General features: G+C 34.4%; 3 protein-coding genes across 31 annotated transcripts in view; 2 read left to right on the top strand and 1 right to left on the bottom strand.

Annotated features, from left to right (window-relative positions):
* The window catches only part of LDLRAD4 (low density lipoprotein receptor class A domain containing 4), a 565,990-nt gene extending 560,492 nt beyond the window's left edge, over positions 1-5,498 (top strand). For all 18 annotated transcript variants that reach the window (XM_074274524.1, XM_074274419.1, XM_074274485.1 and 15 more), the window contains one exon: positions 1-5,498. This exon is cut by the window's left edge and continues 2,037 nt beyond it. The gene's annotated coding sequence lies outside the window, so the exon portion shown is untranslated.
* Positions 5,499-26,741: 21,243 nt separating this feature from the next.
* On the bottom strand, positions 26,742-64,491 carry FAM210A (family with sequence similarity 210 member A). Of its 8 annotated transcripts, none has more exons than XM_074274586.1 (7): positions 62,556-62,893; positions 48,501-48,822; positions 42,060-42,610; positions 40,487-40,530; positions 37,511-38,005; positions 32,622-32,733; positions 26,742-30,077 (listed from the first exon to the last, which is right to left on the bottom strand). In XM_074274586.1, the coding sequence occupies exons 5-7, from the start codon at positions 37,963-37,965 to the stop codon at positions 29,844-29,846; spliced, it is 801 nt and encodes a 266-aa protein (XP_074130687.1). In that variant the 5' UTR covers positions 37,966-38,005; positions 40,487-40,530; positions 42,060-42,610; positions 48,501-48,822; positions 62,556-62,893; the 3' UTR covers positions 26,742-29,843. The 8 variants fall into 8 exon arrangements, with proteins under 8 accessions (XP_074130687.1, XP_074130694.1, XP_074130701.1 ...); XM_074274593.1 differs by having other exon boundaries at positions 42,508-42,610; XM_074274600.1 differs by lacking the exons at positions 42,060-42,610; positions 48,501-48,822; positions 62,556-62,893 and adding an exon at positions 64,361-64,491.
* Positions 62,940-100,812, top strand: RNMT (RNA guanine-7 methyltransferase). 5 transcript variants are annotated; one of them, XM_074274360.1, is made up of 11 exons: positions 62,940-63,013; positions 72,350-72,802; positions 75,043-75,178; positions 78,353-78,478; positions 80,140-80,255; positions 83,161-83,342; positions 88,527-88,691; positions 94,128-94,245; positions 97,303-97,404; positions 98,171-98,204; positions 98,744-100,812. In XM_074274360.1, the coding sequence occupies exons 2-11, from the start codon at positions 72,395-72,397 to the stop codon at positions 98,779-98,781; spliced, it is 1,425 nt and encodes a 474-aa protein (XP_074130461.1). In that variant the 5' UTR covers positions 62,940-63,013; positions 72,350-72,394; the 3' UTR covers positions 98,782-100,812. The 5 variants fall into 5 exon arrangements, with proteins under 5 accessions (XP_074130461.1, XP_074130499.1, XP_074130488.1 ...); XM_074274398.1 differs by having other exon boundaries at positions 62,974-63,013; positions 72,350-72,879; positions 74,978-75,178; XM_074274387.1 differs by lacking the exon at positions 62,940-63,013 and adding an exon at positions 63,164-63,289.
* The last annotated feature ends 43,367 nt before the right edge of the window (positions 100,813-144,179 follow it).

Below are 144,179 nucleotides of genomic sequence, written 5' to 3'. Positions count from 1 at the left end.
TCAAGTCATTGACTTTTACTAAGACTGTCCCTGTAGAGTGAAGGATGCCCTTATTATCCCATCCCTAGTATTTCACTTAGCACTTCCCCTGAATGAAGGCCAATAACTTCAATAGTTGAAGGATGGATGTAATGACTTTGAAAACACAGGATAAAAGCACAACATGCACTCAAAATGCAATTAGGAAATTAAGTTTCAACCCAGTAGTGTTAGTCAGTCTAAATAATACTGATATTTACATTTCTTACTTCTCACTTCAAAGGGAAATAAGCCTATGGTCTTCAACAAATGTCTTTCCTGACAGCAGCAGCTGAGTGTACCGTAGAGAAGTACTGTAATTATATTACCCATCCTGGTTTGGGGAGGTTCAGTTTCTGTGGGACTTCTGCACATGAGAAAATGTGACTGAAACCCTGATTATTAAAGTGACTATTTGATCTATGCAGAGTTTTAATGCCAAATCAGCGTATGTGTAACTTGTGTTTGCTGTTTGTGAGTCTCTGGAGGTAATTTTGTTGTGAGGTGACTTTGTGCTTTTCAGGTCTGAACATGTAATTAATTGTATTAGAATCTAAAGTCGTTTTGTACTAATCCTGGCCTGCTTATTTCTGGATCCGAAATGTGACTGAGACAGAGCGAGGAGGTTCTAATCCTTCTACTCTGCTCACAGAGGTCTTACTCTTTTTTGGAGGAGTGAGATGAAGGCATGTTCCTAGCACAACACAGACAAAAGAGAGGGAGAATGATGGACAGCTTCATTTCTCATTATGCTGAAAATCCTGACTAGGGAATGTGTAAAGAGAGCAGATTAGAGATTCTGAGACCAAATTCAATCACAACCTGCACCTTTGGAATCTTTGAAGAGGCTGCCTCAGAGCGAGCCATTGATGCTTACTTAGCATGTTACCCCGAGAGTCTTGATATGGGACCAGTTTAAATCTTCCCATTGCTTTGGAAGTCTCCTGAAAGATCAAGTCTGTTAAATATGCCCCTCATGCTCCTAGTTCAGAACCCACTTATTTTGCGTCTATCATTTCTAGTTTCCATGAGCTTTTTTTTAAATGACCTTGGAGCTTCATCTGTGAAAGATGCCAAGAATAATTTGTCTACTATAGCAAAAAGCATATTCTAATTGTCAGGTTAGAATTAGATAATTATTTGTTGTACAAATAGTGAGCCACTCTGTCTATAACAATCCTGTCAGAGGATATTTAGTTTGATTATATAAGTAGGTATTCATGTAGGGTCAAAGACTTGTAACTCTTGACACCCATTAGATCTGAGTGAAAGCCAATTAAAGTCATGAATGAGAAGAACATTCCCAACATTTCCTGTCATTTTAAGCAAAGGGAGTAAATCTTCTTCTTTGCAATACTCAGTGATTTTGCAATATTTACTTCTAATTGACACAAGAAAATATTTGCAAAGGTAGCAATTTCATCAACTCTTTCTGGGATCTGTGTGCTAAGATGACAAACCTTTGGTTTAATTAATAGCCCTGTAAGCAAATGGCAAACTTTCATCTTTCATTATTGCTGGGATAGATATTCTAATGGTAATTGGGAAGAGATGTTTCTGACTATAAGTGAGGAGAAAAAGGCTTGGCAACAGCGTTATCTTTTCAGTCACTGAATCTTGGGGGTAACCAGTGACATTAGGATTAACTTCTGAATTGAAAAATAAGAACAAATTATAAGATAAGATCATTTAGTACAACCTTTGAATTCAAATAGATCTTAATCCAAACAATGATTTGTGAGTCAATATTTATTTAAATGACTTTTTTTTTTTATTTTAGGAACAAAAATCATACTAATCCCCAGTCTAAAAAAAATAAGGCTTTTAATATATTAAAACTTCAAAGGCCTGATTTAGAGAACTAATCTTACTTTGGGATCTACCTTAAGAGTCCTGAATGGTGCTTAGAAGAGCTGAACTGAAGCATGTAGTATAAATCTAGGAACTTTATTTATTATCATCAAGAAATCCCCACATACAATTCACAGAGACTTCCGGGGAACAATCCAGAAGACACTTGATTCATGGCTTTTGGTGTTTGGGTTTTTTTTGTTGTTGTTGTTTGTTTGTTTGTTTGTAAGAAATGTGAGTGAGATCCTAAGCTCTTCAGAGGCCTGCCCTTTTCTATGACTAGTTTCCATAGGGGAGAGTCCTAGGAAAGGTCATCTGTACCTGCTGGAGCAATTGCCTAACACCAACCCACACTTTGTTAAGTAATTGAAGTTTCAAAAATTAATGTTTAGAGCCCAGATCCAAATGTTATAAACCTCAAAAATAGTTCTTTAATGCAAAACATGGATTCTATAGAAATTTTGAAGTAATTCTGTATTAACCCACAAGAAAAAAAAAAATAACGGACTAATGCTCCTTTAAAGCTCCTGGTTTCAAAATGGTTGATGATCTTAAAACCTTTCAAAGAATATCTTTTGTACACTTGACATGCTCTTGGGTTTAAACTTATGTGATATAGGAAAAACGGCTACAAACAAAACATCTAGGAGGAGGGGAAAGCAGGTGACTGGAGTTCAAGTGTATTGGAACTCTTTCTATCAGGACATCAGATGTGTAACTTTATGGCTTTGGGGGGGTGTCTAAGGGCATTGAGAGGTAATACCACTTGCTGAAGGTCACTGAATTATAAGGGAGGGACTTGAATCCAGGACTTACTCAGACCACTTCTCTGTCCACTGATCTGCATCCCTGTCACCAATGAAACTATAGCTTCTTTGATCACCAGCATAAGGGATGCAAAGAATGTGTGAGGTTGCTCATACCGATTTTAAATGTATGTGAAAGAGCCCAGATGAATGAACACATCTTAAGGGTCTTACTATCCCCTCTTCTTTCCCTCACTTTTCATTTCCTTTAAAGTCCTTTCTGATCATCCCAGGAATGAGAAGGTCACATGAAGAAAGTACATTTTAAGTGCTTTGCTCTTGATAGGAGATTAGAAAAGGGGAAAACAAATAAAGGCAATTCCAAACTACCTTACCAAATGAATGGTTTCTTTTCTTATAGTAATAGTGCATCTTCCATCCAACTGTTCTTTTTGGGAGGTAGTATGTGGAAGTAGAGGAATGGGGGGGGAAAGGGTGTCTAAAAAAAGTCCTAGAACTCCCTTAGTTACATGGTAAAAGGACAGTCTTTAAGAAACTCAAAAGCACACAGTCTCAGTCTAAAGAAAAACCTCCACTGTGGTGTCAATAATAACTCAACAGCACTTGTGTCTGACCAGAGGGTGAATTCTATATGTCACTCCTTCAGTTCTTCTTAACTGAAGGGTCGTTAAGTCTTGATGTGTTTGGTGTTGCCTATTTGCTTTGCTGTTATCCATTTTTGCTACTAAACTAATCCAAAGGACTTATATAAAGCCTGCACTTATCTGAAACTATCTGAAAAGTAGTATAAGGAGGGAAAGAACTTTCCAGTCATCCCAAAAACCACGCTGGATTTGGGACATATGGGCCAAAACACTTTCCTGGAAAAAAAAAAAAATCAGCAACTTTCTATTAAAATACCTATACCTGTTTTCTCTTGCTAAAAAGACTCTTAACAGAATACAGCTTCTGCCTTGGCAGGTATGTATATACTTGTTCAGGAAGGCCTAAGCTTAGGCCAGTGACAGTTTGGGAGCAGGCCCATACCTATCTAATCTTCTCACCTCTTTCTCTCTTTTTAAATTTCATTACCTGCACCTCATTTGCTTAATGCTGGTAGTTGTTAGCAAATGTTCTTCCATCTTCTCATTCCTTAGCTCTTTAACTCATCATTCATTTCCTTGAGAACTAGCTTTTCTCCCTCTTTATGGAAAACATAGCACTTTCCAGTTCACATTTCCCACAGAAACTTAGAATCATAGAGAATGTAAAAATTGGAAGGGATACCAGGGGCCATTCAGTGTGTTCCTGAACAGGAATCCACTGTACAACTTAATCTCCTGCTCGGGTGCCCACTAGCCTAAGGCAGCCCTCAGTGGCTATTAGTCCGGCCTGCATTTTGGATCTTCCAATGAGTCCCTGCTGCTATCAGGACCTGTCTGAAGGAGCTCCAGAGTGGCCATAACCGCCCTAACCCTTACTCTGGAAAATGTGGTTCTTCCTTGACTTCACTTCTACTTTGCAATATTTGTATTTTGTTTTGGGCACCACCTTTTGTGTACTTTTATTTAAGCACTGCATCTCTGTGAGGTTTAAACATACACACTCTCACACACACATGCACCCCCCACAGATATCGTCAGTTATTGCCAGAGGCAATGTGTGTGTCTGTCTTTGGCTTATTGCTGCTACTGCTGCTGCTGCTTTCTTTCCGTGGGTATGTTAGCTTTCTATTAAAGTGGTAGGGGCAGGAGATTGGGTTAGAAAGCAGTTGTCTCCCTTTCATCCTTTAGCATTTTGCCTCATTTTCTTGCTGGGCCATCTTGTAGTGTGGTTGGGATTATAGCTAGATAGAGCATATAGACACACTATACAGTTATCATTTCAAAGAAATCTGCATGTTAGTAGTTTGTAAGCAACTAAGGTGCCTCATGTTCTCTGGTCTAAGCAGAATTAGGAACCTAACCCTACCCCCTTCCCCACCTTGCACTCTATGCTCCCACCTTTGTCGTGCCTCACTTAAAATGGTGCTTTTTCAGTTATTGGTCTCTTCTGTTTTTATTTGTAAGGTGCTGTATATAACTTGAATATATTATGCACATATCCTACCTACCCAATGGGTAGAACAAAAAATGTTAATACTGTAAAATAATGTATAGGTGATACCAATTTTAAAAGAAATGGCATAGAATTTGTGAATGCCTACGTGCTTTGTCCTCTTTTGTAAGAAAATTTACAAATGGATGCATACAAATAAAGTCTATGTAGTTTATTTTCCTATTAAATATCAATATTATAACACATGGAAAAAATCCAAAAAACAAGTGACAGTTTGACCAGCCTGTGTATAGATAGCCATCAATTGTTGCACCTTTGCTGTGAAGATTTTTTTTTTTAAACAAGCATACACAGCTTTAACGTTACAATTCAATGTGTCTCATGTCAGCCACCATATTGCTGTTATGAAGGTGGACCAGTATTAGCTGCTTTTGTTTTGGTCAGAAGAGATCTTGTTTTTTTTTTTTTCCAACTTGCTTATCAGACAGAAGATGTCCCCACCTTGTACTCATTTGAAAGTGCAAAGCTCTGTGAAAAGTCCGATGGTTTTGTGTGTGTGTGTGCAAGTGTGTATACTTGCACATATGCGTGTGCACGTGTGTGTATGTGTACATTACTTTGTAAAGAAATGAAAGAATAAGGAAATCAGCCTGTTGGCAAGGGCTTTATTCAACTAGAAGCATTTTTGACTGTCTGTGTTACAAGTCTCTCTGTGCCTTTTTCTTTCTCAAAAAAAAAAAAAAAAAAAAAAAAAAAAAGTAGCTCTGGCTATTAAGCTTGTGAGCAATCCACATAGTTCATAGAGAAAGAATACCTCAGGAAAAACAGACTTTTATTTTAGAATACAGATCCCATTCTTAATTTAACTGAGAATTTCTGCAAAGTCCTTCCTTCCCTTCCCCCATCCAATCTTTAGGAGGGAGTTAGCCAGAACAGTCAAATGAAGAGTTTGTCTACAGTGGAAACCAAGAGCCAACGGGCCTCCTCTCTATTCCTGTTGGCTTCTGGTAGGAACCACAACACATAATAGTCAACTGCTGAATAGATAGGTCAGAAATAATATGAAGTCTTGGCTGTAGCTAAATGTTCAATTAAGTCTCACAGCATGCAACTATAGTTGAGTGTGCAAGGTGGCTCCATTCTGAAAGTTAGACTGTAACCTTGGCACATTTAGCTTAATTCGACTATTTATCTTAATGTCATCAAAGGGGAAAAAACAAAAAAACAAACAAACTTTGGATTCCCACTCCACTGTATTTATTAGAATCTTCATTAGGATTTAAAGCCTCTAATGCCAGGTGCTATCTATTGTATCCTGGACATGCCCTTTCTGGTTTTATTTGATTGACAATATACATGGCTTCTTTTCTTTTCACCATTTCTCCTTTAGTCTCCCAGAGGACATGTTAATTCTAGAGTTTTATTTTCATTGTGATAATTTTTTTAAAGTGTCCATTTCTGAAAAATTTCTAATGAAAAAGAAAAAAAAAATTACTGAGTAATTGTACAGAAAAACCCAACAGCATCACCACAAAACTATCCTCATATGTTGAATGGACCAAAAAAAAATTTTTTTTAAATCAGTGATGCTTTGAAAGAGCAGAGAAAAAAGAATGTCTAACAAGTATCTGAATGGACCTGAAGTCAATTCACAATTTTTTGGTTTACACTGTGTTATATGCTGTCATCAGTGCTTTAAGAGAATTTGATAGTAATAGCTTCAGCCACATTACTGCCGAGTAGTCCAAAACACAAGGCTGATCCTACTCTTTTTATCCATACATTAGGATAGTTAAAAACTTTTTGGGGGGTATGTGTGTGGGGGGGGAGGAGAAATTATTGCCTGACTATCCGAAAGCCATCACGAAAAGCTCAGGATCCAGAGATACGAGATAGACAAAACCAGAGTTTACTTTTACAATATTACTTCCTTGTACCACACTGATCTAATTGGGATTTCAATTTTGCTGTTGAGACATTAGTTCATTTTTAACCTGCTTTGTTGGTATAGGACTGTTGTACATTTCATGGCTTTCAAAAATCACATTCTCAGAGTATATACTTGTCTAGTTTAAAGCTATTTGAAAGGATGTAAAGTACGATCCGCCCGCATTTAGTTCATTTAATTTTTATTGTAAAACAAATTTACTAATAAAACGTTTACACCTATATTGGAACTTTTCCATAGTTATTCATGTGAGCTCTAAAGACTGGCCTCTGTTAAAGTCTTATGTTTCCTTTAACATACCTATTTGTGGTTTCTTTTTTAGCCTAACTCCCCATTATATGCAGGAAGAGATTTCCAACTGTTGTGTTATCTGCCTCTTTTAACTGAGCAATGGTGATGTAGTTCTTAGACCTAAGGTCTGTAACTGCAATACTTTTAAAGAGACATGTTGCTCTAAATGCTGTTTGTTAGTGATGAAATACAAATTTTTCTGCTTGTTCTTGATGCTGTGGTCAAACCATGGCACAAAATAATTAAAAAAAAAAAAGTCAATGCTATCCAACTGCTTCTTGTTTGTTTTTTTTTTTCCTATTTCATTACTTGAAAATGCATATCCACATTTTTAGAAAAATTACAAGTTTTAACCAATATCTTAGGAGAATTATTTACAGTAACCCTGTCGTTCAAAATTCATTCCTTCCAACCTATTTAATGAGCAATCTATTAAGTTATATTACTATATTATAATACATTACATTATAGTATTGTGCTAAAGTTGACTCTGGTCAACCATATCTGGATTTTGAGTTTTCTTTCAGAAGAGTTGACACTGATAAGCTATCTGTAACTAAAGAAGATTTGCAAAAGTCAATGAAATTATGTTAAAACCACATAATACAAGGAAGAATTGAATCTGCTGCAGCTCTTCGACCTGGAGAAGAGAAAACTAAGGGACAATTCTTAAAAATCTTCAGTTGAGAAGGCTTTCATGATGAAGTAGGAGTAAGCTTGTTAGTCCATGGGGGTTACATAGAGTCAAATATGACTGAACAAGGGATGTTGCAGAGAGAATGAATAGAAAATGGGGGATCCTAGGATTGGAAGACCAGGGTTTGATCTTCATTTTTACGTAAAGCTTTTTATTTTCAAAACATATGCATGGATAATTTGACAACATTCACCCTTGCATAGCCTTGTATTTCAGATTTTCTTCTCCTCCCCCCCCCTTAGATGGCAAGCAATCCCATATACGTTAAACATGTTAAAATATATATGTTAAATCCAATATGTATAAACATATTTATACAATTCTCTTATTGCACACACACACACACACACACACACACACACACACACACACACACACACACACACACAAAAATCAAAAGAAGAAAGTAAATGAGTAAGAAAACAAAACGTTAATGAACAACGATAAAACGAGTGAGAATGTTATGTTTGGTCCACATTCAGTTCCTACAGTCCCCTGTGTAGATGGAGTGTAGATGGCTCTCCTCATCACAAGTTGATCTTCATTTTGATTTGTTGACTTGACCTCTCCAAGTCTCAATTGCTTCATTATTCAAACAATTAGTAGCACTTATTATCTATGTGCCAAGTACTATATTAGACATTGGGGAATATGTAGATCAAAAAAAAATCTGCTGTAGCAGTTCACAAATAGACTGGAGAGGCATTTACATGTATAGATAGATACAAAAACACCTATACATGGTGATTTGCAGGGGAAGAACCTAGCAGCTGGTAGGATAGGTTAAGGCAGGAAATCAGGAAAAGCCTCAAGAGCTTAGGTAAGTAGTAGGTTGGTAGAAGCAAGAAGGAAGTCCTTTCCACACCAAAGGAACAGGCACATGCAGTATAAAGTGTGAGGAACAAGCAGTAAGAAAAGTTAGACTACATCATAGTGACCATGAAAAATAATAGCTAGCATTTATATAGTGCTTTAAAGTTTTTACAATGCTTTACAATTTCAATAGGTATTTACAATGACACTGAGAAAAAAATGCTAGTATTGTTACCATTTCATAGATAAGGAAACTGAGGCAAACAGAAATTAAATGACAGGAATCCTGTGGAACTCTCCCAAATTCCCCTGCAGACAATCTGAAAACTGCCTCAGAACTTACTGAGGAGCAGGGAACCTATCCACTCTGCAGGTGAGGTCTCTCACTGGAGTGGGAGGAAGACAACAGTTCCAGAGCAGCAATTTCCTAGCAGGGGTTCTGCCCCAGGGCAATCCAGCAGCAAAACCCCATTCTCCTGCAAACCAGCAGCCTGAGAGCCTGGGTTAGAGGCCCACAGCAGGGGGCCCATCAGGCAGCTCCACCTGCACAGGCTCTGCTCCACTGCTGAACAGAAAGGGGGCCCCACTTCAGCAGAGAGGCCCTGATTCCACAGCAACTTAGCAACCAGGCCAAGGCCTATGAGCAGGACAGCAGCAACACCTCCTCCCCCTCCACAACAGAGACCACACCTCGGTATAAGCCAGCAAAGAGGTTTGGAGGCTCAGTGAAAGACTGCAGGGAGAGTCAGAATAAGAAGCCTGGGACAATACAGTAGCAGAGTCCAACTCTTACATGAAAATATTAAATCACAAAATATGCAGGGAAAAAATGGGCAAAAAATTAAAAAAAGAACTTGACTATAAAAAGGTACTATGGTATTAGGAGGGGGGAGGCAGAAGATCAAGGCACAAACCTAGAAAAGGACAAGTGTCCAAATGGCTACTTTTGAAGCCTCAAAGAAAAATGTAACCTGGTCTCAGGCCCCACAAGAACTCTCAGGAGAGCTCTAAAAGGACTTTAAAAAGCAAATTAGAGAAGTAGAAGAAAAATTAGGGAAAGAAATGAGAAGAATGAAAGAGAATCATGAAAAAAAGAGTCAGCAGCCTGGGAAAAAGATACACAAAAATTCATCAAAGAAAATAACTCTTTAAAAAACAGAATTGGCCAAATGAAAAAGGGGATATAAAAACTCATTGAAGAAAATAATTCCTTAAAAATTAGAATTGAGTAAGTGGAAACTAATGATTCTAGGAGACATCAAGATACAATAAAACAAAATCAAAATAATTTTTAAAAACTAGAAGAAAATGTTAAATTTCTCAATGGAAAAACAACTAATCTACTAGGAGAGATAATTTAATAATTAATGGATTATCTGAAAGTCATTGTTTATAAAAAAAAAAAAAAAAAAAAGGCCTGGAAAATATCTTTCAAGAAATTACCAAGGAATTGGTATCCTTGAACCAGATTGCAAAATAGAAGTTCAGAGAATTCAGTGGTCATCATCTAAAAGAGATCTCTAAATGAAAACTCTTAGGAATATCAAGCCAAATTCCAGAGTTCCTAGGCCAAGGAGAAAGTACAACTAGCCAAAAACGATTCAAATATCAAGGAGTTACAATTAAGATTACACAGGACTTGGCAGCTTCCATTTTAAAGAACTGGAGGACTTGGAATATAATCTACCAGAAGGCAAAAGAGTTAGGATTACAACCAAAAATCACTTACCAGAAAAACTGAGTATAATCCTTCAGAAGAAAAATAATTTAATTTAATGAAAGTAATGAAATAGATGACTTTCAAGGATTACTGATTAAAAGACCAGAGCTGAACAAAATATTTGGTCTTCAAATATAAGAATCAAGGGACACATAAAAAGGTAAAAAGAAACAAGAAAGAGAACACATAAGAGATTCAATAAGATTAAACTGTTTGTATTTCTATATATCTTCCCAATTTAATCAGGAGTGAAGCAAGGATATCCATTATTACCTTGATTATTCAATATTGTACTGGAAATTCTAGCTACAGCCATAAGAGAAGAAAAAGAAACTGAAAATAAAAATAGACAATTAAAAAAAACTATCACTCTGTGCAGATGATATGATGGCACATTTAGAGAATCCTAGAGAATCAATTAAAAAGCTAGTGGAATAATTAGCAGCATTAGCAAAATTGTAAAATCTTCATAATTCAATTACATTTCTTTATATTACCAACAAAGTCCAGCAGCAAGAAACAGAAAGAGAAATTCCATTTAGAAAACTATAGACAATATAAAATACTTGGGAGTGTACCTGACATGACAAACACAGAAACTATATGAATACAATCGTATTCACACAGGTAAAGTCAGATCTAAAAATTGGAATATCAAGTGCTCATGGTAGGCCATGCTAATATAATAAAAATTCTGCCTAAATTAATTTACTTATTCAGTACTTACCAATCAAACTGTCAAGAAATTACAAAGCTTGAAAAATAATAACAAAGTTCATCTGGAAGAACAAAAGAGCATGAATTTCAAGGGAATTAATGAAAAGAAATACAAATGAACATAGTCTACCTGTACCAGACCAAAAACTATATTATAAAGCAGCGGTCATCAAAACCATTTGGTACTGGCTAAGAAATAAACAGTCCATCAGTGGAATAGGTTAGATTCACAAGACATAATAGTCAATGACTATAGTAATCTAGTATTTGATAAAACCAAAGACTCCAACTTCTGGGATAATAACTCACTATTTGACAAAAACTGTTGGGAAAATTGGAAAATAGCATGGCAGAAACTAGGCATTGACCAATACTTAACATCTTATAACAAAATAAGGTTGAAATAAGTTAATGGTTTTGACATACAAGGTGATAGCATAAACAAATTAGGAGAACAAGGGATAGTCTACCTCTCAGATCTGTGGAGAAGGAAGAAATTTATGGCCAAAGAAAAACTACAAAATATTATGAAATGCAAAATGGATAATTTTGATTATATTAAAAAGTTTTTGTACAAACAAAACCAATGCAGCCAATATTGGAAGGAAAGCAGAAAACTGAGAAAAAATTTTTACATCCGAGGATTCTGAACAAGGCCTCATTTCTGAAATATATAGAGAACAGACTCAAATTTATTGAGAATACAAGCCATTCTCCAATTGATATGTACAGACAATTTCCAGATAAATTAAACCATTTCTAGTCATATGAAAAAATGCTCTGAGGTACCACTACACAACTCTCAGATTGACTAAAATGACAGGAAAAGATAATGATAAATATTGGAAGGGAGGGAATGTGGGAAAACTGGGACACTAATACATTGGTGGTAGAGTTCTGAACTGATCCAACCCTTCTGGATAGCAATAGAGAACTATGTCCAAAGAACTGTGCATGCCCTTTAATCCAGCAGTTGGGCCTATATCCCAAAAACATCATAAAAAATGGATATGGACCCACATGTGCAAAAATGATAAATGGTCAAAAGATATGAATGGGAAGTTTTCAGACAAAGAAATCAAAACTCTCAATAGCCTTATGAAATGCTCTAAATCACTGTTGATTAGAGAAATAAAAATTAAAAACAACTCTGAGATACCATCTCACACATATCAGATTGGTAATATGAGAAAAAAGAGAAATAATAAAAGTTGGAGATGTGGAAAAACTAAGTCACTGATGCAGTGTTGGTGGAGTTCTGAATTGATATAATCATTTTGAAGAGCAATTTGGAACTTTGCCCAAAGAGCTGGTATAGAACTGTGTATATCTTTGATCCAGCAATACTACTGCTACATTTACATTCCAAAAAAGATTTTTTAAAGGGAAAAGGACCTATTTGTACAAAAATATTTATAACAGTTCTTTCTACGGTGGCTAAGAAATGAACATTGAAGAGCTGCCCATCAATTGGGGAATGGCTGAACAAGATGTGATATATGAATATAATGGAATACTATTCCTCTATAAGAAATGATTAGTAGGCAGATTTCAGAAAAAAAAATTTGGATTTACATGAACTACAATATTATATAATGAAGAATTGTGAATGACATAGCTATTCTCAGCAATAGAGTGATCCAAGATAATCCCAAAAGAACTCATGATGAAACAGAATAGCTACCTCCAGAGAAAGAACTGTTATTATCTGAATAGAGACTTAACATGTATAACATATCAGATTGCTTTTCATCTGGGAAAAAGAGGAAGCTAGAGAGAATTTGGTGCACAAACTTTAAAAAAACATGTTAAAATTGTTTTAACATGTAAAGGGAGAGGGGAGAAATAAAATAGTTTAAGAAGTTAAAGTAGCCAGAAATGTTTTTCTTTTTCTTATATTCTTTTTTTAATATACATGTAAAGTCAAGCAAAACATTCTATGTTAGCTATGTTGTGAAAAAGTGAAAATATGTTTCAATCGGTATTTCTCTCTCAGAACGTGGATAGTATTTTTCATTGTGAGTCCTTGGAACTATCTTTGATCATTGCATTGATCAGAGTAGCTTAATTTTTCACAGTTGATCACTGTTACAATGTTGCTTTTTGAAACCATCTTGTTCATCATTTCCTACAGCACATTTCCTTCCAGCACAACCATATATGACAAATTGTTCAGCCATTTCCCAACTGATGAATATTTCAATTTCCACACACAAAAAGCAGTGATAAATGTTTCTGTCCTTTTACTTTTTCTTTGATCTCTTTGTGATATATAATGGTATTGCAGGGTCAATGGTATTGAATAGTTTAAAAACCTTTTGGCATAGTTACAAATTGTTCTCCAGAATGAGAACCAGTTTACAACCTCACCTAATAAGTACATTTATGTTCCACTTTTTTCCACATCCCTTCCAACATTTGTCCTTTTTCTTTTCTATCATGTTAGGCAATTTGATTGGTGTGATATAGTAACTTATACATTTTTTATTTAAATTCATTTTAATTTTATATTGATCATTTTTATTTTAATTCCTCTAGTCAATAGTGATTTAGAGCATTTTTCATATGACTATTAATAATTTGGAGAAGTATTTCTTCTGAATTTTATTTTTCTTCTGAAAATTGTTTATAAACTTTGACCATTTATCAAAGATTGGCTCTTATAAATTTGGCTCAGTTCTCTAAATATTCAAGCAATTTCTCAAAGAAACTTGTTACAAATTGTTCCCCCCCACTTTCCTGCTTTCCTTTCCATTTTGGCTATATTTATTGAATATAAAATCTTTCAAATGTGACAATCAAAATTAATTTTGCCTTCTGGGATTTTTTTCTCTCTCTTCTTTGGTCATATTCTCTTCCCTTTCTCATAGATCTGACCAGTAAGTTTTTCCATGCTCCTATAATTTGTTATATCATTCTTTATATCTAAACCAAGATAGGGCCTATTTTGGCCCTATCTTGGTGTGCAACTTTATCCTGATGAGATGTTGGTCCACACTTACTTTTTTGCCATTCTGCTTTCCAATTTTCCCAGGTGTTTTTAATCAAATAGTTGCTCCAAAAGCTTGGATCTTCGAGTTTATCAAACACTAGATTATTATGATTATTTAGTAAACTATACTATAGTAAATAAGTATTTTATTTCTCTGATCAACCACTCTATTTCTTAGTACATTTTAATGAGCACCACTTGTAGTATGGTTTCAAATTTGGAACTGCTAGGCTAATTTCTTTCACATTTTTTCATTGATTCCCTTGACATTCATGATCTTTTGTTCTAGATGAACTTTGTTATTATCCTTTCTAGCTTTATAAAATAATTATTTTAGGTAGGATTGTCATTTTTATTATTTAGCCTGCCCATGAGCAATTAATATTTCTCCAATTGTTTAGATTTCTTTGTGTGGAGTGATTTGTAATTAAGTGCATGTAGTTCCCAAGTGTGTCTTAGCAGGAAGATTCTGAAGTATTTTATATTGGCTGTAGTTATTTTAAATAGGATTTTTCTATCTGTTTCTGATAGATTTTGGTAATATATATAAATGATGGTGCTTTGTATGAATTTATTGTCTATCTTGTAACTTTGCTAAAGTTGTTCCAATTAGTTTTTTTAATTGATTCTTTAGAATTCTCTGAGTATGCTCAGAATGGTAGTTTTGCTTCCTTGTTGCTTATTTATTCCTTCAATCTTTTTTCTTCTTATTGCTATAGCTAATATTTCTAGCATAATATTGAATAATAATGGTTATAATGGACACCTTTGCTTCACCTCATAATGGAAAGACTTCTATTTTATTTCTACTATAGTTAATGCTTTCTTATGGTTTTAGATAGATTTCCTTTATCATTTTAAGAAAAGTTTCATTTATTCTTAGGCTTTCTAGTATTTTTAACAGAAATGGTGTCATATTTTATCAAAAACTTTTTCTACATCTATGGATATAACAATAACTTTTGTTGTTTTTGTTACTGACATGATTAATTATAATTATAATCAGGAATGTCTTTACTTAAAACTCTGGAAAGAAAATCCAGAATCTATAACAAAGTGATGTAAAAAGAACTAAGAGTGTGATAATCATATAGTTGAGAGCAATTGAAAAAAAAATATATTCATGAAATAAATGCTGGATAGAAAGGTAGGGTATTTCCCAAGCTTATGTAAGATAAAACTAGAATAGAATTTAGGGCATCTAAAGACCTCATTCACTAATGCATGTCAGCTTCCTATGCCTTTGTAAATATCACAATCATTTTTCCCAATCATAGGAGAAAGCTACATTTTCTTTCCTTTGTTCTGAAAACTATTCAAAAAATGCCTTGACTTAATGAGACACTGGATGTGGAAAGAGCACAGACAGGGTAAAAAGAGCAGCTTCACATAATAAAAAACATTAGACTTAAAACAGTAAGGATATCAAATTTAAATGGATAAGAATCCATCTAGTCCAATCTGTACCAACAAAAATCATCTCCTCCTACTATCTTGAGAGATATCTGGAAAGATCTTCAGTGGAGATGTATTTACTATCTGCTCTGGCATTCCTTTAAGTTTTTGGATTGCTCCAACAGGAACTTTTTCCTGTCAAGCTTAAATCTGCCACCTTGTAACTTTTATCTATAAGTTTTGATTTCTTCCTCTGAAGCCAAACTGAACAAATCTATTCCCTATTCTATATGACATCCTTCAAAATACTTTAGATGGTCATTGTCTACACTCCTATAGTAATTAATTCTTTCCTCCTTTTGAGTTTGAATCCCCAACTCCAAATAAATCTGGTATTTCATATGTGAACCATTAGACCAGACTTTTTTTGAATTGTATTGGATCTTATTGAAGTGGTGTTTGTAGCACAGCTAGGTTCTGATTAGTGTGAATAATAAACTCATGAAATGATCATGTTATTTGAATTTAAATTACATAAGAAATATAGTAATTGGTCCCAACCCAATAGAAATATGTAGTCTGAATTAGAATGATTCACAAGATTATTCACATTAAGTGGGCCAACCTGTATTCTGAGTCAATGAAATAAGCACTACATCATTCACAAAATGGAACATCTAAAAGACCTCAACTTTTATGGAGAATCCCTCTTACACTTGCAATTTATGTAAGATATTATTTAATATGCATGTCTTCTGTTCTATTAATTTATTAAATGCCCTACTTTATTTTATTAAAATTACTAACCCCATTAAAATTTATGCTTAGCAAATTATTTGTATTATTTATTAAATGCCCTACTTTATTTTAAGTCATTAATTTTATTAAAAATCAGAGAATCATTAAAGTTTTCCAGAGTTTCTTCTATCAAGAAATCTTTAGAGGAAAGCCTTTTTTGATTGTTAGAAAAAAAAATAAATTGGCATTAAAAACAGGTTAACAATTATGTGCTCTGATTTAGAAGATTGTGCAAGATTCTCATACATTCTTCAGGGATATTTTCATATGTAAGTCATTCTTTAAAAGATTCTTTTAAAAAATCATAGGCTACTAGTTAGTGATGTCTATTGATCAACTTTGCAGTGGCATTAGCATTTACTTTTTTCTATATTTTCCAACATAATTTTTAGTCTTTCCAATAGTCACTTTGTTAAAATCAGATTATTTTAGTATATTAAATTATAATTTAGTATATTAAAATATTATTACTTAGCACTTAGAACCTAATAATATGTGAATTCATAGAATTTCTCTACTTCATCTTTTGGAACCTACATAAACATATAGGAACATAAGCTTATACTTATTTACATGGTGGTCTTTCTGTTGTGTTTATACATCATGAGTAAAGCAAGGTGAAAAGATCAAGATTCTGTGCCTCTTTGTTACCATAGGATACACAGTGAAAAACTCTTTAAGGAGAATCTGTAAAGCAGCATTCCATTTAACTACAACTTCTAGCCAGTTTTATGGAGAGAATAAGAATAATGCTAAGGTTCACTTTCTCTAAGAGCATGCCATCTCATTGGTAACTAGCCCTCATATTTATAATGCCATCAGTCAAATTATTTTAAATAAGCCAAACATTAGCCTCATCTGCCTCTCTACTTGCTGATGTCATTGGAGAAGTAGAAGTAGAAAGGAACAAAATTAGAAACAAAATGTATTATTGTTTCATGACTTGCCATGGCCAAAGAATTCTGCAACAAGTGGTAAACCTATTAGTCTTGTCAAGGATTTTTAAAAAGTTTATCATTGTGGGAAAAAGTGAGACATCTCAAATGCCCATCTCCATTTCCCACTGTTATTTCAACATGGACTTTTCATGTAATTTAAACTTTGTGCCTCAGTTTCCTCATCTATAAAAATGACTGGAACCTCCAAGGCCCTTCTGGCTATAAATCCTATCCTTTTTTTCCATAAATGATATAGCATTACCCAAACCTTTTTCCTTTTAAACTGAGTAGATTGATAATGCTTTTAAAACATTATAAGAATTCTCTGTCTCCTTTTCAGGCATTCACTTGTATTGATTTTCATTATAAATACCACATTTCTAAATTTGTAAAACATGTCTCACACAGACGAACTTATGAGTCTGTTACTTAGAATAATTAGGCTTCTCTCATTAAATTGTTTTGATCCTATTTTATATTGAATAGACTAATTAAAATGCTTATTTTAAAAATAGTCAATTTCCTTCCTTTTTTTTTTTTTAAACATCTTCAGAGTGCTGGGTGTTTTTATGCCATGCTACTGTCAACACTGATTTCTAGAATTACTAGTATACCCATAGGGGAAAGGAATATGAGAAAAAAATATATATTTATACAGTGTTTATTATGTATAAGGTACTATGCTAAGAACTTTGCAAACATTTTCTTCTTTGCGCCTCACAAAACACTGCAAGGTAGGTATTATTATTACCCCCCACTTTACAGTTGAAAAAATGAGGCAAATAGAGATTAAACAACTTGCCCAATATAGTTGGGTCTGAGGCTGGATTTGAACTCATCACCTTGACTCCAGGCTCTATGCCCTCTAGATGCCAGAGCTCTGCAAAGTTCATAGGATTAGACTCACTTTTTAAATTCTGCTCTTTTCCTTCTAGGCCTTTATATATTAAGAGAAGTGCAATGGTCACAGGGGAGTTGGGACCTTGGTCACAGTGGGAGAGAAGTGTGCTTCTGGTCACTCACAGACCACAACTTATGGCAGAAGAGTAGTAAACACACTTCTCCCTAGCTTCTATCACCTTGGAAGAACTGAAAGTATATAGGTCTCCACAATTATATCTGAAATGGCTGCACAAAAAAATTTGAAGCTTGGGAAAGTACCCCCTCTATTCTGGAAGCAGAGTTGCCACTTTATCAAAACACAAAATGAGAAAACAAAATCAAAACTGCTATATCTGAAGCCTTAAAGAAAAATATAAATTGGTCTCATGTTATGAAAGAGTTCAAAAAGGATTTTTTTTTCAAGAAAGATTTTGAAAATCAAATAAGAAAGGTAGAGGAAAAAATGGAAAGAGAAATGAGAGTGATGAAAGAAAATCATGAAAAAAGATTCAATCATTTAGTAAAGGAGGGATAAAAAATACACTGAAGAAAAAAAAATACCTTAAATACAAAATAGACCAAATGGTAAAAGAGCACAAAAATTCATTGAAGAAAAGAATTCCTTAAAATGTAGAATGAATCAAATGGAAAAAGAGGTATAAAAGCTCATTAAAGAAAATAACTTCTTAACAATCAGAATTGGGCAAATGGAAGCTGGTAACTTTTGAGACATCAAGAAGTAATAAACAAAATCAAGAGTGAAAAAAAAAATAAAAGAAAATGTGAAATACCTCATTTAAAAAACAAATAGTCTGGAAAATAGATCCACTTAAAAACTATTGGGTATCTGAAAGCCATGATCTTAGAGCTTAGTTATCATCTTTTAAGAAATTATCAAGTAAACTGGAAAATAACACCACAAACTCAGCATATACCTATATCTCACACCCCATAACAAAATAAGGTCAAAATGGAAGCATGATTTGGGCATAAAGGGTGATACCATAAGCAAATTAGGAGAAAAATGAAGAACTTATGACCAAAGAAGAGCTAGGACATTATAAAATGCAAAATAGACAATTTTGATTAAAGCTTTTTGCACAAACAAAACCAACATAAACAAGATTAAAAAAGAAACATAAATCTAGGGGGAAATTTTTACAGGCAGTATTTCTGATAAAGGCCTAATTTTCTAAAATATATAAAGAAGTATATCAAATTTATAAGAATACAAGTCATTCCCCAATTGATAAATGGTCAAAGGATATGACCAATTTTCAGATGATAAAAATTAAAGCCATCTATAGTCATATGAAAAAAAAAGTTTTAAATCACTGGAGAAATGCAAATTAAAACAACTCTGAGGTACTACCCACACCTCTCAGATTGGCTGATAGTAAAATATAAATGATAAATGTTTGAAGGGATGTCTGGAAACGACACTATTGCATTGTTGGTAGAATTGTGAAATGATCCAACCATTCTGGAGAATGATTTGCTATAAGAAATGATGAATAGGATGCTCTCTTGGAAAATGAACTGATACAAAGTGAAATGATCAGAATCAGAAGGTTATATACAGTAATAGCAATACTGTATGATGACCCACTGTGAATGATTGCTATCTTCAGTAATACAGAAATTCAAAACTTTTCTAAAGGATGTATGATGAAAAATGCTATCCATCTCCAGAGAAGTTTGTGGTGGGATTTGTTTGAATGAAGATCAAAACACACTTAAAAAAAAAAAACTAAAACTTTCTCTTTTTTGATCTTTCACATCATGACAAAAATAGAAATAAATTTTGCATAGCTTGCCTTCTCAATAAGGGGAGGGAAAGAAGAGAGAAGTTAAACTCAAAAAACTTTATTTTAAAAATTTTGTTTTAGAATTCAAAAATTTTAAAAAACAAATGTCAAAAAAAATTACATGTAATTGGAGAAAAAAATAAAGTAAAAATATTTTAAAATTAGTATTTAAAAGTATGAGATGAATGATTAAACAAGTTTTGAGGACATCTTTCTTCTGGGGCATCTCAAGAATGGTAGAAAAATAGATCTTTAATGCCACCTGTGTTTGAAGTTATTTTCATTTCACTCAGATAGCAATGACAATGATACTTCACCATCTCTGACCTCAAGGCGGTTTGACAGCTCATAGACACCATCTTATGGCTATGACCAACCCTCTGAGATAAGCAAAGCAGGTATTTTCACATGTAAGTCTTGGAGCTGGCCACCATCTGAAAAGTTCAATTTTCCTATTTTACAATTGAGCGGAGGCCCAGAAAAAGTAACTGGCCTGAGATGATAGAAGGTTTGAATTCAAAGGGATCTAAGAAGGGCCTGGGCCAGGCTGAGAACCTAGTCTTTCAGCTGAGAAGCCTTTTCTCTGGCCCTCCCATCTTCCAATATTGGCAGCATAGCTTTTCCCCCCTGTAAATACCTAAATATTTTTTAAAAAGCGACTTTTTGGCCTACAATCTCATTTTAAACTTCGACTAAACTCACGTTATATTCACTTCCTAAAATTCTTTTTCTACAAATGTTTTCACTTTGCATTGCCAAAGGAGAAGATATGATACTGTGTTTCAGACTCAGCTTATCAAACCAGGCTAGAAGTTGTCTTTTTCACAAAGAACTTAACAAGAAAAACAAACAAACCAACAACAAAAAAACAAAAAAACAAAAAAAAAAAAAAACCACTTGCTTTCAAATATCAGATGTGACTCTGTGATCTGGTTACAGAAACGCTACTAGACAGATATCAAATTTGATTTCTTAGTTTGACTTTTCTAGGAGATGTAGGAAGAAGTTGGTATATCTCGTCTACAGTGAAACCAAATCATTCTTGCAGAGGATATACTTGCTCCAAATGCTAGCTCTTAATTACTTCAGATGTACCAGTGATTGGCCGGCAGTAAGTGGAAAATTCTGATCTAGGCTAGCTCCAACTATGCCACAAACTTTGGCTAAGACAAACTGACCCATATTTAACCTCATGTAGGGAGCACTATAAGTCAGAAAAAGTTAACTCCATTTCAATTTGAAAGCAATTTCCGCATGCTTAATTTTCCTTTGAACATAACAGAAAATTTAAACACAGGTTAATATTATTTTTGAAATACCTATTATTTGTTCCAAATTTAGGTTCTGGGGCTGTCTGAAGGAATGATAGAATCAGTCATATTACATAGTAAGTAGGTTAAGAACTGAATCATCATAGTTAATTCTAGGACAGCCTATTCTTAGTTGAGGAAAGTATAAATGCTGCTTCCTTTTTAAGAATTATTAGAAATAGTCTTTTTCTCTTTTAATATAATGAAAAAATTAAGGGAGCTGTAAGATGAGAAGCTGAAGGAAAAATATGATGCAAAAATCAAAAGACAGCATTAAGAAGAGAGGGTGGGAAGAAAGGGTAATGGTATTTAGTTTTCTATACAAGATATGCTTTCAGATTGGATACTCTATCTGTAATCACTGTTTTCTTTTTAAACATCTTAAACTACAGTTCTCCCTCAGTCGCTCTGAGACTTTCTGAAAATTAGACTTAATTTTTGATTGAGAAGGGAAGAATTGGAGAATGTAATTTACTATATGCCACACTTGAAGCTTATTTAACAGGGGAATAAAAATTTGCTTGTTGATAAAGCTCTATAGCAACATAACTTTGTAATTCAATCTTCACACAGTCCCAAGTGGTACTTGAAGCTTCAGCCAGAATTTCTGGCATCTTATTGTCAGATGGAAGAGAAATAAAAGTACAGTCACTACTCTTGGAAAAGTAAATACAAGGGCAACATAAGTTAATTCAGTTATGTAAGAATTATAAGTGAAATATTCAAATAAAATGAGAAATCTGGACTCTAAATAAAGTTAATTAGAACATGCTTAATTTTGCTGAACTGTTACATCTAACTTTAACATTAAATGTGATAAACACATTTTCAAGATGGTTTATAAATAATTTGTTACATCACCAAAAAACATCAAAATAATCATATGGTATTGCCTAGTTTTTTTTTTTTTTTTTTTTAATGGCTAACTTAAAAACTCCAAGTCAGTCAACATTAATTGAATGAAAGGTAAGGAAATAAATATATGTTAAAGTGACAAATTTGACTCTAATCCACATAACTTATGTCTCTTATGGTAACCATTTTTATTTAAATTAAAGGGGGGATGCTATTTGTTCAAATTGAGGACTAAATATTAACTTTTAAAATTACTTTTGAAACACAAGAAATTATGCAATCTTAGTTAGAGCCAAGTATGCTTTCTGAATACTTCAAATATAGTTCTTTCACATTTGTTTCAAAAAGCAAAATTTTCTTTAGAGGCTAGCGCTTAAAAATTTTTGAAAGCTCATTTAGATTTACTCTATCAATCTTTTATATTATATAAACTATGATAGCACTAGGCAAAAATTTTTTTATTTTCCTAAGACTTTTGCTTTTATAGACGTTAGAAAATAAAACTAAATATGGAGAATGCCTTATGTTTAGTCTTTTTCTTTACAAGTGTTTTTACTCATAAAAAATTGTATTTCCTGAAGAATTTTGAGTGTTGCCTATACATTTTCTTCTCTATGATTGTTTAATCAATTCATCAGAATAAAGAACAAGCTGTCCTGAAGGTTTCTGAAATCAAGACTCATTCTTTCTACTTCAAAGATCATCTTCATTAAAATAGCCAGATAATTGCCAGAGGATAATTATGATTCTATAATTATTATTGTTGGTGACTGTAAATGATTCACTTATAAGAATGTAGCTTGATTTTCTTATGACTAACCCTGAAGGAAGGAACACAATCAAAAATTTGTTTTGACTAATATTCTGAACAAACTTGACCTAGAAGTCACAGAGCAAAAAAATCCACAGGGGAAAACAAGTAAGTGACTTTACTCGGTGGTTCTAAAGTTTACAAATCAGTACAAAGATCCTTCAGGCATCAGAAAGTCAGCCAGAAGTTCATCATTTTCCTTTGCTTATGTAGGAAAAAACATTCAGAGAGTAGTCATTTTGGTCCGGGGTAAGAGTTCTTAACCTGTTATCACCTGCCCTGGTTTTCCCCCCTCCTTCCGTTAAAACCAAAAAATCTTGATAATTCTATTTCAAGATCATTGGTTACCTTTTGTATGGTTTTTATATTTCTATGTATGTTGTATATTTAAAAACATGATTCTAAGAGTTTAATAGCTTCTCCAGACTGTTAAAGGGGCCCAGGTCACAAAAATGCTTAAGAATTTTGGCAACAGCAGAAAAGGAGGAATCCTAGTGTGATCATCTTGCCTTGCGCACATCCCTTCAAGTTTCTAAAGATTTTGCACCTCTCTAGGGTATTTAATCTTGTATTATTACCATGCAATCAAGGTGGAATGGAAGGAGATGGAAAAAAGAAAAGCCAACCCCCCAATTCTCTGATCAACAGTGTGTGTGGATGGCCCCTTCCAATTGGTTCACTACCAAAAGGAAAAAGTCTACTAAAAGGAGTGTTTTTTATGTACAAAATTTAGTCTTATGAAATGCAAAAGATAAAATAAATGACACTCTCAAATTTATCTTTTAAAGGCTGTAGAAGGCATATTGTTTAATGGTAGTATACTTTTTTATGCTAAGCTAAAATTAACACCTAGAGTGTTGAATAAAGAAAATGATACACTTCATTCTGTCCAACTCAGAGCATCTGGAGTACTGTGTTCACTTGTGGGTAACATTTTAGGAGAATTTAAGAAAATCTAATTTAATTAAAGAATTTAAGAAAAATTAATTTTCTTAAGAGAAAAGTTGAAGGAGTTCGTTTAGCCTGGGGAAAAGACAGGAAATCTCTTCTTTGGCTAGATCATGAATTACTACATGGAAGAGCTAAGATCGACTTATTCTGCTTTCTTCTGGAGGGCAAAATCAGGGCTCCTGGGTGGAAAACATAGGCAGATTTTGACCTCTACAGAACAATTTCTTAATAATCTAGTAAGTTTTCCCAAATGAAATAGGCTGCCTTGAGAGAGTTTATTACAAATTTATTAAGGAGAGGCTGGATGGCTCCTTGCCCATGATATATTAGGGTTTCATATTCAAATACACATAGTATGAATAAAGCTAACACTGGAGATCCTTAAAAACTATATGATTCATAGCTCATGAGATGTATATGCCTTAATGGGCAAAAAGTGGTCAAAAATTTCAGGCAGTTTAAGGTTATGACCTCCCTTGGAGACAGAGATCTGAATCTTTTTTAGATGAAAGCACCACTATTCTAAGTGGAAGTGTATTGAGAGAATAAGAGGACCTGAATCCAAATCCCAGTTCCACTACTTACTGACCATGGGTGAATCATAACTTCTTAGCTTCAGTTCATCTCTAAAATGAGGATTAACTTCAGTGGCCTCTACAGAACCTTCCAACTTTAAATCTATAATCCTATAACTCTTAATTTTAGAGGATGCAACATGTAAAATGGACCACACTTCTGGGTTTATGTGCTGTCAGTTTTAAATACAGGCATGTAACTATATCTAATACATAGTGTTTTAAAATATTTCCTAAAAACCAAAGATTTTGTACAGATTACATCATTCTAGAGCAAACCTCCTTAAAAATTTTATGGTTTTATATTTTAAATATGATCACTAAATTTAACTTGACAGTTTATAACATAATTTACATCTGAAAATGATCTGTAGAAAAGAGACATCCTACTTGTTTATATCTTAAAATTTTTACATCCTTCTTTATTTCAGACTCAAAAAATTAATTCCAGTCAAAAATTTTTTGAGAAGTTAAATGTAAAAATTAAAGTTCAAGAAAGAGTAGAGGTGAAGATAACTGAGCACCCAAAACCTAAATGATGAATGACTAAGTTCTATTTATGTGGCTGTTTTAACAATTTTTAAAATATATTAATCCAGACAGTAAAAATTAAGAAATAACTTCAACTTCCTTAAACCATGGTACTCTCATGATAGACACTATTAGACAAAATCCTTGTTACAAAATTCTCTATTTTACCTATTCTAGTCATACATTTAATGTATGTTTGACCAAGCTAACAAATTCTGTGGACTCTTTCTTTGACTGCAATAGAAGGAAAAAAAGAAATGAGAATGCATATATGAATATACAACTTGTCCCTCAAACATTAATTCTACTTTTTCATATTCTTGGAAAATTCCAACAAAAAATTAATTAGCATAGATCAATGAATAGTAGTCAGTAATTCGACTTTAACTTTAGATGCCTAGAAATAAATGGGGTAGAAATAAACTGATTTGCACAGAAAGACCAAAACATTATTGATAGTACCTTTTGTAGTAGTAAAGAACTATAAACAATGTAGTTATCAACTGGGAAATAGTTGAAAAAAAATTATGGTATATGAGTGTAATTAAATATAATTGTATATTTAAAAAATGACAGCTTTGAGGAATTAAAGTGAGATTTGGATGAACAAATTCAGAGCTAAATAAGTAGACCAAGAGAATAACATATGGAATGATGTTAATACAAATGAAAAGATTAAAAGGTAGAAGTGCTAGAATGATGGAAATCCAAAGATGATTTAGAACAGATAACAAAACATCCTTTCTCCTTTATGATAAAAAAAGTGGGGTGCAAGGCAGCTAGGTGGCCCAGTGGATAGAGCACCAGCCCTGAAATCTGGTCTCAAACACTTAACACGTCCTAGTTGTGTGACCTTGGGCAAGTCACTTAATCCCAACTGCCTCAGGGAGGAAAAAAGTGGGGTGGTGCTGGAATAGCCTACTGTATATATATATATAGATAGATAGATAGATAGATAGATAGATAGATAGATAGATACACAGTCAGCACATCTCATGGGGATGATTTGCTTTTTTTAAATAGGAGAGAATGAAATTATAGATATAAAAACAAAACTATCAAATTAGATAAGAAAAGGTAACAAATAAATTAAAAATGGGTTTAAAATGTTAAAAATTAATGAATTGTAGATTTTTTTAAAAAAGTTATATAGTTTTAAAGTTTTTTTCAAGTTTGAGCAGAGAAATATATTTTTTCTTAGATGACAATGTTCACAATCCCATGTTTTTTATTTGTAAAAGGGTATTGCTAAATAAAAAGTTTTAGAAACTTTGGATTTAGGGATTTCTTTTGATGGTGGTTTTTTGACATTAGATCACTTATCTTGTATATGCTAGAAGTGAGTGGCCACAACCTGATTACAAAACTGGCTTATTTTGTTCTGTTTCTGCAACTAAGCCGATTCAACTCCATACTGCTCCTCCATTTGGGGGTCTGTTGGCTCTTATTTGTGCCAGACTTGGTGAAAATACTCATTTGGTTTGAGTGTTACTGATGCTAAGAACAGCTAAACTTAGGAAATATTTCTGTTTTAGGCCTTCTTTGGGAGCAGGGATTATAGGCTTGTTTTCACTTCATAATAGACTAAATGTTTGCCACTCAATCTCTCTCCCACTCCTCCCTCCACAACCAAATGCTGAGCAAATCCTTTCCCCACCAATAGCACAAAAAGTAAATGGTGGTTGCCTCTCTTTTACTTCAATTTTCTTAGTTGAATGTGAGTGCTCTGACCAATTTCTCATTGATAACATAGATGAGCTAATGGTAATTCCAAATTAGTCGAGGAACACAATAAGGTTTTATTGCATGTGTTGTACTATATTGGACACAGAAAAGTATTTGATTGTATGTAGCATGTTAGCCATTTTGTCTGCTATTAATATTTCAAATTTAACACTACAGATGTCCTACTTTATTTGTAATCTGGACTACATTCTTGCACTGTTAATGACAGCATATCTATATAATTTCTGATGTTAAGCAACAATAGTACTTCCCACAAATCTAGAATTTTTATGAGACAATTTGAAAACAACTAATGGAAGTATTTCATTTTATACTTGTGAAAACTGCAGATTAAAAGACTCAGGAAAAGTGAATTCTGTCATTTCCAGGATAATACATGATATGCCATTGAAAACATTTCTTAAATTTCCAAAAGTGAAGAATCAATAGTTTTCCCAATGAAAAAAGTAGGGATACACAATATTGTTAGTTACACAATGCGAAAATTGAGAGACCTGGAAGAGAGGATCTGTGGTTCTATATGACATATTAAAAACATGCAGGAAATAATTTTAAAACTAAGACAATGTTATGATGGGTACACATAAAAGAACTAATCAATCATTCTCCTATGTTAGAATTCTTCTGAAGAAAACTGCTCAATTTAAGTTTGTTTGTAATGCTGGAGGGAAAAAAACCTCCAGTTTTAAAAAATATGTTTTTAGCTATTCTCTAATTGATAAATGGATGAAGGAACAATCAAAACGAGCAGTTTTCAAAGGAAGAATCAAAGCTGTCAATAATCACATGAAAAAATGCGCCAAATCACAAATTAGGAAAATGAAAATTACAGCAGCTCTAAGATTCAATACTCATAATAATAGGAAAGATGACAAAAAAAGGATGACATATTGGAGAAAACAGGCACATTAATATCCTGTTGCTGGATCTCTGAATTTATTCTGGAAAGCAATTTGCAACTCTACTATTCCTCCCCACTCCCCCAATCACTAATCTGTACATATCCTTTGACCTGGAGATATACCACCTATAAAACCTCACTAGATGTTTTCCTTATAAATTCTATGAACTAATATGCTTTCTGTTCCTCACTAGCAACATTGCATCTCCTATCCTTGTCTCCCACACCTGGAATCTATTCCTTCCTTTACTTCTATTTCATAAAATCCCTCTCTTCATGCAAATAAGGCACCATTTCCACATGAAGTCTTTCCTCGTCACCTTCTCACAACTATTTTGTATTCTATTTTATATATTTGTTTTCATTAACTTTATGCTGTGTATGTGTAAAAACACTTGTGTTTAAACACATACATAGATATTATACACATTGGCTGTCTCTTCTATTTTGTAAGCTTATTTTGAATAAGAATTGTTTTATTCTTTTAATTTGTATCCCTAGCACCTAGCCCAGTTCCTGGTACATAATTGCTCAATAAATGCTTGATGATAAGCTTGGGTACAAAAATGTTTATCACAGCTCTTTTAGTAGCTAAGAACTGGAAACTAAGGCAGAAGTCCATCAACTTAGAAGATGGTTGAACAAAATCATGGTATATGAATACTATTGTGTTGTAGAAAAAACAAAAGAAATGGTTCCAGAGAAACTCAAGAAGCTTTGTAATAACTAAAGATAAGTGAAGTAAGCAGATAAACAACTTGATTCCAGAGGATAAATGAAGCATTTCATTTACCTCCTGTTAGAGGAATAAATAAATATGACATTAAATGAGACATACTTTTGGACAGTTGAATTTGTTTTTCTTGACCAAGCATTTCTTATGACAGTTTTTTTTTTTTTTTTTAAATTTGGGGGGAGATGAGGGAGCTGGTTAATTAAAAATAAAACTTTAAAATTTTTTTTTTTTTTGCCAGTTTAAACTATAGTATTAAACTTTTCTATAACAGCATTAGAAAAAGTTACTGAAAACCTCTGCATTTCAGAATAAGAAAGCAGGAAGCCTCACGAGTTTATGGAATATTAATTCATATAATGTTCTAATACTGTGACTAGGCTAATGAAAATAAATATTCGTTCAAGTTCACTTTTGCCAATGACCCCAAGTGAAGTTGAAATATTCTAATATTCGTCAGTGGTTTGAACCCCAGGGATATCTACTCAAATTCTACTACTTTATTAAGTGAGGCATGTAAATATGGCATGAAGAGATATTGCATTCTTCTCCAAATATCAATTTAAAAAATACATAGAACTGAAGCCACCTATATCCTAACATTTTAAATATTTCATAATGGCTGAATTCTCCTCCAGGTTTTGCCACTGAAGACATGAATGGCACAATCCTTCCAATAAAATTTCAAGTATAATGTTCAACCCAGTAATTTCAGAGTAAGAAAATGAACATTAATATTGTTATCTTAACAGAGCTGGCAGAAGCACGTGCATGCTAAAATATGACAAATTTTAATCAATGTTTGTAAGGGGTGCCCACTGATTCTAAAATCAGTTTCTCCATTCTTACAACTTATTCAATTAATAATCACAAATATAAAGCAAAATTTATGAATATCTGATTTCAGTAGCAAAGTTTAACAGCAAGTGAAATTACTTTAATTTTTACTTTAAGAAGTTTGATGACGAAGAGGAAAATTTTATGTTTAGGTGACAGCTACCAACTTAAATCTCTAAAAATGAATTATAGATACATGTACTTACTTTGAAAAATTTGACGCACACAGATTTTAGGAAAAACTTTTTAAAATGCCAATTCGTTTAGTCATTTATATATAATCAGTACATCTCACTTTTATCACAGATATAGTCTCAATTTTAATTCAACTTCATATAAAATTAAAGTTTTAATTGGCAAATGGTTATTAGAATGGCCTCATCTTGCTTTTTTTTTTTTAATAGTGAAACATTTGAGATTCTGAGAGACAATTTAAAAAAAGACCCTTATTGACTTGAAACAATGTTGCTAAGAGCTCTCCATGTTGAAAATTGATTATAGTTAAAAGTCTAACTAATGGATAACATGAAGATCATGATCCTAATAGAGCCATCCTTTCTATCAGACAAATTTCTTATACAAGTAGTAAACTGCTTAGTCTGTCATCACTGCAGTAGGGAATAAAATCAGCAAGAAAGATACTTGAAAAATCATCATGACATAAAACAATAACAATTACTTATGCTGCTGCTGTTATAAAATTCGTATACTGGGTTCATTTTTTTTTTTTTTGTTTTTGCACGCAACACTGATTTTTCTAGTGATATTTAACTTTAAAAAGGTTTTATGGGTTCTTTAACCCTTGGAGCACTAGTATTTCAAGACTGCCAACCAAAGGTATAATTAGGAGAACATGTCTTTGTCCACAGTCTCCCGAGGAAAGTGCATGACTTTTCTGTGAGGCTTGGCACATAACATTTCCTATTCCACTTTTTTCTTAAAGGAAACTTTTTCTTTGGTTTCTTGTAGTTTTTCTGTGAGTCTATCTTTTGTTTCTCCCATTTTCTCTGTAATAAGCTCCTTTGTTTCCTCCATTCTGTCCTGTAAGTACTCTTTAACTGGAGGTGGCGTTGACATGTAGCCATGGCTACGAAGATACTTGACAGTAATGGATGTTCCTCCCAAAGTCACAGTGTATCTGGCAGGTGTTGCAATCTTAAAAGAAGGAGTAAACGTAGGGTAGATTAGTTAAAGACAATTGCATGCCAGCAAGAAAGAACTGAGATTACCAATATAAAGTGTGTCAATGAAGAAATTACTATGATAAATGGACTATTTCAAAGCATTTTGCATATATTTCCTCATCTGATCTTTTTTACTTTGAGTTAGCCATTATATAAGAATGCAGACACTTTTGCAGATGTAGGAAATGAGGCTCACAAAAATGACTTGTTCAAGGTCACAATTAGTAAGGTCTGAGAAAGTCTTCTAATTCATATTTTTTTTGACTCCAACTTCCATTATAACATGTTTCTTCTTATATAAAGTTAAGCATTACCACCATTATTTAGAATTGATATGAATAAATTATGCATGAATATTCTATATGAATATTTGTTGAATAGAAACATGTTCCTGGTACCTCTTAAATTTCCTAAAATGAATTTTGTAGGGGGCAGCTAGATGGTACAGTGGACAGGGAACTAGCCTGGAAATTAGGAGGAATTGAGTTCAATGTGGTCTTAGACACTTAACACACCCAGCTGTATGACCTTGAGCAAGTCCCTTAACCCCAACTGTCTCACTCCCCTTCCCCCCAAACCAACTTTGTGTATTTCATAGCAGCAATAATTTCACAGTGGTAGAAATCTGGCCGAGAACTTGAAGATATACCAGGGTTTAACTTCTTTCTGGCTAAGTGACCCAGAGTAAGTCCACAGTTAAGATTATAAACTGCAGACAAGAGTTTTAGCATAGGGAATTCTCTGTAACAATAAAAGCACAGGCCTCATGTCCCTTGCAGCTCTAACAAACTCTATGTGCTTTTTAAAAATGTTCTGTAGTTCGGAATGTGGTGGTAAACAAATGACACCAAAAAGATAAATTTTTTAGAGTGCCCTTAAAAATCAAAAGAACTAGGATTCTTACTATAAAAACCTTGGAAATCCCTTCTCTCTATCAATAAAAAAAGGAAGATAATACTACTCTGTGGGCAAAAAGAAAAAAATCTTTGTAGCTATTTTTTTAAACTAGCCCCAACACTAAAAAAAATGCCAATTTGCTAACAACTAAAAATTCAAATAAAATTAAAGACTCTGAATCTTTCCAAAGGGAAAATTCCTCTAAAACCCAAACCAAAAATACAAAGAGTTAGAATAAAAGAACTATAGGCAGAATATTGGGTGAATGTTAATTTTTACAGAATTTTAGTTACTTTCAAGGTAAAGCTCATTTCTTTCATCCACAACTTTATGTATACTTCTTTCTTATTACCTTCCCAAGCCACAGGATAATAAAAACTATATTTCTTTACTAAAAAAAGTTGTAATTTATTTCTCATGAAGCAGCAAATTAAAAATTGTCATCTTAACTAGATTCCTGTATATTATCTTCTTTTATAGTAAGAACTACAGAGAAAAATTGTTACGAATTGTAAGTATCAGAGGACAAAAAAAGGGCATGTCAATTGTTGCACAGAGTGTGGTAGGAAAGGCATAGAATACACTGTTGATGAAATTATAAATTGATCCAATAATTCTAGAAGACAATTTGGAATTATATCCAAGTCACTAAATTACACATACCAGTAATACCACTATCAGGCATATAGTCTGGTATATGGAAAATACTATAGGTATAAAAATACTTATGATAAGATTTACTGTAGCAAAAGCTAGAAGTAAAGTGGATGCCCATGATTTGGTGAGATGGGCAAATTATGTATTTGAATATGATGGATTATGATTGTCCCATAAAAAATAATAAAAGAAATAGATTCAGAGACAATTGAGATGATATGTATGAATTAATGAAGGAAGGTTTAAAGAGGAGTCAGGAAAATTACTTTTACAATGACTATAGTAACATAAAGCAAAACAGTTTTGAAAGAATTATGAAATGTGATAAATAGAATCATAGTTCTCCCTAAGTCTAACCATGAAGCAAACTTTCCACTTTCTGCAAGTAGATGGACTAAAAGATGGAGAAAAAGACATAACTGCAGTTAAAGCATGGTTCTGTCTTAACTAGGCTTATCTGAATAAGAGAGGGCTTTTATTCTGGGTAGTCATGGGGGATAGAAGCAGTAAGTGGTTATTGATACAGAAAAAAAAGACACATTTTTTAAAAAACAACAAAACCGCAAGAACACAGAAGATACCTGGAAGAAATATACATGAAGACAGACAAGAGGTATTGTACTAATACATTAAATATACATATACTTATAAACTTAACAGTATATAAACATATACTTATAAATTTAATATACATTTACTTATAAACCTACAATACTCAGTTTCCACAAAAATAGTGAAACAGAAATTTATCAAGTTGGATCTAGTTATCTTATTTGTAGAAATCTATGAATGACCCAGCTCTTTATTCTAAAACTAACATACGTATTAACATTTTATAAAACAAAAAAGAGCTTTAAACTTTAAAAATATAAAATATAACATTTGTTTCAACAAAGAAGCTTATGAATAATTATGTATATTGGCTAGATCTAGGATTCAACATATTTGTTAAAATACCCACCTTAAACAACGCATACGCAGTGAGTGCATTTCCACTTTGGGAATTTTTCAAAATGTCCACTATACTGTGTGGTAACCCAATAAGTTCCAGAAAAGGAACAACATTGACTCCTCTAGTAAAGAAAAAAAAGAAAAGAGAATAATTTATACACATACAAATTCTAAGTTTCTTGAAATGTTTTATGAAAACAATAAAATTCATCTTTGTTTTATTTTTTTTAATTGACTGTAACTTGCCAAGTACTTTCAGATGATTAAAAGTTAACTGTCCCTGTGATAGTGCCTTAATGCTTACTGACTGAGATACAACGAAAGTGTGAAATATTATATGAGGTTAATCTAAACTGAACATTACCTTCCAACACTAGAATTATCATAAAGAGGTCCAACTGTTCCTAGAGAACAGCTATAATTCTAAAGAACAGCTAGGTGGAACAGTAGAAAGAGTACTGGAAGTGTGAAGATCAATGTGCCCTCAGACACTTCTAAAATGATAAGAAAAGAAAGAGGCAACTAGGTGGTACAGTGGATAGAGCAATGGACCTGGAGTCAGGAAGTTCTGAGCTCAAATTCAGATGCAGTTATTTATAGCTATGTGACTTTGGGTAAATCACTTAGCCCCTTTTGTCTCAGTTCCTCATCTGCAAAATGGGAAACAATGGGGAAGGAAATGGCAAACCATTACATTACTGTTACCAAGAAAACCCACAGTTAAAAAAATTCATATGGTCACACAGAACTGGACACAAAACTGTTAAAAAAAAAAAAAAAGTGTTAGTCCAATTTAACAATACCCATAAAATTACATAGGATTTCAGAGAGGCATCACAGTTTTGTAACATATAAAGACTTATACTTAAGGCTGTATCTACATTACACCAAAACATGTAGATAAAAGTGAAAACTTTATCAATTATCAATTTGTCCTTGATCCCAACCAGTCTAACATAACTGATTCAGTTTTTTACCTTCCACTTATATTATCTAGAGCTATGCAAAATCATAGCAAATATTAAGAAAAATGTATCTTCTCCATGAAGCTCTGCCACTTTTATTAGATTCGTTCTGAATATCTGTTCATATAATCATTATTACTGTGTTTTCACAACTGTAAAATGGAGATGCCAATATCTGGCCTCTATTTTCTATAAATGATTGAAATGAAAATTTATTTTACTTTTGAAAAACCAAAAGAAAATCCTAACCATTTTAATCATGTGAAGAATTTTGAGCTTTTTAAAAAATGGATGCTACATAAATGACATATAGCCTGAAAGTAAGCAATGTCAACTGCTTTTCACTTCACAACTAATATAAACCTTTATTTTACCTTTTGTTGACATTATCTAGTGAGTCTGCCAATGTGAAAGGGAATGATAACTCATAGCCAAGCAGGATTTTGTCTTATGAAGATCAAAAATTTCTTAAAAATGAGCAATTTTATCTATACTACTTTTACCAGGAAAAACCTACATTTGAGCAGGGAAATGGTAATTTTAGATAGTAAAATGAAAAATCTGTAGGCTTTTAAGGGAGACTCGAGACAAGGAAAATAAAATATTTGGATGGCACTGATTTGTGCTAAATTTAGAACATGATGGATATAGCCAGTTGATTTGAGTAACTAGAATACTATGTTATGTTATCAAGTTATTATGTTATCAAGGACCTATTACTTCCTTTCAAACACTATTTAAATAAGCAATATTCAAAGTCCAGGGAAAAATATTTTCTGGTTCAATCTAGACAGTAAAAGACATTACAGGTGGTCTCCCTCTAGATGGAACTAGAAGTTTGTATTTTAAAAAATAAACTGCAATTTTGCTATAATTATTATTTCTCACTTGAAAAGCTACTTTGCTCTTTTAAAATTTCTTTCCCTCTCATCTTTGCATACTACCATTTCCTGAGATTATTTTCTTCTATATTAGTTTTAAGCTTGAGAACAAAGCAATTTTTAGGATTGAGTTATAAAATTAATGTTAAGTAAGAGTTTATATGCTTTATTTAAAAAAAAAAAAAAAAAAAGACTGCCTTGGGAAACAAACATAATCTATTAATGTTCAATGACATGGCAATGTACCAGAAGTGGCCTAGTAAAATTTAATTACCATTTTAGTTTGGCACAATTACTGGATTCAGCAAATTCTCATCTTTATGAATAGCAAAAAGACGGGATAAGATAGTAAGAAAGAAAAATTTGTCACTTTTTTTTTTTTTTAAACTGAGAAAGCAAGATTTCATGATCAATTAACAGGAAAGGAAGAAAGAAAAGATTTACACATTGTACAGAACAGTATCACAATAACTATCTTAATCTTACTAAGTTCATTGTATTATATGCCTCTGGCCATCTGCACTTAGTTACTGAGAAAAATAAAACAAAAAACCAAAAAACCAAAAACTAAAGGCAAGCTATCAAAAAATGAGATAAAACCAAAATACTTAGAACGGCAATATGAGGATCTTTGGTTCACTAGAATATGAACTCATTTCCTAAAGCCAAGGAGACTAACTCCATGGTAAAGACCCACCCTTTAAAGAGAGCATTTGTCTTTTGTGGGGAATGACAACCAAAGCATATTTCTCAGTAGTTCTAAAAGATATCCTATAAGTATAAAATTTCAATTAAACAATGGAGACTGGTAAACCTGAAATAATTTTTATTTAGAAATGGTGAAACATTTTGTTTTTTGATTAAGGAAGCTAAAACTTCTGCCTGGTCCTATTAAATATATCAGAAAAATATAGCTAATAAACAAGTATGACAAGGAGATTTATGCTAAATTTAGAATACTTTGCTCAAAAGTTCATAAAAGGAGGAAAATGCCCTCTAACTATGAAGCTTGCTTTGTTGTTGACTGTGTTTTGTTCAAAGAGGACTTTGACATGGGAAGATGATGCTATGACATGAAAGCAAATTGAGGGGGCAAAGCACAAAGTCACCTGTCTTACTTTCTTCTTTGGAGCCACTTGGATCCAGTAATAAGGTACAGATTAGATCAATGGAGATGGCCCTGGATGAGGTTGAAGACTGACTTTTTAAAGTCAAGATCTTTAACAGATCTTTCTTTGATTGAAGCTGTTTAACAACCCATTCAGTGATCTTAAGGGTAGGAAACAAATGAGGAAGAGAATGGCGTTTTACCTAATAAAAATATATATATGTGTGTGCGTGTGTGTGTGTGCGCACGTGTGAGAGAGTGAATCTGAAACCAAAGCCCCATTGTTTCTTTTCTTTCATTATTTAAGCAGGCAACATCAAAAGGGAAGAGAGAAAAAAATTCAACTAAAATACACAGTGAGTAAACAGTATAAAGAAAGGTGGTATTCATTAAAAGATACTAGGAATAATTTAATTAAAAAATTACACAATAAAAAGATACGAAAACAAAAAATGACAAGACTATAGTTACTTAGAATCACTTCTGATTGCAGAACTAGAAGGCACCTTTGAGGCTAAGTCTTACTTAATTTGCAGATAAGGAAATCAAATTTAACTACTTTTCTTTAACCCTATGCTGCCAGTATGCCCAATACATAGGAAACACTTAAAGTAGTCTGTTATCTTTCACAGAAAAAAAAAAGGCACACATATCAGTAAAAAAGCACAACAATTATGTCTAAATAGACTGGTGGTTACGTCAGAAGATGAAATGAGCATATCTGTTGTAGACATCAGGTTGGCTTCAACAAATTACTAAGAATGAAAACCTTATAAAAATTCTGTTATTTCAAACAAGGTATAATTTTGCCCCTGCCCCTGCTCTTGCCCCTGCCCCAACACACACACACACACACACACACACACACACACACACACACACACACACACACTTACATTCACATGGCATATTGTAAAGAACACTATCTTGGGAGTAAGTAGACTTGGGCTATCTAATCTTGGTTCTACCATTAACTTGAACAACTCAAATTTTGTAAAAATTAATTTCCTCATAAAATGAGAGGTTTGGATTAAATGAGATCTAAGGTCCTATATGCTTCTAAAAAGCTTTATTTCTATGAAACAAAAAACCAACATTTATAACAATATATCTATATTCCTAAAAATTAGTTTTTTTCAAATTATCAATTGATGTTTATTTATTTAGCACTAGAGTGCTAAATTACCTTAAAAGGTAATGCACAATTTCATTCAATTCTCACAACAGTCATGTGAAATGATGTTATATGTACCATTATGCCAGAATTTAAGAACTGGAAGAGACTATAGCATCTACCTAGTGTAATTCATACAATAAATCCTATTATATACTCCACGTGTGTTTATTTCACCTTCATGTGAAGAACAATGCAAATGAACTCACTACCCAACTACTTCCCAAAGTGGTAGGTGGTTTTCCATGTTTTGGAATGAAATTTCCATTTTGTACATTAGGCTAAGAAAAACCTTCTTGCCTATAATAGCATAATTCATAAATGTCAAAGACAGGATTTGAACTAGAGCCTCCAGGGGCAGCTAGGTGGCACAGTGAATACAGCACCAGCCCTGAATTCAGGAGGACCCCAGTTCAAATCTGGTCTCAGACACTTAACACTTCCTAGCTGTGTGACCCTGGGCAAGTCACTTAACCCCAGCCTCAGGAAAAAAAAAAAAAAAAAAAAAAAAGACCTTGAGAGTGAACTAGAGCTTCCAAGAGTAGTACTTTTTCCAATGTACCATGCTATATCAATTACTTCTGCAATATTCTGAATACTATGTTTATTACAAGAAACGTGAAGTTTCTGTATACTACCAAATTGTGAACAAGATACTTAAAGCAATCCAGAGATCATGTTTTTAAACAAGCCTTAAGATAATCACAAATAAGAAAAATGTAGGTCAACAGTCAAGATCCAATAAAGAAAGGTCTTAAAAGAATAACTTACTTTGAGGCTGCATAATAAAATGTTCCAAACCAAATACCGGAAGTCACTAAGTGTACTGGAATCATAACTTTTCCATATTGTCTAAATGTTTTCTTAAATCGCTGATAAAGACTAATAGATTTGTCTTGTAAAGGATCAAGAGCTTCCTTTTTCTCAGCACCTCTTCCTTGGGCTGTGCCACTAGATGATATGACCTTCTCTGAAGAAGTTTCTTCTTTTTGTTGTTTATGATGAGAAACGTCTACTGGCTTCCTTTCCTCTGAGATATGCTGTACAGAAGATACATGCAGCCAATGGTTTCGAGGACCCTGCACCAAAACAATCTTGGGCCAAGCTTTATGTAGGACTGGACAGCCTTTTATGCTTTGAGAGTAACCAACAGAACCAGTCCTATGTGAAACCAAACATGTCCTATTTGCCAGTTGAGACATAGTCCGTATTACATTCCACTGCATTTTGATGAATGGTGAATATTGATTTCAGTTCCTAGAGAGACTAGACCAAAAACAGATATACACAAAAATGAGAAAGCTGGATTGTACATCTTATATGGTATAATTTTAAAGTAAACTTAGTACTTAAGTACCAGACGATAAAAGAACATTTTCTTCCAATTCTGCTGAAGTTAACATTAAAATTTTCAGGTGCTAAAATACAGTCTAAATGGAAAATATCATTCTACATAATTATATACTCAGTAGTCTAAATATAATAAATTATCCTAAGATCTTCATGAGGAGAAAAAAAAATTGAAGTTGAGGATCTAAATGGATTATTTTTCTATGATTCTGTTCTGTGTCTGATGAACAAATCTTTTTTTTTTTTTTTAATAGTTTTTATTTACCAGATATATGCATGGGTAATTATGAATGAATCTCTTTCTAAAATATTGTGAAACTACACACATGTGCACACATACAGCTTTCTAAAGATGAGTAGTATATATTTATCACATGGCTTTCTTCTGTTTAAAAGTGGCAACAAAGAGATTCTTGCAGTTTAATGTATTTATCTTACATGTCTGGAAGAATAGGTCCCGGAAAAGAACAGAAAAAATATAGTAATTATCAACACTGTTGGATAAGTCAATAAAAAGTCCTTTCTCACATTTTTTTACTTTTCTGTTAAACTAGTTTTTTAAAAAATATAATTAACATTTTCTGAATTGTTCAAGGTTATAATGAGTATTTATTATAATATTATGCCATAAACTTTTGTTATATTAATGTAATTGAAACAATTAAGTACTATTTATGAATAAGACAGGTAGGTAGTAGAGATGCAGATAATAACAGAACAATACCTGACCTCAAGGAATTTATCTTCTGTTAGATGTTACTGTTCTACACAATCATGTTACAATCTTGAAACAACACTCTCACTTCAAAATTGGGTACTATTCTTATCTCATCAATGAAGAAACTAAACCTCAGAGATGTTACGTGACAACGACAAATAATGGGAATTAAGCCCAGGTTTTTTCCCCTTATTCCAGGGGATTCCATCCAATTCTTTCCATCAAGTTGTGCCTGATTTTCAGGCTCTTCTCTCTCAAGATCAGGCCATCTTTTCTGCTACTCTTGTACGCGCTTCTGATACCTTCCCCCTTCACCTTCTCTGTAGTTTACTATTTCTAAGATACTATAGTTTACCAAGCCTGTATTTGTATGATAACATGTAGAATGGGGTATGTAATGAATAAAAAGGTTGACAAAAACAGAAACATTTTGGAGTTTAGAAACCTTTATCAACAACAAAAAACCAAAACATCTCCAATTTGGAATGTATTTCAGGAGCAGAGGTCTGAAGCCCCTGAAAAAACATCTCCAGAAGTCCGAGATATACACGCACACATACATACCTACAATGCACACACATTAAAGTATGTACATATATATAAAACATTCCTTGTCCATTAGGCAAGTGAATAATGTAAACATAATGTTGCTTATTTTTTTCTCACCCTGGAGTAAACTATTAGCCAGAAGCAAGAAAAGAAGGTGGAAAGAAAATATTGCTCTCTCATCAAAAATCCTGTCTTGAAGCAAAAGTATAGCTAACACTCTGTATTTTAGAATTACAATCAAAACTCAAAGGAATAGAAATAATAAATCATGCCAATGAATAATATAAAAACTACTTCATACTGCCCCCAAAACCATAATGAATGGGTCTCCATGTTCTTATTAAAAGAGAAAACCCATTTCTTTAAACATAATCTTGGTTTAGTACACTGCAACAAATACAAGCCCAAAGAGATTTTAAGACAATCAGTCATTGAATATTTATCAGAGACTCCATATCTGGTACCTTGCATATAACTATAAAAATTAAATAGTCCTTATCTTCAAGAAGCTTACATTTTATTGAGGAAGAAAATCAATATCTGTTATTGTCACCTACCTGCTGCACTCTCATTTAAGTGCTACTGAACATAAATATAAAAAGTCATTCAATCTTATGAATAAGATCTATTACAAATTTACATTATCTCATTGTACCCTCTCCATAGTAAGGCAATCCTTTTTACTATTTTTTGATTTTCTCTCCCACTCACACCTGCTCCAAACCTCCCAAGTCCCTAAATCTTCCTTACCTTCCCACCCTCAGAGCTGAAGAAACCACATCATGTACAGAAAAGTGGCCAACTTTCCTGCTCTCCCTTTCTCTTTGCTTTACTCTCTGAAGAAGAGATGCCTGTTGCCAAGGCAAGTCCCTTTTAATCTCATTTCCTCCCAAGCTCTTCCAGAGATTTGCCCCATATCTCAAATTTCTTATCTTCTGGATATTTCTCTTTGTCTAAAAACATACCTATATTTCTCTGATTTTCAAAATACCTGATGAGAAAATTGAAAAACAGTAAAGAAGAAAACTAGACATAGACCAACATCTCATACCCTATAAGATTGAAATGAATTCATGATTTAGATAAAAGGTGATATTATAAGCAATTTAGGAGAGCAAGAAATAGTTTACCTGTCAAATCATTGGAGAAAGTGTTTCTGATAAAGGCCTCATTTCTAAAATATATAGAGAACTGAGTCAATTTTATAAGAATACAAGTCATTTTCCAATTGATAAAATGATCAAAGGATATAAGCATATAATTTTTAGATGAAGTAATCAAAGTCCTCTATGGTCATATGAAAAAATGCTCTAAATCATTATTGATTAGAGAAATGCAAATTAACATAACTGGAGGACCATCTCACATCTCCCCCTTTCTTGTGTTATTTTCCTTTTGTTCTGACCTCCCCCCCAACATTACTAATATGGAAATGTTTAGAGTGATTATATACATATAACTTATACATATACAATACATACTGTTTCTTGCCTTGGGGAGAGGGGAAAAGGAAAGAGGGGAAAATTTGGAACTCAAAATCTTACAAAGTTGAATGTTGAAAATTTTTCTACCTAATTGGAAAAAAATACTATTAAGTAAAATATAACTAAACAAAACCAAACTTTGAAATTGATCCACATATCATGTAAGCTATAGTTCGGGATTATATCTCTTTTCTTCTCAGCTAAACTCTTCGAAAGAGTAAGGAAGTACAATACTTTGATTGCCTAACAAAGAATAATGAGAAAATGATCAGAAAGAAGAGAATAATACCAAGAAAATGTCACTATCCATGAGGGAAGAATCTAGCAACAAGGTTCTTCAGACTTAGCTAAAACTTAGATTACAAGCTAGTTTAACTGCTAGTCACTACTTCTTTTCCCTCCTTTCCACTCACTTTTTTACACTTTGCTAATCTTTAATATTAGTTCATCCTTCCCAAACTCAACATGCCAAATATTGAACTCATCATCTTTGCATGTCTCTTATATCTGTCAAATTGACTTCTTCCTTCCATGTATGTACATGATCACTACCTTAAGCCAGGACTTCACTACTTATCTCCTTAGCTGGTTTCCCTACTGGACTGCTAAATAAGCTTCCTAAAGCACATCACTCCCCTTGCTCAAAACCCTTTGGTGGCTCTCTACTGACAAAAATCCTGTCATTTAAGCTCTCCACAACTTGATTACAATCCACTTCACTGGCCTCATATTTCATGAACTCACCTATGTTCAAGCCAAACTGTATTCCTATTTTCCAAAGTGAATATATCATTTTCTAGCTCTATGTATTCATAAAAGCCATATGCGATGCCTGGAATTAATGATTTCCCTTCCCTTTGACATTAAGAATCCTTATTTTCCTTCACTATTCATTTCAGAGGTCAGATTCTCTAGAAAGCCTCCCAACTGTGGATGTTCTCCTACTCGTTTGCAGACTCTATTCTATTCCCTTTTGTGGTATTTTTTTCATCTTCCCTGATTTTTCTAGTATGATTAACAGTAAGCTCAGCTATCACAGCTGCCAGTTCCTTCAGATCCCAAGCATGCTTAATTCTAATTTTGTTTCTCCTTTCTCTGCAGAGAAGAACAGATTTTACAGTAGATTATCACAGAACAAAAATGACTAGCAGCTGAGTTGATATCCAAGATAAAGTCATGACTAAGTGAACAACTATCTGCCCTGATGAATTTAAGTTACCTAGTTGAAATGTTCTCCGGCTTGGTTTTCTTGGGGTCTCTGGGAAGTCTTCTTTTCAGTTCAGTAGTCACCACAAGTGCAGCCAGGTGTTCAAGTCAAATCCTTATTGTCTCTTTGCCTGATAGTGAGCAGCTTTCTGGAGAGCCTTTCAGTCTGGCCTTGGTCTTAGTGGGGGAAGTGCAGGAGCAAGGCCAGCCACCCAGAAGATTGAAGATCAAATTGAATTTCTCCCCTTGGTTCTGAGAGCTTAAGCTCCTGCCTCCAGGCTTTGTCTTCTCTGCCTCTGCAGGCTTTCTGAGGCCCTGCTTATATGCTCTACACTGAGTATAAACCAATCATTATATCACTAGGAAACCATTATTTAGTGTAAGATTAAATCAATCATACTGAACTTAGAGAATAACATGCTATACTAGATAATCATTGTCTCATCAATTCCACTTAGTACCTTGTTTCAGGTTCAGAGTTCTGTCCCAAAACACCTAGTACAGATGAACTCTGTATTCTGGGGTTCTAAGACAATGGCAAATGACTGCTGAGCTACTGTTATTCTGAAAAGATAAGAGAAGATGGAAGAGGTATCACAAAACTGGAAAAAGGGCAAGTATCTTAATAAAAAACAAAAAAAACAAAAAAAACAAAAAAAACATAAGCAGAATATCCAGTTTATACACTGCATACCTGAACTTTAATACCTGAGAAAATTGAAGATGAGATAGCTGGTGAAAACCTAAAAAGAGAAACAGTGAGCTAGCTTGGATTGTTAAGAATAGGTCATGCTAGATTAACTTCATTTCCTTTTTTGAAAAAATTGCTGAACTAGTAAGTTGAGAGAAATGCTGTGGATGTAATTTATCCAGATTTTAGCAAAGTTTTTGATAAAATACCTATTCTTTTAGAGAAGATGGAGAAATATAAATTAGATGACAGTGTAGTCAGATGGACTCAGAACGGATTAGACTTCTTTTAGAGAAGATGGAGAAATATAAATTAGATGACAGTGTAGTCAGATGGATTCAGAACAGATTAGACTCAAAAAATACCTATTAATGGTTTGGCATCAAAAATAGTTTCTATGTTTTTATTCAAGTCCTTCTCCTGGAGACCTATGTTCATCAAGTACATGGATCTGATGAGCATTAAGTTGAGAAGTGTAGTTAATCAAGGATAAAAGAATAAAGATCCAAAAGGATCTTGACAGGCTACAATCAATCCGGGTTGAAACTAGTAAGGATACACTTTGCTATGGATAAATGTTAAAGATTTGTATTTGGGTATAAAAACATCTCCTTCAAAAGTAAAAGATGAGAGAGGAACCAATTAGACAGCAATTCTGAAAAAATCTGGGAGTTTAGGAATTGCCAGTTTAATAAGTCAGCAATACAGAGTGGCTATCAAAGTCTAATGTGACTTTGGTCATTATTGAAAGGATAGTTTTCAGGTTTAAGAAGGTGAGAGTGGTACTGCATTCGGCAGTTAGCAGAATTCATTTAGAGTACTATGTTTAGTTCAGGACACTGATAAGCTGGAGAGCCTCTGGAGGAGGAGAACCAAAACAATTAAGGATTTCAAATCCATAGCATATGAAATTCAACTAAAGAAATTGGGCATGTTTAGCCTTGATAAGACTACAATAAGACAAGATTGCCTTCAAGTACCTAAAGGGCTGGCATGTAGAGTTAAGGATTAGATTCATTCTGTTTGAACCCAAAACCAAAAACAATGAGTAAAAATGGTAAAAGAATAAGGCCTGATATCAGGAAAATTTTTCTAATGATTAGTCTTCTAAAAGTGAAATAGGCTTGCTGTAGAGGTAGTAGGTTCTCTCTGCCTGAGAGTTTTTAAACCACTATTATGACCTAGACAAGATGGTCCCTAAACAAATGAAGACTATTTCCTTTTTAAATTGTTGTTGTTGTTATTATTATTAGATTGGAAATCTAAAAGCATGTATGTATGCTGAAGAGAAATCAATGGAAAGGAAGAGATTAAGAAAAACATAAGGGATTATCAATGAACCTATAGGAGAGAAGGAATGGAAAATAAACATGAGGGAGTTAAAGGGGATAGCCCACTGCATCCTGAGAAAGGAGGGATGACAAAAAATTTCATAGGTGTGAAAGTAGAGGACTAAGAAATTCCCCAAGAAATTATATGTTTATTGAGAAAAAAGATAAAGTTGAAGAAAAGGTAAGCCAATTCCACTTTCCTTAAGTTAGATTCTAAGATACTGAAGGTACAACTAAGATAATATAGAATTGTGACTTGAAAATATTTCAATATATTGAAAGAAAAAAATGTGTTCTTCAATTGTTTCTCTCAAAACTTCTGCATCAGTTAGCTCAATACACTGAAAGCATAACTGACTTAGTCAGTACAACAATGGAATTAAAATACAAGATGATAATACTAAGTCAAATATAAGTCAGTATAAGATAAATTTTATGTAAACATCAAAGTCTCAATGTATTTTTTTAATAAAAATAATTTTTTTAAAATAAAAAGTACCTAATTTTTTTTTAAATTTTGTTTAAGAGACTTTGAGAACTTGTGTGCTTTTTGAGGTCAAGACAAGTATGGAAAGATTACCAGTAAGCTGGCCATTTAGTGATTAATTCTTCAGTCATGGCAGTTTATGAAACAAAAAAATAAAAAGTAGTCCTCAATCTTGTATAGTATATTTTTACAATACAGTTAATAATTGAAGAAAAGGGGGCAAAGGGTACTAAAGAATCACATAGATTTTAGGCTTCTGTAAACATTTACTTGGCATTTGGTACTCTAAATGTGAAATTCTTGTCCAGCATCCAAAAGATGATTATATTACAAGAGAAACTTAATCATATCTATCTTGATATTCTTCCTAATACAAATATCAAAAAATGAAAGGAAATTGTGAGCAAACTGGAAGCATGGCAGAGAGGCAAACAGTTGTTACTGTATGGTGTAACCAAAGATAACATAAAGTACTTCCTGGAACAAATTATTTCATATAGCAGTGATCCAGATTTGGAAAAGGCCATTAGAAGCATGACTAGTATGGATCAATGTTGGTTGCAGAACATAGGGTAAAGAATTTCCATCAAGAATTCAGTAATATGGGCAACTAGTTGGCATAGTGAATATAGCACTGCCTCTATAGTCAGGAGATCTGAGCCTCAGACATGTATCACACTATATGACCCTGGACAAGTCACTTAACCTCCCTCTCCACCAAATAAATTCAGTAAGACATGTTAAATTAAATCAACATTTACTGTATTACTTTATTACATGACTTCAATGTAAAGATGAGCAAAGGAGAAAATGGTGAAAAATACTGTTTTAAAACATGGTTCTGGAATAAATAAAAGACAGATTATTAGGAGCATATAAAAGCCTCATGCCTGTGAGTCATGAATACTTTTTTAAAGAAGGGATTTAATTACATTTTAATTAATTGGAAATGATTGGTCAGATAATTCCAAATTTAACTACTGTGATCAGACTGATGACATGTTAGATGAAATATCAAACTCAAAATCAAATTAGAATACAAAACAAGCTGTTCAAATTAAGGCATTGCTAATCATAAAAAAGCTGCTGCCCAACATAAAAAGGGATATAGCTAAAGAACAGATATTGACAGTTTACCAACATTTCCAACTTTAATAAATAAAAATTGATTGCCACCAAAAAAAAAAAAAAAAAAAAAAAAAAACACCATAAAAATCTAGAAACTTTGTCAGTTTGCAAAACCAGGACTGCTGACAAAAAAGACAATACTAGTTTAGAATAATTTATTAAAATGTTTAAGACAGTGGAAAATTATTAGCACTATTTCCTCATAAGCTCATCAATAAACAGCAGAGGATAAAACAAATTTAGAGAAAGCAAAGGAAGATATACAATACAAAGTTAGACCATGATAGGATAGCAACACTCAAGTATGAAAATGTAAAGAAAACAAATGAAAGAAAAATGGGAAAGACCTAAAATTATATAAAATCTTAATGTATTTTTCTTTTCAATTAAAAAACATGAATGTTTAAATTTCTAAAGGCTAGGGGGAAAGCAAAAACAAACAAACAAAAAAAACTGTGAACTACTATGTATATGTTACATTTATATTAAAAGTATATATTAAGTTTAAAAGATTACCACTACACTTGTGTTGTTCATCTGTGTTCCTTTCTGAACTTCTTGGCTTCATGTATTTCTTATTTAAGAACCATGTTTTCCAACATATTTTTCTTCTATACTCCCCTTACCCTATTTTGTATTATAATCATCCAATATTACAATATACATTAATTTAATTTTGATTATCTGATTTTTAAGAGCTTTCTCATAAAACAAAATAAGTTCATTAGCAACAATAATCTTCAAGATGATTTTGTTGCCTTTTAATGTATAGTAAAATAATCTTCAAATTCCTTTATTTACCTCTGTAAGCTTGCATTTGTTTGCAATTTCCTTTAGTTTTGAGGTTTATTTATTGATACACCTTAATATTAGTCATTTCTACTAGTATGACTATTGGTAGATTATTAGTCAAGGATGTCATATTTCAAGTGATAATATCTAAAGAAAAACTGTTGGATCTTTAGTACTCTCTATCATTTTGTCACCATTACTTTAAAAGCACATGGAGTATACCTGGGACTGAGAATCTTCCAAGAATCTTGGAAGGAGGGTCTGATCTGTCTCTGATAACTTACTTGATATGTGACCAAAGGTTATATTCACTTAACACCCACAACCCTCAGCATCTTCATTCTTTAATAACAGTTGCTTTCTCTATTTCATGGATTTGTTATGGAGTTCAAATGAATTAAGTTTTCACTTTACAAACTTTACAGTTATATGTTAGCTACTACTATATTAGATAATAATAGATGCAAAAAGTTGTGTCTTGATGCCATTAAAACACCTTAGTCTGGAGGATTCCGAGTAGGACTTTGTGAAGGAATTTTTATTCCAACAATTGAAAAAAAATTCTTGCTTTTACAATTTTCAAATGGTTTTTAAATTTATTCCAAATTACTCCAAAGGAAAAATGTTTTCTAATACTTACAGAAAAATCAATGCTGTTAAAAGTTGGATTAGCGGGGCAGCTAGGTGGCACAGTGGATAGAGCACCAGTCCTGAAGTTAGAAGGAACTGAGTTCAAATTGGCCACAAACAATTAACACTTTCTAGCTATGTGACCCTGAGCAAGTCACTTAACCCCAATTACCTTCAGCCAAAAAAAAAAAAAAAAGTTCCATTATCACTTTATGAGTTTTTCAAATGAAGTCTTTAAGTTACCAGTTAATGTTGTTGCTCCAACAGAATAGCAAAACAAACAAAAAACAAAAAAACAAAAAAAAAAAACAAAAAAAAAAGCATAAATTGGCAAAACTGTCAAATAAATTCAAGTTTATAAAAAAGAGGAATTATTGCTAAGGGTCAATTTTCTTCTTTAGCAGCTAAAGACTGATACTAATATTTGTTACTGAAGCTATAAACAAAAAAAAAAAAAGGGGGGGGCAAGAATTGCACAAACTCTATTTTGGCTTGTAACAACATTGATATGAAAAATTTTAAATCACTACTATATGAAGTTAATTATCAATGTTAAACTTGGGCTAACATTAGATAATTTTCCTTACCAATATCATTTGAACAATGGATTTTGATCTAATTTTTTATACTTTTGATTTTAATTCTACAACAAACTAATAGTTAAAAGAGCATTTTGTGGTTTTAGATGATTTAGATATGGCACATAGATTATCCTATCAAAATAGATACATTAAAAAAAAAAGTAACTTTTCTCTATGTTCACTGCCTTAGAATAATAAATAATAAATAAATTAATAATAATAAAATAATAAACAAACAAATAAATAAATGACAAATAAATTAAAAATAAATTTAATAAAATTTTAAATTCTATTTCAGGAAATCAGTCATCTTAAAGAGACATTTATACACTCATTCTAATCATACCTTTATTAATACATTAAATCAAATTTAATGTGATATTCAGGGAAAAAAAGTAAGCATACATATTTATGGTATTTCTTAGTTACTATTTTCTTCCAATCTGATTTACTAGATCTATTCCATTTAATTTTTATTATAGGCTATTAATCCACCTCCTTTTTGTAAATGTCTGTAATATATACATATTATATAACATATGTAATACATACATACATTCATGCATATACACGTGTGTGTATGTGTGTGGAAGGATGGTTTATAAAAGCAGATTTGAGCCAAACAAAATCTCAATAGATAAATTAAGATTTGGCCTTTATCAAATTTAATTTTTTCAGAAAAGGTTAACGTATGCCCTCTTGTGAATTCCTATGGAACTGCATCTCTATACATATTTCTAAATGGAGAAGAGATAATCGTCATTCTTCAACTTTACTAGCAAATTCCTTTCACATAAAATACTTAGATCTTTACCTCTTTCCAAAGAATCAGACGTGGCACAGTGGAAAGAGTGCTGGATTTGGAGTTAGACAGCCTGCATGCAAATCCTGGTTCTGGCATTTGCCCAAGGTCAACAGGTAGTAAAGTAACTTCACCTCTCTGCGCCTCAGTTTCCTCATCTATAAAATGAGGGGGTTGGACTAGATGACTTCTAAGATCCCTTCTGGCTCTAAATATGTGATCATGGGTGAAAATAGCATCATCATCCATTAAAATGAACTAAGTTCCCATACACATGGGTACTGCACTAGGTCAGTGGTTCTCACAGTGCAATCAGCAGATTACTGGTGGTCTACTGCAAAACAAAACAAAGAGCAGAAAAATTAACATTTCTGTAATGTAGGTAGATAGAAATGTAGCTATTATTTGCCTGAGCAAAAAGCCACATAAGATGTTTTATTTATAGTGGCATTAGGAGTAAGCAGGATTAAGTAGACCATGGTACTTTATGGTGGGAAGAATCTCAGGACCCACTGCTTTGGGGCAAATCAGTCTTAGTAAACACCACACCCTAACATTCCCACATATATATAACCTTCTATTTAGTAAATTTCAGGTTACCTTACCCTGTTCAAAGGAAAGAATAAAAAGCCCTCCTTTAAACTATCCTAAACTCTTTTAAACTAAAATACCCAATTCTCATACCTCAGATTTTTATGTATATGTAAATTTTATTCTGGTAGAATTTAAACCCCTTAAGAGCAGGTGCAGTTCAATTTATGAGCTACATACTACTACAGTGTGAAGTACGTAGTGAATAAAAGTTTATTGACTGACTGATGATGGAATCAGAAAAAGTATCTTGCAAAAGGTACATCAAAAAGTGTCTGAGGCCAGAACCAGGATTTACTGGAAATTATAGATAGGGTCATCCCCATCCAGGTACCTCCTCCATTATGTCATCTTTCTTGTTATCCTATAAAAGAATCTTGTATCTGACATTCACTACTGGATTCTTGGATAAGATAGTCTCATTCAGCCCTGGGACCAAACCATGGATCCATTTGGTCCCAGCAAATCTCTCCCTTTTAAATAAAATATTAAATTGTTCTCTAAGCTCTATTTTGCCTCAGTTTCTCCGGCACTACATTTTGGAGGTCCCACCGAGATGTTAGAAAATGGGCAGGATTAGAGATAAGAGACTTGCTCTCTCTGCTTAGGCCTCAGGATGGCTGGGGATCTGAATTCTTGGCCTGGAGAAGCTGGCCTCCTGGATTTTTTTTTTTTTTTCCCCAGAGACTCCAGGAAAGAGAGCAGTTTCCAGCCACAACAGCCTGGTGGTAGACACCTCCATTTCAGCCAAAGAATATTAAGTCTGTCTGAGTACCTTTTGGGTTACTATCTGGTTCTGATTAAGTCTTAAGACCTGTTCTGTCTGTATGTTAGCATCTGGAGTCCCAAATTATGAAATGCTGATGGGTATAAATTCTGGAAGTAGGGTCTTCTGGACATAGGAGACCCTACCTGGGTGTCTAAGACACATCTGGTTCTGGTTGCCAATTGGCACAACTCTGGGCATTCCATAATATAAATCTGGGTATCTTTTTTTAAGACATCATCTGACTAAAAAAGCTCTATTTGGATTCTGGGAGGCAAGACTCTGGAGCTGACAACTTCTCTTAGGGCTATCTTTTCAGATAGCCCCTGGTTTGTGTTAAATATTTTGATTCTGCAGTCTATGTGTGTTCTGTGTGATTGTTTATCTGTTTTGTTAATTTAAAAGCTCTGTTAAGTTTAAGAACAATGATCAAGAAATTTGGGAATTGGTTATTTCAATATTGCAACTGTACTTAGTATAACTACTTCTGAACTCTAACTGGAGAAAACATTTGATTAGAAATTTTAGGATGATTCTAAATTTGGGAAATAATTTTACTATTGCCTTTGCATGGCAGATTTGTTCTGACCATTGTTTGGACAGTTTTAAAATTGTGGGAAATAATTTTACTGTTGCCTATGCAATTATCTTTAAGTATAAGATCTTAAAAGAACAACAGCTTGTTAAAGTTCTTTTAACTTGCCTGAAAGGGGTCACGTGCCTCTAATTATATATGTATTAAGTATGTAGCAAAAAGGAACTGACTTTTCTGAAGGCTTCAACTCTGACCAAGTTGAAGCTTAGGAAAAAATCCATTGGGAAGAATGGCCACATGCTCCAGAGGAAGAGAAAGAAAAACTATACTGTTTCATTATTTGAAATATGATAGGAAAAGCAGTTTTATATTATTGAGAATTTAAAGCTGTAATTGATTGGACTTAAAATAGATTATTAAAACAAAACACTAGTAGCTTACCTTGGGAGGTTGTGTTTGTATCTCCCTACTTATATGGTATGTTGCTTTCTAGAAGTATTGGTAATTTGTAAACTATAAGTTATGTTTTAAATCCAGCTCTGCTGGACATGTAGGTTTTATGGAATTTCCCACTCCCAATTCACCTTTATTGAATTGAAAATTCAATCTCCTTATCCTCAAATCACAGACACTAATAAAAGATGACTCTTAACCCCAACCTTTGCTAATTTCTTACTGGATTTGGCTCACTGAGGAAGTTATTTCTTAATGTAAACCCATCTTTGCTAAAAACCTACCTTGCTAAATTCCTTTTAGTAGAGCCCACTGAGAAGTTGTTTCTCAGTATAATAAACCCATTTTTTTTTTTTGTGCCAAAAACCTCACCCACAGATCAGCACTGAGAGAATTTGCAAAAACCTTTGATCTCTCACCCCATTTCTCATACCTCAACAAAGGGACCTCCAATCATCTACCTATTTCACTTATAGCTTCTGTACTCCAAGCACTCTCTTGAGCCTTAGCTCTATTCCTCAGGCCGTTTATTTATGTCATTTAAAAAATCTAACTCAAAAAACACAGTAACTACAGTTACTACTTATCTAACAATCTCTAGATACCTATTTCTTCTATTAAATACTTGCTCACAATTCACTATTACCAAAGAAACTTTGATTCACCAATTTCTAAATTTACACCTCATTATTTCTCAAATTAAACTAATTATTCAAAATAGCATCAGACTGGCAATAAAATCTTTGGGAAGAAATCTATGGATCTCTTAGAATATTTTAAAAACAATAAAATAAAATACATAGGATTATAAGGAAAATCAATTATATACTGAAATAATGATTTATCCCCTTCCCCTCAAGTTCATAATTATGGTAAAAATCCATCACTGTCAACATTTTTATTGCTTTTATATATATATATGTATATATATATATACATATACGTATATGTATATATATATAAAACATATGTTTTTATGAAGCTTTTGTTGTGCTGCAGTTTCCTTGTAATGTCCTGACCTAGTTTCCCTATAGTCCTACTTCAGTTACTCTGAAGACCTCAAGCTATAATCATTCCCCTCTTAATGTTTGATAGGATAAAGGTCTTATATCTTAGACATCATTAGAATATCAAGAGCCTCTCCAGTGTCTCCCTCAATTATGTCATCCTAAGTACCTCTCCCCCAATTAGGTCATCCCCATCTCAGGTACCTCCCCTGTTATATCATCCTTCTTGTTACCCTATAAAAGAATTTTGTATCAGACATTTTGCAGCTGGATTCTTGGAGATGATAATCTCATTCAGCCCTGGGACCAAACCATGGATCCATTTGCTCCCAATAAACCTCTCCCTTCCAAATAAAATATTAATAACTCTCTAATCTCTATCTTGCCTCAGTTTCTCTGGCATTACACTTTGAAAAGTTGATTTTAAAATCAGAAGGAACAAGATTTAAATACTACTTCTGACAAATACTTGTTATATCACTTAAGTGCTTTAGGCAATTTTTAAAACTGTAAGGCAAAGGAGATTGTGAATCTGTTTTGGTAGAAAATATTCCTCATCTGGAAAGCTTCCTATTTTGATTAAAAGGTTAGATATGGCCCAATAAATAATCTTGTCCAATGAATGAAAGAATATATTTGTTCAATTATTGAAGCTCAAAACCTTGAATTTCATCTTTGACATATCTTTTTTTTGGATCTTGAAGCCAGTAATTCAGCAAGTCTTGCTGATTCTTTCTTGGTAATAACTCATAACTATCCTTTGTTCTCCATCTCCATACTCTTTCAGGTCCAAATTATTTCACACCTACATAGCCACAATAACTCCTAACTACTGTCCTTTCAATTTGTTCTATACAATGGCATCAGATTAACCATTATATAAACTCCTCAATCAGAACCTAATCTTGTGTCTTCCAAAAGGACCTATTTGCCAAATCCTGTTTATTCCACATCTACAAATAATGGTTCTTCCTCCCTATTGAAGCAAAAAAAAATTTCTGATTCCCTACCCCAAGATAATACACTCTCCTTTTCTTAACAAATACATTTATTGTCTATACTACTTGTATTTATCATGAAGCCTTATTTCATTTGCTTTTTACAAAAACAGATGTCATTTACATAACTAGACTCTGTAGATTCCTGTCTCATAGTTTTCTAAATCACTGATGATAAATGACTAAGGGATGTTTAGAAAATAATTGCTCATTATTTCTGCTTGTTGTGATTTCTAAAGTGAGTTTTGGGGGCTCTTGGAGATAGAAAAGATGATCATATGGTCTCTGTGGCCTGGAAAATTTAAACTAGGGAAAGAGGTAGAATTTGGTTTTGTCTTTCTTCACAATAACTGAAGTTATAATAAATCAAACCAAATATATACAAATGATTAGTTATAAGGAAATAGACTTTTATTACACACATACAGAACTCAAGGTCTGACTAATTTAGCTGCTTTGATGCCTGGGATTTAAAACATTTAAAAAAGAGATAGCTGCCAAGTCTGAAGGTCACAAAATGAGGCTTAGTAGAGAGTCTGCTACATATCCTCAGTGCCCGGAGGCCCCCCTTTCGTATCCCCAGTTTAGCTAACAGGTGACAGCTGTCATCATAGCTATGGAATTCTACACTCTATAATCTGAAACTCAAGATCTACTCTCTAATTTAAATTTCAAGGTCAATCCTGGGAAAAGATCTCATAACAAAACCTGCATTTATAAATATTGGTAGAATTTTTATTTTCAAATACTAAAAAACAATGGAGGAAGTCAAAACCAAAAATATAGATTAGCTATGTTATCTATCTAACCCCCAAATCTGGTTAAGTTAAAGGTACCATTGTATTCCTGTAAGATGTTGTGTGTACATATGTGTGTTTTTTTTTTTTTTGTTTGTTTTTTTTCTGAGACAATTGGGGTTAAGTGACTTGTCCCTGGTCACAGAGCTAGGTATTAAATTTATCAGACCAAAAGTCACAGGCCAAATTTGAACTTGGGTCCTCCTTGGGACTTCAGGGCCAGTAATCACTATGCCATCTAGTTGTCAAAAGGCATTTCCTTAAACTAGAATGTGGTGATTACTGAAATGTACAAAGGGACTGTAGTCAATCTTTGGCTGTACCCTGATATTAAGATTAGCTCTAACTTTTCTTAAAATGTTAGCTATATCAATTTTATAGAAAAAATACTGGAGTGTTTCTAGTTATTGAGAAGCAACCTAATATTTTCTAGTTTGAGATTATTCTTAATGTTAGTCACCAATTAAAGTTTAAAAGTTGGAAAATAATTTATAACCAGTTCATAGCTACTACATCAATTAGGTATTCACATAGATATTTAATTGTATGACTGATAGTACATATATCCAGGAAATAGTTAACCATTACCAAAAAGTACCTCAAATCCAAGAATTATAAATTATACATTTATAATAATGGTTCAAAAGGATGCCTTAGTATATCTACTTCAACAAATATTTCATAAACTTTTTTCAGATACAATTCAACAAACTTTATCAAGTACTTAATAGATAAAAGACATTGGGTTAAATGGTAGGTATACAAAGATAAAATGTTTGAAAACCAGTCCTTTCTTTAAAACAGTTGCATTCTATTGGATGCTAGGTGATGAAGTGGATAGAGACTAGTGTCTGAAGCCAGGAGGATCCAAGTTCAAAATCTAAGGTTGCCTCAGTAGGGTCAACTGTAAAAAGGAGATAATAACAGTATCAATCTCTCAGGGTTGTTAAGACTGAATGAGATAACTGAATAGCAGTTAGTTCAGTGTGTGGCAAACAGTAATAGTAAAAAAGGCCAACTATTATTATTATATATTATATAAAATATAATTATAACTTTTATTAATGCTTATATAGAATTTTAAGCTATGTTTAAGGAAAACATGTTTTCCATATGCTTTGATCTTATTTGATCCTTATAATCTTGTAAGGTAGATGCTATTATCTCCATTTTACAAATAAACTAAGGTTGAGAAAAGTTGCATGACTAGTCTGGGGACATACATATGACAATAGTATAAAAATGAAGCTTAAATCCATTATATTGTAGTGTTTGAGCTGTGTGGGTTGGAAACAAAACAAGGTGAGACACAAAGCAGATGGGAGTTGCTACAATGAAAAGACTGATTTGATATCAACAGACCTGGATTAAAATTCTTAGCACTGAAACCTTGGCCTAAGTAACATCCACCCAAATGCTGCTATGAGTGGATAGAAGCCCAACAAAGATATTACAATCCTTGCAATCCTCTTCTCTTTGCAACCACTCCAGTCAAAATCAATTCTATCCAGAAACCAATATAGAGTTTTGGTAACAGACCCATGTAGAGCTTTCTTCCCCCAGTGGTCCCACCCTGAATCTTTCCTATCCAGGTCGCTACAAAAAATCTCTCTTTCCCTGAATGTAACCTGGATTTTGCCATTGGCCCTGTAGCTAACTTTTTTTATGTGTCTTCCCCCCCCAAAAAAAAAATTCAATATAAGCTCTTTTGAGAGCAGGGAAAGTCTCAATTTTCTATTTGTATTCTCAGCATTTAGCAGTGTGTAACAAGTAGGGCTTGTTTAATTACACTTTTCTATTCCATTTCACATGAGTTAAAGAGGGAGAGAGCACTAACAACCTGGAATCAAGAGGACCTACTCTGCCATTTCATACTTTGTGAATTTGGACAAATTATTTAAGCTCTCTAATTTCAGCTTCTCCATCTGTGGAATGGGGTAAAGAAACCTAATTATATACCTTTGATGTTCCTTCTAGTTCTTGATGTAGGGTCATGGAATTTAGGGGTAAGCTCCTGTTGAAGAATTGATGAAGGAGTCTACCCTTGCCAGGATTTGAACATTCTATTACAATGTAAGCTTCCTGACAGCAAAGACTATTACAGTTTTGTCTCTGTATCCTTAGTGTTTGTAAAGTATAGTGCCTGGCACATGGTATACACTTGATAGATGCTTGATTGTATGAAAAAGATTCAAGGGAAGAAAACATGCATTCCAGAAATGAGATGGTGCCTAGTTCCATTATTTTGCTTGTAATGTAAAGTGCAGGAGAGAGAAGAATATACAAAGAATGAAAAAAAGGTTAAGTCAGATTGTAAAGGTCAAACAGATGGTTAATTTTTCAGAGCTTCCTTCTTTTCTCCCTCAAGGAATGGTACTCTGGAGATAAGAGGTAAACTTGGAAATAAAGGTGAAAGAAGAGCAAAAGCAATAATTTATATTTAATGCCAAACAGGAACCTAAATAGTATAGAAGATGGAGCGCTGTGTCTGGATTCAGGAAGACCTGAATTCCAATCTAGCCTCTGATACCTATGATACGCGGGGCAAATCACTTAATCCATTTGCCTTAGTTTCTTCACAAGAGTTGTGATAATCAGATGATATATTTGTATAATGTTTAGGACAGTTCCTAGCACACAGTATGTGCCAGATGAATGCTATTATTGTATTTTTTTAAATTTGTGCTACTATATTATTGAATGAGCTATTTTATATATTGAGGCAATAGGGAAACATTGAATTTTCTCTGGTAGGGGAATGCCATAGTGATTTAGAAAAATTATTCTGGAATTGCATGGAGTAGAGAAGGGAAGAGACTACATGACTCAAAGTAGTTAGTGTAGTGGAAAGAATAGTAACTCTCTCTGGGTTCAAATATTACCTCTGATATTGTGTGATGCTGAGCAAATCACAACTTCCCAGAGCCTAACTGTTCTGTAGAATTTGAGGGTTGGAATATACGGATAGCTTTTAAGGTACCTTTAGTTCTATTTCCAAGATTGATAAATCACAAATTTGAAAATCCGGGTATTTGGAAGGATGATGATGATTTCAACAGAAACAAGCAAGTTTGGAGGAAGGGTAGGTTTTGAGGGAAAGATGATTTCTATGTTGTACACACTGAATTTGAGATGTCTATTAAACATTCAATTGTACTTTTAGGAGATAATAATGGTCCTGGTATTCTGACTTGGCAAAACCACATCTGTGTTATCATGTCCAGTTCTGGGTACATTTTAAGAAGGATAATGATCAACGAGAAATTGAAGAACATTCATGCCATATAATAAATAATTGGCTGAAAGAAAAAAGAGCTAATTAGTTTGTAGCTAACTGCCTTGGGCTAGGACCTTATCTCTTCTTTGACCTTTCCTTTTCTCCCCTGGAAACAAAAAAACCAAACATTTAAAACTTTGTAGTTCTTTGACTTCCCTAAAGCTCACTCTGAGCATTAACACTTAGGAAACTTCATTTGGGACAGTACCATGCTTTTGCATTCTTCCTTTGTTACCAGGCCATGATTTTACTTTGTCTCTCTCTTTCTCTAAATACATAAATCTAAGTTTGTTAAAGAATTCCTTGTACTTTCACAACAACCTTTTTGGGAATTTCTCAATTTTACTTCTCAGAAGAAAGTTCCTCTTTCTATGTGCAGATTTTCTTAGAAGTCCCATCTTTCTTAGGCTAATTTCCATGTAATAGCTCACATTTACAGATGAAGAAACTGAAGCTCCAAATGGTTAGGTAACTTACCCTTGGCCAGCCATTTATTATGTCTTGAGTTAAGATTTAAAATCTTCCAGATCTGGAGCCCAATACCCTGTCCACAGTTATCTATCCTATTAAACTTTAATCATGAAATTCTATCAATGCAGTTTGCTCCCCACCAAAAACAATCTAACTCCTATTTATGCCTTCACTGAATCTCACCCAAATGCTCTCCCCCTTCTGGGTTCCAGGTTTCTTCACATGAGTACTACCTACATAGTATACCAAGCTGATATACCCTCTTGACCTCTTTTTAATCTATTCTGCTCCTTCTCAAAAAATATCTACTCTTCCATAGATCATTCAGTTCTTTTGGGACTCTACTACTATAAACTCTAGGTCTCCTTGCTTGTTACCTAAGCATTGTGTATTTATGTGACTCATCTGAGTCAATATATTTCATTACTTGTTCCTCTTTTGACTTTTGTCTCTTGATGATTTCTAGGAGAGTCTACTGCCAATCATGGTTCCACAATGTAAGAGTTTAGTCATTTTTAGTTGTTTCTGATTTTTTTATGACTTCACAAAGCATTTTCTTATAAAGATAATGGAATGATTCGCCATTTTCTTTTCCACATTTTGCAGATGAGGAAACTGAGGCAAAGAATTTACTTTCTCAGGTCACATACCTAGTAAATATATGAGGCTATATTTAAACTTAGATGAATCTTTTTGATTCCAGGCCCTACACTATCTACTGTACCACCTAGCTGTCCAACACTGTAGTTTACTCTATTTTGTGTGTGTGTGTGTGTGTGTGTGTGTGTGTGTGTGTGTGTGTGTGAAATACATACACTCATACATATGTACAGCAGATATAGGTAGAAGACAGTTTTCTCTGATAAGAATTTTAAGATTCCAGGAAAATACAGTTTTAATAGTTCTTGCTAGGTATATTTCATTACTAGGCAGGAGCTCACAATCCCTATATTTTTAAGCCATGGTCCAGAAATCTCACTCGTATTCCCAGAAAACATCCTTTTATCCAACAATACCTTGTTAAATCTTCCTCTTTAACCTGAAACACTTGCCATGAGCAATGATTAAAAACAAAAACACTCCTCAGCTTATTGCCTTAGATACCATACCATAATCTTATTTAATACGAGGAAAATTTCCTTTAAAATCACTTTTCCCAAAAGATAATGGACTTTCTTTGGAAGTATCTTATGGCCTTGAGAGATAAGTTAGAACAAAGGCAAAATAACATTTGCTGGGTATGTTGCAGAGAGAAATATGTGGACTGTATTAAATAAGTCTCTGTGGTCCCTTCCAATTCTTGTGTTTCTGTGAAGTTACCTATTAGAATTGGAGAAGGCAACCAATGTAAACCTTATTAAAAAAAAAAAGTTTTAAGTTATCTCATACAACTTCCTAATTTTATAAATGTGGAAACTCCAGGAAAATTAAGTGACTTCCTTAAAGTCAAGGAAATAGCAAATTCTGGACTAATGTGCAGGTATTCAAATGTCTAGTCTAATGCTCTTTCCACTACACCAAACTATTTCTCCTAATAATAGCTGAAATAATCTTAATAGAACTTTAAAGATTATGGAAGAAGCTACATTATATCATTTAAGCTTTATAATAAACTTGCAAAACTGGAACTACAGCTATTACAAATAAATCAAGTGAAGAGATTAGAGGTTTGTCCATGAAAGCATAAAGTCCATTAAGTTCTAGAAAGCAGGGGGTCCAGGAAAGATCTAAATCTAGGTCCTGCTACCAGTCTAGCACTTTATCCACTATCCCAAGCTGACTTGCATTGCTTTGTGAATCTTAGCTGGTGACTGAGGACAGAGTTCTGAATTATGCTCCAAAGAGAAATGGAATAGTGAAAGAAGGGTGCTATAACGGATTTGGAATTAAGAATTAGAATTTCATCCAAATCCTAGATTTGACATTTGTAAGATAAATAACTTAGTGACCCCTGGGGGTAGTTACTCTGAATCTGTCACCTTATCTGTAAAAATGTCTTCAGTAATATTCAGGGTATCTGTCTCAGAGTTATCATGAACAAAGTACTCTGAAAACCTTTCAAGTACTATATAAAAATGGGATGAGATTTGCCTTGCTAAGGGATTTTTCTTTTTTTGTTCATTGATTCACTGAGACCCAATAGGTCACTGTGCCATCCACAGAAAAAAACAATTATAGGCAGATGTTTAGAATATCCAACCCACTAACATTTGCTGCCAACAATCTTGACCAATGGTCCTGGTCAACTGCCCCCAGTACAATCTGGTACTATTGTTTCCTAGTAATCAGTATTTCAAACTAAAAAACTCTTATTTCTAACAAATATTCTACAATTCAAATTATTCACTATTTCAAATTAGCTTTCAAATTAATATGTGTTAATGAGGTGTTTATACTAAATGATCTTTTATAAATGTTATCTCCTTTGATTCTTACAGCAATCCTGGGAAGTAAGGATTCTATTATTATCTGTATTTTAAGATGAGAAGACCTAACTAAAGGTCAAGTGACTTGCTTAGGATCCCACAACTTGTAAGCATCTAAGACTGTTTGAACGCAGTTCTTGAAGCCAGGTCCACAATTCTATCCACAATGACACCAATTACCTGTAATATCACTTTCATAAGGAATATTTAGCATCATACAAAAGCAGTCTATTAGTCTGGAGTGATAAGTCTAGTATTGATAATGGTCTATCTTTTTTTTTCCCCTTAAGAGAACAGTTAAAGAATATGATTTTCAGTTTCCCCAAAAGTCAATCTGTGATTATACCAAGAAAATTTTACTTCCAACTCTAGAAATACCTCCTTAATAAAAAAAATTCTATTTGTTTCTGTGTCAAGGATGACACAGGGCAAGAGATATGAATAATGATGATAGCATCTGATTCAAACATTTTTATGGAGCAAACCTCTTTCTTCTTGCTACCTAGATTCAAATTAGCATGGATCACATTTATACTAGACTTTAATGTTTGTAGTAAATCAACATTATTTCACTTGATTCTTATAAGGACCCTTGTGATACTATCCTTTTATAGATTAAAAGTTAATTAACATGCCCAGAGTCACACAAATACCAAGAACTTGAAGCAGATTTCAAACTTAGGTCTTTACTGTAAGTCTAGCTTCATATCCAGTATATAAAAATTCCTTTCAAAACCATAGTCCACACTTGAATGTCTTTTTTTTTTTTTTTTTTTGGAAGGGGGGCTATTTTTAAACATTAACTTTTATGTGTTTATAAATACACACACATATGTAGTTTGTAATGGAAAACTTGTTTTCTAATAATCATTTGACACTGAAATGTGAGTTTGAAGGGGAAATTCCCACTCTTCAAAGTGTTTTTCTCTATTAGTAGGAAAGAGAGTAAATTTCTCATGTTTCTCTTCTATTTAAGTCACTGAAGATATCTATACAAAATAGTTACCTCCTCTGAACTTGACTAAAATGAAGGACTATGAAATTATCCTGCCCATAATTGAATCTTTTCTAGTCAGTAAATAAAAAGTTAAGTGCCTACTCCAAGTTAGGCATTGCTCTTGATAGGATCTACCAGAGGTTCTGTTTTATTTGGGATTATCTTTGAGGATCTGGCTGAAGTTCAAACTATTTTTTTATTATCTGTGCTTTTTTCTATCCATTATTAGTTATCATATCCTATCCTAATTTTGCTCACTGGATTCTGATTCAGTTCAGAGATCTTAAAAACTGAAAGTGATCACAGTACCTATGACAAAGTTTTGCTCAATGAGAATTATATATCTATTTCTTTTGATCCCTAAGAATTCCTTGGGAAAAGTCCAGCACATGCAAGCTTAAAGCCAGTGATACTATCATTAGTTAAGTACCAAAGGATTTAATAAGAGAACTTCATACAGCTAGAAATAAACACTTCTGGATGATAAATTTCTAAAGGTTTCTTGGAACTGCAATGAGAACTACTAACTTGAGGATCTGATTTACAAAATACCTTAAAAATACAAATATATACATAAATTACAGAAAAAATAGCCTCTAGGAAATAATCTCTCTTCACAAATGCCAAATTTAATATTTGAATTTACAGTGAATATAACTCAACCAAACTACTTAAATAAAGCAAATGCATTCCCTTCAAATTCCAGAATCAAAGTTTATGAAGAATCAGTAATACAGTATTTAAAATCAGAGTAATTAAACTGTAGATATAAGTATATTCAGCCTTATACTTTCTCATTCACAGAATGCTGATCATCTTTTTTTATTCATGTAGTTCTGACAAGCTTTCTCCTGACTTTTACCTGAAAGTAAAATCCGTTTTTTTGGATGTTTGCTTTAAGATTATGAGACGAACCTTGGAAATAAAATAATTCAATTTGAACAGTTAGGCTGCCCATATTTCCATATTAGTGGAGGGGGACGGTTTTCAACAAGGTCTAGATGCAAGCAACCAACCAATGATTTGGTTTAGGACTACTGCAGGTCTTATGAAACAGTCTGTCTGTAGACCAGAATGTCAATTTTGTAATAAAGAGGGTTCTTACTTTCGTAGGGCTCTTGAGGAATCTACAAAGTTGAGATTTCCCCTTAAACAAATAACAGGTATACCGAACCAGCCGTCACGGGAGGTCCATCACGTACAACCCTTTCCATCACTCAACAGAACCACGTGTGGCGGCCAAGATTCCCTACGGAGGCCGCAGAGTGGTTACAATTCAAAAAATGGTTGCTTGTCCTGTATCCTTGGGGGAAGGCGAGAGGAGGAGGCAAAACTGCCAGGCCTTGGTAAAAACAAAATAACTACGGAAAACTTCTAAGGGCGCCCTCTCAATGTGGTAACCAGGAAAGAGAACGTGATAGGAGAAGGAAAGGGCAAAGGGCAAATGGAGGAAACAGGTTAAGGACTCTCCCCCCCCCCCCCCCCGGGAGGAGGGAGAAGAGGAGGAGGCAAGGGGAGGAGGAGGAGGAGGGCCGCAGGAGAGGAGAGCCCTGGGACTGTTAGCTACCCCCGCAGGGCGGGTCGTGCCCTTCCCCGCCAGGTCCATGTAGGGCAGTTGGCCACGAGCTCTAGGTCCTGCTCCAACTTCTCCCCAGTAGAATCGAACCCCCTTTCCCCACTGCCTCAGGTCAGCGACTACTCCCCTCCCCCCCAACACCTCCCTCCTCCCGCCCCTCGGGGCCGAGGTACCTCGGAGGACGTTGGGTCCGTGACCGCAAGCACTGACAGGGCAAGTTTTCTCGAGCAGCAGTCTCAGGGGCAATCACTGATAGGAGACCAACTACCCCCAGGGTCCCCGTAGAAGCCAGAGTGGACGGGCCTCCCCTCAACCTCCCCAGACGCGGAGAAGTCGGGCGGTCGTTGGCTCTCTTTAACCAGCCGCTCCCACTCAAAACGTGCTTGCGACTCGAGTGCTCAGTCTCCAGTCTCAAAGACAGCGACCTGCGCCCAGCATCCTGGGAAACGTAGTTCATTTAAGAAAAGAACCTTATTGAACTCTTCCCTCCAAGCAAAAATGGGGAGGAAACGTGAAGCGCATGCGCTGTATGGAATTGAGACTGTTTCCCCGCCTACGGGAAGTTGCGTAACAGCCGAAGCGTGGCGCGCTTACTACTTCCGCAAACAGAATGGCGGAAAGCTTTACTCAGGTGAGTGTTACTAGCTAAAACTCTGGTCCTTTTCTACCCTCAGTGTGCTTATTACTCTCTCGCTTCTACCCGTCTTGGGGGTTCTTGCCATTGCAGAGATAAGGCATGCATCGCTTATGCTCTGCCTTATTAATCAATTTGTCGCGCACCTTGCCTACTTAGTAGCCCCGCGTTCATTGTGTTATGTGGCGGGGAAGGAAGTCTGTGGTCCTTGTAGTAGGGGTCGGACGTGACGTTGGCTAAGCGCGAGCGGCGGTTGAGCCGGCTTCTGCAAAGGTGGGCAGAGGGACGGTGAACACCGGACTTCAGTACCGTCTGGGTACATTCAGCTGGGCCGCGGGGAACTATTGGAATCTGTGGCTGGCTAGATGCGTGTTCAAGCTCCGTGGGGCGGTAATCGCGTTCGGTCCCGCGACGCGCTCAAGGTGTCGCGCGAGAGACAGCTGGGGGAGGGGGAGAGAGGAGAAGTTTCTAACCCTGGGTTTGAGGAGCTCATGTGGAGAGGAGAGCTGTGGGAACCGAAGAATAAAGTGAGGGAAGAGCGGAGCCTGCGGCATCCCGGCCTTCTTCTTTTAAAGTAAAGTGTGGAGAAAGGGTGGCCTGGGGGCAGACTCCCTTAGTATTCCCAGATTGATTGTCTTTCTTTGGGGCTAGCGGAGGAGGCCGCGGCGCAGCGTGGGAGGGGTCCCCGGCCTGTTGGCCCGCGGAAGCGGAGCCCGCAGGCCTTTGCTGGCTACTTGGGGAAGCTCGGCTCGGGAGCCCAGGGCTGCGCTGCGCTTTTGGCGCTGGGGTGGAAGCTTTAAAGGGATCGTGCCTGAGATGTAATGTCATGGTTCCTTTGGAGGGTTTGTTCCCCTTCTATTTGCTCGAATTTTTCCGGACGTTTTCGGTAGCTTTGTTTTTATCTCCCCCAATTCACCAAGACTTGTGGCATGTTCTCGATTGGTAACTTCACTACTCCGAGGGGTGCTCTCTATTCCCCTTTCCAGGTAATGTTATTCATTCTGAAAACATTTTTTGGGGGGGTAGTTATCTGGCAAATCCTTTATCTTGCGAAATGAAAAGGGAACAGCTCTTGTAAATGAAATTCACAGCTAATAAAGCTATCGTTTTTCAACTCTTTAACATTAAAGAAAATTCTTATCAGAACCAGTTTTTGATTGAAAGTTTTCAACTAAATTAGATTGAGTTGGATTTGAGACCTGTTTTGTGCAAAAACCCTGTGAACAATTTTTTAAAAAGCTAAAATCTGGACATAAGAAATGTCTCTGCTAGTGAGGGATGGGGGGAAATCATGGTAACGTTTTGTTGGGAGAAATGCAAACCACAAAAAGAGAGATTACTTACCACTCTGGGGTCATGGTTATGAAAGATCGAGTAAAGGGAAGAAGTGCTTTGACAGTTTCCGGGAGAGTGATTATTCCCACAAGTGTTTGGTTTTGTTTTGAATGCAGGCTCAGAATATGAAGAGTCAAAGTTTAGAGGTCGGAGGGGAATTCCATCTAGAACTGTGGGCTCAAAGACTAATGGGAGGAAGAGGATTCTTGGAATGTTCAGTTCTTCTGTTGGAGTGTATAGGCATAAGACTTCAAGACTGATTTGGGAGGAAGTTCAGCCTGGAAATCTCCCTCTTATCTAGGAAATCTGGTGTTTTGAGCAAATATTGGGAAGCCTTTGAATGTTTTGATCAAAAGGATGTTGACTAGAGATAAGCTTTGGGAAACTTATCAGGCTCCGATTTTGTTTTCCAGCAGAGGACACTTGGAGAGTAATGAATTGGATTTGAGAGTCTCAGCCTCTCACTCTGTTCAGTCATCAAAGTCCTGAGGCTAGACAAAAATAAAAACTACGGTTGTTGGCCCGGGATGCACTCAGTGACCTTCCCTTCTTTAAATTAAAGTCATTCCCTGGTCTCAGTTTGTCTGAGACCGAACCCATTCTATTATTTAGCATTGGGGAATGAGTTGAGACTAAAGATGAGTTAATTTGCCATTACAAAGATAACAGTTTGGGAAGGGAAACCTTCAGAACCTAAACAATGAGTCACTGAAGATTGGATTAGGATTACTGTGGCTATTCTAAGAGAAGCTATACCAGGGAAACCTTCAGAACCTAAACAATGAGTCACTGAAGATTGGGTTAGGATTATTGTTGGCTATTCTAGGAAAACCTGAGTGAGAAAAGATTGACATGCTGAATGTGTAGTCAGTGGAGGTTTTTTTTTTTTTTTTTTTTTTTTTTAATAAAAATTTTTGATGGACCCAATGTTAATGTGGGATTAGGAACAAGAATGGAGAAGTTGGTGTGAGAATAACCCCAGGATTGGGTTTGAGAAGGTATGAGTAGGCCATGGGTTAAGAAAGCAAGGAACACAAGGCTTGAGAATAATGTATAATTCAATTTTCCAACGTATCTTAAGATTGAAGGGCAGATCAGTTTCCTCAGTAATGAGGTGGAGATGGTGGTGGCATCTTCCATGCAGTGTGGTTGTGGGGTTCAAATGTGATAATATTTCAAAAGAGTGCTAAGCACAGCACTTGTTTATGGTGAGTGCCATAGAAATGCTCATTCTATTTCCTAGTCATGATTTTTGTCATTTCTTGTGACAATTATATTCTATTACATTCTGTTAACACAATAAAATCAAGTATTGCCTGTATATGTAGTATTTTTCTAATAAGATTCCTAACACATTCTTTATGAATTTAAGGAAGAAAACACATGTTTTAGTGTATGCTAAATCTGCTGAATTAACAAATAATTGTATGGCTGATCATTGATAATGGAATTGACAAAGGAATTTCAATTTAATACATTTAAAATTTCGAGCTCTCTATAGATCTAAAGGTTAGTTAGCCTAGATTTAGAGCTTTTACTTTGTAAAATTAGTGCTTTTTTGGCGATGAAATCGAGACCTTTTCTTCCCTAACCCCATAAATTTACTATTCATTAAGTATGTCTTCAAGGGGAATTATAGTTGGGTAAATTTAAAATATATATTTTGTATTCTGATACCTTCCAGTTCTGTCTGGTATTGGGGGGTTATGAATAATCCTACTCAGCTATCTCAGTACAGTCCTTTAAATTTAAAATCAATAATTAGAGGAGAATTTTAGGTACTCTGTAAGAATCTTTAAAAACAAACAAACAAAACCCTTTTTGAAAGGGAATCGTACTCGTTAAAATCAAGAGAAAAGTTATCAAACTGTCGTCCATATATCTGAACTTGTAGTTGAGCACCACAACTCATGAAGGGATCCTAATTCCAGGCAAATTTTCTTTAGTATAAAAGTAATGGACAAATGACTTCAGCAGGAAGAATCTGGTACGATATATTAAAGCTGAATGTGAATGAGTGTGGGGAAATTGTTTCTCCTGGTAGGTTGTGGGGGGGGGGAGGGAATCAAACCTCTGTGTAATGTTCTCTTTAAAATGTAATGTTCTCTGTTGAGGTTTTGCTCTATTGAGCAGTGTTCATTTTAGTTCAGTAATCACCACAAGTGCAGCCAGGTGTCCAGATCCTTTATTATCTATTTCAAAGTCTTGTCTCCTTTCCTGGAGCCCTATTAGCTTTCTTATAGTCCAGATACTTTATTATCACCTTCCTGGGGCTGGGCAGCTTTCTGGAGAGCCTTTCAGTCTGGCCTTGGTCCAGACTGTCCAGTCCTCTTAGTGGGGGAAGTGCAGGAGGCCAGGCCAGCCACCAGAAGGTTGAAGATCTCCCCTTGGTTTTAAGAGCTTAAGCTCCTGCCGCCAGTCCTTTGCCTTCTCTCTGAATCCAAAGGTTTGTGCTTCAGCCTCCAGCTATCATAAAGGTGGACTATGGAATGAATCTGTCTCAGCTCAGCCTCGGAGAGCTTCAATAGCTTGTCCTTTTCCAGCCGTGAGAGCTTCTCACTTCTATAAGCCACACTGAGTACACACCAATCATTATATCACTAGGAAACCATTATTTGTTGTAGGATTAGATCAATGCTAAACTAGATTTAACCATTGTCTCCTCAATTCCATTTAGTACCTTGTTTCAAGTTCTGGCCCATAAGGTCTTATAGGGTTCAATCAATCATACTGAACCCTGGTAAATTAGATAATTAATTAAACTAAATTAAATAACTTGTCTCAATCAATTCTACTGACTTAGTACCTTATAAGAATCCTTTGTTTCAAGTTCAGCTTTCTGGCCCATAACACCTTTGGAAGCATCCCTCTTTGCTCAGACAAAGACTATTCCAAGATAAGAACTACTTAGATTAGGAGTGATCCAGACATGCATAAGAAACTGATGGGGAATTTTAAAACATACTATAAAAACTAAATTAGTTGGCCACTGATAGTTGAAAACTAACAAAACCTTTAGAAGGCATGTAGAAACTGCACTAGTAGCAATACTTGCTAGAGGTCACAGTAAAGGAACTGGTGCCAATAATTGCTAATCACAAAATAATCTGTTTACTTTCTAAGTCCATTATTTTATTATTTTCAAACTTTTAACAAAACCTGAAATTTATGGGGAAAAAAAAGATTAAAGGGCAGAAAATGAGAATAAACCAAGGAAGATGGATTAGAAAAATAGGGAAGGTACTAGAAGAAAGGACAAATAGTAGTTGGAAGAGGTAGAGAGAAAGAAGAGGACAAGAGATTACAAAGAAGGATCTTCAGAACAGAAGGAAATAAACATTTTTTAAATGCCTGCAATGTGCTAGGTACTGTGCTAAGTGCTTTACAAATTTCTCATTTGATTTTCACAGCAACCATAAGAGAAAGATTGGTTTTTTATTTTCCCTATTTTTCAGACTAGCATTGAGCAACTGGCTGAAGGTTCCACAGGTAAGAGTCTGAGGTGGGATTTGATTTCTTAATTTCAGGTGCAATACTCAATCCACTGTGCCACTTAATTGCCTTTTCTGGATTTAAAGATGTGAAATTAGCATGGTTATGAGAGATAGATTTAGGTGGCTAAGTTTATACGAAAATAAACATCCGAGGTGATGAATTTAAGGAGGATTTCAATATAGTATTGAAGTGATGAAGTGAATGGACTACAGCAAAAGACTATGTCATTGGTAGAAACACAGTATCTAAGGGGGCCCTTAGTGAGATTGAGGATGATACTGTGGAGTTAATTATGTACAGTTTTTTGTACTAATGCCTTCTGTTATCTTGCTAGAGACATCACCTCCTGAGGCTATTTTGTATAAACTGGATGGCCATAATCACAACTTGATTTAACTATCATATAATTAGCATAGTTAGTATATCTTGTATAATTTGTATACCTTCCCTATAAAAGATTCCATCTTTCACTTTATTAATTGTGTGCTCTTTAGAGACTTTGAGTTGTTAAAGCTTTTATAATAAAGCTTTATCCCTTGACCTGGTGATGATTTGAGCCTATGAATTCATTTCGGATGACTCCTCACCTTCATGAATTGTACCTCATCTTGGCTTGTACCTTATCACCTTATCACTCACCTTATAAGTGGAGTGGATTGGAATTGACTGATTTTTTTTTTTTTTTTTTTGAAAGAAGAGCAAGAATGACTTTGGAGATTTCTGACAAAAGTTTGGATGAATCACATTAACTAAGTTCTTACTATGCAATATATGCTATGTTGAACACTGGGGATACCAGGAAAGACAGAAAACCAACCAGAAAACCTGTTCTCAAGGAGCTTCCTTTAATGGGAGAAACTATACAAACTGTGTACAAAAGTTGTGTGTGTGTGTGTGTGTGTGTGTGTGTATGCAAACAAGATATACATACACATACATATGATAAGTTATTAATGTGGAGAAGTAATTAAAATTAAAAAGAACTAGGAAAGGCTTCCTGTAGAGAATGGAGCTGTAGTTGACACTTGAAAGAAGCCAGGAAAAACTAGTAGACTAATGATGAGGGGAGAGCCTTCTAAGCATGGGGAAACCATTTGAAAATTGTCCAGTTTTAGGAGATGGATTGTCATGTTTGAGGAGTACCAAAGACTCCCATTTCCAAGGGGGAAATACGTTTTAAGAAAACTGGAAAGGTGGAAGCAACTAAGTCATGAGGAGTCTTAAAAGTCTAGCCTTCCTTGTCATTTCTTTATGCCACAACAGTACTCCATCACAATCATATTCCATCTTGTTCAGCTGTTTCTCAATGAATCATCCCTTCACTATCCAGTTCTTTGCCACCACAAAAAAAAACGTTATATTTTCGTACATAAAGCTCCTTTTCTTTTTTTCTTCAATCTCTTTGGGGTAGAGACCTAGTTGTGATATTACCAGGTCAAAGAGTATGCACAATTTTATAGCTCTTTGTGCACGGTTCCAATATGTCCTCCAGAGTAATAATTCATGGATATATAGCTATTTTCTTCTCATCCCCTGAAGTATTTGTTTCTGATGAGTGTGAGATAGTTCCTCAAAGTTTTAATTTGCCTTTTTCTATTCCATATTTATTTGATTTTTTTTCCCTTACAAATACAAATTTTCTTACAAACTTTTGATTTTGTCTTGTGAAAACTTCCTGTTCATATTCTTTGATCATTTATTAATTGGGGAATAGCATTCTTAATAAGTTTGTTTCAGTTCCCTATGTTTGAGAAGTGAGGCACATATCAGAGAAGCCTGTAACATGTAGGATATGAACTTGGTTTTTGATATTGCTTCCTATTGTATAGTTCTTTTTAGAAAAATGTAGTTTCCCTGATTCATCTCTTTAAATTTTTTGCTTTTGCTTGTCTGAGATTATGATTACTGTCCCCTACCTTTTGTATTTTAGATTAAACATGTTCTGCTCAGACCCTTATTTTACCTCTATTTCTGTTTCAGATGTTTCTTGTAAAACATATTGATGGATTCTAGTTTCTAATCCATTCAACTATCTGTTCTGTGATTAGGCCCTTTTCACTTATGAAGTTATGATTACCAACAGTTTATTTCTCTCCATCCTATTTTTTTCTTTTTAATCTTGCCTCTCCTTAAAAGTCTTTTGTTTCTAACTACTGCTTACCTTAATCTATCCTTCCTTTTATGATCTCTCCCATTCTCTTTTAATTTCCTCCTGTTTCCCAATTGGGCAAGATCAATTTCTATACCCAACTAAATCTGTCTTTCTTTGAACTCGTTCTGATCTGAATGAGGTTCAAACATTGGTTGGCCCCTCTCCCCCCATTTTCTCTCTTACTTACATAAGCTCTTCCTTCAACACTACTTTTATGTGAGAAAATTTCTTCTTCCTTCCTCTCTTTCCCTTATTCATTTTTTTTCTCCCCCTCTTTATTTGTTTTAATCTGGAAATAATTCTAGCATTATCAACTTAAACCCCATGCTCTTTTGTGTATAATCTTCCATATAGAAGTGTAAATGATTTAATCTTTGAGTACATTAATAATTTTATTATACTTTCCTCGACTCTTCTGTTTTAATGTTAGATTTTCTATTCAGTACTATTCTTTTCATCAGGAATCTTTGGAATCCCTCTGTCCCATATTTCCCTTTGAAGAATTATACTCAGTTTTGTTGGGTTCTTGGTTAAAATGTTTGCTCATTTGCCTTTTGGAATGTTATATATTAATCCTCTGTTCCTTTATCATGGAAGTCATTAAATCTTGTGGGATTTTTAATGTGTTAATGTGGCTCCATGATATTTGAATTGTTTCTTTCTACTTGATTGCTGTATTTTCTTCTTGACCTGGGAATTCTGGAATTTGGCTATAATATACCTGTGAATTTTCATTTTAGGATCTCTTTGAGGAAGTAATTTCATTTTTACTCTCTGGATCTAATATATTGGGGCATTTAAAAATAATTACTTTAAATATGATTCTAGATTTTTTTTATCTTGAATTTCAAGTAGTCCAATAATTCTTTGATTTCTCTCTTCATTTTCTAGTTCACCTGCTTTTCTAGTGAAATATTTCCTAATTTGTTCTGCTTTCCCCACCCATGTTTTTGATTTTGTTTTATTGTTTCTTGATATCTTAAGGAATTATTTTCTTCGGTGAATTTTTGTACCTGTTTTTTCTTTTGACCTATTCTTATTAAGGAGTTCTTTTCTTAAGTTCTTAAGAGGTTTTTTTTTTTTTTTTTCTTTCCTCTTAACTATTAGGCTAATTCTGTTTTAAAGTTTTTGTGTGCCCCTTTTGCCAAGCTATTGTTTTTCTTTTTTTCCCCATAATTTTCTTGAATTTATATTATTTCTTTTACCAGTTCTTATTATATTTCTTTTACCAATTTTTCTGCTACCATGCTTTATCTCTTTAACTTTTCCAGGAATTCTTGCTGGGCTTGTGTTATGGGCCAGAACTCTGAATTTGAAACAAGGATTCTTACAAGGTGCTAACTCGGTGGAATTGAGAGACAATAGTTATCTAATTTAGCATGGTGCTTAACAGTTCTCTAGTTCAGTACATGCACTTAGTACTTACTATAGTTCTACAAGATTCACACCTTTAATAAGAGAGTATATAAGTTCAGACAAACTCAGCCAGAATCAAAACTAGGGAAGACAGAGAAGTGGTGATTGGCTTTCTTCCCTCCCAGAGACCCCAAGAAAACTCAACAGAGAACATTACATTTTAAAGAGAATATTACAGGCTTGAATCCGGTTAACATTTTTCTTTGAGGTTTTGATCATAGCTATTTTCATGTTGTCTTCTAAGTATATGTCTTGGTCTTTGAATGATCAAGGTTTTTTTTTTTTTTTTTGTTTTGTTTTGTTTTAAATTGCTCCTTCTTCTGGCCTATTTCTTAACTTTGAATTTATATTAGAATTGGGTTATGCTCACCATGGGGTGAGGAGGAATTATCTCAAACTTCAGGTTCTGCAAGTTTTTAGTGCTACCAATGTGGTATAATCTGGGGAGAGGTATGGTTACTGTTCTCTTGGTTTGTATTCTGGTCTTTACCTGGGAAGGGCCCCTGTTCTCCTGCAGCTCCAGTACTATTTGGCCCTGGAACTGTAACCAGTGCTGCTGTTGTCTTTTAATTGACCACAGTCATTCCTCTTAACCTTGGAGCTGGGACCTAGAACTGTATAAATGCAAGTGAGTATAGTATGTAAGGTCCCCTGTAATCTTTTTCTGGCCAGTTATCCAACCTTCTTACTCTTTCTGGGTTGAGAGCACCTGAAGCTGCCCCTGTTACTATCACATTCAAGACAGACATCCATTCTGATTCCCTAGATTACTCTTGTCAACTTTTTTAGTTTTCTTAGACTAGAAAAGTGTCTTACCCTTACCTTTTTTTTGGCTCTGCTACTCCAAAATTTCATTTGAGGTATTATTTTCAAGTTATTTGCAGAGGAGTGATAATTTTCTATTCATTATGCATATTAAATGTTTTCTATTGCAGTTTTCATTTATGAACTGAAGCTTTAAATTGAAATCATTGGACACAATGGAAAATTCTGCAAAAATGGAGGATTGTAAAAAAATCTTTCAAGATGAAGAGGCATCGGTAGTTTCCAAAACAGAACTCTCTATCAACACTAATGAAATTGAATGCTCTGATGGAAAGGACACTGACAATGTTCAGGAAAGCACACCAAAAAAGGGAAAACTAGAGTTTCAGAGTGACCCTGAAGTTAAGACTGCCAGTTGTGGAGAGGGCACTCCATCAAATACAAGAAAGTTGGATAATGAAATTATTCCTGAGAAAAGAGCTGCAGCAGGTGATGAAGAGAGTATTTCACGAACGAGAAAGTTAGAAACCGATGATCCAAAAGATGATACTTCTAGTTGTGGAGATGGCACTCCTGCAAAAAAGAGAAAATTGGAAGGTGAAGATGTTCCTGTAAAACGCAAAGTATGTGTGCTATATATTTAAGATATTTAGGTTTTTTAGTTTATTTTAAAAAATAACACAACTTTAATTTCCTTGTTGTAGTTCCTAAAAGATTTGTGCTTTATATTGATGTAATCTCATGCTTATAGTGTTTAGCTATTAGATAATTTAAAATATTACATTTGATTCATATTAGTTGTGATAAAGTTAACTGAAGTAATGAATTCTGCTTTTGAGAAAATTTTAGTTAGCTATATTTGAGTTTAAGGTTGTAAATAATAATAATAATTTTTTTGCTGAGGCAATTGGGGTTAAATGACTTGTTCTGGGTCATATAGCTAGGAAGTGTTAAGTTTCTGAGGCTAAATTTGAACACTAGTCATCCTGGTTGTTGCTCTATCCACTGCGCCACCAGGCTGCCCCTAAATTTTTTTATGTGGTTGGCCCTAAAAGACAAGGCAATTGATTTCCAATTGATAAATGGTCAAAAGAGATGAACAATTTTCTGATGAAGAAATTGAAACTATTTCTAGTCATATGAAAAGGTGCTCTAAATCACTATTGAGCTGAGAAATGCAAATTAAGACAACTCTGAGATACCCCTACATACCTGTCAGATTGGCTAAGAGGAGAGGAAAAGATAATGGTGAATGTTGGAAGGGATGTGGGAAAACTGGGACACTATTACATTGTTGGTGGAACTGTGAACAGATCCAACCATTCTGGAGAGCAGTTTGGAACTATGCTCGAAAAGTTATCAAACTATGTATACCCTTTGATCCAGCAATGTTTCTAATAGGCTTATATCCCAAAGAGATCTTAAAGGAGGGAAAGGAACCCATATGTGCAAAAATTTGTGGCAGCCCTTTTTGTAGTGACAAGAAACTAGAAACTGAACAGTATTGTATATGAATGTTATGGAATTAATGTTCTGTAAGAAATGACCAACAGGATGTTTCAGAGAAGCCTGGAGAGACTTATATGAACTGATATGATACTAAGTGAAATGAGTAGGACCAGGAGATCATTATGGACAGCAACAAGATTATACAATGATTAATTCTTATGGACATGGCTCTCTTCAACAATGAGATGATTCAAACCAGTTCCAGTTGTTCAGTGATGAAGAGAGCCATCCCTCCCAGAGAGAGGACTGTGGGAACTGAATGTGGTTCACAACATTCCCACTCTTTTTGTTGTTGTTTGCTTGCATTTTATTTTGCTTCTCTCTTTTTTTTTTTCTTGTGTAGCATTATAATTATATAAATATGTATGCATATATTGGATTTAACATATATTTCTACCATGTTTAATATATATTGGACCACTTGCCATCGGGGTGGGGTTGGAACACAGGGTTTTGCAAGGACTAATTTTTTTTTATTTACAAAACAAGCATTGGTGATTTTTCAACATTCCCTTGCAAAACCTTCTGTTCCAAATTTTCCCTCCCTTCTCCCCTCTTAATTCCTCTTAAAAATTATTGGAAAAATATTAATTGCCTACCATGTTGCAAATATTGTGTTTAGTAATGGGAATATAAATAGAAAATCTAGACAGTCGTTTTTCTCAAGGGAGAAGAGAAGGAAACAGTTATTAGCTATGCCAAATGCTTTACAAATAATACCTCATTTAGTCCTCATAACAATCCTAGGATGTAGGTGCTATTATTATTCCCTTTTCACAGATGAGGAAATTGATGCAGACAGGAATTAAGTGACAAGCCCAGGGTCTCATAGCTAGTAAGTGTCTGAGTTGGGATTTGAATATAGATCTTCTAATCCATATATTCTAGTCACATCATTGTCTCGTTTTCTAGGGTATATATGTTGCACACATATGTAGAAGTACACATAGTAGCCAGGAAAGAATATCATAATCTGGGAAATCACAGATTTTGAGTGTATCAGTAGAGTGTATTAGTAATGTAGCCTTTCTAGATTTGTTAATAATGGTAATAGGGATTTGATTACAGTTCTTAGAAAAAGAGATGAAGATTATGGTTGTAGGGTGGAGTGGGGAGAAGACTATAAACAAGGTGACAGTTTTGACAGATAGCTTCTTCTAATAATGGTCTCTGCTGATGTGGTTTGGAGAGTAAAGCAACAGGAGCAGCAATGTTATAAAAAGGAAGTCTTATGGATTCATATCAACGAATAAGGAATTTAAAATTTTAAACGTGGTGCACTTGTATAGATGAATTTTTATTTATCTGATTTTTATACCTATTTTAATATTGTCCTACTTTCTCTTGTGTTCAGCATTTAGAAGAAGGACATGGTTCAACTGTAGCTGCTCACTACAATGAGCTTCAGGAAGTTGGCTTGGAGAAACGAAGCCAGAGTCGTATTTTTTACCTTCGAAATTTTAATAATTGGATGAAGAGTGTACTCATTGGTATGATTGTCAGATTTGTATGTCTTATTTATCTTCCTCCAGCATAATTGGCCATTTTTCACACGTTTTGGTATATTTAAAGTTTTTTAAAGTGTGACTTCCCTTCGCATTTAGAGTTTTATTTCTATAAGGGATTGACAGATTTAATTGATATTGATTTGTTGGGGGAGAGGAAATGAGTTAATAAGAAGTCCCTAATCTCTGAAAAGTAGGTACACAACTCCATTTGTTTATATTTATTGACTGATGTTTCCTGTGGTGTTAGAAATTAAGTTAAATTTCTGGAGCACTAACACAGACATTGTAATTGCTTAAGTACTTTCTTCTGCCAGTAGAAATGATGTGGGATTGGGGTGTGTTTATCCCTTAAATTCTTTAGGCACAATGTTGCACTTGGTGATACATCATGAGTTAAACAGGCCATTGTAGACTGGCCAAAAACCTTTTCAGAGTAGGAAACTTGGTGCCTGGTGTTGAAACAAAACAGATAATTAAAAGTTTGCAAAATCTCATTTATTGGCACATGAAAAAAAATTATCTTGAATGCTGGTCAACTTAGATAAAATAGTACATTGGAGATTGCTTGCACTTGATTTTTAGGAAAAATGCATAAAGTCCTGAATATAGGGGACTTGTAAAAAGATATTGCCAAGAAAAAGATCATTTGGAATTTGTGGTCATTTGTATTCCACTCCATCTGCTCTCTTCCCTGCAGTTTCCTATTTCAGATCAAACTAGCTGGCTCCTAAAGTTCCTTCCAACTTTATGATTCTGTGAGCTTACTCTTAAATTCTTTGTATTCTTTTGTATTGTTTGTATTCTTGTAGCTTCTCTGTTTGCTCAGTGTAGCCCTTTTCGGCTGTTTCTGCTCATTTTTTTTCATCATATGCTTACATGTTGTTTTTTTTTCCCGTTTCAATTTCTGTAGCATTAAGAAGACAACTAGTGCGCACTTTGTAAAAAGTTATTCCCTGGAGTAGTCTTGGGGTCTAGTGACAGCTCTCACTCCTCTTCCTCCCCAGCTATTCCTAAAATCTCAGTGACAGTTTTTGTCTCTACACCTGCCTTTATAGTCTCTGTCCTAATGTCTACATTTTGAATAGTCTAGTTCCTTATTCTTTGTAAAATGTTTACATTTGTAATTGTAATGTAAAATTTGTAAATTAAGAAGTTTTTAATAGGTAATGTTTGTAAAAATAAGATTGATTTTTCACATTCAAAAATAAACATATTTATAGTGGCCTTTAATCTGAATTATTAAAAGCTTTATAGTATACAGGAAAATTATTATGCAGAAAAAAATAGCTTTTAAAAAAACCTTCCACTCATTTTCTTCTCTCTTTGCTCACTCTTTGAACATTTCCTTTTGATAGAAAAAATTTAAGCAAAAACTTCCTTTAGTAGCCAATTAATTTTTTTTTTAACTGTTTGAAAGTTCACCTTCCTCTTATGTTAAATTTACATTGTTGTCATATATAAATACTTTTTTATTTTTATTTACATTGTTCTTTGTTTATACAAATCTTGTTTCTTTGGATTCTTTGGGGCTTTTTGTTTGTTTTTTACTTTTTTGGGCCTCAGGATTTTATTTAGTAGTGAACGTCCCATGATGAGGAAAGGAGCTTTACTAATGCAAATTGGTAGCTGTTCTGTATCTTTTATTGTCCAGCTGAGTTTATGTGGGACACTTGAGAAATTTAAGGTAATTTCAGTCGTGCAGTATGTTTCAGAACTGAGTTTTTCACCCAAATCTCCTTAACTCCCTTTAATTCTCTTGTTTCTAACTGTACAGTAATATTCCATTACAATCAGTCTTTTCAGTTATTTTCCCCAATCAATATACATCCACTTTGTGTCTATTCCTTTGCTACTACAAACAATGCTGCTATGAAAATTTTCTCCAATTTAATTTTCATAATTCTGGAAATTAAATCCCCATCCATTTCTCACACTACAGTTAGTAGAAACACAAGTAATTACTCAGTGATCACTAAAGGTGAAGAACAAGCATTACATTAGGTATGTATTACTTTATGGTTAAGAACATAGACTGAAAGCTGGAGGGGGTCCTCAGTTCTTCTATTTCTACTTCTTACAGTTTGCAGATTTAATCCCAGAGCAGTTTAAGTGACTTGCCCCAAAGATAGTTAAGTAGAACTAGTATTTAAACCCAGTTCCTCCAGCTCAACATACAGTGCTCTTTTTACTGGACCACCATGCCCATAAAATGTATGATATAGCATATTTGCGAGGTGGGCTATGCAGATGTTACATATCCCCATTATACAGGGAAACGAACAAGCTCAATGTTATGATTTGTCCAATGATCCGTAGGTATGAAGTTGAAGTTTTGAATCTGGGACTCAGGCTATAACAAATTCTGTTTTCCAAATCTGAGCTCTTTTCATTCATGATGCTTCTGTGTTGCACAAAACAGAACATTTTATCCAGAAAGTGATGAGGAAGAAGTTAATTTGGATGTAGTAGTTGAGGTAGAATGTAATTGTAATAGTACTAACCATTGCAGTTGTTTAAGAATGTTTATAGGTGTTTATCCACAATGTGATTATTTCTTTGGGCTCTAGGTGTGATTTGACAATTATGAGAGAATTTTTAAATTGAGTTTTGTCAAGATCTTGATATATAGTTTTAATTAGGCTATGCCACTTTTTGATAAATCCTTGTGTAATTCTCTTTAGACTTCATTCTCTTTTCAAGAGATTCCTACTTTAATCAGACTGTTAACACATGAGAGTATCTTTGGAAAAACTTCTGTTTTCTTTGTAAATTAAGATTTTAAAATTCAAAATTAACAGCAAAGTCATGAGTTGAAGTAGAAGTCCTTATTTAAGCAAATAGCTTTGGTAACAAAAGATTGCAACATCATTTATGAATTATTAGTTCTTCCCTTTGCGGAAAAATATATATATTTGAGGAGAATTTTAGGACCATTTTTCAAAATGCTTTCCTATAAGAGCACATGATTTTTAATTGTTTCCATTTTGGAACAGTTAAACAATTTGGAAAACTATTTTTGTTTTAAATTTCTTTTTAAGTGCAAATTAAATTAAATGTTATGATTTCTGTGTCTTGTCAGATGAAAGTTAGTATGGGCAGTAATCGATGTTTTGGCAAAAATTAAGTAAAGTACTCTCTTTACTTTTTTCCTTTTAGGAGAATTTTTAGAAAAAGTGCGGCAGAAAAAGAAGAGTGACATCACTGTATTGGATCTGGGATGTGGAAAAGGTGGAGATTTACTCAAGTGGAAAAAGGGCAGAATTAGCAAACTAGTTTGTACTGGTAAGAGGAAATAAATTGTTTTAGACACACCTATTTTGCTGAGTTAGGTAACTGGAAATCATGTAAGGACTTCATAAATTAAAATATTATGGCATGAATCCCAGAGACCAAGTGGTAGTGAATCTTTAATGTACTTTTAATTAATACACTAAGGCATTAGTGATGCTTTTAAAGTAAGACATTGAAAAAGTAATGAGTTTTTTTCCCTTTGTGGGATAGTTATGTTTTTCTGTGGTCTGAATTTGTAGGCATAGCCTACGATATCTGCTGTTGGTCACAAGGTAAATGGTTTAAATAATGGAAAAGTTAGACATTAACCCTAAGGTTTTTATTTAATTGAACTTTATTAGCCCCTTACTGATATGATGTATAATGTGGTGTTTAGCACCAAATGATGGCAGGCAGAAAAACGTTGGGGTTCAATCATGTGAAAATTCACAATAGCCATTCACTTTGGCAGAAGGTAGGTTTATTTAGGGGAATAGATTTCAGACAAAATGAAGGAATATAATAGACACCAGATATGATAAATATGAAATAGAGTGGGAGGAGCATATAAAAGACAAGTTCCTCAGTAGAGCTCACAATTACCCAGTAGAAAGGGAAGCACCCCATGAGGTTGGGGCATGCCCTTACCTGGAAGACTAAATCCTGACCTAGCACCATAAAAGAGTTAGGTGTAAGGAGAAGTGGGTGTTGGAAAGTTAGGAGAGAAACCACGTGGAATGGGGGCAGGAGAAAGGGAAAGACACCAGGAGGCAGAGTACCATGGTGGGCTTGGCCCATAAGTAGGTTTTATAGAGAAAATTTAATCTCAAGCATATGACTGGGATTTCTAGAAAGAGTGGGTCTAAGGAGTTGGACATAATCTGGATTTCAGACTGGACCACCTCCCCAAAGGGTGGTGGAGCTTCACTGATCGCTCTATTGGTGCCTATCTTTAAAAACCTACCCTTTCCCTTGTGAAAGGGAGTTCTAACTGAATGCAAGGTCATTGAGGGAGAAGGCATTAGCAACTTGGGGACAGGAAAGATGGAGAATTCAGAGGGGTAGTGACAGAATTATTGCATTCTAAAAATGGAGGGCAGACAGGCAGGAGATAGTTTGGAATCACTTTGTAGAGGATTAAAAATAACAATACTCAAGGATTTATATTTTTATGTAATTATTCACTGTTTTGACAAATCAGACTTAAAATCTTGTTTAAGAAGATCATTTTGGTGATTTGGAGGTTCTGTTAAGCAGAATATAATTCAAAGTGGTTGTCTCTAAGAATGGGTTAATGAATAATATGCAGAGAATATCCTATTGTAATTCAAATCAACACTAATACTCTCCAACAAATTCCTATTTTCTATAACTTTGAAACAGAGATTTACCTTTTTTGTTTTGATTCTTTTCAGTCCTTAAGTAACATGCTTCTTAAAAACTTTCTTCCCATTAAAAAAACCCCATAAATTAATAGTTGCCTTTTCATCAAAATGAAGGTTTTTCTCTTTTTTATTTTGAAGGAAATAGAATTGGTCTTGTACCTAAATTATATTTATATGCCAAGAATTTGCTGTTACTGTATGAAATTTGTGCTATCATTCTTCCTCTACATTTTGCTTTCACCCTGTGTTTTGGTCTAATAACTTTTAATTGGAAACTTTTCTATGTAGATATTGCTGATGTTTCCATCCAGCAGTGCCAGCAGCGTTATGCTGACATGAAGAATCACTGTCGTGACCATGAGTACATTTTCAGTGCAGAATTTGTAACTGCAGATAGCTCTAAGGTATTGTTTCATGCATCGTTCTATCATTGTAATTGATTTTTGATAAATTTGCTTATTTATTTAAAACTTAAGTAGAAGTTAGAAAGAAAAAATAACATCATGTGCATAGCAGGACATAAGGGAGTATTCAAAATAGGAGACAATAAATTTGCATTTCAAGAAAGCCTATATAATAAATTCTGAACATTGTGTTCAGAGCTGTGCATGTTTTACTTTATTCTTTTTTTTCCTGTTTCCTCCCCCACATCTCCTAAGAAAACTATTGTTAAGCATGTTTATATTTACATATACAAATATACATACATGCATGTATCTACATAGCTATAATCATTCATATATATTCATATTCACTTAGGTAATGCCATATCCTTGTTTGTCCTCTGTTTCTCTGAAAATGGATTAACATCATCCAATGTCATCCATCTTGAGTTAAAGCCTTTCCATATTTTTCTAAATCCACCAGCTTATTTCCTACACCACAGCAGTATCCCAACCTTATAGTGCCTAATTATTTTAGGTAGTCTAAAACAATATTAATATGGCTAACTATATATAGTGTAGTTTCTCTAATTTTCTTCCTTGATTAAATCTGATAGATCAATGATTACTACCCAAGGTTTTTTTTTTTTTGTTTGTTTTTTTAATAAGTTACTCTTTTGGTGGTTGTTATGTCATCCTGCTAATTTATCTTGCTATTACTTAACATGGTCTCCCTACACACACTCACTCTCTCTCTTTCTCTGTCTCTCTCTCCTCCTCTCTCTCTGTCTCTCTTCCTTTCCCTATCCCTTTCCCTCTCCCTCTAGGATCTAACCCTTATCTTCTCTCCCTACCCTTTCCTTTTCTCTTTATCCCATTTCCTTTGGGATACTCCATATCCTATTCCTGTTAATCTACACACTCTTCTTTACTTCCCTTATTTTATTCCTTCCTCCTCTTATTTCTTATAAATTTAGAAGACTTTATACCTTTTTAGATATATATATATATATATATATATGTATATACACACACACACACACAGACAGCGAGAGAGATACCTCTTTAACCCATTTTTGATGTGAATAGCATTCCAGAACTCGCATCTATTTTCTCTGTGACTTTTTCCTCTTGCATTTCATTCATATGGCATAATTAGTTTTTCTTTTACACAGTTTTGCTTTTAGAATCACATCATACTCAACTCTGCCCCAATCTTTCTTTTGAACTACTCAATTGCTAATGATAGTTTTAGACATATGGTTTACATATCTGCACAGAAAACAGTTTGTCCTTATTGAGTCCTTTATCTTTTGTGTTTACCTTATTTTTTTTGTGGTTATCATAAATCAAATTTTCAATTAAATTCAGGACATTTTGTAACAAAATTCTGAGTCTGGCAGTTTGTTGAATGTCCATTTTTTTTGTTCAGAATTATGCTTAACTTGTGAGGTATGATAATTTAGACTGCAACCCTAATTCTTTTGCTCTTTAATGTATAGTTTTCCTGTGGTTTTTTTTAATGTAACTGTTGCGAGGTCTTGTGTGATTCTGTGGTGGCTTTGCCATATTTGAATTGTGTTTTTTCTCCTGCTCATTCTCCTTGATTTGGGGTTTTTGGAGTTTAGCTATACTGTTCCTATAGGTTTTGCACATAGGATCTTTCAGGTGGTGATCTGTGGATTTTTTTTTTTTTCCCTATTTCTATTTTCCTGTCTTGTTCCTACACTTCAGTAAAACTTTCTTTAATTTTTTCTTTATTATTATTTCAAGATTCTTTCTTTTGGTTAAAACTTTCAGGTAGTTCAGTTACTCATCTGTTTTCTCTTCTTGATCTATTCTCCAGATCTGTTTTTTTTTTTTTCCCTTATTTCTTACATTTTCTTCTTTTTTTTTTTTTCATTTTTAATATTTTGTATATCTTTCCAGAATCTTCTCTGATTTTCAATATTTTTGTCAGTTATTTTAATCTCAAATGAATTGAACTTTAGTTTTCCTGTATTTGAAGATTTTTTTTTTTGCCTCAATCATATTTATGTCGCACTTGAAATTCATTTTTGCAAATAATCTTAAAAGGGGAAATCTGTAACAGAATGACAAAATAATTGTCATTCAGTGATTATTTTGCAAACTGCTGGTATTTATCATCTCATATAGAACCTCAGTCTGAACAAGATAGTGGTAAGATTGGGGTCTGTGGAGAGGAATGCCTCCAGAACATCTTGTCCCAGCTTTGTCCATCATTTGCTTCAGAATTTCCAGTGAGGTAGTACATATAACTTCTGACTTGTTTTCATTAGTAAAAATTGTTTCTTAATTATCCTCCAAATGTGCCTCTGCAAATTCTACCCATTTCTCTTTATTTCTGCCCCAGAATTGCTGGGGTCAAGAAGAACAAATCTTAGTTTTATACTTTTCCAAATGATAATTCTATAGAGACTTGAGAGATTTCTTTTAATTATCTCTTGGAGTCTTCTCAAGAAAACTCACCTCAATTCTAGTTCCTTAATCTGATGTTCATATGGCATGCACTTAGTTAAGACCCATCCCTATCTTGATTACTTATTCAGCAAATGTTCAGATACCTATTTTCAAAGCACTGTGCTCCCCCTCTACTAGATGCTTTATTAACTTAGAGAATTATTCGCAGTTTCTTCTTGCCTCCGTAATAGAAATTAGAGTCGATATATTTTATCTAACTAAGGAAAACAGAAGTTTTATCTCATGAACAATTTATCTTTGGTTACATTAATTTTCCTAGTTTCTCCTATTGTTGAAATGTTTTATTTAATTTGTATTTAAGTTCTTTGGTAAGCTTTTGAAAGTTTTTTTCTTTTAATTTCTTAAGTTCTGTTTTCAACTTGGAGAAAATTTTATATCTGGGCTTTTATAGCTTGAATTCTTATCTTATTTGAATTTGTTTCAGGAGCTCTTGACTAATAAGTTCCGTGATCCAGAGATATCCTTTGACATTTGCAGTTGTCAGTTTGTGTATCATTATTCATTTGAAACTTACGAACAGGCTGATATGATGCTCAGAAATGCTTGTGAGAAACTTTGCCCTGGAGGATATTTTATTGGCACTACACCAAACAGCTTTGAGCTCATGTAAGTTTTTTGTTGTTATGAAAGTTTTATGAAATGTCCATAATGTGTATTTTTTTAAATGTTATTTTTCAGCATGATTTTTTTTTAATGTATTGTCATCCTAAGATCTAACAAATAAAATATACTCACTTCTCTAGCTACAGGCATTAGTTAAATAAGTTATCAGATTTTTTTGAAAAATTGTGCTTAGAATACTTACATGTTGAGCCTTGATTTTAGAGAGCACAGAATATACAGAATATCAATATAGGAAACTAGCTAGAAATTTTGTGTTGATTGTGTAATATCTTTGATTTTATTGATATGTTCTAACATTTCCTTGCTTATTTGACACACACACACACACACACACACACATATATCAGATTTTATATACTTGTTTAGTCTCATTTTCCCGTACATAATGAAACAGGAAGCTCTGAGATTTCCCTATAGGAAGGAAAACAACTAATGGTTTCTTTCTCCCTCATTCCCTCCTTACCTCCCTTTTTTTCATCTTATTGTAGAGATGTAGATGGGGAATTAAAGTGGAATAATGTTGAAACTACAACTTGTCCTTTACTTTCAAGCTGCATTTCTCTTAGCTTTAGCCATGCTACAGAGGAAAGAAAGTAGGAAAGTAAATGGTATAAATTGTACCAGATATAATCTTGATGGGTAAACCCAAGAAAAAGTCACATTGTCAGTTTTTTCAGCCCTGTTAGCCAAGGGAGATAGCACTTGCATTAATAAACACTCTACCACTTAATAGAGAGAACGACTGTACATCCAGGCAAGAGGAAGTCATAGACTCTTACTGGGTCACTGTTTGGAATTAAGATGCCAGCTTTGTTATCTACTACACAGATCTGGGTTACAGATCCAGGGTATAAGGGGAGAGAGTAGAGTTTTTGTGTAGGGAGTGGGCCCTAGGCCATATATCTAAAGAGGAATAAGTTCAGATACAAGCAGAAGTAATGTGATTTTGGATTTTGGGGAGTATAGCTGAGGTGTCAATCTTACTTAGATTCTAGCCCAATTTGAAGCTCACAGTGGAATAACAAGAATAAGAATCCCAGAACAAAAGAAAGTTACAGTTCTGACAATTTGAACCAGCAGAGATTTCCAGCTGGTTAATGGTGACTGAGCCCAACAAATCTGCTCAGATTCCCAAGCTTAAATCAGAAATGGGCAGAATTTAGACCAGGAGACAAAATTCAAATTTTGCCCTGGATCAAAACACCTTGAGAACAACTGAAAGCTTGAAGATCTCACTCTGATATCAAGAAAGGAGGAATGAAATTGGGCCATATGTTTTTCCAAAAGTGTACAGAACCCCACTATAACATCAAGTTTGATGTCAGGAATTAGACTGGAGGAAAAAAAACAACAACAACACTATTGTGATGACAGGGATGCCCAAGTCACAAGAAGAAGAGAATGAAGTCAAAGCATTTTCAAATAAAACTTCAAAAAAATAAAAAACAACTTGGACCTAAATTCAACTGGCACTTTTAGGAGAAATGAAATAAATATTTTAAAACAGTTATAAGATTTTTTAAATGAGAATTCCAAAGGAAGAAATTGGAAAAGAAATGGAAACTATGGAAGAGAGACTGGAAATTTATACCTTGACCTGAGAAGTAAAAAGCATTATCTAAACAAATTCCCTGAAAATAGACTGGACCAAATAGAAGCCAGTGACACCATGAAATAAGAAATAATCAAATCAAAAGTGTTGGGGAATAGGGAAGAAGCAAAACTAACCTGATTTCACATATGTAATATATCATATGCTGTCTCTGTGAGTTGGGGAAGGGATGAAAGAGAGGGTGAGAATCTGTACCTCAAAATTTTAAAACAAAACAATGTTAAAAAAAAATAATATTCATAAAATTAAAACTGTCTAGATTTCTTAGAATCAAAAGGTAAAGTAGAAATAGAAAGAACTCCACCAGTTAACCCTCCCCTCAAAGAAACCCCTGTGAAGCTTTTGGCCAAAATACAGAGCTTCCAGTTCAAAAAAAAAAAAAAAAAAAAAAAAAGTCAAACAGAAGAATTTGGATGCCGAAGAGTTACACGTAGGACAATACATGATTTAACAGCCACTACTATATAGACTTCCAGTAAAAAAAAAAAATGCATACATTAAAACTAAGCTTAACCCTGTTTTGTGCTTAATTCTACTGTAAATCGCTTTCAAGTCTCATTTCAGTGTAGTGTCTTCTGTATTTTCTGTTTTCAGACTCTGCTGCTCTTTTTATTTTTTGCTCTCATTTATTATAAAAAAGAGGAAAAGAGTAGCTTATAGCAATTAAATTTGCCAGCTAAGAATTCAGTGTAGGCAGATTTTGTTTTAAGAATTTTGGAGGGGCAGCTAGGTGTCGCCGTGGATAGAGCACCAGCCCTGAAGTCAGGAGGACCTGAGTTCAAATGTGATCACAGACACATAACTAGGCAAGTAACCCCAATTGCCTCAGCAAAAAAAAAAAAAAAACCACAAACAGACCAAAAAAAAACATTTTGAAAGGTGGAGATATACCAAATGGTATCAAATTTTCTTAAAAATACTTTGTAGTTTCCCACAAAGGGAACTAGGTTTGTTTAAATCTATATTTGTTAATTCATGAAAAATCTTGGTATTATGTATTGGACAAATGACTAGGCTTCAGAATTCTACTGTCTCTGAGCAAGTTGCTTAATTTTTCATAGGAATTTTAATTAAAAATGGCATCAGATGCCATCTAGTTCTACTCTAATTTTACAGTCAAAGAAATAGGGTCAGGGAGATTGTGATTTTTAGAATATAATTTTATTTTGAATTGTGATGTTTCATTCTTTGCATTTTGTATCTCCCAGATCTGGCACACAATAGGAACTTCAGTGATTTATCCCCACATATCAACACTGGTAATGTCAGAGGTAGATTTGATCCCAGGTCTTTTGATTTTAGAGGCAGTTGTGTGTGTTTTTCCCCCTCAGCAAACTTAACTTTCTAAATTTGTTTTTCTTCATTTGTAAAGAAAAGAATTACCAGCAAGTATTAATTAAGTGCTTAATGTGCTTAATTCTGTTGTCCAGTGGGGATTACCAAAAAAATAATAATAATAAAAAAAATAAAGCAATCCCTGTCCTCTGGGAGCTTCTTTTCTGTAGGAGAAGATAACTTGTATGTGTATTAAATGTATAAAAGAAATTACAGGGTAATTTTTGTGGGGAAGTATCATAAGCTCAAGAGATCAGGAAAAACTCCATGTAGGGGGGGGGTCTCAGCTCTGAAGGAAACAAAGAGAAATAGATGACTAAGGAGTACTTCTTAAACACAGGTGATGTATGCCAAGGCATAAAAGTAGAGAATGGAGTGTAGTTTATGAGGAATTGTTGAATGTCTGTTGAATGTGTGATAGGTAATATGAAATAACAGCTAGGAAATGCATCTTGGAAGTTTTATGAACGTCTTTCAGTGCTAAATAGGAACTTAAAAGCCTGATCATAAAGGAAGAAGATAGTCATTGAAATTTCATGAGCAAGAAGGGAACATATTCACATTCATGCTTTAAGAAAATTACTTCATCTGTATAGAGAATGAGGAGAGAAACTTAAAATAGGGAGACTAATTGGTGTCCCATGTGAAAGAGTATGATTAGGTGTGTTGCCCAATGATTAGAGAACAGTAATGGATGTGAAAAATATTAGAGAGAAATAAATCTTGACAACTAATTGGGTGAGTGTGATGTGGAAGATGAAGGGTAGATATTGTGATTCTTCTTAACTGGATGTAAAATAGTAACTGATTTTGGTAGTATCTTTCTCACACAGTTGTGAGGATCGCATAATCTAGTGTCTTTTTGTAAACTTTATGGCATGTAAAGGTCAGTTATTATTAGATAATTATAATAATTCTGTCACGATGACAGGGAACTGAGACACAGAAGTTAAATGATGTGCCAGAGGTCACACAGGTGGTAAGTAACAGACAGGATTCCAGCCCAGGTCTTCTTGATTTCAAATCTCTTATTTATTCTAAAACACTGTTCTGCCCAAAATGGATTTTAATAAACAAAGTCTACTTAAATACCTGAAACCGATTTTAAGTCTAAGTTTTATTCTCTGCTGTTGAATTTTCCGTAATAGTTTCGAATTTCAGAAATGCTTTTGCCAAAGCCAGCAGGTTTTTTTATTAGTTCTCATTTTTTAATGGCTTTTTTTGGCATTTAACATTGTAAATCCCTCAGTTTATTTGCAAATATTACTGGATGTATAGGATATGTTCTAGATTCCTACACTGGATATGACCTCAAAAAGTTTAAAATCTTATGAGGAATAAAAGATGTAGATTTGTGAACAGGATATAACAATATAGTGAATACAATGCATTTCTTAGTTATAATTGCAATTGAATTGTATAGAAATGCCATAGTCTCTGAGAAGAAAGAATGACCTCATTTCTCAACCCAGTTTATTTCTATTCAGTTTTAAAGAATAGGCTGGTTAAGATTTAGATGGATTGAGAAAAGAGTATATGAACACTAGGCAAAGCCAAAAGCAGTGCTATCAACAAGATGTAGTTCTAAGATAGAGGCTTAGATGGAATCATCTTGAATTGTTTTTTTTGATTGAGAATACTGGTTAATCATTGACCTAGAATGCTGCTTTTTCTTAGGCTGATGTAGTTTCGATAAATTACTGGAATGGAACCTACTTCCATCAGTTTCTGGGACACATAACTTTCTGTTGCCCTTTTAGAACATTTTCTTATAGGAATATTTAATTTAAAAATGGTTATGTATACTTGAAATGCTACATTTAAGGAATAAATATGTGTTATTTAGTTTTGTGACCTCATTTCTCAACCCAGTTTATCCTTCATTTAAAGCATTTTTTCTGTGTTGCAAGTTTCAAATAATTGAATGAAAGCAAACTTTCATGACTGGCTATACAGATTGCTTATATATTGAATTTGAGGGTTTTTTAGTGGCATTTTGCCTGTAGATCAAATATAGGAGAGGTTGAAGCCATTTAGGCCAGGAATATTAACTTAAATGGTAATAAAGTTAGTATTCTACTGTATTGCCTCCTGGAAGAAGCACAAAACTATTTACAAAGCTAATCAAATTGTTAGCTTATTGTAAAATTCAGTATTTTCCAATGAATGAATAGAATAAGTTTGTCAAACTAATTTTTATCCCTTTTGATAACTCACAGAAAACGCCTTGAGGCATCAGAAACAGAATCATTTGGAAATGAAGTCTACACTGTAAGGTTTCAGAAGAAAGGAGAATATCCTTTATTTGGATGCAAATATGATTTCAACTTGGAAGGTGTTGTGGATGTTCCAGAATTTTTGGTTTATTTTCCTCTACTGATTGAGTAAGAATTTCATAATTTATCCCTTTCTATTTTCTTACTGCTTTAAAGAGGGCAGGGGAGTACGATTAACAGTACTATTTGTATTCAACCAGTGTTGGGGGGGGGAAGGACAGTGAGACTTAAGAGAAATATAGCTTTACAAATAGAAAAGCAACTATTTACACAATACTGATATCATCAGTTTTATGATTTCTTTGCTCTTGCTTTTCTTTGGCTTCTTAAAAATAAATTCATCAGCCATTTATCAGTTGCCTACATTGTGACAAAATACTGTGCTAGGTGCTTGGGGAGATACAAATAAAATTAAAATATGGTCCATGAAACTTATAATTTATCCAGGAGAATGGCACACAGATATTACATTATACTTCACACTATCTATATAGTAACTATAATTTGGAAGAGACTTTAATAAGGACAACACATTTACAAAGTGTTAGAGTGGAGAAATAAAGAATCATTTCTGACTAGGGAAATCATTGAAAGACCTGATGAGATTAAGTAACTTTTGAAATGGGCTTGAAGGATTTAAAGGGCTAATAGGGGCAGGAGAGGAGCCATTCCAGAAAAGGGAATGGTATTAATAAAAGCTTAACTACTGGATGCATCATGCTAGTAGATAGTTTGGCAGGTAATTGAATTGTAGTGTGGCATACTGGAAAGGAATGTATTAAATAAGATTGAAAAAGTAGGGAATATAACCAGTTTAGGTGGAGCTTGAATGTCAGAATAAGAAATTTAAATTTTAGGTAGTAAGACAGTACAGAATTAAGGAATCTGCACCATGAAAAGAAGTTTGAAGGATGAATCTTTAGATAAGAGATGGGTTGGGAAAATCCTTGAGTCTGTTTTGATAAACTTAGGAGAAGGGTATCTACCAGCTTGGGTAGTTGATGGTAGGGAAACTAGGTAGAGGGAACTGATGACACCATGAATAGAGTAATTGGACATGAAATGGGAAGATTTGACTTCAAATCCAGCCTCGGACACTTAGAACCTATATGGCCTCACAAGTCACTTGATCTGTGCCTCACAGTTTCCTTTTTTGTATAATAGAAATACTCAGGATTATTCTGAGGATAGAATTAATATTTATAAAGCATTATAGGAATGCTAGCTATTCTAAGTAGGAAAGTTGCTATTAGTTTTGGGGGGAAATAAAAGTATTCCCTGAAAGTAAGGGGGAGGGAATTAGGAATAGTATAGTATTATTTCCAAAATCAAAGGAAATATGCTGGCTTGAATTTGATTTGGTTGTACTTTGTACTGCTTAATTTTGTAAAATTTCTAATGAAATTATAATTTGACTAGGAAAGCTAATTTTAATACAATAGAGATCCTGATTTTTTTTTTTTTTTTTTTTTTTTTTGGTAAGGAAGAGCATCATTTCATCATGCAGACTTTTGCTGAAATCTTTATCAAGTTAAGCTACCAGCATTTAATAAGCCACATTGTACTTAGTGCACAAAATAGAAAAAACAAAAATAAAATAGTTTCTATTCCCAGGGAGTTCGTGGTCTAATGGAGAAAGTAGCTGAACAAACTGGATACTTTTATGCATATGCATACATACTTGCTTAGTTGGAGATAATCCTACAAGAAAGGCACGAAGACTTAAAAGGGCAGAATTTAGGATTTAAGCTCAGTTGATGGGGACCTAAGCCTAGGAGATTGGAGATGGGGAGCTAATAATATCCTAGGTATAATGGAGTGCCAGTAAAATCAGTAGATGAAGTGTTTTATACTCTGAAAAATATCAAGGAAGCCATTGTCATTAGATAATTGAATATGTGGAAAGATGGGAATGGCTTAAGTTATGAAGAGCTTTAAATGCCAAAAGACTTTCTGTTTTATCCTGGAGTTAATAGAGAGCTACTGGAATTTATTGAGTAGAGTGGTAACATAATCAGCTATATGTTTCATGAAGATCAATTTGACAACTAAACAGAGGACAATTTGGAATAGGAAGAGACTTGAAGTCAGATAAGACTATTGTAGTAATTCAAGTGTGGGGTGATGAAGACCTACACTAGGGTGACATATCAGGTGAGATGGGGCATATACATTATAAAGGTAAAAGGCATATATATAATAAAGGTAAAATCGATAGAACTTAGGAAGTGATTGGAGGAAGGAGGGAAGAGATAGGGGGGGGAAAAGTAAAGAGTCAAGGAAGATTCCTAGAGTGTGAGTAAAAGTGGGAGTAATAGGAAGTAGGCAGAGCTAAAGCTTGGGGTGAACTATAATAAATTTTGTTTTCAATATAACTAAATTTAAGATATCTAAGTATATCTGGACTTTTAGTTCCAGATGTCTATTAGGCAGTTTTAAATAAAAGATTGGAGATCCAGAGACAAGTTAGGGTTGGACAAATACATTTGAGAATCATCTGTATAGAGGTAATGATTGAAATCTTGGAAGCTGATGAAATCAATAAGCAAATTAATATAGAAAAGGAGAGGGGGGTGAGCCTTAGAGAGAAGTACCTGGGAAATACTCATGGTTTGTAAGTTTAGCCTGAGTGAGAGTCCAATAAAGGAGACTGAATGAGTGATTAGATAGATAAGAAAACTAGAAGTGAACACCATTGTGAAGCCTAGAGAGAAGTGATATAGATCTTTTGGGAAAAGATCGAATGGCATGGAATTATGGTAATGTAAAAGAACCATACCTTCATGTGAGACACATTTGAAGAAAAGAGTAGTAGCATATGAGAGGAAGATACACAGAAGAATTCCTTTGTGAATGGCTTTATACTAATTTTAGTAAAATAAAAAATAAGGTTTTCAGAGGGGAGAAGAGAGTTGGGAGTTTTGTTGATTTTAAAGAATGAAAAGATTTAGGAAAGGCACTATGGTGAATGGCAGGGTGTCTTGATTAGGGAAGTATAAAAGGATTGACTTGCTTCATTGCGGGCTTAGTTTAATTATCATGTAATACAAACTTATAGTGGACCCAGCCAGAAAGAATGATTCTGTGATTTCTCTCTTGTTTTGTTCAGCAGAGTGTAAGAATAAAGAAAAAATCATGGGAATGATGAGAGCTGAGACTTGGTAGAAAAAGATTGGCTGTAGGATAAAGAGTCAAGGGACTTGAGAAGAAAAAAAGAGGGTAGAATTGAATTGGTTTATGAACCAGGGATAAAGATGGGGAAGAAAGAAAGGGGTAGCCAATGAAGAAAGATGACTGGGAAAGAACTAAGCAGTAGAGAGGTTGCAGGTTACAATGAGAATGAAGAACAGGTTTAGGATGTGCAAGGCAAAAGTAGAAGTGGAATAAGAACAGATTATGATAAAGAAATTTCAGAGTTCATTAACACAGTGAGTTCAAGATCAAAGGTAGACTACCTCTGTAGCTCAGAGACACAGTGGATGAGAAATGAGGATTTGGAGGATTTGAAGGGAATATCTATATTTATGTTTAAATCCCTTAGTACCAAAGTAGGAGTTGAAAAGGAGAGAGACTGTACTTATTGAAGAAGGGAAAAGTGTCCTAGAAGCAATCACCAGAGTCTTAATATGGATTGAATGAACTTCAAACGAGAACAGGTTGTTGAGTGATAGTGGTAGAGGGAGAGCCTAGGAAGGTGACATAGGGGTAGTAGGATAGTAACTATAAAGTGCTAGAATAGGAGGAAGAGGGCATTTATGTGGGCTGTCTTCCTCTCTCTGATGGAATTCAGGTAAACCATGGAGAGGGGGTGAATGGTGAAGGCAACTAACTTGGATTGGAGGTGTACCAGGTAAGTCTTAGATCTCTCAGTAGAGCCCAAGCTAAGAATTGGAGATCCCTGTGGTTCATGCAAAAATGAACTTTAGCATAAACCATCTGAATTTTAGAGCTCTGATTTTACAACATAGTTCTAAGTATCACAGCTTCCAGTTTTTTGAAATACTCTTTCAGTACCTTTTTAGTTTTTTTGCATGAAGAATAGTTAGATTCTTTAGTAGGACTAAATTACTCTTAATTTTTGTTTGCTGAATTTTTTCCCCTTATTTGTAGCTTAGTGTAATAGTTAAGTGACTTATAAAAGTATGATTTGCAGAATTTTCAGTAATATTTCTGCACTTTGTAAACTGATAATTGTAATTGTACACTGGTTCTTTTTTACTTTAGTTTGTGGCTATTTTACCTCATAAACATAAAATTATACACAGTGTACATTGAATAAATTTCATATTTAAAAATTTAATGTTTTGATTGGGGGGGCACTTAAAAACTAGCTGCCTCCCAATGCTAATGGAAGAAAATGTAAATGCCAGACTGCTTGACACAAGATGATAGTTTCTGTTACCAAAGAGGCTGAAACTAGCAGATTATTTGAGCATGAGATTTCTGAGCTGCAATGGGCTAAGCCATTTGAGTGTCCCATAGTAATTTTGGTATTAATATGATGAGTCCTTGCAGCAAAGAACCACAAGACTGCTTGAAGAGCAATAAAATGGTCCCAGATTGGAAACAGAGCAGGGCAAAATTCCCATGCCATGTAAATCAATAGTGATATCAACCTGTGAGTGGCTGTTGGCATTTCCAGCATAAATGAGATAGGAAGACTTGATTTCCCAAAAAAAAAAAAAAAAAAAAAAAAAAAAAAGTTTGAGAAAATGTGTCTAGGATAGAATCTATCTAGGATAGAAGCCATATTTGACACTTTAATTAAAATACTTTACAAAAATTAAATATCCCTTCATTTCTCATTTAAAAATTAAGTTTGACTTGTGGAAATTACTGAAAAGGAAATCAGCTCTTTAATGAAACCTGATCTTTTGAGTCTAACTTTCATCTCTTGTATATTGACCACTAATTTATTACATTGTAGTTCATGTATTGATTTAGCTAATTTTTTGGTGACATATTCCTATTTTCAACCTCTTAAGATAATAAGTGCCATCATTTTATTACTTAGCTCTGAAATTATTTTTATTTCTTTAAACTATTTTCACTCAACTTCAAGTGATATAATTTCCATCCTTTTCATTAGCCAAGCTAGCTTGTCTCTTGTCTTTCTATTGCTCTGATTTCCTTAACATTTTGGATGGTGTCCTTTTCTTGTTCCTTTTCTCTTATTGAGCCTCAGTTACAAAACAAGTAGGTTAATATTTTATAAGTTTTTAAGAAGAGTAGTTTCCCATTTAAGTAAATTGCTTGTGTTCTTAAATTTGTGTACTTCAGTGTAATATCCTTGAAAATAAGAGTTTATTCTTTATACTTTTTGTGTATCTCCCAGAGCTCCTAGTTGAGTGCTTTGTACATTTCAGGACTTAATTGAAAATAATTTGTAGAAATGAATGAACACACTTACAATGTGTTACCATTTCTAGGGAAAGTGGTTGTTTTATTTAAAACCAGAAGATGTCACTGTGGCATAGAAGTATAAATTATTTAAAATCTGTGTGTTTTTACTACGCTATCAGAATTTTTTTTTTTTTTTAACAGAATGGCAAAGAAGTATAACATGAAACTAGTTTACAAAAAAACATTTTTGGAATTCTATGAAGAAAAGATCAAGAGCATTGAAAACAAAGTGCTCCTAAAACGAATGCAAGCATTAGAAGTAAGTGTTTTAAAAAGAATTTGAAATTGGTGTTTCTTTCCCAGGGTACATTAACTAGATTTTCATTTTTGAAGTTTTCCAAACAGTTTGACTTTACAGTAATCTTTGGCTAGTTGCATTGGCAGCACTTCCTAACTCTCTTCCTTTTGATGCATCATTTCAATTTTGCACTGTCATCTTTTGTCATATCTTTTGCCCACCTGTCCTGTCACTGTTCTTGCTCTGCTAGTGCTTGTTCCTGGATGACCATCATCTCCTGCTTTTATCCTTGTTTGTGTTCCAATGACAAAACTGGGGAAAAAATCAGAAAATTGTGATAACTAGATTTGCTACTAATTTATGTTGTAATAATTTTAACTGGGCCTTCATTGTGGCACAGCATTAACCTTTGCAATTAATTCACTGTCTGCCTCATCATGTTCCTCAGACCTTCCTTCTTCACTTCTTGTTAGGATTACAAGGTAAGAACTCAATGGGGCGTGAGGAAATACTTCCACCAATGAACTTGCTCCTCTTAGAATTCCTAAGGTGTACACTCCCTTTAAAGGCCCGAACCAAAGGTCTGAGCCAGAGAGCTGTCAAGTCAACCTGAGTTCTCACCTTGTAATACTAACAACTTCTCACCTGAAAACCCACTTATTTTACTGAAAAAATTGTGAGACCATTTATTAAGGACTTCCTTTTCATCTCCTGTCCCCCCCCCACCCCCCATATGGCACTATCTTCTCTTTCCTTTTCGTTGCCACGGCAAAACCCTATATATGCATGAGTGATCCCATTCTACCCCATCTTCTCTAGGAGATTCCTCATCTGTCCTTAGTACTCTAATCTTCAATCTTTCCCTACTGGCTGCTTACGGACATTCCATTTTCAACAAGACAGTACTTGATCCATTCTTTTCAGATAACTATACTCTTTTGACTTTCCTTTTTGTGGCTAAACTCTTTGAGAAGACTCTATAATGGGTGACTCTACTTCCCTTTTAGTAATTGTCTACAGCAGGGATGTAAATATGAAGCTGCTTATAATGACTGAACCAAATTGAAATGTAATTGAGAAATATTTAAGAAAATAAATAAAAAATACAGTTAAAACAAAGGTAACATTTTAAAAGTAAATCAGTATTTAGCTGACAGGAATTCTTATGTATGTAGTTTGTGGTTGGCACATTTATATATCTAATCATTATTGAAAACAAGCAGTAGTAATTCCAGGTAAAAGAATAGATTTTTATGGTACTCTTGGAGATTATTTGAATTTACTAGAGTTGAGCATTGTCTTTTGCTGGGCATGTTGTTTTATATTATCTTTTGTTTTTAGCTAAATGACAAATTTTTAAAATTCACATTTTTTTTCCTCTTTTCTCTACACTAATTAGAAGTAATACTTCATTTTCTCTCCCAGATCTAACCAAGGAGTTCTAGTTCCAGATTTTATTTTTTTAATTGGTCATGGTAAATGTATTATATACTTCTCAGAGAATATGCAAAAAACTTATTGTTTTCTAATTTTTTCTCTTTCCCTTTTCATATTGATTTAATATTGTATATTTAAAAAGAGCCAATATATTCATGAGAGTTGGTATCATTGTCATTAAGTAAATGAAGTAAACAATTTAATTATCACAATACACATCTTCAAATGTTTTCTCCAGATTCTTATTTTTTACATCTAAACAATATTTTGTAAATCATAATTTATTCAGCCATTGCAGCCTTTTTATTTACAAATGATAAGTATTGCTGTTAATATTTTATTTACATTTTATATGTATGTGTATTGTGATATTAAAATTTTATATACTTTATTAAGTTAGTTGCCTTTTTTTTTTTTTTTTTCTTGTATAAGTCACCTTTTAGGAAAAGCTTACTTAAGGTAAAATCATGTCCTAATGTCAGATAGTCTAAGCTATGCAAAAATCCCCATTCTCAGGTTATAACCAATTGTTATTCAGTAATACTCACTGTGTTCATAATAGATTGTGTTGCTTTACTATAAAAGAACTACCTAGACTGCCATTATATCCTTGGTCACTTTGGAGTGTTGGATCCCTTTTATTGGCAGTTGTTAGTTTTACTGATAAATGCATTATGCTCAGAACTTGGTTGCTTCTGTGTCTCTTTTTTGCAGATTTCTAGAATGACAGTGTTTTGAATATGTACACAAATGATGTCTATTCTTGACCTTCTTTGGGGGCATGTGCCCATTGGATTGTATTGCAATATGAATTTTTAAAAAACGACCATAGGAGACCTTGCCCCAGTTGGAGGACAAGGCCAAAAAAACCTCACAACATTCCTTGAAAAGCCATTATCGAAATGAGAACTCAAAAACCCAGGCAATTATTTCCTATCAGCTGTACTCTTTGGAATTGACTCCCATCATTATTATGCCTCTGCACAAATCTTTTCCCTTTCTCCATCCTTTTCTGCTTTCTTTTGTATGTTCTTTTTTCCATATTAAATTATAAGTTCCTTGGGAACTTTTTCTTATTTGTATTTCCAGCACTGTCTAGTACATAGTGAGCACTTAAGAAATGTTTATTTTTAAAAATTTAAGATATTTATTTACTTTGAGCAGCAACATTAACAGTAGAGATAGTCATTATTGTGCCTGTTGACTCACAGCCTCTTTAACATTGAGTAATTGTATTTTTTTCTTATTCTTGTGAGTTTGATGAGTGTGTCATACCTTTTTTTGGTGATTTAAAAGTTTTTCATGTGGTTCTTTAAAAACTTCACATCCTTTGTTTATCTTTTGGTAGCATTTTACATTTTTGTAACTTTATTTGTAAAGATTTATCTCAAAACAATCTTATGAAGTAGATAGTACAAGTAGTATCAGTCATTTGTTTTTCTTAAAATTTTAAGTGTTTTACAAATTCAGATTGAATATCATTTGGTAGTTCATAGAATTGGGATTTCTGAGCCCTGGTCTAAGATTGTTAGTTTCTGTCATAATTAAAGTAAGTTACTATTTTATTCCTAAGAGAATGTCTAGTATTTCTTGACTTGGCTTTGGTATCAGGAAACTCAAGAATTTAATTTACTTTCTTAGCCATATCCAGCAAATGAAAATTCCAAGCTTGCCTCGGGGAACTTGGGTGATTATGAACATGCTGCAAAATATATGAAAAATAGTCAAGTTAGATTACCTTTGGTAAGTATTTCTTTAAAGAAAACATTTGTTAAGTATTAGATAAAGCAAATAATATATTAAAATTTAAGATAATTAAGACCTGTCCATTGCATTTCTCTTATAATCTTTGGACTACTTCAGTGCTTTTTTTTTTTTTTTTTTTTAAAGTTATTCCCGATGATATGTGCTATAGAAGCAGTGTTTGTGGTTCACCTTTATTTCTCAATTCAGAAACAATGATCAGTTATCCTCAAAATCAACTATATGGATGTAGAGGCAGAGTAGGAATGAGATAAATTTTAAGGGATCAGGGAAGAAATTTGATGTTTTAAGTGATAGCCAAAAGTGCTTTATGTCTTTCAATATTACATGAAAGCATAGGAAAAAATATTCTTTGTTGTTCTTTTGGCTTCCCCCTTCTCTCCTTTTTTCTCTCAGAAAAAAAGAGAAGGTTGTTAGAGAATTTGTATCGAGGATTGCATTTGTGAGTGTGTTTAAAATAATTTATTTTTTAAAAATTTAGATTATACTAATATATATTAGTTAAGATAAAAGTTTGGCTATGATTAAAGATGTACTTTAAGGTGGTTTTTTTTTTATGTGCTACAAAAAATTTAATCTATTAAAGCTTAAAACAGAACTCAGACTTTTGGGACACTGTACATAAACAATATATATACTTGTAGTTACCCTTCAAAATTTGTAGTATCAGTTTGCACTGATAGGTGAACCTAGACCTGTAATTTTTCATCTTTATAACTTTCCTCTCTTTTTTATTTAAATTTAGGGGACCTTAAGTAAATCCGAATGGGAAGCTACAAGTAAGTAGTTTCAATATAAACACATAACATCTTTTAATGTTTAGTTCTGATAAGTTTTAGGAGTTCATATTCTGATAAGTTGTAGAGATAAATTTTGCTCTATTAGATATATTTAAGATACTTTAACGTGTCTGAATGTTAGTTCATAGTTTTAAGGTGTTTTTTTTTTTTTTTTTTTTTTTTTTTTTTCTTTAATGTATGTGCTACAAAAATTTTAAGACTATGCATAAACCACTTTTTTCTTCTAAACTGTCTTGTGTCATTTTTTTTGAACCATTAAGTTATTGAACTGATGCTACTATAGGTTATAGTGTGTGCACAAATTTTGCAATTGGTGATCATTCATTTAAACATGAACTGAAATATCTATCAGGAAAAAAGCAAATTAGTTGTGGATATTAGGGTTTCTTCATTTCTTTTTTCTCTATTTTAAAGCAGAGGAATTTTTACCAAACCTTATACTTTATATTAGAATTTTTCTTTTTGTTTTCCATGTGAAGCAAAATACTAACTTTTAATTTTTTTCCTTTTGTTTTTAGGTATTTACTTGGTCTTTGCATTTGAAAAGTTGCCGTGAATATAAAACTGTCGAGAAGACTGGTTTATCCTACTTTGTTCAGACATGGAGGATTCACAATCAGCATTAGCAGCTTAGCTTTAATCTTTGTCTTGCCCTTTTTTGTTTTTATTTTTATCTTCCTTTAAAAAAAAATTGTGAACATGTAGGACCTTGCCAAGAACTAGGACAAATACGTGTTTGCCCTCCAGCTCCTGACTGGTACATGAGAGAGAGAGAGCTTGGGCATTCATTTCTTAAAACAATTTGTTTGCTTTCAGAAATGGTCAGGGGGAAAATATTCTATTTTGACTTTTCACTGATCAGGTAGCTTTCAGAAATTATGTTTATTACAACTTGTCATTAAGGCAGCTGAGCCATTACTATGAAGCTTCAATTTGTTCAGTAATATGTTTACAGAATCAAATTTTGTGACTGTAGGATGTGGGGCAAGAAATTCAAATTGTAAGTGTGTTTGTGCATGCATGCACATGTGCATGCTTGCATATATGTAGTTTTGTTACTTTGTTTCAACATTAAATGGTTTTGTATTCTGTACTATTTTGAATGTTGGTGTACTGAATGTGTTGATAAAATAGAAACTTTCACATGTCTATTTTAGAACATCTTACAATTTTAAACAACTTATTTAGACATTTGCTACAGTATTTAATATAAGGACTCCTAATGGTAAATACTACTAGTAATATAGTTTAATGTATTTAGTGCTAGTAGTTTGCTTAACATAACATCCTTCCCAAAATAGAATTTTTTTTAGATACATAGCAAAGAATTGTTTTATAATTTGTTTTTTATACTAATGTTTGCAACTTTTCTGTTTTTATTTTAAAGGAGAAATATGTGTTACCATCTAAAATGTTTTGATTATTAGAACTACAAAAGTCTAAGCTATTCCTTATAATGGGTTATAGATCTCCATTATTGACATTACTCTGGTGAAACTTTTTTTTTTTTTTTTAATGCTTCCTAATGCATCATTATTTTTTAAGGTTGTATTTGGCTACTAGGTATTTAATCCGTAAACCTCAAGTGGATCTAAGTTGCAATATTCATTTTTTTCACAAGTGAAAAAAAAAAATCTCTTTTGGCACACTAAACTGCAACTTCTTTTTACCTGATCTATCTTCATAAATGGGATTATTCTAGCAATGTATGGTCAATAGTTAGATGTTAGGTTGATGCCTAGTAGTATAGTAGACATTTGTAGTGGCTTTTTGGTCCAGGAGTCAGTTCTAAGCACTATTAGGTCTGTCCATGCAAGATTTAGTTAGCAAAAAAACAAGGGATAAGAGGAATTCAGAGAATACAGGGTATAAAGTACTATTGAAAACTTCAGGCACTTGCTGACACTTCATGTATAGGTTATTTGCCTTTTCTTTTAATTTTCCTGTAGGCTCCATAACGATGGTACTTTCAGCAAATGATCCTTATTTTTATTTGATGAATGAAACATTACAGTAACCAATAAAAATCTCTTATTGCTAAGTAAATGTTTATTGTTATATATGAGGAGTCAGAATCTCCATTATTGGTTGTCAGTAGAAGGAATGCAGTCTATACTATATAGATTATATAGTATATACTTCAACTATTAGAATTGCTTTCAATTGTGAGGGCAGATATCAATAATAGTAAGACTAACATGTTACTTCAGTGTTTACAAGGTCATTTCCTTGCAAAAGTCTTGTAGAACATGCAGGGTAAGCCTTATTCCCATTTTATAATTTTATAGTTTATCGTTGAGGAAACTGAGTCTAAGAGCAAAATTCTCATGGTAAGACAGGGTTTATAAGTGTCAGAATTCTGACTGATTGTCTTTCCATTATACTGATTTCTCTCTATTACAATTCTGATTTGGGGGTTATATTTTTTTGTTTTTCATAGTTCTCTCTCATGCCCTACCTCAAATCAGTGTATTATAGTTGGTAATGGTACCAATATTTTCTCTTTTCCTTGTATTTGTCAATGTACTATAGCTATAAATAAATATGAGCCGTGAAAATTGAATAATAAAATGTCACTTTGCTGTGAGCACGTGAAGTAGTCAAACATGGTTCTTTAGTTGGCATGCAGTATTATATACATATCTTTAAATAGGTTTTATTTATTCTTACAAGGCCAAGTTACATATTTGTGGGTTATTGGTAAGCCAATTAGTTTGATCTATCTGGCAGAAAAAGCTAATTTGCTTTTGCCATCTTTTTAGAATGTTACATTTTAATGAAATCTTTCAAAGATTGCTAAAAGTGTCATAAGATATTCTGGTAAAGATTAGGGACATGAAAGCTAAAGTACACTTGAACTCAGTTACTCTTAAGAAGTTACTCAGTAAAGAAAAACAAACAGGAATTGGTGGTGAAAGAACTTAGAAGACAACAGGAATGGTGAGTGGAGCTGGAAGGCTCCTTCCATTCCAGGAGTAGTAATCTGGGTTTGGTTTTTAGTTCTTAGTCAAATTTGGGCAATAGCTTCGTGCCTGATAGCTTTGGCATAAAGCTGGCCAGAGGGGGATTGCATAAAAAGTATAAGAGATTTGAGGGAAAATATTTCCATAACAGAAAATAATAAAGCAAGAGATAAAAATGAGGACTCTTAATGATAAAATTGGAAAGTATTTTTGAACAGAAATGGAAAACATGACCCAAGAAGTAGTAGATAACCTTAATAGAAAGGAATAAATAAACTAATTAAATGAGAACAAAAAAATTGGAACGATGTCAATTGAGATTAGAATAACATGAGATATCTATCAGACACAGTGTGGAAAAGAGAAAATTTAAGAATCATCTGACTCTGAAAATCATTAGCTGCACATTGTTAAAAAAAAAAAAAAAAAAAAAAAAACCAGAATTTCTATCACATTGAAATTTGTGGTGCCAATTCTCAGAATTTTTAAAAAAGGCACCTTCGCTTCCACCCACACCCCCCCCATTGAGAAATAAATTATATATAAATATATATATATATAAATTGAGAAATAAAATAAAGGCAGTCAAGCAAAAAAAAAATTCGTTATTCGCCGTGTCTAAAATTATTTCAACATGAGTTCTCAGGAATTGTGTGGTAGGTCAGTATGCTAATCAGTTTCTAAGACTTATAAAATTGTCTTTACAATATTGCATCAATTATGGTTCTTCTCACTTGGCTCTTGAGTATTTCAAGTCTCCCCAAGTTTCTCTGAAGCCATCCTCTTTAAATTTTTAGAGTACCATATTCCACCACATCATATGCCTTAGTTTCCAACTCTTAGCCACTACAAAGAGCTATATTTTTATATATTTTTAAGAGTTTATTTTACTTAGGACTAATCCACCTTTCCTCCTATTACCTTTACTCTTTTCTTTTTCTCTATTGTGTGAAATGTGTTCTGTTTTGTGTATTCTCTCATTTAGTTGACAGTGAAGTTCATGTGATCTGCTCCTTCCATTCCTTGTTTGAATGGACTTTTTATTTGTGTAGATTGTCAGTTTTCTCTAACTTCTCTCTTCCCTTCCTTTTTCCTTTTAAGATGATCAAGGTAACGGAACTACTCCCAGATCTTCTGTTTAGTTAAGACTTCTGATTCCTGATGCTGATGGGATTCAGTAGAAAACATGTAAACAGTTTATCCTTGTTTTAGTCTCTTTTTTTCTTATTATTATACTTAGTTTTGCTACATAAGTTTTTGCTTTTAAGCCTTCATCTTTATCTTTTGCCTTCTGGTATCAACTGTTCTGAGCTCTATTCCTTTATATAGTAGTGACTGGTAATTTATGTATTACACTAACCATAGCCATTTGTACTTAAAATCTCTCCGGCTACTTTCCAATAATTGAGTTCTTTGACCTGGAAGCTTGTGTATGTGTTTTTTGTTTTTATTTTTATTTTTTTAATTTTCCTGGGAATATTCATTTTGAAACTCCTTTTAGAAGATGAAGTGCATCCTTTCTAATTTGTACTCTTTAAAAGATCTGATTAAATTCTAAATAGTTCTAGACTTTTTGTTGTTGTTGTAGCTTTCAGGTAGTCCAGTGTCTTAAGTTGTCTCCATTCCTTTTCAAGGTCAGTTTATTTTGGTGGGAGTAAAAGTGGGGTTGTGTGGAATATATAGGGTGTACAAGGAGTACTAGCAATACTGGTATGAGGGGTCTTTAAAGATCTTTTCGGGGCTGCTCAAACACCTGTAAACTATTCTCACTCACTTGTGGTTCCAAGAAATAGTGTGTGTAGAGACTGCACCCTAGCAAACCTCTCATTAGGAGGATTAATGCAGGTTGAGGATAACTAGTGGGCCTCAAACTGTTAGTGAGTTAGAAGAACATCTACCCACAAAGCATGTGAAGAATGGATAAGAATGAGTTGTTTTTTTTTTTTTTTTTTTTTCCCCAGTAATCATGAAGATGACTGAAGCAGGTGCTGTGGAACACTTAGAACCTGAACCAGCATCAGACACAAAGGTCACTCAACTGCATCCTAGGCCATCATCAGTTGTCTCACCAGAGTTTTGTTCACACACAAGATATTACTTCATGATGACATTGGTTCATTTTGAAAACAGGACAAGGTGCACAGTGGATAGAGCACCAGCCCTGAAGTTAGGAGGACCTGAGTTCAAATCTGGCCTCAGACATTTAATACTTATTAGCTGTGTGACCCTGGGCAAGTCACTTAACCCCCAATTACCTCAGCCCCCCCCCCCAAAAAAAAAGCCCAAAGAAAACAAAGGATAAACCACAATAGTTTGTATTCAGCCTTTTTTGGATTTTATTTAAATATTTGTTGTTCCATGGATAGTTACAGGGAGCTGTACAAAATATCGATTGGGAAATATAAGAGAAAAATTATTTTTTCAAGTTTTGGGGTTGGCATAGGGAAACAAAAACAAGTAGATGCTAAGGATGGGATCTGGCCAGGAGGGTACTATGTGGAGCATTCCAGTCCAAAGAACTTGTTTGCCAAGGTCCCTGTAAAAGATTAGTGGGAATGGAAAAGCACAACACAGATTAGTGAGAGAACTTCATGAGATGCTCTCTGGTATAGGCTGCTTACAAAACAGCAGATCAGCAGAGAAATCAAAGCCACTTTAAAAAACAAAAAATAAAAAACGCCAGAACCTACCCCAAACCAGAAGTGAGTCAACACAGATCACGGCACTGCTGAGCAGCTGCACTCTGCTGACCCGGGCTTTTCCTTGGAGCAGTTAAGAACCTACACAGTGGGGGACACAGCCCAGGGCAGCCTCTAATCCACAAAGTGGGAGGCTCAGCATGAGGCAGAGAAATTCCTGCAGCAGAGAAGCTTCCTGGGGCAGAGACACTTCTGGTCTGTGCACTGGGACTTTTCGCTGGTCAATCCCCAGGACCAGAGGGATTTACATGTGAATTCTACCAAACATTTAAAGAACAATTAGCTCCAATGTTATATAAACTATTTGAAAAAATAGGGGATGAAGGAGTCCTACCAAACTCCTTTTATGACACAGACATGGTAGTGATACCTAAACCAGATAGGTTGAAAACGGAGAAAGAAAACTATAGACCAATCTCCTTAATGAATATTAATGCTAAAATCTTAAATAAGATATTAGCAAAAAGACTTCAGGAAATCATCCCCAGGATAATATACTATGATAAAGTAGGATTTATACCAGGAATGCAGAACTGGTTTAATATTAGGAAAACTATTAGTATAATTGACCATATTAATAGTCAAATTTATAAAAAACATGATCATCTCAATAGATGCAGAAAAAGCATTTGATAAAATCCAACATCCATTCCTACTAAAAATACTTGAGAATATAGAAATAAATGGACTATTCCTTAAAATAGTCAAGAGCATATATTTAAGACAGTAACATAATATATAATGGAGATAAACTGGAACCTTTCCCAGTAAGATCAGGAATGAAACAATGTTGCCCACTATCACCATTACTATTCAATATTGTATTAGAAATGCTAGCCTTGGCAATAAGAGTCGAGAAAGAGATTCAAGGAATAAGAGTAGGTAATGAGGAAATCAAACTATCACTCTTTGCAGATGAGATGATGGTATACTTAGAGAACCCTATAGATTTCTAATAAAAAGTTTTTAGAAATAATTCACAACTTTAGCAAAGTTGCTGGATACAAAATAAATCCACATAAGTCCTTAGCATTTTATACATCACCAACAAAATGCAACAGCAAGAGATACAAAGAGAAATTAACTAATCTATTTATTTAGTGCTATACCAATCAGACTCCCAAGAAGCTATTTTAATGATCTAGGAAAAATAAAATTCATATGGAAGAACAAAAGGTCGAGAATTTCAAGGGAGTTAGTGAAAAAAAAAGTCAAATGAAGGTAGCCTAGCTGTACCTGATCTAAAACTATATTATAAAGCAACAGTCACCAAAACCATTTAGTATTGGCTAAGAAATAGACTAGTTGATCAGTGGAATAGGTTAGGTTCACAGGACAAAATAGTGTACAACTATAGCAATCTAGTGTTTGACAAACCCCCAAATCCCAACTTTTGGGATAAGAATTCATTATTTGACAAAAACTGTTGGGAAAACTGGAAATTAGTATGGCAGAAATTAGATATGGACCCACACATATACAAAGATAAGATCAAAATGGGTCCATGATTTAGGCATAAAGAATGAGATCATAAATAGATTAGAGGAACAGAGAATAGTTTACCTCTCAGACCTGTGGAGGAATAAGGAATTTGTGACCAAAGGAGAACTGGAGATCATTATTGATCACAAAATAGAAAATTTTGATTACACCAAATTAAAAAGCTTTTATACAAACAAAACTAATGCAAACAAGATTAGAAGGGAAGTAACAAATTGGAAAAATATTTTTACAGTTAAAGGTTCTGATAAAGGCCTCATCTCCAAAATATAAAGAGAACTAATTTATAAGAAATCAAACCATTCTCCAATTGATAAATGGTCAAAGGATATGAACAGACAATTTTCAGATGATGAAATTGAAACTATTTCCACTCATATGAAAGAGTGTTCCAAATCACTATTGATAAGAGAAATGCAAATTAAGACAACTCTTGAGATACCACTACACACCTGTCAGATTGGATAAGATGACAGGAACAAATAATGATGAATGTTGGAGGGAATGTGGGAAAACTGTGACACTGATGCACTGTTGATGGAGTTGCCATTCTGGAAAGCAATCTGGAATTATGCCCAAAAAGTTATCAAACTGTGCACACCCTTTGATCCAGCAGTGTTTCTACTGGTCTTATATTTCAAAGAAATACTAAAGAAGGGAAAGAGACCTATATGTGCCAAAATGTTTGTGGCAGGTCTTTTCATAGTGGCTAGAACCTGGAAAATGAATGGATGCCCATCAATTGGAGAATGGTTGGGTAAATTATGGTATATGAATGTTATGGAATATTATTGCTCTGAAAGAAATGACCAACAGGACGAATACAGAGAGACTTGGAGAGACTTACATGAACTGATACTAAGTGAACTAAGCAGAACCAGGAGATCATTATACACTTCAACAATGATACTGTATGAAGATTGAAGTGGATATCTTCAACATAGAGAAGATCTAATTCAGCTCCAATTGATCAATGATGGACGGAATCAGTATAACCAGAGAGGGAACACTGGGAATTGAGTGTAAACTGTTTGCACTATTGTCTTTCCACCCAGGTTACTTTTACCTTTTGAATCCAATTCTTACCGTGCAACAAGAAATTCGGTTTTACACACATATATTGTATCTAGGATAAACTGTAGCACATTTAACATGTATGGGATTGCCTGTCATCTAGGGGAGGGAATAGAAGGAGGGAGGGAGGGGAAAATTCAGAAAAGAAATGAGTACAAGGGATAATGTAAAAAAAAAAAAAAAAAATTACCCATGCATATGTATTGTCAAAAAAATTATTATAATTATAAATTAAAAAAAAAAAAAAGATAGTGGGAAGCTCGCCCTTCAGGAGAATAGCAAGAGATTCATAATAGATTGGCTGTACCAGGTAGTCTCTTTAGCCATGAAGAAATTGCCCTTTGCCATTGGATTATTTTATTCTGCTAATAACGTCCACTGCTTGAAGGTATGTATGGGATAAGGAACATCCATCTTTACCCTAATTTGAGCCCCATTGGTGAATATGGGCTACAGTAAATGAAATTCCATTGTCACTAGAAATATAGTCATGCTAATGAAGGCAAAAGGCAAATGCTCTTTTCAAGGGCTCTGATAGTAAGCTTTTTTGTGAGAGTGGGCAAGAAGTATCTGTAGAAGTATTAAATGCTGTAAGATGCATTACAGATCAGCTACAGTGTAATGGAAGACATTCCACATAATCAACTTGCCAAGATCTGAACAACTATACTTTCCAAGAGAACTTCATGAAGTGACCCTTTTCTATATGGCAATGACATTGGCAGGAAGTGCAACTAACCCTCCTTTCCTTGCTTCTTTGATGAGATAGATATTTCTCTGGTGCACTAGGTCCTGCTTATTCATTTCCATACTGGATTTGTGTTAGGTTCTTACTAAGTGCTAATGAGATAATGAGATATTAGGTTTTTACTAAGTGCTAAGTTGGTACTTAACAATTCTCTAGTTCTGGCCTTTACTGGGAGTTTTACTTGTGAATTCCTAGGGAGGAGCTTGCATGCTTAGGAGGAGCAAGTTCATTAGTTGAAGTAATTTTTCCCAAAAGCCCTTGTGTTATCCCACGCCCATTCTCTGGGAGGATAAAAGAGGGCAGCACTCCAGAGATAGAGAGTCTTGTCTGGACCAGACTCGACGGGGCTCTCTGCAGGAAGGGAAGTCACTACTCTGGACCAGAGTTAACAGCAACTGTCTGGAGACAATGGCTCTCTACAGGAAGAGGAATCCGTCTGAGAGATTTGAGTTGACACAGCAGATCTCCTCCCAGAGAGCGATCGGCAGCTTCTGGAGACAACAGCACGTTACAGATTTGGGTATATATATGTGTTGTGCTACTAAGATTTGTTGGATGGAGGTTTGATTAACCATGTTATTCCAGGGCAGCTAGGTGGCGCAGTGGATAGAGCACCAGCCTTGAATTCAGGAAGACCTGAGTTCAAATCTGGTCTCAGACACTTAACACTTCCTAGCTGTGTGACCCTGGGCAAGTCACTTAACCCCAGACTCAGGAAAAAAAAAAAAAAAAGAACCATGTTATTCCATTTGAATTTCTCTAGAAAGGATCTCTCTTGGAAACATTTATGTATAATACATATGTCGTTTTTTATTCTGGATTTCATTTGTTATTGTTTAACTACTGTGGAGCTTCCTTACACTGAGTTAGACTTGGTTTTCCAGTTAGTTTGCTGCTATTTACTGGATCAGAAAACCAGGCTGTTGGCCACAGTTCATCACAGCCATTTTGTAGATGAATATCTTTTGAGGGCAAAGAACATTGCTCATATTTCTATCCAGTTCCTTAAATAGTATGAACTTTATCTTGCAACAACTTGATTACTTTCACTCCACTGGACTTATAATTTTTAATAAAATAAGTTATGTCAGCAAACCAGGCCTGCATCCTCTGGCATAGACAGGGATCCCAAATCAATAAAGGTATATATAGGCAGTGGGTTAACTTTGTACACCTCTTCAGAGGCCATCCTCACAATTCTTGCCCAAATGCTAACTTCCACCTGCAACAATTTCTTCTATCTTGTGGCATATTCCTTTCAGATGATGGATCACTGGTTTGATCTATCAGACAGTCATACCTGAATTTAAAATTCCAAATTATCAGCTACAATCCTAAGAGATTTTATCTCCAATAGCAAATCTCATTAATCAAAGCTTCAGATGAATCTAGTTCTCAAGGATCATATATCTGAACTAGGTATTGACTATGACCTTGATTGATAACAGTAAGAGATTCATCCTAGAAAGTTCACAGTTTATCTTTCATATCTAAGTAGATGGTTTTAAGTTCAACATTACACAGATCATTTTGCTTTTAAAATACTCAATACAAAATTCTAAATTGCTTATTGTCTATAGCAGAAACCTGTTCAAAGAGACAAAGGCAAAAACTATTATCCTCAGAGTCTCTTTAAATAATGGGTACCACTTTAAGATGATTCAATGCAATCAAGTAAAACTCATATAGAATACAGAATAACCTAATTTCATATAAACAAACCTTATCAGAATCAACATTAATAATATCTTCATTCAAAAAAAATGTTAATTCAACTTCCTCCAAATGAGAAGTCCCTATAAACTTTTTGGAAATGTAAATAACAGGTACAATACCAATCAGGAGCTTCAGATCTATATAAAAATAAAAATCTTACAAATAATTATGCATACCCTATCAAATGAGCCTGCAAAACTAGTGCAGGAATATCATTGCTCTAGGTACTTCAAGAAAACTATAGATTTATTATATTCATTAACATTTGTTATATTCATTAACAAAGAGATCATGATGCACTAAAAATAATTTGCTGAAGACAGATGGAGACCTTGTTAGAAATAATCACTTTCAGAGAACTTGCAGTTCTAACAAACCTCTTAAAAGTTTCTTGCATTGCTAAGCAGTGGAATCTTTGATACAGCATCAAAAATTGCCTTAAATTGTCCATAGACTTGAAAAATAAAGGCAAATATTCAGTTACTAACAACATATAAATGTTATTCAGTTAAACAATAAAAATAATTTATATTAAAGTAATTTCATTCAACCCCCAAGAAGGGAGGGGTGAGCTTCAGTGAGTGAATCACTTCTAAGAAGCAGCCATACCCAGTGGGGAGGGAGGTTGAGTTTAATCTTTACCTTTCCGAGCAGAAAGATCTTTTCCTTTCTTCTTTATTTGTGAAAGGAAGAGATGAGCCTCTGGCAGCTACAGGTTTGCATAAGCTGCTTCCTCTGGAGTTAGAGGATCTTCCTCATTCACAAACAAATTTAACTTCTGACACACCCAATCCTCGGAAGACCTGTATTTTGGCCAAATTGTCCTTCCTCCAATGTCTCCTAATGGTGTATGATTCCATTTGTCTATCTTTTATAACTTTCTGCTTATGTCTGACTATGCATTTGTTACAAAATGTACCCTGAGACCTGAGAATTTTCTCAAACTTCTATCCTCTCTATTAACTCGAGGGGATCTCTCCTTGCCTTGCATTCTGTCTAATGCCCTCTTCAGGTTCTGAGGTTTGGGCACTGCACTCAATTCCTATAATTATTAAATCCCTTAGGTCTTGAATGTGACATTGTTATGGTCCCATTAGGGTCCTGATCAGGCTGATCAACTGGCTACCCTGGCTACAGGAGGATGCTTCCTCTCCCATTCTACCATGGTGGTCCTTCCCACTAGAGTTCTCTCTTTTGGAGAAAACGGTATATTTAATATAGACATTAACTCACTCCAAATATATATATATATATTAGGGCCCAGAAACTGATCTAATTGTTCTGATAGACCCACTGGGTCTTCCATAAGTGGTTTCATTTCCTTAAAATTCTTCACCTCAGTATTCTAAGGGGTGCATTAACAAATCCTAACCCCACCTTGGGCTAAGAGCACCTCTCTTAGTGGGCATATGTGTGCCTCAGGTGTAGATGAGTCAGGGATCAGAAAATTCACTAGACTTTTCACTAAATTTGATGAGAATTAGGTAAGGAGTATCTAAATGAAATTAGGTTTAATTGAGGTCTAGTGGCAGGTTCAGGTTCAAGGAATCAAATAGAGCTCCCCTACAACCCCCTTTGGATTTGGCACAAAGATACAAAGTTAAATGAGGTCTAGTAGCGGTGCAAGAGTCTTCTGTAAAGGAATTTACAGATCCGAAAACCTAGATTAATAAAAGAGGTTTATTATGGGGTTTGGAAGTAAGGTTGAAAGGTAGAAAGATACCAGGGCCAGGGCTGGCACCGGGTGGGCAGGAACCCTTAACATAGCCGGTATAAGGATGCCATGTTTGGGACTCCTGCAAAAAGTGGACTCCAGGGTTCCCTTTTTATCTGAAGAGGATTGTGGGTGGAGTCACAGGTTGGCTCCTGGCTGGGTTTCAGACAGGGTTAGAATTTGAATAGAATTCAATGGGTTTTTAGATAAGGAGGAAGCTGTTTGTGGGGGTTGGGAAACCTGAGCAGATCATTAGAATGGGGACTGGGACAGCCCAAATTAGCTCAAATCTGATGGGGGCTGGGAGAGTCTGGATATCTCCCATTGGAATTCATGGGAATTGGGAATTAGAATTAGCCCACATCAAATTCACTAAACTTTTTAAGTTTTATTTTCCTCCTCAGAAATCTAGGGAGAGGGGTGGAGGGAGTTAATAAATGCTCTGGAGGATTGCTAGGGCCAGAAGTGATTGGAGGTGGAGCAATAGGGGTGGGCATGGTCTGTAGAGGAGGAGGAAGAAAAGCAGGGGGAGGGAGGAAGAGGGTACCATGTGTGGTGGGAAAGACTTCTGTTTTGCCTTCTTCTTCCCCTACTCCATGTGGTGTCTCTCCCAAATCCACCATGCTTCCCCACCCCACTAACTCTTTTTAGGGTGCCAAGTCCCCTCATGATCCAGCCTGCCAGTCCAGGACATGCCCCAACCTCATGGGGTATCTTCTTTCCCTTGTCAAAGGGCAAATTCTACTAGGAGCTTGCCCCTTTCCATAATATATCTATCTTTTATCCAAGATAATGGCCAGTGTGAATTTCCCACATGACCAAACCCCAACTTTGGTGCCTAACAACATCTGGTTTCTACCTAATTTATATAATACATAACAATTTTTGGGTTTCAATATTATCACAATAACCCCAAATAACTTAATTAGAATTTCACAATTTTTTATAAGTGATAGCCAAATAAACATAATATATCCTATCATAAAAATGGATAGGAATCTTCTGTGATTTATAGTTGTTTCCAATTTTAATGTACATACCAATTAAAGAGATATTTTTAAAAAATCAATAATTTACCTCATAATATTCTAACTAGATGTTTTATTCAAATTATCAGTTTCTTTTGCAAATCAATCTTGTCCATTGTCTTTAAAATCACTTTTTTTTTTTTAAACTTTATGATTCAAATTTGGAACAAATTTCATAAAACTTATACATATATCCAGCAGAGCTGACAAAATTTTAAAGCATAGCTCATAATTTTTACAAATTACCCAATATATATCTTAGAAAGCAACATATTTCATCTAATTATACAAATATGTGACCCCCAATATAAGCTACCAGAACTTTGTATTAACAATTTATATTTTAACATAAAACCAAATCAAATATAGCTTTAAATTTGCAGTAGTAATGTTTCAATATTTGCACACAAACTTCTAAGATCTTGTGCTTAAAGTAAATCAATTCAGAATTCTAGCACATACCATATAATAGTGATCATCTCATATAATTGTAAGAGATTCACCATAAAATATTTGTTTCCAAAGTCAGTGCAAAAGGATTACAATTTATATGAAACTGCTTTTACTATCATATCTCAAATAATACACTTAACTGAACTGATTGAGCATAGTTTCTGCTGCAGTCAGGGAATGGAGAAAGGGGAAGAAAAAGAAAGAGACTGGACTCTATGCACTATACTCCTTGAGGAGGCCTTAATTTAGTTAAATTTGCTTCCAAATTACTTTACACACACACACAAAATTCATTTATCTCAACGTTGGTGTTGTATGTTAGTCACATCTAAAAATCCATATAAAGTTACTAAATATGAAGCAATTAAATCCAATAAAGAAGTTAACACTTATATAGCATTGGTTTTATGCTAAACACTTTGGAATCTTGAATGACCAATTGCAAAACTTCCCAATTAGTCTCAAAAATTAACTAACTAACTTTTTCTGCAGCTCCCAGCTTGGCCAGAGCTGAAGTCTATAGGGAAGAGTAGGCCTTTTTCTCTTTTTAACAAAATCTAGCTCACAGAACAGACATGACACATTCTACACAAAGACATAAACAAAAATTACATGGAAGAGGACCATCCGTTCCACACACACAACAAAAATATCTCATTAACTGCTCATTTTTTGCTCCAAAGGTTTGGATTGGACTGTTCTTCCCTCTCTCTGAGGCGAGAAGCTCCAATCTCATGGCTTGAGTTTCTGTAATGCATAGAGCTGTCCTCTTGACTTGGATCGTCAAGTGTGGAAGGAGTCTCCTTCTTCCCTGCAGTCAACCAGAGCACCCCTGCTCTGTGCTGTTTATCAGGTGCCAGCCCTTGATTCTGGATCACCAAGCCTTGATGATTCCAGGGTCCTGAGGACAGACAGTGCCCTGGGGAGAGCAGCTATGATCTGGACAGCTCCTTCCCCTTCTACCCCTGGATTACATATGCATAAGTTACCTGACTGGCCCCTTGCCCTCCAGCTTCTTCTTCAGAGACTTGTGCTTCTGTTTATATCTGAATTTCTCTCCTAGGCCCATACTTCACAGAGAGAGAGGCTGAGGGTCAATCTTAAGGATGGTCAGAGAAAACCCAACTTGGAATTAAATCAGAGCCCCATCCTGGGAAGTCACAGATCCTGAATGGGCCTCCATAAACTGTGTGGGACAGGTGCTAGACCCCCTTACCCAAATTAACTAATCAGAGACATCTTCAGAAACAAAGAGAAAGCATTTATTTAGTATCTGCAGGGAGAGGCCCAAGCATACCTGAACAGACATAGAGCCTCTCAGCTATCCATCATTGTGCCTGGCCCCACTGAGCGGGAAATAAAGACCCAAGTCTTTTCATTGGATGGAATAAAAAGGAAGTTACCATTATTGACCAATGGTCAATAAAGTTGTCTGCTTCCCATAGGTCACATCATGGAGTAGGTCTCATTCATGAAAATCCTGGTCTCATTCATGTCAATGTTTTAGTCCATGAATGAGACCAGGATTTTCCATTTTGAAAATTGAATCCTGGTCTCATTCATGTCAATGTTTTAGTTAATGGTGTAAGACAATGTTTGTGGGAACTTATTGAAAAATATATGTTTCTGAGACTAAAAGGATATTACATAAAAGGAAAATAAGACTACTGATCCGAATATCTGAACATTCCTACTTTATATTGACCATTAATTGAAGACGGAAATTTGGGCCAATGATACAATACTCCAATATGAGCACATAATGCATGATATCAAAATGGTTAAAGACATTTTCTGTGTGTGTTTTGCCTTTTCAATATTCTTTATTAAAAATATTTATTAATATTTTTCCAGTTATATTTCTTTCTTTCTCTTTCCTTCTTTCTTTATTTCCTTCTTTCCTTCTTTCTTCTCTTTTTCTTTCTCTCTTTCTTTCTCTCTCTTTCTTTCTTTCTTTCTTTCTTTCTTTCTTTCTTTCTTTCTTTCTTTCTTTCTTTCTTTCGTGTTCTCTCTCTCTCTCTCTCTCTCTCTCTCTCTCTCTCTCTCTCTCTCTCTCTCTCTCTCTCTCTCTCTCTCTCCTTTCCTTTTTTTGCTGAGGCAATTGGGATTAAGTGACTTGCCCAGGGTCACACAGCTAGAATTATTAAGTGTCTGAGGCCAGATTTGAACTCAAGTCCTGACTTTTGGGCTCGTGCTCTATACACTGCACCACCTAGCTGTACCTTCTTCCCCATCCCCCCAAGTACATTCAAATCAATTTTTTTTTACATTTGTTTTTTAAGATTTTTGAGTTCTAGCTTATCTTCCTTATTCCCACAATTAAGAAACCATATGTGAAGTTATATAAAACATTTCCATAAAAGTCAAGTTGTGGGGAAAAAAAAAACATAGCTCTCCCACCCTAATGAAAATAAAAACCCCTAAGAAGAATTAAGTTAAAAATAAAGAGAGAGATAGAGAGAATAATAAAGAATGCTTCAATTTATATTCAGACTTGATCAATTCTTTCTGTGGATAAGAATCAGATTTTTCACCATAAGTCCTTCAGAGTAGGTATGGCTAATTGTACTATTGAGAACAACAATATCATTTATAGCTGGCCATCCCAGAACATTACTATTAATTTGTATACAGTATATTTCACTTTGTCCATGGAGGACTTTCCAGGTTTTTTTTTTCCTTGAGAGCATCTTCATCATTTTCTAGAAAGCAATAATATTCCATTAGAGAAACCTGCTTTGAATTTTTTTAATAATTACTATTACTAATTGTATCTCCCTCCCCATTTATTCTCTTTCCTTTTACTCTGTCTCTCCTTTTGCTACTGACCACTCCCTCCTCCTATATACCCTTTCTTTTATCACTCTCCCTTTCTTACATATCCCATTCCTCTCCTATTTTCCTACAGGATAAGGTATTGAATATATATATATATGTTATTTCCTATTTGAGCCAATTCTGATGAAAGTAAGGTTCACTCTCTCCTCTCCTCCTCCTCTTCTCCTCTACTGCAAAGCTTTTTCTTGACTCTTTTTTTTTTATGGCAGATAATTGCACCATTCCACTTCTCCCTTTTTGTTTCTTCTAGTATATTGCTTTCTTATCCTTTAATTTCATCATTAAAAAAAAAAAATATATATATATATATATATATACACATATATCTATATATTATTCCTTCACATTCAACTCACACCCATGTCCTCTTTCTTTCTTTCTTTAATAAGAACATTTTAATGAGTCACAAGTATCATCCTTGCAAGTAGGAATGTAAACAGATAAATCTTATCAAGTCCCTTATGATAGATACCACTTTCTTGATTACCTCCTTATGCTTCTCCAGACCCTATATTTGAGAATCAAATTTTCCATTCAACTTTGGTCTTTTCATCATGAAATCTTTTTTTTGAATCTTCTTGAAAATTTTCTGTTTCATTGAAAGATCACCTTTTATCTCTGAAGGATTATACTCAGTTTTGCTGGGTAAGTGATTCTTTGTTGCCATCCTAGATCCATTGCTCTCTGAAATAGTATATTCCATGTCCTCTGGTCCTTTAATGTAGAAGCTGCTAAAGTGCTGAAAAGAGACTGTTTACAAGACATCTATTACTTCTGTGTTAAAATTGCTAATGGCTAATGACAGCAATTATTGTAACTTTTCACTCCTTTTTAATTGTGCCTTTCCTAAATGATAATAATTCTCTCTCATATTAAGATTCATTAGGAAAATAAGTGAAAACCTTCATGTTTTTCTAATGGTTGAGAAAAAGACTTCCATTATAACTTCCTAGAACATATTAATCTTTGTATATAGTGGGCCACGCAAGTCAAAACTGAAAAAAAAAAAAAAAAAGAAGTGCAACAAACAATGGTAATCATTGCCCCATCATAATATTCTCTCCTATTCTTGGTTTCACATATAATCTTTTTTGTTGTTCTATTAGGTTTATGGAAATATCCCTGTCTCTCTCTCTCTCTCTCTCTCTCTCTCTCTCTCTCTCTCTCTCTCTCTCTCTCTCTCTCTCTCTCTCTCTCTTTTCCCTGCTTATTAAGTTCAGGCTTAAAAAAAAAATATGACCTTTACAGAAGATATCTTTCCATTTTATTGATCAAATTAGGTCTAATTGCTCAAGACTGACCCAGATCACCTCCCCTTTTGACTCTTTATGTTCCTGTTTCTTTTAGAATTAACTCTTTGTAAAGTTTCAACTGTGATCAAGTCTTCATGGAAACAAAAATTTTGGTAGCATATGTTGGTATATCTCTTAAGTCTCTGCTCTCTTCTTTTTATCCTGTACGTTCCTCTTTCATATATCCTATGCCTCTTTTTTTTTGCCCTATTAACTATTCACAAGAAAGGAATTAATAGCAATTGTTTAAATTATTATTAATAATAATGTAATTATTATTTATTTAATGTTAATGTTAATAATGATAAATTTAAGTCATTATATCCTTTTGCAGAAATATATACATTTTAGCTGTGGAATAAGGAGTTCTGATAATGGATTTTCAAGTATTGGTTTGTATCTGGCAGATGTAGTTCTGGTATAGTGACAAGAACACTAAGCCTGGAGTTGGAAAATCTTGGTTTGAACCTCTGCTGCCCTATTTATTTATTTGTTCTTTGGGGCAATTTACAAGATCTTCTCTGGGCTTTTAGGTTCCTTATATGTCAAATGAGGTAAATGAATAGCCTTTTCATAATCTAAAACCTGATGATCCATGGTACAGGAAGTAATTTTTTTTTTTCTTTTTTAGTCAGGGGACCCATTGTAGCATGTGCAAAATCTTGCTACATAGACTTCTACTTTGTTTAGAGATAATGCTAGTCCAGTACCTAAATGTTAACCTGGAGAAGCATTGGGGGTGGGAATGTGATATCAATCTTCAAATATTGCAAGACTTATCACAGTGAGGAAACATTAGATTTGTTGTTTAGCTACAGAGGGAAGAACCAGGAACAATGGCTCAAAATTATGTAGAGCTCAAATTAACCCTTAAGTTAGGAAAAAAATAAATAAAGCAAAATTTCCTTACCACTAGAGATGCCCCAAACTAGAATGACTTACCTTGAAAAGTGGCAGGTTTGCCCTCTTTAGAAGTGTTCAATAAGTGACTAGACAACCACTTGTTGAATATATAAGTCAGGATTTCTTTTGAGTATAGATTGTACCACGGGACTGTTGAGATCCCTTTTGCTTCTCAGATTTGTGATTCTGGCCTTAAATCTCTAGGTTTCAGTCACTGAACCAGTTTCTGAGTATGTCTCTATGATAGTTATAGGAAAAATTGGTATAGTCCTATCTGGGCTACTTTAATTGCCATCCAGAAATGTGATGAAGCTCAAGTGAAATAATGACTAGACAATTTGGAACTGTGCTCAAAAAGTTATCAAACTGTGCATACCCTTTGACCCATCAGTGTTACTACTGGGCTTATATCCCAAGGAAATACTAAAAAGGGGAAAGGGACCTGTATGTGCCAAAATGTTTGTGGCAGCCCTTTTTGTTGTGGCCAGAAACTGGAAACTGAGTAGATGCCCATCAATTGGATAATGGCTGAATAAATTGTGGTATATGAATATTATGGAATATTATTGTTCTGTAAGAAATGATCAACAGGATGATTTCAGAAAGGCCTGGAGAGACTTACATGAACTGATGCTGAGTGAAATAAGTAGGACCAGGAGATCATTATACACTTCAACAACAATACTATATGATGATCGATTCTGATGGACGGGCCATCTTCAACAATGAGATGAACCAAATCAGTTTCAATAGAGCAGTAATGAACTGAACCAGCTACACCCAGCAAAAGAACTCTGGGAGATGACTATGAAACACTACATATAATTCCCAGTTCCTCTATTTTTGTCCTTCTGAATTTTTTATTTCCTTTACAGGACAACTGTACTCTATTTCAAAGTCCGATTCTTTTTGTACAGCAAAACAACTGTTTGGACATGTATACATATATTGTATTTAATTTATACTTTAACATATTTAACATGTATTGGTCAACCTGCCATCTGGGGGGGGGGGGAATGGAGAGGAAAAATTAGAACAAAAGGTTTGACAATTGTCAATGTTGTAAAATTACCCATGCATATATCTGGTAAATAAAAACTACTAAAAATAAAAAAAGAAAGAAATAATGATTAGAAGATTCAAACCTTATACTACTATAAAAATGTTTTAATTATTATTATTTCATCAACATGATCATCATCATAATCATTCTATAGTCAATAGGTTCTACACTATACACTATAGTCACTACATTTTGATGATGACGGCATTTCCTGAGCCTTCTTCTGAGTATAAGAAATGGATCAAAAAAGAGTATGCTAGCAAATGTTTAATGACCAGGCTCTGGTGGGGACAGGCTGTGTAGAGTATGTATAGCATGTATGTATGCATAAATACTTTTAAATTTAATCTTTATTATGAACACATTCTTAAGTTCTGAACGAGCATGGTCAAACTGAAGTAGAATTGGGGCCACTAAACCATACATAAAGATCCCTGCAGGCACATATTACTTTAGAAAGCCACATGTTAATGTAATTATGTTCTTTTGTATTTTTATTTATTTTGTTAATTATTTCTAAGTTGGATTTTAATTTGATTCCTCCAATACTGGAGATTGTTGTGGGTCATAATGAGAGGGCAGCAGTTTGATACCTTCTGCCTAGACAATCAAAAAATGATAAATTAAGCCCTGATTTGTTCCTATTGCTGACTTCTGAGGTGTTAATGTTCATAAAGAAAATTTACCAATTAGGCTCCTGTACATCTTGGCATTCCATTGGAGGGCATACCAATGTTGACTACCTAACTAGCCATCATCAACCAGAGAGACCAATGCCAAAGTGTCTGGGATTGTTTGTAAAAAGTTCTGGGAGAAGACAGTCCCAAGAAGGAGGAGGAGGAAGCTGAGTTTGTGAAGCCTCCATATTGGGAATTTATAGGAAGACAAGGATGCATAGGTTTGCCTTTATTCTTTCGTGCCACAGTTCTCTTTTAATTGTCCTGACTCAGTTTTTATAATTGATCCTGCCTCAGTTTCCCTAATTGATCCTGCCTCAATTTCCTTAATTGTTCTGCCTCAATCCTCTTACTTGCAAACCCACCCACACTCTCCAGTGCATTAAGACTGGTACTCAGAGGTTATAAATTGTCAATGTGTAAACTCAAAAATGGGGAATCCAGACTTTGTTTTTGTAGTCAGATACTTTTTTAACTCCCAGTTTGTTAGAATTTATGGTCCTACCCCCCAACCTGTCAGAACCGAATTAATGGTTCTTGCCTGGAGATTCCCACTCACCAGAGTTTGGACCCCATCCCCCCCCTTTGTTTAGCTACTATGTATAAATAGTGTGTATAAATATTTAACTACTGTATAAAAATAAATAAATATACTGTATATAAACAAACACTGTGTATAAATAAATATAAACAAATCTCATGGAGAATTCACATTGGCTGGCTGGATGCTGGATTCTTGGAGACAATAGTCTCATTCAACCCTGGGACCAAACCATGGATCCATTTGGTCCCAATAATTTTCTCCCTTTCAAATAAAATATTAAAAACTCTCTAATCTCTATCTTGCCTCAATTCCTCTGGCATTACATTTGGAGGCCCCAGTGAGATATTAGAAACTGAGAATGCGTTTAGAGATTAGAGACTTTCAGGTCTCCACCTTGGGCCCGGGGGTGGCTGGAGATCTGAGTTCTTGGCCTGGTGAAGCTGGCCTTCTGAATTTGTTTCCAGAGTCTCCAGGGAAGAGAGGAATTTTCAGTTGCAGCCACGCCCAATGGGTGGACACCTTCATTTGGGCCATGGGAGAGTAAGTTTGAATGCCTGTTTTAGCACATCTGATCTATTTATCTGTTCTGTCTGTCTGTGCTATTCTCAGAATAATAAATAGCTGATGGGTATTAAATTCTTGGAAGGATATCATTCCGAGATGCTGGATTTTATCCTTTGTTCTGAGTGTCTTTTAAGGCACTTATCTGGTTCTGTGTGCCTGTGTGCCCGGCATAACACAAGATGCTTTAGAGTATAAATCTGTCTGGGTGTTCTGACATTTTCTGGGTCTGATTCTGATTCTGTTTGCCTCTGGGCAAAATCTTGGTTCTGGTTATATCTAGGTATTCTCTGTGAAGGCGGAGAAATGGGCTTGGAAGTTTAGAGAAACTCCATTTGGATTCTGGGAGGGAAGAATCTCAAGCTGAAACAAATTTCTCTCAGGGCTATTCCTGGGGAAAGGCTCCTAGTCTCTGTGTTAAATGTTTTGTTTAATGTTGTAATTGCAGTCTGTGTGATTTGTAACTGAGATTTTTTAATGCATGTAACTGAGGAAAAGAGAATGGTTAAGTAGGAAAAGAAAGAGAAAAAGTTTTTAATTGGAGGATTTCTGTATGGGGAGGGAGAAACAGGAGGGAATTCTTTGTCCAGGGGTGCAGGAGTGGGGGAAGGGTGGCCACAAGGAATCCTCTCCTTCCTCCTCCCTCCAGGTATGTTCCAGTCCATTTTTTTATCAAGTTGCTTCTGCTTGGCCCTCTGCTGAAAACAGCAAACTGTGATTTAAAGGGACAGGCCTACTTTTAAGTTAATTGGCTGAATATTTGTCTATTTGATACATAATGTTTTTCTTGTTTGAGGAATATGGTCATAGATGTGATCCATAATTTGGTAAGAGTATTTCTAAAAGTTTAATATTTTTAAGAACTTCTTGGATTCTTTTATGTGGAATTTGGATATCCTTTATCAGTTTTACTTGATTGTATCCTGAGGTTATACCCATCATTTAAAGGGCTTCTGGAAATAATAGTTTTTTTTTTCCTTTGTCCTTTTGAAAATGTTTCTGTTATGGGCAATATGCAATTTGGGATATTTGTCTATGTATTAGATATTTTAAAAGCAAACTGGTTTGTATGTATAATGTTCACTTATGAAACATCTACTTAGATATGATAATTGTTCTAAGTTGTGAACTTATTGGGACAAATTTCTTACTGTTATCAATATAAGGTTGTGATAAATATCTGTTTAGGATTTATCTGAAACTTTGGTTATTGGAATTCATCAATAACAATTGGAGGTAAAATTTCTTGGGCTTATAGTTAATGCTATTTGGGAGTTTTAAAGTTCCATCTTCTGATATGCTGAAGTATGAGTTTTAACTGCTTATGTTATGTTACAGTTATGTCCCTGCATTTTTTCCTCCAGTTACTGAGCAATAGTGAATAGAAACTGTAATGCAATTCAGTTATGTCCTACCATCTATTTTTGCCTCCCCACATCTTGTAGCAGACCCTGTGGACCAGTCCTTTTATTTCAGACTGTTCTAACCTTTATTTGTTAGATTTGTGGGGTTTTTTGTTTGTTCTAGATTTTGGTCAAATTATAAATATTGACTTGCTTCTGACACCTAGATCAGCTTTCATTGTCAGCACACCACATCTGTCTCCTGCATGGGCTGAAGATCTCTGCCCATCTTCAGCAGGAAGCAGTTTTGACTGAGAAGCTTCATCCCCTACACCTGATAGATGATATGGGGAATTTGGGAATGGTTGATGAATGACTGTTAAACCTTGATTGGGTCATCTATTAGTGTGTGTTTAAGATTTGGGATGGGATCTGTTACAACTGTGTAACTATTACTGTTATGTTTGAGGGATTTTTAGGAAACCTTACTGTACTAGTCTGTTATGTATAGGAATTTTGATTCACTCTTGGGATTTATATGTGGAATGATCATTTGATAATTCCTTTCCGAGAGAAAAAAAAAAAAGGAGGAAAGAGATAGGATATTGGGTAAACTTGTGTATTTTTCTCAAAATACCTGAAAGAATGGGAACCCTAGCTCCTATTCACTGCCTTAGGCACTTCTGCCCCACCCCCTATCTCACTAGTTCAGATTGAATTTGGAAGTCTTTTAAACAGTCCTTTTTTTTTTTTTTTTTTTTTAATTTTTATTTTGAATACCCCTTTAGCTTTGAAACCCCATATTCTGTTAGAATTGGCAGACTCAGAAATTAGACACTTGTTTTGGAACTGTTAGTCTCTCTGATCTGTTTTTCCAGTCCTATAACCCCAGTTCCTTAATTAGTATTTCAGCATTCTCAAAGGACCTTGCAATTTTGAGATCAGGCCTATAAAGTTCAGGGTTTCCTGCCTTGATGGTCTAACTGTGCATGCTCTGATAGCTCTGCTCAGAAATCTGGATCCTTTCTGCAGCCCTGTCTGTTCTCTGGGCGGGAACAGGTGGAGCTACTCCAAGCCTCACCCTTTTCTCCTGGAGAGGGTTGCCCCTCTGAATGGGCCTTGAGCCCTGCTTCTCTGTAAGCAGAGACTGAGTAAGTGCACAAATGACTGCAGACCTAACTCACAGTGAACTGTCCATCTCAAACTGGATTCTCTGGCTGAGATAGTGCTTCAATTGCAGAGGACCTGACATGTTTGCAACAGGGAGCCTTTTTACTGCTATTAACTCTGGCGTTATCAGGGAGAGACTTGTCCTTGCCATATGTCCTTGCATTTTTCTAGTTTTATTTTGGTTTATTTCTTTATGTAGGGTTGGTCAAAATTATGGTGCTAAGACCTATCTAGAGGAAAGTAATTCAATGATTTGAATATTCAAAAGAGAGTGTGGAATGTTGTGCCACAGTCCTCTTTTAATTGTCCTGACTCAGTGTCCCTAATTGTTCTGCCTCAGTTTCCTTACTTGTAACCCCCCCCTCCTGCCATCCCCCATCCCCCACTCCAGTGCATAAAGACTGGTATAACTCGGAGGTTATAAATTGTCAATATGTAAACTCAAAAAGGGGAAATCCTCAAAAAGGGGGAATCCAGACTTTGTGTCTGTAGTTAGACACTTTCTTACCTCCTAGTTAGTAAGAATTTATGGTCCTACCTCCCAACCTTCAGAACTGAATTGATGGTTCCTGCCTGGAGATTCCTGCTCACCAGAGTTTGGACTCTACACCCTGTGCATAAATATGTCATGGAGAACTCACATTGGCTGGCTGGATGCTGGATTCTTGGAGGTGATAGTCTCATTCAGCCCTAGGACCAAACCATGGATCCATTTGATCCCAGCAAATCTCTCCCTTTCAAATAAAATATTAAAAACTCTCTTGCCTCAGTTTGTCTGGCATTATAATTCTTTTATTTAGAGAGACTCAGAGGAACATCTAATTGCTGCTGCAAGCTTTGTATGGCTGAAGGTGATGGGATGTTACAGTACTGATTTCTGGTCCCTAAGTAGGAAGACCATCTTTCTTGCCTTTGCATTCTGAAATTATTAGACTAGGTTACTTTATGACCAATGAACTGTTCTTATCAGCCTTTTATGCTTCCCTCTCCTTGTGACTTTTTTTTTATTTTATCCCACTCCTAGATAAAGGAGAATAGATTTTTTTGGGGAATGTATTAGCAAGAAGACTCTAGGAATTTATTCCACTTGCTGGTACTGTTTAAATCAGTTTTCTAATAATTTGTGGGGGATATGCTAGTATGGCTTCTAAATCTCGAGCCTTTTCTTTCTGTTCTATACCCCAGCTCCTTCAAATAGCCAATGCTCTTTCTGATGTTATTATATATTCTCAAAAAAGGAGCTCATAGTAATCACTTAAGTTATTATTATAACTATAATGATAATAATTATTTAGGTCAATGTATTCTTTCCTAGAATATTTGCATTTTTGCTGTGCAATGAGGGGTTCTGTAAATGGAATTAAAAATATTGGTTTGTAGCTAGCAGAGGTAAATGGTAAAGTGACAAGAGCACTAATCCTGGACTTAGAAAATCTTGATTTGAATCTTTGTTTTCCTAATTACTTCTATATGATCTCAGTCAAGTTACCTTATCCTCAAGTTCCACATGTGTCAAATGAGGTAAATGTATCATCCCTTCATCATCTAAAATCTTGGGATATAAGATGCAGGAAGTATTTTTTTTCAAGGTGCAGGAAGTATCTTTCCCCCAGAGATACTTTCTAGCATTTGTGAAATCTTGCCACAAAGCTGTCTATTTTGTCTAGTCATTAAATGATAAGCAGGAGAAATTGAAACAAAAAGAAATTCATGATCAAAAGCCATCATTCTATCAGAGTAGTAGTCATGAACAAAGAGGGAGGAAGACTAAAACAATATTGCTATTACTGTATAACTGATAGCTATTATTGAAGGTAGTATGTATGATGCAGACATCAAAGCTGTCTTTGAGGATTAGTCCCAACAAACTCCATACCAGCTATACTAATTGCAGTCACGATGATACATAATTGCCCTGAATTCATTATCTTCTAGAACTTGTAACTGAAACAGTGTGTAAGGCTTAGACACTAAACAATTGTTTGAGAAAAGAAAAGCTATTTTTTTTTTGTAAAAGCAAAAAGTAAGGTTCTTTGGTTTTGTTTTGTACTGAACATAATGTTGAAATATTTGGTTTGATGTAGACCTAACCAAAATTCATTTTAGAAACATGTTTGATCATTATTAATAAATAGAACTATTTGAGGAACATTTCTTTGTATTCTATTGGTGTGAACAGTAATTTGGAAATAAATGACCTCTGACTGTTAATGACTATCTTTTCATCTGAAAGTAGGGTTGCTATTAGGAGTTAAAAAGGGTTAAATCATACTTCATTAGAAAACATTTTACTGACCTGGAAATCTGCTGTATCCTGGTGATCATTAATCATGTGAATGCTGACTGCCAAAGTCAAACATCAAAACTCAATTCACTAGAGAAAAATTTACAAGCCTGTCAATTACTTCGTTAGCCCTTTCTGCATCCTTTGAATGCATTAATATTATCCTGCCACAATATTTGCCCTTAGATTAATGTGCTTATCAAGTATAAATCTGACTTTATTATTGCTTATAGAATCAGCTAGCCATAAGGCAGACAGTTTTTGTTCTTTTCAACCTCCATCTATGTTACAGATTCAGAAACTGCTAATGTGGGGCCAGCTAGTTTCACTTTCATGCAGTAGTGTGAGCAAGGATTTTGCTTTGTCTCCCTTAAATTTTAGGCTCCTAGTGTTTAAAGTTATGGAAGCCAACCAAATGGGATCTATCCCTTGACCTTTTCATTATTTACCTAAAAAGCTCCAGATACCAGGAACCTGTACTTTTAAAGAGCAAGTAGCCTAGGGGAATTACTGCCTTACTGGTGTCTGGAATTTTTGAGGTAAACAGTGAAGAGGTCAAAGGCTAGATTTTTTGACTTGGAATATTGTTTGTTGTCTCCGGGAGTCATTAATTTCTATATGATTCATTCTAATTTCAGGGAGTTTGTTACTTGGGCAAGATTTCTTGTGCCAAGCTATAAATCCCTTCTATAAGTCTTTCTTTGCTTTCATTACATTTGTGAGAATATTTTAAACACTTTTTAAATTACTTAGTTTTTATCTTGAAGCAGAGTTTGTGGCCAAGTTTGTTTTATAGATGTTTTTAGGAGTCATTTTCTTTTGAGTTTGTATCTTGAGCTTAGCTGTCAACATGATAGTTCTTTGTGATGAGATTTCTTTTTTGTTTGCTCATTCTTTCAGTGCATTTCCTGATTTGGATTGTTAGTGCAACTAACTACTCCCTTCTATCTATGACAGACTTCTTTTCTCAGCAATATAGTGATCCAAGGCAATTCCAATAGATTTGGTATGGAAATGCTATCTACATATAGAGAAAGAACAATGGAAAATGAATGCAAATTGAAGCATACTATTTTCACCTTCATTTTGGTTTGCTTTTTCTTTCTTATAGTTTTCTCTTTTGTTTTGATTTTTTCTTTCAGAACATGACTAACATGGAAATATGTTTAAAAAGATTGTACATATATAATCTATATCAGTATCTTGGGGAAGAGGGAGATAACAGAGGGAGGGAAAAAAAGTTAAAACTCATAATTTTACAAAACTGAATGTTAAAAATCATATTTACATGTAATTTGAACAAAGAAAATACCATTGAAAAGTAAAAAAGAGAAAGAAAGAAAGGAAAGAAAGAAAGAAAGAAAGAAAGAAAGAAAGAAAGAAAGAAAGAAAGAAAGAAAGAAAGAAAGAAAGAAAAAAAGAAAGAAAGAAAGAAAGGAAAGAAAGGAAGGAAAGAAAAGAAAAGAAAGAAGGAAAGAAAGGAAAGAAAAGAAAAGAAAGAAAGAAGGAAAGAAAGAAAGGAAAAAAGAAAGGAAAGAAAGAAAGGAAAAAAGAAAGGAAAGAAATGAAAGAAGGAAAGAAAAAAAAAGGAAGGAAGAAAAAAACAAAAAAAATATGGTGCCCAAAATTGAAAACAATAATCCAGATGGAGGCTAATGGAGGCAGATTATATAGGTCTATATGCTGTTCACTTTTATTGATCTTGCAACCAATAAGAGTAACTAGATTTTCATGTGATTAAAATAAAGAATACTCAGATTAATTAAGGAATTTCCTCTGTTAATTTTAGGATCTTAAGGTTTTTAATCCTCTTCTAACTTATGGATTTTTCTGTTAGGGACTGATCCCAAGATGAATGGTTGTTCCTTTTTCTTGTGAAAGATAGCATGATGTAAAAGAATTCTGAACTTGGAGTTAGAGGAAGATTTGCATTTAAAATTCACTTCAGATACTTATTAGCTGTGTGACCCTATGCAAATCACTTAACGTTTTTGTATTTTGCTAACTTATCTATAAAGTATATGTGTGTATGAGGTGGTGGTGGTACTAGTGACACTTTATGAACTTTATGGTCTTTCCAGCTCTAGATTTATGATCCTATGACACGGGAAAGTGAGATTTGTCTTTTTTTTTTTTTTTTTTTTTTAATGAGCTACTGTTCTGAGTTTTTCCCCTCCTTCCCTCCACCCCCTACCCTAGAAGCAGGCATTCCCATACATATTAAATATCTTATAGTATATCCTAGGTACAATATACATGTGCAGAACCGAATTTTGTTGTTGTTGTTGCAAAGGAAGGATTGTAGTCGCAAGGTAAAAATAATCTGGAAAGAGAAACAAAACAAAACAAAACAAAAAAAAACAATGCTCACAGTTTACACTCATTTCCCAGTGTTCCTTTTCTGGATGTAGCTGATTCTGTCCATCATTGATCAATTGGAATTGGATTAGCTCTTCTCTATGTTAAAGATATCCACTTCCATCAGAATACATCCTCATATAGTATCATTGTTGAAGTGTATAATGATCCCCTAGTTCTGCTCGGTTCACTCAGCATCAGTTGATGTAAGTCTCTCCAAGCCTCTCTGTATTCCTCCTGTTGGTCATTTCTTACAGAACAATAATATTCCATAACGTTCATATACCATAATTTACCCAACCATTCTCCAATTGATGGACATCCATTCATTTTCCAGTTTCTAGCCACTATGAAAAGGGCTGCCACAAACATTTTGGCACATACAGGTCCCTTTCCCTTTTTTAGTATTTCCTTGGGATATAATCCCAGTATATAAGCCACTGCTGGGTCAAAGGGTATGCACATTTTGATAACTTTTTGGGGATAATTCCAGATTGCTCTCCAGAATGGTTGGATTCTTTCACAACTCCACCAACAATGCATCAGTGTCCCAGTTTTCCCACATCCCCTCCAACATTCATCGTTATTTGTTCCTGTCATCTTAGCCAATCTGACAGGTGTGTAATGATATCTCAGAGTTGTCTTAATTTGCATTTCTCTGATCAATAGTGATTTGGAACACTCTTTTATATGAGTGGAAATAGTTTTAATTTCATCATCTGAAACTTGTCTGTTCTTTCCTTTGACCATTTATCAATTGGAGAATGGCTTGATTTCTTATAAATTAAAGTCAATTCTCTATATATTTTAGAGATGAGGCCTTTATCAGAACGTTTAACTGTAAAAATGTTTTCCCAATTTGTTACTTCCCTTCTAATCTTGTTTACATTAGTTTTGTTTGTGCAGAAACTTTTTAATTTGGTGTAATCAAAATTTTCTATTTTGTGATCAATAATGGTCTCTAATTCTCCCTTGGACACAAACTCCTTCCTCCTCCACAAGTCTGAGAGGTAAACCATCCCATGTTCCTCCAATTTATTTATGATTTCGTTCTTTATGCCTAAATCTTGGACCCATTTTGATCTAATCTTAGTATGTGGTGTAAAATGTGGGTCCATGCCTTGTTTCTGCCATACTAATTTCCAGTTTTCCCAGCAGTTTTTGTCAAATATTGAATTCTTATCCCAAAATTTGGGATCTATGGGTTTGTCAAACCTAGATTGCTATTTTTATTCACTATCTTGCCCTGTGAACCTAACCTATGCCACTGATCAACTAATCTATTTCTTAGCCAATACCAAATGGTTTTGGTGACTGTTGCTTTATAATACAGTTCTAGATCAGGTACAGCTAGACCACCTTCACTTACTTTTTTTTTCATTACTTCCCTTGAAATTCTCGACCTTTTATTCTTCCATATGAATTCTGTTGTTATTTTTTCTAGGTTATTAAAATAGTTTCTTGGAAGTCTGATTGGTATAGCACTAAATAAATAGATTAGTTTAGGGAGTATTGTCATCTTAATTATATTCGCTCGGCCTATCCAAGAGCACTGAATGTCTTTCCAGTTATTTAAATCTGACTTTATTTTTGTGGCAAGTGTTTCATAATTTTGCTCATATAATTCCTGACTCTCCTTTGGTAGATATATTCCCAAATATTTTATACTATCGACCGTTATTTTGAATGGAATTTCTCTTTGTATCTCTTGCTGTTGGATTGTGTTGGTAATGTATAAAAATGCTGAGGATTTGTGTGGATTTATTTTGTATCCTGCAACTTTGCTAAAATTCTGAATTATTTCTAATATCTTTTTAGCAGAGTCTTTGGGGTTCTCTAAGTACACCATCATGTCATCTGCAAAGAGTGATAATTTGATTTCCTCATTTCCTACTTTAATTCCTTGAATCTCTCTTTCTCGGCTCTTATTGCCAAGGGTAGCGTTTCTAGTACTATATTGAATAGTGATGGTGATAGTGGACAACCTTGTTTCACTCCTGATCTTACAGGGAAAGGTTCTAGTTTATCGCCATTACATGTGTTGTTCACTGAAGGTTTTAAATATATGCTTGTTATTATTTTAAGGAATAGTCCATTTATTCCTATACTCTCAAGCGTTTTTAGTAGGAATGGATGTTGGATTTTATCAAATGCTTTTTCTGCATCTATTGAGATGATCATATGGTTTTTATTAATTTGATTATTAATATGGTCAATTATAATAATAGTTTTCCTAATATTAAACCAGCCCTGCATTCCTGGTATAAATGCCACTTGGTCATAGTGTATTATCCTGGGGATGATTTTCTGAAGTCTTTTTGCAAATATCTTATTTAAGATTTTAGCATTAATATTAATTAAGGAAATTGGTCTACAGTTTTCTTTCTCAGTTTTTGATCTACCTGGTTTAGGTATCAGTACCATGTCTGTGTCATAAAAAGAATTTGGCAGGACGCCTTCAATCCCTATTTTTTTCAAATAGTTTATATAGAATTGGAGTTAGTTGTTCTTTAAATGTTTGGTAGAATTCACATGTAAATCCATCTGGTCCTGGGGATTTTTTCTTAGGAAGTTGGTTAATAGCTTGTTCTATTTCTTTTTTCTGAAATGGGACTATTTAGACTACTTACTTCTTCCTCTGTTAATCTGGGCAAGCTATATTTTTGAAGGTATTCTTCCATTTCATTTAAGTTATCAAATTTATTGGCATGAAGTTGAGCAAAGTAGCTCCTAACTATTGTTCTAATTTCCTCTTCATTAGTGGTGAGTTCTCCCTTTTCATTTTCAAGACTAACAATTTGCTTTTTCTCTTTCCTTTTTTTTAATCAGATTTACTAAGGGTTTGTCTATTTTGTTGGTTTTTTATAAAACCAACTCTTAGTTTTATTAATTAATTCAATAGTTTTTTTACTTTCAATTTTATTAATCTCACCTTTTATTTTTAGAATTTCACGTTTCGTGTTTGTCTGGGGGTTTTTAATTTGTTCCTTTTCTAGCAATTTTAGTTGTAAGCCCAATTCGTTGGTCCTCTCTTTCTCTATTTTATGCAAGTGGGCTTGTAGAGATCTAAAACTTCCCCTTCTTACTGCTTTGGCTGTATCCCACACATTTTTGTATGATATCTCATTATTGTCATTTTCTTGGGTGAAGTTATTAATTGTGTCTATGATTTGATATTTTACCCAATCATTCTTTAGTATAAGATTATTTAGTTTCCAATTATTTTTTGGTCTATTTTCCCCTGGCTTTTTATTAAATGTAATTTTGATTGCATTGTGGTCTGAAAAGGATGCATTTACTATTTCTGCCTTACTGCATTTGATTTTGAGGTTTTTATGCCCTAGCATATGATCAATTTTTGTATAGGTTCCATGAACTGCTGAGAAGAAAGTATACTCCTTTCTGTCTCCATTTAGCTTTCGCCAAAGAGCTATCATATTAAACTTTTTTAGTATTCTATTTACATCTTTGACTTCTTTCTTATTTATTTTGTAGTTTGATTTATCTAATTCTGAGAGTGCAAGGTTGAGATCTCCCACTAATATAGTTTTGCTGTCTATTTCTTCTTGCAGCTCTCTTAATTTCTCTTTTAAGAATTTAGATACTGCACCACTTGGTGCATATATGTTTAATATTGATACTGCTTCATTATTGATGCTACCCTTTAGCAGGATATAATGCCCTTCCTTATCTCTTTTAATTAGATCAATTTTTGTTTTTGCTTGATCTGAGATGAGGATGGCTACCCCTGCTTTTTTGGCTTTGCCTGAAGCATAGTAGATTCTGCTCCACCCTTTTATTTTTAGTTTGAATGTCTCACCCTGTTTCAGGTGTGTTTCCTGTAAACAACATATAGTAGGATTCTGACTTTTAATCCAATCTGCTAACTGCTTCCTCTTTATGAGGCAGTTTGCCCCATTCACATTTATGGTTAGAAGGACTAATTCTATATTGCTTGCCATCCAATTAACCCCTGCTTATGCTTTTCCCCTTTCCTTCCCTCTTACCCCCCTACCCAGTATTAAACTTATGAACACCACTTGCTTTTCACAGCCCTCCCTTTTTAGGATCCCTCCCCTACCTTAAAGTTCCTCCCCTTATTTTACCCCTTTTCCTCACAATTTCTGTATTCCCTTCCCCTTAGCTTACTCCTTCCCTCTCACTTTTCAATGAAGTGGCAGAAGTTTCACCATAAATCCAATATGTCTGTTGATACACACTATATTCATCTCCCTCCTTTCTTTCTCTCTACATAATAGGTTACCTTTGCCTCTTCATGAGATGTAGTACCACCACTTTAAACTTTTTTATGATATAATTTCCTTTCCACCTCCAGTTTCTAGGACAAATTATACATATGTTCTTTACATATTTTTATGGCAGAAGTATTGTTCTCAAGATTTCTTTTTACCTTTTTAGAAATCTCTTGAGTTCTGTATTTGAACATCAAACCTTTTATGTAGGTCTGGTTTTTTCATCAAGAATAGATGGAATTCATTTATTTCGTTAAATGTCCATTTTCTTCCCTGGAAAATGATGCTCATATTTGCTGGGTAAGTTATTCTTGGCTGCATACCAAGTTCCTTAGCCTTTCAGAATATCATGTTCCAGGCCTTTCGTTCTTTTAATGTGGATGCTGCTAGATCCTGGGTTATCCTTATTGTGGCTCCTCCATATCTGAATTGCTTTTTTCTAGCAGCTTCCAATATTTTTTCCTTTGTCTGATGGTTCTTGAACTTGGCCACTATATTTCTTGGCGTTTTGATTTTAGGGTCCCTTTCAGTAGGTGATTCGATTAATTTTTCCAATGTCTATTTTACCCTCTGTTTCCAAAACTTCTGGGCAGTTCTCTTTGATAATTTCCTCAAAAATAGTGTCCAAGCTCTTTTTTCCCCCTCACATTTTTCAGGGAGTCTGATTATTCTCAAATTGTCTCTCCTGGATCTGTTTTCCAGGTCTGTTGTCTTTCTAATAAAGTACTTGACATTCTTTTCAATTGTTTCATTTCTCTGGTTTTGCTTGACTACCTCTTGCTTTTTCCTTGAGTCATTCATTTCTACTTGTTCCAGTCTAATTTTCAATGATGTATTTTCTTCACTCACTTTTTTTATATCTTTTTGTAATTGTCCAATTGTGTTTTTAAGTGAGTTTTTTTCTTCTATGGAATTTTTTATTTTTTTTTTATTTTTATCCATTTTATTTTTTAGAGAGCTGTTTTCTTTTTCCAGCTCACTAATCCTGTTTTCCTTGGAGTTGTTTACCTTTTCCAATTCACCAATTTTGTTTCTCAATGATTTCTTTTCTTTATCCACTCTGTCTTTAAATGCGTGGAATGACTTCTCCAGGCTCTCTCTCTTGCCAAGCTTCCCATTTTTCTTCTAGCTCTCTTGTGAGAGCCTTTTTGATTTCCTCTATGAGATTCTTTTGTATTGAGGAGCAGCTCATATCCCCCTTAGGGGATTGCTCTGGGGACAATCTGTTTTTAGTGTCCTCAGTATTTGAAGTCTGCTCTCTCTCCATACAGAAGCTGTCAATGGTTAGGGCCCTTTTGAATTTTTTGTTCGTTTTGTCAGAGCAGGACTCAAAGAAACAAATTGACAAGAGAAACAATAGGTCTGTTTTTGGGGGGATGGGGCTGGATGGTGTTAATGGATGTCCTCTACAGACTGGGGGGGAGGGCAGCAGCCAGCCACTAACAGGACAGCGATGGCTGTGCTGAGTCTGCACTCTGAGAGTCTGAGAATGCGCTGAGTCACTCCAGGTGGGGGTTGGGGTGGCTGGGTTCGGAGAGAAGCTAGCTTTCCAGGGTTTTATTCTTCACCTCCAGTGTTTACACCTTCTCTGCTTCTCCTGGCTTGCTGCCAAGATGGAATATCCACACTGGGGTAAAAGTCTTTTTTGCAGAAACTACGGAGATCGTACCCCCCCCCCTCTGGTCTGAGCTCTGTGAGCTGTCTGTCTTTCTCTAGCTGCCTGCCCTCAGTCTGTGCCCAGTCTGTTCGACCCTCCCCGGAGCAAACACAGACCTTCTCTGGCAAATTTCAAGGATGTCTTCTCTTGGTGATTATTTGTGGGTTTCTTTTCTGGTCAAGCATTAACTCTGAGGCTTGTCATGAAGTAAGTCCTGAGAGAAAACATGGAGCTCCAGCAGCTGTCTGCCTCCATGCCGCCAGAAGTCCGGTTTGAAAAGGTTAATTAATTTTCCAGTGGTCACACAATTAGCATTAAAAGTAATATATGAATCCAGATTCCCTCCTCACTTTGATTCTAATACTGTTACCACTATATTAGTAGTTTGCTAATCTGATTGGTCACTTAGGACAACACTTGGAGATCTCAATCTGGAAATAACTCTCTTCCTATGAATATGTAATTTCTTAGTGAATCCTCAGTGTTGGAAAGAATAATATTATTTATCCAGGGCTTCAAATCTACTTTCAGAAACTAATATCTGTCTTCATGAAGAAAGTTGACCATTGTAAGATTATAATGTAGATCCAATCAGGGTCAGATATTTAGAGCAAGCTTAGAGTAACTGTCCCAATCTTGTTGATAATTGGTAGCATTTACAGATCACTTTATAATTAGCAATGTGATTATAAAGCCTAGTGACATGTAATGAACCAGGAGTATTTATTAATCGATTGAGAAAAACCAGAACATTTTCCATTCATAGAGCACATCATGGCAGAATCAAAAGCTTTGGAATTATCTAAGTATGGAGTGGATAGGCTCTTTGATGTATAAAATCTTGTTGAGAGGACACCGTGGCTAGTCATAATACTATATCAGCAAACTTATAGACTTGGACAAATAATGTACAAACACACACATTTCTGCGTACATGACAGAATAAAAAAAGCCAATAGTGTTCTTTATATGCCAAATATGTTCTTTAACAGAAGACTTTTGGAGAGTAGGTCAACCTATGGGCACCTATCTGCTTCTGATTTAAATAAATTTTGGAAGTGGGAAAGGAAACTTGTAGAAACTCAAGCTTTATGACACGCTGCCAGAAATTTCTAAAGTGAGCTCAAGGATCACTAGAAAACCACAGACATGCCATATTCCTTCAGCTCAAGATTTCATTTATTCATTCAATTTTTCAGTTAAATAATTAAGCATATATTATTACCTTCAATATTTTTTTGTACTTTGCAAGGTTAAATTTTATTTAGTTTTCACAGGGAATTGTGAAAGTGGACATTTATTGGTAGGATAAAAGTGGGATTGAGTATAGTACTTCATATAGATTTTATGCTTCTGGAAATCAGGATTGATTTTTTTCATCCTGTATAGTTCTTTCCCTAGTTAATCAGTAGTTGACTGAACAGATAATGATAAAGATCAGGTAATGATCAGCTCCTTTCAAAATTCAAACTGTTGGATTTATTCCTTAGAACCATCATCTCATCAGGGTGGATACTTTTGCCTCAGGTATAAATCATACTTCCTTAATGCCCTTTCATCTAGTGTAATCTATGATCTTCTTTTTCTGCAAGTATTTTTGTTTTTCTTTTTAAATATTTTATGGATATTCCTTTTTCATGTCATTGTCACCACCCAATATCTCCTTCCTTTTAATAATAATAATAATGATAATAACTGGCATTTATATATTATTTTTTGAAACTTTACAAAGCAGTTTATAGACATGCCATTTGAACTTCCCAATACCAAATAAATAAAGTAAAACAAAGCAAATAACAATTCAGCCATATTTGACAATGTTTTCAAGGCAGAACTTCAAGCAAAGACTGAATGAACTCTTGTTTCATGTGTTGCAGAGCTAATTCTTATTCAGATATAGTTTAAATCCAACCAATTTCTAGATTCTGGAATCCTATAGTTACATATCTTTTTCTACCAATGTATATATGTATATACACAAATTATATGTGTGTGTATGTACATGTACATAATTTTCTCTTACAAAGATTATTGATATCCTTACTGTATTCTTAAGGCATAATTGAATGTGAAACAATTCAAGATTCTATTATATTTTAAAGGGAGAGTAACAATATCTAGCAACAGTCTTGCTGGAGAAACTGTTGAAGGTGGTGCTACTTCTATATTTATCCGTTATGGATATAAGACCTCAAACTGCCTCATCTACAAAGCAGTCTGCCACACCAAAGAGACCATGAAACACATATTTTGTGCTTGCTATTTCTAGGCAGAGGAGAGGAACAAGGTATTTCATACTATATAAAAAACTTATGGAATTTTCCCACATAATGTATTCCTATGATATAGCCTTCAGATAGAGATTGCTTGTAATCCTTCCTTTGATGCCATGTGAGAAGTTGTGCAGACTCATAATAGTCCAGTGTGAGTAATTGTAGTTGCAATTTATGGACATTGACTGGCCTGGAACATGGACTAGTTTGAATAATACTTTGGGGAGGACTTTTCACAGAATTATTTGTCTGAAAATACTGTAAGACTATTTAAAAATAATTTTTATTGATAGTTTGGTTTGTACATTTTTAAATTTCAAAATACATCTCTTACTCTCTCCTATACAGCAAACTATCTCTTCCAACAATTTCTTTAAAAAAGAAAGAAAAAAGCATTTCATCAAAAATAACAAATATATAATCTGATCTGAAGATAGTTATTGTGATAATCCAAGCCTCTTCAAAGATCAGCGGGAGCTGCGTTTCTCATCAATTTTTTCTATTTCACAAATTCTGTTTTTTAATGAATTGGTTTCTTTTTCATATCTCTTTTGTAAGAAGTTATATGCTTTTTCTATTTCATCAAATATATTTTGTAAGAAGTTATTTGCCTTTTCCATTTTGTCCAATTTATTTTGTAGAGAGTTATATGCTTTCCCCATTTTATCATATCTATTTTTTAAGGAGTTTTCTTCACATAATTTCTGGTTTTCCTTTTCCATACTGTCTTGCAAAAATCTCATTTCCTTTCCTCAGTTTCCTTCCATCTCTCTTTTAAGATCCTTTTTGAATTTTTCCAAGATGGGAACCAACTCTTATCACCTTTTGGGGATTCATCTGGAACTGATTTGCCTTTAGGAATCACAGGGTTTGAAATCTGTTATTTTCTCTCTCCAAAAAAGCTGGCTATGGTAAGAGTTCTTTTTGCTCATTTTTTTTTAAAAGGCTGAGGTCTGCTCTTAAGGCAAAGGGGTAACAGGTTCTTTAATTTGCCCTGGGGTCAGTGTTCCTCACTGACTTCTGGTGCTGAGTAGGCCAGGTCTCCCATTCTTTCAGGGCTCAGTGGTTTATGATTTGCCTTTTATATTTTCTTTGGGTGTCTCACAGCAAATCTCCTAAACCACCCATTTGCCACCAGGACGGAGTAATCTTAAAGACTCACAGTAGATTCCCTAGTTTATGGACACCTCAATGCTCTGGTTCTCCACCCTAGCTCCTTACACTGGGCTCCCTGCACTGCAGTCTGAGCTCAACAGCTTCTCCCCCTGCCCAATTGAAACAGACTTTCCTGAAATTCTTCCAAAGTATCTTCTGGAAAGTTGTTGTACTCCAAATATTTGTGGGTTCTGTCATTCCAAAATCAGTTTAGAGGCTTAAACCACTATTGACTTGAGGGAAGTTTGGTGGAGGTCATGTTAAGCCTCGTCTACTCTCTGCCATCTTGGCTTTACCCCCATTTAGTTTTTAAGGCCAAGTTTACTCATTATAATTTTACATCATTCAATTCTTCTGATTCTGGGGGCAGAGCCAAGATGACAGAATATAGTCAGGAAGCTGTTTGAGCACTTCCAGTTTCCCTTGAAAACCACATGAAACCAAACCTCTGAACAGAGTGTGATGGAATGAAACCATTCTCTAGCTCAAGAACTTCAAAAAAGGTCAGTTTCATTGAGGTGAAAGGGGTGCTCAACCCATCTCAGACAGTGTCCTAGAAAGCGCGTTAGAAGATCTTAATAATAGCAGATCAACAACTGAGAACTTTAGTTCTGGATCAGTAGCTGAGCAGACTAATGGGGCAGTCTTCAGTCCTCGCTTAAAGAACAAATTGCCAACCCAGGAAATCTGACTGTTGCTTGGAGAAAGCTGTGAGGAACACAGCAAACAAAGTCAAGGCTCAGAGCTGCAAAGGAAGCTTGGGACAGTATTCCTTTTACCACAGAAGAAAAAAAAGACAGGGATGGGGAAAGAGAAGGAAAAAAATGATCAAGGAAACAGAAAACAATCTTGATCATAGAAAGCTACTATGATGGCAGGAAAGACCAAAACACCAACTCAGATGAAGACAAAATGTCCTCAGAGAAAACTCAAAGAGTGATATGAATTGTTCTCAAGCCTAAAGAGGCTTCTTGGAAGTGCTCATGAAAGATTTTAAAAGGCAAATAAGAATGGTAGAAAAAAAGTGAGAAAAGAAACGAGAGGTATGCAAGAGAAAGTCAATAGTTTGGAAAAGGAATGAAAAAAATTAACTGAAGAAAACAATTACTTAAAACATACAAATAGCCAAATGCAAAAAAAAAATAATAATAATAAAATAATTTCAGAAGAAAACAATACCTTGAAAAGTAGAATTAATCAAATGGAAAAAAATGGGGCAAATGGAAGCCAATAACTCTACAAGACATCAAGAATCAGTTAAACAAACTAAAATTAATGAAAAAATGGAAAAAATGTAAAATATCTCATTGAAAAAATAGCTGAGCTGGGAAATAGAACCAGGAGAGAAAATTTACAAATTATTGGTCTACCTGAAAAAAAAAAAAAAAAAAAAAAAAAGAGCCTGGTTAGCATTCTTCAGGAGTTCATCAATGAAAACTACCCTGTTGTCCTAGAACCAAAAAAGGAAATAGTCATTGAAAGAATCCATCATTCACCTCTGGAAAGAGATCCAACAAGGAAAACCCCAAGGAACATTGTTGCAAACTCCAGAACTATAATCTCAAGGAAAAAATACTGCTACTTGCCAAACAAAAACAGTACAAGTATCAAGAAGCAACCCTCAGATTACCCAGGATCTGACAGCTTCTACAATAAAGTATCTGAGGACCTAGAATACCTAGAATTCTAGAAGGCAAACAACCAAGAATTAACTACCCAAATAACTGAGAGAGAAGAAAAGTATATACAGGGGTGAAAATAGGATGGAAGAAAATACAGAGGTGATAATGATAACTGTAAATGTGAGTGGAATGAACTCTCCCATAAAACAGAAGCAAATAGCATTCAGTTTCTTTTCATTTTTTTTTATTGTTATCGATGTACATGTTGTTTTCCTGCTTCTTTTTATTTTACTCTTTATCAGTCCTATTGGTGTCCCCATGATCTTTCAATTCTTTCGTGAGATGATAATGAGTAAAACTCTGAGAAGTAGCACAATACTCAACGATTATTACAATTTATTACTTATATATATGCATGTATATAGTTTCCTTGTCTCTCAGTACCCTGGTCATGGGTATAATGAGATTCCCTAAGTCAGTCTAGAACCCAGAACTCTATGTTTTTGCCCTTTTATCAAGTTGCTGTTGCTGGGTAGATTCACAGGGACCAAATGGGAGAGGACTTTGAAGCAGTCAGCAGCAAGCTCTGGCTGCTGCCTCTCTTATTAATCATATGGGTATTGTGATTAGAAAGTTTGCTAATCTGGGTCACATAAACTAATTTTTTATCCCGAGGCAATTGGGATTAAGTGACTTGCCCAGGGTCACACAGCTAGTAAGTATTAAATGTCTGATGCCAGATTTGAACTCAGCTCCTCCTGACTTTAGGGCAGGTAATCTATCCACTGTGCCATCTAGTTACCCTGGTTATATATACTTTGATAAATTGATTATGATTTGAAGAATCTTGCACTCATTGCCTAAATGAAATGGACTAAATCTGTTATTGGGCACATAGGAATTTCCAAGTAAATTGACAAATCAATTAGTGATTAAACACAGAGTGATTCTATCAAACAGGGTCTAGTAATTGGTTAATCTTCTTTTCTTCATATTTATTATTTCTCTTGGCATGATACAATTATATTTATGGAACACAATTTATCATATTATTTATTGTTGATGACAGGCAGCATGGTACAATCCACTTCCCATTCCTGTCCTTATTTGTTATTGATGATGATTTGTTTATTAATGTGACAATTATATTTGCATACTTTCAATTATATTTGCACATTTGCATGAGGAGGCAATGTAGCTTAATGTAAAGAGAACAGGATCTTGTTTCAGAAGATCTAAGGTTGAATTCTAACTATTATTTGCTACTTCCAAGACTTGACATATCATATGACCTATCTGAACAGATTCAGTTTCTTTACCTAAAAAATAAAAGGATCAAAATAGCAACTAATTTAATTTCTAAGATCTCTAAGATTTCTAAGATCTCTCCTAGCTCTAAAGTCTGTGATCCCATATCAAGATGAATTGATTAAATTAAGAGTGGTATAATGGGAAAAATCCATTTAGTGTCAGAAACAAAAGATCCACATGTACATCCTAACTCTGCTGTTGTATGACCTTAGATATATAACTTTATTTCTCTATGCTTCAGTTTCTTCCTCTCTAAAACAAAGATAAATTAATAAGTGAAAAAGCATTAATGAAGTGTTTATATGTGCTAAACACTCTAGATAATAATTGTACCAGATGTGTCTAAATTCCTTCCAATATTCCTTCTTATTCACAAGCTCCTTCCCAGCGTCAACATCTTCTAGGTGCACTTTCTGAAAGCCCTTCTTGTCCAGTGCTTAGGCTATTGCTCTATATATACTAATACTGCTCTATGGGGTACTCACTGGAACCCAGAGACTGACTTCATTGGAACTGGGAATGAGCACAGTTATCTATCCCTGGGGCTAATAAGGGTATTAAGCAAGTTTTTTGTAACCTGTAATGAATGAACAACAATGCCTGACCCTTCTGCCAGAGGAATGAGATGAGCTGACCCATGATGTCACAGAGCAATTCTGCTGAATTTTTTTCTGCTTACTGATACCTCTGGGCTAATTGCTGCCCCACAGTCTGGACAAAACTACTGCAAGAAGCAACTTTCAAGAACATGGCACTATATGAATTATAAACATGATTATATATACACATACTATATATATATATATATATATATATATATGCATATATATACACATATATGTACATGCATATTGTTCCTCCTTTAACCAAATCCTGATGGGAATAGGACTTCAAAATTACCAACTCTCTTCCCTCATCTAATTCCTCCTTGTTTTTCATTCATATAGCATCATTGTGGTTTTTACCTTTTCCCACACAGTTTTGCTTTTTTGGAATCACATTATGTTCATATCTACCCTAGTCTTTGAACTACCCAATTACTAGTCACAATGCTAGTCATAAATTTGGGTATTTCTACATAAAGCATTCCTGAGTTTATTGAAATCGGTCTTTGATGTTGGCTCTTATATATTAAATTTTCTATTGAGTTCAGATTTGTTTGCAATAAAATCCTGAAAATCTGGCAGTTCATTGAAAGTCCATTACTTTTCATTCAGTATTATATATAATTTTTCTGGATATAATATTTTCATCCACAGGCTTATTTCTTTTGATTGTTCCAGGATTTGCAGTCTTTTATTGTATCTGCTGATAGGTTCTCTGCAATTCTGAGATGCAATTTTGTTTTGTTTGTGGTGGAAATCTGGAAAGATTGGGATTTTCTGACTTACTCTGCTGTCTTCCCAGAATCTTCTCCCTGAGGACACTTTCTGAAGGATCTCATCCAAGAAGTGTTGGCACATCTGATTACCAGAGTGAGCAAACTGGTTATGTCAAACAGTATAGAAGATCAACTGGGTTTGATCGTTTCTGACACTGATTTTGTTTTTTAAATATTCTCACAACTCTATTTCAAGATGAGATTTTCTCTGTAATCTTATGCATTTTATTTTGTTTATTTCAAGTTATTATTTTGAGAAGGGTTTTTTAGACTTTATCATTAGCCTATAAAAGGATCCATAATGTAAAAGAAAAAAAAGTTTAAAAACTCATGATCTTGAGGAATTCACAATCTACCATGTAATGGGCATATTAATTTTGTATGGAAGATTTATGTAAGGATTGGAACAAGAAGGATGCAGGACCCAAATACTCAGTTGCACCAAATGCTATATGGACATCAATCACATGATTATTGTTCCATTGAAATTCTGATGGATAAAACTATAATTAATTGTATCTTAACTAAAACCCTTCCTGATAATCAGTGAAATGATATGAGTTGTGTTTGGGAGTTATGCAGCAGAGCTTTTTTGTTTGCCAATATCTTCAACTCAACTCTTGACTAGGAGAGCTAATTTTTCCTGAAATTCACTGTTGGCTTTCTTTTGTGTTGCCAGAGTTTGTGCTCCTTGAAGATATTTCTAGCCTTGAATCCCCTTCTCTATGTATAGCTGCCTCTCTGAATATTTGTCAAGACAGTGTGTGTCTCTGATCTTTGGTGGATACATCTTCTCTTACTGAGTAATTCCACTGCTGTAGGAAACTACAGCTAATAGAATAATTTTTCATTTCTATTCAAACTTGTCACTAAATTTAGAAAAGGTGAGCACTAAAATTATATTGTATAAGTGTGATTAGTATATTTAGGCTTCAATTGTGTTTGCATCAGGAACAGCAATTATTACAATTTAACTTGCTTTAAAATTTATAAATTGTTTTCCTTAAATTAATTCTGTTAGGTTTTGATAAGTCAGTTAATTTCTCTGGGCCAGATTTTCCTCACCTGTAAAAATCTAGTTTCACCTAAATGACCTCTGAGGTCCATCTCTAAATCTATGCTTTCAGAATTATGCATAGCTGAGGAAATAGAGAAAAGTTATGATTTGTCCATGGTTGCACAGCCACTTAATGTGAATCCAAGTAGAATTCCATCCCCATTTTGGTACCCAATCTACCTTGTTCTAATCTTTAAGACTCTTTTTATCACTATCAAGGTCTTCCCCCCGCTGCCCCCTCCCCCCCCAAATCTTATAATGGTATTTAAATAATTTCAGGCATCAGCTAGTAGGGTTGAGAATAGGAATTTTTTTGGGCTAGGATGACCTTCCCTTAATCTCTGAAATCACATGTAGGTGGTTTCTTATTTTGCTTATGAATAAGAAAGATCATAAGATACAGGGAAAAGAAATCTCTGTTAAAATTTCACTGTCTTTCTCTCCTACCTTAGTTAGCTCACAACTTATATGATCCTATGATCTTTGTTTTTCTAGAGTCTTGTACATTAAAAAAATTGCATTAACCAACCAATTATTTTGTTTAGGAGCCTCCAAATAATGAGTTTTTTTGGTTGTTTTTGTTTGTTTTTATTGGTGCCACTATAGTACATTTCCTGAATTGCAATGCATGTAATTATAGCACCTTATATCTCAGAAACCAAGGAATGTTGGTTTCAGAAGAGGAAGTGCTGAACAAGGATTGAACCTTCTAGATATAAGGACTTTGACAAATAGACTTAAAAGTGTTGGAGCACAGGAAGATATTCTTCAAAATGAAGTATTTCTCTCATCTAGGATTGTAGAGACATCAAAAAAAAGTTCCCAGAGACAAAAACCAAAGAAACAGAAAGAGAAAAGTGCTCAAAATCTGCCAAGGATTGGAGGAGGGAAAGAAAATGAAGGCTACTTAAATAAACTTGATTCTAGGCTGAGTAGCCTTTCTGATGAAGGAGCCTCATCCTGCTTCTGAGAGCTCTTAGAAGCATCTTTCCCCCTCTGGGGACAGAACTCATTGGACAGTGGTCTTTGGAACTGTTGAAGCAGAACTAAGTACAGAGAGCAGGTAAGTGTGATTTGGATGCTAAGTGGGTAAACTGAATTCCAATTTATAAGTTGAAAGCTGTAAACATTTCCAGAAAGATAGTAAAAGAGTAAAGTGGAAATGTAGCAAAGTAAATGTGATCCTTTTGTTTTGAAGGTTCATATGAGCACACTAAGTGACTTAGAAAATCCTTTCTCATTTTGTGTTCCAGTTTTCCTATTTATCAAATGAGGAGTTTCAGTTGGGTAATTTCTAGTTCTGACATTGAGTTGAGATGCCACATTTTTAGTGAGAATACTAATAAACTCAAGAGAACAACCAATATGGTAAAGGACCTCAAGACCATGGCATATTGAAATTAGTTGAAAGAACTGAAGATGTTCATCCTAGAGAAGAGAAACATGAGATTGAGGGCTTATTAAAATTCTATTGTCAGGCATTTGAAGGATTGTTATGGATTAAAGGATTAGACATATTTTGTATGACTTCAATAGATATATAGAAGGATAAAGAATAGAAGCTGCAAAAAATAAGCATATTTAAGTTTGATGTCAGGAAATACTTCCTAACAATTAAATATGTACAAATGTGGAGTTTTGCCTGTCTCATACCTCAGGTGAAGTGGGAAGGCTCTTCTTTCCTGAAGATCTTTTGAGTGAAAGCTGTATTCCCACTTGTTGATTACATTGTAGAGAGGGTTCTTAGTCAGGGATGGATTGGACTAAATAGTTTCTGTGGTCCTTCTGATCACAAATTCTACACTTCTATGACTTGCGGAATTAACAGACTTCCTATGGAAGAGAACTTGCAAATTACTGCATATAGAAGACCTGAGCATATTAGACAAAATTCAGTTACATTCCTTCTAGTATCTAGTCAGATATACAATACTGATACCATTTATGAATAATATAATTCCACACTGTGCCACTAAGGTTTGTGGAGCACTTGAAAGCTCCACCTAAGTTGAAAGCTGTAAACATTTCCAGTAAGATAGTAAAAGAGCAAAGTGTCACCAGACATAAAAACAACCTAGGGACCATAAGATTCTGAGGATTAAATGGGATGTTCTTTGTTCTTATTTTTCATGTAGTTGGTCTCTTTGATCTTTTGGTCTAGCCCAGTGATAATGTATGTATAACCCTTATTGAAAAACATCCCCTATACTCTTCTTACTTTCTTCTTAGTATAACAACTTCCACGGAAACTTCTTCACCTTTAGAAAATTTGACATCAGAGAAGACTTCCAGAAAAAATGCCATCTCAGCCAATTTT

This window comes from Sminthopsis crassicaudata, chromosome 1 (assembly GCF_048593235.1).
Source record: "Sminthopsis crassicaudata isolate SCR6 chromosome 1, ASM4859323v1, whole genome shotgun sequence".
In the NCBI taxonomy this organism is placed as follows: Eukaryota; Metazoa; Chordata; class Mammalia; order Dasyuromorphia; family Dasyuridae; genus Sminthopsis; species Sminthopsis crassicaudata.
Note: the sequence above shows the minus strand (reverse complement) of the source record. Positions and strands in the feature narration are given on the sequence as shown.

Coding starts and splice junctions, on each gene's coding strand:
- FAM210A (XM_074274600.1), bottom strand. CDS start 37,965: ATGCAGTGGAATGTAATACGGACTATGTCTCAACTGGCAAATAGGACA. Junction 32,734..37,510: donor TTTTATTATGCAGCCTCAAA/GTAAGTTATTCT, acceptor TTTCTTTACTAG/AGGAGTCAATGTTGTTCCTT. Junction 30,078..32,621: donor CTGCGTATGCGTTGTTTAAG/GTGGGTATTTTA, acceptor CCTTCTTTTAAG/ATTGCAACACCTGCCAGATA.
- RNMT (XM_074274360.1), top strand. CDS start 72,395: ATGGAAAATTCTGCAAAAATGGAGGATTGTAAAAAAATCTTTCAAGAT. Junction 80,256..83,160: donor TAACTGCAGATAGCTCTAAG/GTATTGTTTCAT, acceptor AATTTGTTTCAG/GAGCTCTTGACTAATAAGTT. Junction 94,246..97,302: donor AACGAATGCAAGCATTAGAA/GTAAGTGTTTTA, acceptor TTACTTTCTTAG/CCATATCCAGCAAATGAAAA.